This window comes from Emys orbicularis, chromosome 11, assembly GCF_028017835.1.
Source record: "Emys orbicularis isolate rEmyOrb1 chromosome 11, rEmyOrb1.hap1, whole genome shotgun sequence".
Classification (NCBI taxonomy): domain Eukaryota; kingdom Metazoa; phylum Chordata; order Testudines; family Emydidae; genus Emys; species Emys orbicularis.
Window position 1 is genome coordinate 13,634,641 of NC_088693.1, and position 143,551 is coordinate 13,778,191.

Consider the following 143,551-nt stretch of genomic DNA (forward strand, 5'->3'; position numbering starts at 1 on the left):
ATTTTTCTAGGATGCACCAAGGGCTTGTTGACCACCGTGGCCGGTTTATGGACATAAGTGCAGGGAAGTCTGGAAGGGGTCAGGATGTTAGGATCTTTTGAAACTCCACCCACTTTACCTGAACAAAGAGAGGACTGTTTGTCCCTAGGATCGCTATGGACATCAATGGCATGCACACTGCTCCGGTTATCCTGGGAGACCTGGCTTATCCTTGGTTTCCCTGGTTAATGAAGCCATTCACAAGCTCCTTGGACAGAAGGAAGGAACTGTTGAACTACCACCGCAGTAGCTACCGAATAGTAGTGGAATGTGCATTTGGCCATTTGAATGGAAAGTGGCACTGTTTGTGGAATAGGCTGGAAGCCGCAGAAAAAAGCCTGCCAAAGATTATAGCAGCATGCTTTATTTTGCACAATATTTGTGAGAGCGAGGGGTAAAGTCTTAATGATGAGCGGGAGGCCGAGGTCAAAGACTTCCTCAGTGATCTGAGCAGCGAGCAAGGCATTCCATAGAAAATGGTAACAGGCAGGGCAATAGTGTCTGCAATGCCTATTGCTCTTATTTTGAGTCTCAGGCCTGAAACTGTGCAGCTGTACATCCAACTGTTATCCTGTGGAGCGGGGGGTGGGATGTATTGTGAGCAATTCAATGTTGTTTATGGGTAGTGGAGGTGTAACATTGTGGCAATCCTTATTTCACCTTCTGTCTTTGACTAGATACTTTTGTAAAACCTTATGCATGGAGGGTATGGAAGAGCTGCATTATGGGTATGGAATAGCTTCCATGCGAGGAGAGCTTAAAATGACTGGAGCTGTTCAGTTTAGATGACTATGATAGTGGTCTACAAAATCATGAGTGGTGTGGAGAAAGTGAATAGGGTATAGGCTGCAGGTTTAAAAAAAAAACGGAAGGAAACACTTCTTCATGCCACACACAGTCAACCTGTGGAACTCCTTGCTGGGATGTTGTGAAGGCCTGAAGTATAACAGGGTTCAAAAAAGAACTAGATGAGTTCATGGAGGATAGGTCCATCAATGGCTATTAGCCAAGATGGTCAGAGATGCAACCCCATGGTTTGGATTTCCCTAAACCCCCGACTGCCAGAAGCTAGGACTGGACAGGGGATGGACCACTTGATAACTGCCCTGTTCTGTTCATTCTCTCTGAAGCATCTGGCACTGGCCACTGTTGGAAGACAGGATACAGGACTAGATGGACCATTGGTCTGACCCAGTATGGCCATTCTTATGTTTTTATTTAAAACAATGATTTTCTGTGTAAAATGCATTGTTGACACCTCATGAATAACGTTTTCAAGGTTTTTATTATTAAAGTCTATGATGTAACACAAATAATCTTTAACTGAAACCATAAACAAAACAGTTTTTTTTATTATGAAACAAAACAATCTATCATCTAACAACTACGAAGAAATGTTTAAAACAGTGAATCAAGATGTGACGGGATCCCTGGGGTGCAGTCTGGGACTGTGGGACCTCTGTGCCCCTTTATTCTCTCCAGCTTGGACTGTCTCTCACAATGCTTTGCTAGTGACAAGCAGCAAACCCCTCTGGGCTCTATCATCACTCAGTACAACCACATGTGGAGTGCCACACCCAGCTGGACTGCATGAATGCTCCCAGAGTACTCATGAATCACACAGAGTAAGGCACCAGCCAGATCCCCCCCAGCTCCCAGACTTGTATCTCAGGAATATACCATCTTGCACTGCTTTTTAGTCTCCTCTGTTGGGGTCTTCTGAGTGTCCTTGTTGCCTACAGCATAGGTGGGGTCAGGAGAAAGGCCAAGCATGAGGCCACTGTGTTCTGTTTATACCCTTAGTCCATGTGCTTGGAGAACACAAGCCCAGGCAGGTCTGGTGGGCATTGCTGAGTCCCCAGGCAAGGTTGAGCAATTCCCCTGGCATGGCCTTATGCAAGTGAGTGCTTGAATTGTAACTCCCTTGCTGGACAATGGCTGTTGATGGTTGTTCGACACCCGCCTGCGTGTTGGTTAGCTCCCTTGACCATGAGGGTCTAATATCTGGGCAACTCCCCAACTCACAGCATATTTTAGTGACAACCATAGAACACAATCTCATAACTTCATCTACACTAATGATATACACATTTAGATGGAACAATGGCTTTCAGCAGATCATAACCTTTCCCATGAGACCTCACATGGCATGCTTTATATGCACAGGGCCGTAGCAACAAAGAACGTGGCCCCCTCCGAACGGTGGCCCCCTCCGAACATATGTCCGGGCGGGGCCCCTTACAATGCAGAAACTGGAATGCGGTATTTATTTTGCCACTTTTAGGGGCCCCCTTCCTTGCGGGGCCCCCTCCGGTCGGAGGGCGCTCGCTACGCCTCTGTATATGCAATATCACAATGATATGTAAATGAGGAATATGGGGGTTACAGGGTGCTCCCCCAAGGAATAGAATGTCACACAAGACATGAAAGTGGAGCAGTGCGGGACACAACATGGGTGGAAGGGTGGGGAGGGCTTAAAGTCACAATGCCTCTGCCTCTTCTTGTGCATGTGCCTTCTGGTGTTGTGTTGCAAGTCTTGAAGTTACCAGGGTGCAAGAAGGTTCACAAGAGCTCAGCTCCTAGATGCAACTGTTCTCATTGCCCTGAGCTTGGGTCTGTAAAAAGCTGGCCTCTGGGAGCACTGCTGTGAGGGCACAGCAGGGAGGAGGTGCTGTTGTCTCCAGTAGCCTGTATTGTCCGGGGTCTGCATAACATGGCAAGTGATGGTTTATAGCACTGCATTGCCTGTTACAGTAACAGCAACATGTGCAGCAGCAGAGCATTTTGGCTTTGTATCGCCTCCGCATCTCCCTGTCTTTTTTTATACTACTTTTTGCCATGCCAACGCTGTCCCTGGCCAGTCCCACAATCTTTCTGGAGAGCTACCTAGTTCTCTCTCAGTCCTTGTCCTCATGTACTGCCGCCACCTCCCTGCTATTTGGGGTTCTTTTTGGGACTCTGCAGTGACATCAGCCAACGCTGGGGGGAGGGATAGCTCAGTCGTTTGAGCATTAGCCTGCTAAACCCAGGGTTGTGAGTTCAATCCTTGAGGGGGCCACTTAGGGATCTGGGGCAAAAATCAGTACTTGGTCCTGCTAGTGAAGGTAGGGGGCTGGACTTGATGACCTTTCAGGGTCTCTTCCAGTTCTATGAGATAAGTATATCTCCATATATTATTTCATCATGAGTTTTCCATTGTGCCTTGGAAGCTGTGCAGAGAATGGTGGTAGGGGGCTGGGAATTATGTTCCTGGTCTGGCTTTGTAGTTTTAGTATACATTGGAGGCACCTACATGGTGTCAGAAACATTAGCAGGGGCTGCGGGAGGCATCTGGGAGCAAGCTAGATGGTAATCCCCTTTAAGCTGTCCTGACTCTGAATGATATTACACAGAGGTAGGTGACTGGGAGGCAGAGAATGGCCTTATTGAAATAGGCTAAGGGCAGACCAGCAAGATAGGCTGTGAAGTTATTCACCAAGATAGTCCCCCTGTTGCATGGCTGGGGAGTGGAAGGGAGTTGTAAGCTATACAATGGGGGAGGAAGGGAGGGAGGGAATGAATTATTCCTCATAATCATAGAACAAAAATGGAGGAAGTTCTCTCTCTTAGATTTTGCTTTATCTCCCCTGCAGACATGGTGAAAGTGCAGAGGAAAAATAGATAGGGTTCTGCAATGACTATCTGAAGCATTCACAGTCCCTAATCCAGGGGTGGGCAAACTTTTTGGCCCAGGGGGCACATTGGGGTGGGGAAATTCCATGCAGGGCATAAATATAGGGCTGGGGCAGGGGTGTGGGAGGGAGTGCAGGGTGCAGGAAGGGGCTCAAGGCAGGGGGTTGGGGCACAGGAAGGGTTCAGCAGGGGTGGGGTGCAGGAGGGGTTTGGGGTGTGGCAGGGGTGCAGGCTCTGGCCCAGCACCACTTACCTGGAGTGGCTCTGGGGTGGTGGCAGCATGCACCAGGGCAACCTGCCCTGGCCCTGTGCCGCTCCCAGAAGCGGATGACACCACGTCCCTGAGGCCCCGGGGGAGAGGAGGGCAGAGGGCTCTGCGCGCTGCCCTCGCCTGCAGGTACCTCCCCTGAAACCCCCATTGGCCGTGGTTCCGTTCCCAGCCAATGGGAGCTGCGAGGGGTGGTGCCTGAAGGCAAGGGCAGCCTAGAGCCCTCTGATCCCCTCCCTCCCTCAGGGAAGTGGTGCTGGCTGCTTCCGTGAGCAGTGCGGGGCCCGTGGCGCCACGAGGGTGGCAATCCTGCGGGCCGTCTCCAAAGCCCTGACGGGCTGGCCCGTAGTTTGCCCACCCCGTCCTAGTCTCTCCTTGTGTAAGCTTGTGAAAAGCCATTAAGAGTTTTGCTGTCCCTAAGGTTAAGTTCTTTTCCTGTAAGTGTGTGCGTTCCAGGGCAGTTATACCTCAGCAGGGAGCTGTAGTCATTGTAGCTTTCCAGGTACACAATATCGCTGTCTACCTCTTGGAAACAGAACACCAAACTTCTTTTCCTGTAACTGCTGCCTCCATCCAAGCTTGAATTTCACCCAAATGGTTGTTTTCATTATTCGTATTTGCTGTAGGAGGAGTAGAGTCTGCAGCTGCACCATGCTGCCAGTCACCAGTTTGAGCAGGCAAACGGGGGTGGGAGTGGGGTGCATTTGCAGGCAGGACAGATGAGGAAAGATGGGCATGTGCCCTCTGTGGTCAATAGTTAGGGCTTTAGCATGAGACAGAGGCCAATTCCCCAGCTGGAGCAGCCAATGTTTTGGAAAAATGTACTGGGGGGGGGAAGGGCAGAAATGGACAACATTGGCCAAGGAATGGAGGAAGGGGCTTCAAAGACAGCGGCTTACAATGGCTGCACCCTCTGTGCCATTTGCTTACAATCAGGGGGGAGGGATAGCTCAGTGGTTTGAGCACTGGCCTGCTAAACCCAGGGTCGTGAGTTCAATCCTTGAAGGGGCCACCTAGGGATCTGGGGCAAAATCAGTACTTGGTCCTGCTAGTGAAGGCAGGGGGCTGGACTTGATGACCTTTCGAGGTCCCTTCCAGTTCTAGGAGATAGGATATCTCCATTAATTTATTTATTTTATAATGGCACAGAGGTAGCACAGCCATATAGCACAATAATAATAAATTGTAAAGATAGATACATGCTGAAGTTTCCTCCATAGGATCTGCCTCATCAGTCCTAGCCTGGGCTGCTACCTAGGAATCGGACTCAGTTACTGGAGGACAGGAATTGGGCCTGCCTTCTAGTTGGCTGGTGTCACAGTCCTCCTCAGAAAGCCAGGATCTCTGGGATTCAGATCTCTTCACTGGCCTCCTGGTAACTCATCCTCCAAGGAGTCTTGCTGTTCAGCAGCTGCTAAAATGGCACACACCAGCAGAGCTGGTAAAAAAATTCCAGTGGAACATTATACCACTAGAAAATGCCATTTTGTCAAAATTGAAATTTTTCATAGGGACATTTTAATTGTGATGAAATTTTGTTTAAAACATTGAAATGAAGCATTTTGATAAGGAATAGAATGTTTTGATTTTTCATTCTGAAATTTTATATTATGCATTACATATTTTTTTTTTTCCAAACATTTTGTTTTGCAGGAAAATGAATTTGTTTTCATTCCAGTTCAGAACAAAAACAAAATGTCAAAATACCAGAACTTCTCATGGATTGGAAACTAAGTTTCAACTAGCACTACACACCAGCTAACGGGCAGAGGGCTTTTTAGATGAATTTAAGACAGATACTAGTAACAACTGCTAGAAAACTTGTGCCGACTTCGGATGCAGCAGAGACCGCACAAGCCAAAGCAGTTGCCAGAAAAGCAACGTTACTCATTGCATTGAGAAAAGAATGGTCAGTCATGCATGAAAATATTTCAGGAAATCAAGATGCAGATGGACATTACTGCTGATACCTTCAGATGTTTTTGATCAAAGATATCAATGCACAGGAATCTTCTCATGATGGAAATATGGCCCACAAACTGTCAGGATATAGAAGACCAAGCTAAACAACATAGATGGAGAACAAAGACAGTGAAAGAGATTCAGGAAACAATATAATCACTGCAGGAGCCTTGCCAATGCTGCTTACTACCAGAAAGTTGTGTCAGTCCCAGATACTGGCAAACTACTTTATAATAAATAGCCAATAGTGCGTAAAGGCCCCACCCTGCAATGCCTCGTATGACATGAGAGTTCCTGCCAAAAAGTTACAACCTAAGTAGACAAAAGGGGGAGAACAGAAGACTTACAATCCCATTTTAAACAAGGAACTGAGGAAGAGGAAAATTAAGTGATTTGCTCAGTCTCCCAAGGCCCAGTCATGTACCTTATCCATAAGATGATCTGGTTGTTCTACTAGTAGAGATTCTGGCAGCTGAAAATGCCATGCAAGTGGCAATTATGTCTGACAAAAGACATATTAGCAAACTGTTAGGGAATAATATGAACCCTTCCAGCAGATAAAAGCAGACGTGGAAGTATTTGCTAGTAGTAGTTCAATTCTACTCCAATAGCTAATGGAAATAGCTAAGGATCACTGGTTTCACAACTACAGCTGTTGAGTTTTGGAGCCACCTAAAGTATTTAGGGCTGGCAGGGAATCAAAGTTATCTCATGGGTTAAACTGAGGTGCCACTCCTACCCTGTGTGTTTTACTAGGGAAATGATAAAACACACTAAGCTTCCAACAAAGTGGAGAAAAATCAGAAGAGGCAGAGAATGAGAGACATGAAACAGGAGGAAACAAAGGAGAGGGAAAAAAAACCATAAATGTTCTATCTTAAAGAAGGTCGTTTCCCCACTCCCACCCCAGCTTCAATTGAAAAGCTGAACTACAGCACCAAGTTTACAACAGAACCTTTTAAGTTAAAACAGCAGTGGGCCAGGGTCATTCAAATCCATGGAAGGAACTGAGGTAAAGCCATTTCAGCCTTCTGCTGGCATTGTAGCTGGAACAGAGGTAGCTGTGATTTGAGAGTAAAATGATTTTCTGAAGTTTAAGAAAGATACAACTAACATGAACAAAATATAGACAGTCAGCTACTTGGAATCCACTAATCCTTGCACTTCCATGAATTTAGAAAATCATGAGTGCACTACCCCTAGGCTTACCTGAGGACAACTGGCAAAGGGCCCCCATCCTATTTACCCATGATATTGTACCTGCAGCATGTACTATTCCTCTATGTCCAAGCAGCTAGTATGATAGACTCTATAGTGTTACTTTTATCTATCCTGCAAGAGGGTGTGGGTTACTTTTCACCTTTTTAAGGGGGGGGGAGGGGAGGAGAGAAGACAAAACAAAAAAACCTACTTGGTTATCTGAATTCTCAGCAATCCTCATTCATGGTCATGCTGAGCTGACAGTCTTTAATCCATGCTGTGGCTTCATCTTTTGAAACAAAAGTAGCTACAAAACAACCACTGAAACAAGATACTGAAATGCTCCTGAAAGTGTTCCTTTGAAAGCTAGGCCTAGGATTTTCCCAGGTAAGATTTTTATTGCTGGGGAGGTGTTTGAGATGCTGTCGACTGGTACTACAATGCTGGTAATGACAGCAACAAACTAAAGTATCCAGACAGAGGGAAAGGCTGTTAGCCTATATTTAACATTAAAAGAAAGGGAGATGGTAGGGAATAGCATAGAACCAACAATATGATTTAGTGATTGGCACTGGATACAGAGATCAGTTATTGACTGCAGAATGGTAGGCAAATTACCAGAAATCTCCCCTGCTCCCCCTCTTCCAACACATGAGAATTTCCCCACTTGGGGAAGTTCTTTGAGATCCTCACAAAGCATGCTATGTAGATGATTATACTGAGGGATGGAAGGCTTTCTAATGGCTTAAATCAAGCACGCTTGGGTAAAGGGCACTAGCTGTAGCAGAGTCAGTATAGAAATCCATATTAGTAAGAATATGGAGAATGTTTTTTTAACATTAGCTTTAATAAATTTTTTAAATCTATAGTCTTAAGGTTAGCCAGTTTATCATGAACTATTGTAGCACACTTTCAAGTATCCTAGCCTATAGTAATTGCAAATTACCCATCAAGTGTCTCCTCTACCCTAGAGATAGTCATTGTGGCCACAATGACTGTTTAATTTTGATGAAGCCAGTGTTACTATTGCATTATGAAAGGTTATTAGAGCCCTCTAGTGGGCAGGACAGCTCTGGAAACAGACAGCTAGCAGCTTCAGTTTTGTAATGATAAACAAGAAGTGCAAGAAACTTTTAAAGTGTTGCATCATAGCTATTCTTTGGGCAAAGCTTTATCACGGTCAGTTGTCAGGTGGAGATGAGCAAATGGTAGCCAAATCCCTGTATTAAAGTGGCCACCACAAATAAGTAACAAATGTACTTTAATGATTCAGAGTAAAGCTACCCAATTCATTAGGTGTAATTTACAATTAGACAGAAGTTTAATCTGAATTGCAGAACTCAAACTGCAGTACACTACACATTCCAGTCACCCCCAGTAATCAGTTATCCCGCCTATTAAGAAATAAGGCACATTTCAGCTCCACAAGTGGGGAGTGGATGCAATTCTTAGATGCCATATTTGCCCTTTAATTCTTCCACTTTTGCTATGTAAGCTTTCATTGCCTCTTCTTTGGCCATTCCTGAAATCAGAAGACATGCATCAGATGAAGACTAAAATGTTCTAGTCATATTCCCCATAGAGTACTTGTAATAGCCACTTGTTACACTTAAACCACCAAGTTCTCCCCACTTCAGTTGTCTAGTAAGATCTATGTTGCACTAGAAACCACGGGCAAACCAGTTTAAAGCAGCTAGAGGATACACGGCTGCTTCCTGGAAGTTCCTTCATGCCAATTACTTTGTATTAACTGAAGTGAATTGTGAAGTTACAGGGCTGGTGAGTAAGCCAGCCCTGTAAGCCTCGTACTGCAGTAGAGTAGTAAGAACTCAACTGGAACAGTAAAATATTACCAAGTAGCCAGAATACTTTGAGTATGCCACAGAATCATGAGATTAGTGGAGGCCGTAACCTATTCATAGCAAGCAATTCAGGGGAGACATTCTAATTTGCATGCTATAGCACCTTCAGTGAATGAAAGTGGGCCACTCACCTTAGAGGTGTAGCTGCAATTCCTCCTAGGGATTCATTTGTTTGCCCAGCCTTTGTGCTGTAATCTTTAAACCTATGCTCAACTACTTGGCTATTTAGTAGCAGCAACCTAAATGGTCACAAAATTAAAATATCACACTCCTGCTTGATCTAGTGCAGTGGTTTTTAAACCTGTGGTCTGCAGACCTGTGTGGGACCACATACTAGGTTTAAGATTTCCAAAGGGGTCCACACCTCAATTTGAAATTTAAGGGTCTGCAAATGAAAAAAAAAAAAAAAAAAAAAAAAAGGTTGAAAACCACTGATCTGGTGAGACCATCTTATTCATAAGGTTAGCGCTATAGGCACAACCATGATGGGGGTTACCCCTGCAGAACACAAGTTGCTCCCTGAGTGTCACCCATCCTGTACCCTGCCCTTTTCCCAGCAGCAGTCATTACCTGCCTCTCTCACCTCCCCCTACAAAAGGGCCCTGGAGTTAGAAATGGAGTTGTTACTCTTTCCCACCAAGTTGGCCCCAAGCAACATCAGCTGTAATTCCTTGCATCACAGGAAGTGTAGGTTGGCCTCATTCCTGACAGGGCCCCTGGACTACTTCCAGGTGACAGGGCTTTCCCCAGCAGGGGTGGGGTTAAATTGTAACCGGAGAACAAAGCAGCTGCAGGACAGGAAATATTAAAAAAAACAAACCCTAAATTTCAGTACATGTAGAAGTGGGATTTATATCCTTGGTTGGACAGTTTACAACACTTTTGTAGGTTATCATTTGGTATCACATGTGATCTGGTGTTGCCTTCTAGAGAAGGAGCCTACATTCCTTTCAGGGTTTCCCCTGGAAGGTACTTTGATAAAGCATGCAGCTTTGTTCAGTTACAAGCCAGTTTACTGTGTCTAAAAGACATCTTAACGCCAAGTTACAATTCCTTGTTGTGTGACTAGGTGGCATGCAGTCTTGTAAGGAAGTTATGAGGGACACTCCAGGCTGTTGGATCTAATATTAGACCTGCTCTGATTTGTTTGCAGGGGCATCGGTCATTCTTTCTGCAATGACTGTTGAGCAATGACTTGAGACACAAGCTTACTCTCCAAAGCAACATTTGGATATAGTGCAAATAGCAGCAATACATGTACCCCTTGCTGTGTTAGGAGAGGGTGGCTCAGCAGAGCAGTTTGCATTTTAGGTACACTGCAACCTTAGTCTGGGGGACTTCACATCTGTGAAGTGATGAGGTGAGCTGAGGGCTCAAGGATAATCCCTCTTGATTGGAAGGCCAATTTAGTTAATGCAGTGGAACATAGTAACTGCATCAACAGTATATATGAGGGAAAGAATGATCCACTCGTTTGTGTGCTATTCTGGCACTTGGTAGACCAAGATCAATTTCTTGCCCAAGCTTACACAAGAAGTCTGTTGCAGAGCAAGTCAGTCTGTGCCTCAGTTCTCCATATGCAGAGAGGGCTAATAGTACTTCCCCACCTCAGAAGGATGGGTGAGGAAAGGTTAAAGACTGAAGTGATCAGATACTATGGTGATGGCTATATAAAGATCTAAAATAGATATGTATAAATAACCTGGGGCACTTTTGTAGTTAGGTATTGATTTGAACAGTTCAATGCCAACACAGAAGTACCACATTAGAAGTGTTAAGTCTGTTATCCTACAGTGTTAGCTATCCATTAATTACATCAGAGTATTTAAGTGAGCCTGAACCTGCCAGCAGCAACTCCTAATTGTCTTGGACATGTAGTCATAGGGCTTGGCTACACTTGCGAGTTACAGTGCAATAAAGGAGCTCCAGGCACACTAGCTCACTACCCGTCCACATTGGCAAGGCATGTAGAGCGCTCTGACTCCACAGCTACAGCACTGCTGGTACGCCACCTCAGCAAGTGGAATAATGTTTGCTGCGTCCCTGCTGGAGTGCCGCGGCGCCAGTGTGAACAAGGTACATTACTACGCTCTGATTGACCTCCGGAAACGTTCCATAATCTCCTTAAGTCAAGTGGCCACTCTTGTCATTGTTTTGAACTCACTGTAGGAATGCGGGTATGCCCTTTCAAAGCTCTGTTTCTGACAGCTGACTGCTTATCTGCTCTGGGACAAAGCAATGCTGCTTGCTTTGAGTGAGAGAGAGGTGGGGGGGAGGAAGGTCTGCTGCTGTCTGAACTTACAAGACAGCATGCTGACATGCTCTCAGCCCCCCAAAAACCCACTCTCTCTCCCTCCACATACACACACACTCCACACCACCCCCGGCATTTGAAAAGCACATTGCAGCCACTTGCATGCCAGGATAGCTATCACAATGCATGGCTCTTTGTGGCATTGCAAGAGCTGCTAATGTGGCCACGCCAGTGCGCTTCCAGCTAAGTGTAAACACTCGGCAGCATTTTCCCTGCTGCCGTCTCCGAAGGCTGGTTTAACTCCCAGCACTCTACAACTACAAGTATAGCCATGCCCATAGAAGACTTCTACTCATTCTACTCATTCATTAAGTAGCAAGTATTAGGATTTGTGACCAACCCTGCTGTTTTCATGTCATCTTTATTAAAAACTTACCTTTTAATGTATTCCAGGCATCCCACTTCGCTTTGCCTTTGAAGTCAAGAAAACCAGGGCGCTCTAGGACAGACAATATTATTAGCCACAGAAGAGACAGTCAGTGGATACAAACCACACTGTTGGGAATCTCTCATGTCCTTTCAGGAGACTGCACTTGATGTGATGGTTCTGTGTCAACATGGTCTCTCATTTCAGACATCATACTTCCTGAATTAGAGTGTACTCTAGAAAGCTATTTTGTTCAGATGCTGGAGAAAGCATGTTATAACTTTCTATTGTTAACAGCACTCCACATGGTCATCTCTGCTAGGTTTATTATCTATTGTTGGTGAGAACTCGTTTACTATAACTCAATTTACAGCCTTCAGTTTACTTTGTGAACTTGACAGCACTGTCAGTTTCATCATCTTGTGATGTCAGTTTCCCTATTCCTTAGAGTTTTCTGCTACATCAGCAGAGGTGCTGAACTGTAACTCTTTCTTAAGAGATGTGAAAGATATTGTAGCAAAGAGATGGCATAATAGACAAGAGAAAGGTGATATGAACCTCTTCCCAGTCTCAAGGATACTTAAGAGTAATTTACAGAAAGACTGATGTACATCTAAAGCCATTAGCAGCTAGTGTTAAGTGAGCACCTCTCTTTATTGAGAAAAAAAGTGTTTGAGCATTTTTTATTCCTCAAGCCTAGAACTCCTTTCCAATACATACCTGTGTTTATATCTCCAACTGTAGCTTGTTTGAAGTGACTGTAGATGTACAGCATTTCTTCATCTGTCGGTTGAGATTTCAGTTGCTTAACTTCTTCAGCAGCTTTATCAAACTCAGCCTAAATGAAAAGGAAAGTGCATGAAAAGATGAAAAGTTTTCTATGTTGGTTTTCACTCTTGCCAGTAGATATTAGTTTAAATTTTGAACTGACAAATCTAAGGTCTGCTTGAAGATGACAAAATAGCAGGAAGAACACAAAAATTAAAGTTGAAACCAAGTCTCATGACTGGAGTTTACATGAAGGTGAGACAAGAGATTATAAACATTGCGTTCTGTGTAGATAGAAATGCGAATAATTGTAACACTTACAATAAAAGTCAATTGAACTATGTTACTAACCAGTTTGTGCCCTGTAGGATTAGGAGTGAAAGTCTGCTATTGTGAAAGCAGCAGCAGGATCAGAGATGTTTGCTACAAATATTGCATGGGAAAAGAAGTTGAGAAATCTGCCGTGAGGATTTGGCAGAAAGGAGGCCTCGAACACAGCCTTAAAATGTTAAGCGTCCCTACCCCTTAACTCCTCCAATTAAGAAAGTTCACTTGGTGATTCTAAGATTACATAGTCAGACAGCTGGCACCTACCATTTTTGCTGGTAATTACTGGCCATTTCCCACCCTATCCATCAAGTGAATGGCCTCTTCCCTGCATAGTCTCTCCACCCCCATCAGTTTATTGTCTCAACATGTTACACAGCAGATGTTTATACAAGTGTTTTATGGGCCACTTTTGTGTAAGGGAAGTGCTATCCCTTATTTTATAAAGCTGCACCTGCACACAAACTTAAAGTAGTTAGCATGTCCTCATACTCTTTAGCAAGCTACTAACTCCACAACTTGTGTCCTAGTTGTTACCAAGCCATCAGAGCTCTTGGATGTGTTAAGAGAAAGACTGCAGCCTCTGGAACAGAGTCTTCTTTCCCTTGACACTAGCATAACTCCACTGGCTTCAGCAGTGCTTCTTCCAGTTATACTGGTGTGAATCTTGATAATCAGGCCACTTGTTCTTCACCATGGCATCTTCACACCATGCCCTTACTAGCCCTATGGACATTGGACTCTCTCAGTCTCCGCTACCACCCAGGACGCCCTTATGCGACCCTCTGCACCAATACCACCCCCCCCCCCCATAGCTACTTGCAATAGCAGCACTACACAGGCCTCGGGTTAGTGGGAGGTGGAGAACAAGAAGGCTGCAGTAGACGTGCCCTACACCGTCTATAACCTCCGTGCTGGGCATGCGTCCCTCCCCACGAGCCCCCCAAGGTAGCGCTCAACCCAGTTTCAGAGTGGACGCTCGTCGGAGTAGGGTCCTGCCCAACCCCACGGCCGCCTGCAGACCCAGGGCTTAGCGCCGCAGCGGCTGGGGGGAAGCGGCAGCTCCCACTTGGCCCGCTCCAGCCCCAGCAGGGCCTCCGAGGAGCAGGTGGCGGCGGGAGCCCTGGGCGAAAGGAGAAGCCGCCTGGGTTCGGGCTCGCCTCGCTATCGCGCCCCAGGCCTCTCGCACTGGGAACGGGGAGGCGGGCTGGGAGCAGGAGCAAGGAGCCCCGGGAGAAGGGCGGAAAGGGGAGGGGGCGTCGCTAGCGCCGAGCCAGAGCCGCCCCCTGAGCCGGGGGGAGGGGAAGGAAAATGGAGGAGCTCCCAGGGGCGAGACCACGCGAGTGAAGCGACCCCCCCCCCCTTGCTAAGGGGAAGGGAACGGGGGGGGGGGCGCGGACAGCTCCCCACCCCTTAGCCCCCCCAGCGCGGGCTCCCCCTACCTGAGACATAGCAGCGGCCGGCAACAGCGAGTCGGTGTGTAGCTGATTGACTGGCTCGGACCCTCCTGCCAACGTGCAGCAGCGTTTCCGCCTTCACCCACAGAACCCCTACTTCAGCCATCACCAGAGCGCCCGCCGCCCAATCACAGAGCCCGGCGGGATAGGGGCGGGGACGCGGCGTCCAGCGACCAATCACGGTTCCATCGGGGCGGGAACGCAGGAAGAAACCGAGCTCGGCCCACACCAATCCCCCCGCGCGGGAGGCGGGCTCAGGGGCGCCTCGCCGCCAATCACCAAAGGAGGGTCGTGGTCAGAACGCCTGACGCCAATCCAGGACCAACTAGGGGCGAGGCAGAGCGAGACCTGCGCCCAATCACACGGAGCAGTGAAGGCAGGAGCGAGGAGGGGGTGGGATAGAGTCTCGTGCGGCCAATCGCGGAGCCTTGCGCGTTGAGAGAGGCCCCGCCCTTACGTCGGAAAGCGAGGAGGCAAGGGAGGGTCACGTGACACTGTCGGATGGCGTGAGGGCGGTGAAGCCGGAAGTGCCCGGGCAGAGCGTAGCAGTAAGAGTTGAGGGGGGTAGCGTCTGCTTGATGGGCGGGGCCGGGCCGGGCCAGGGGGTGAGAGAGCGCGAGCTCAGGGGAGTGTGGCGGTTGGCGGGCCTGTGGGGGGGGTGGGGAAGAGGGGCAGTGGTGGTGGCTGTAGTATAACCTCCAGCCCCTAGGTGGTGCTGTGTGTCACGTGGCCAGCCGTGGGGGCGGGGCAAACACGTCTCTCCAGGGAAGCGCGGTGGCCAGGCTGGGTCTGGAGTAGACGCCTGAGGTGCTTGCAGCGTCGCCGCAGCCTGCCGGTGGGAGGAGTACAGGCCATGGGGCCAGGCGTGAGGGCAGCCCCGCTGGTGCCCCAGGTGGGCAGAAAAGGTTGCAGGCTCGGTGGCATGAGGCTTTTCAGTGCCCCCGGAAGCTCAGCTGTGCCAGGGCCGGCAGACGGCAAGACATGGCTGTGAACACCACCCGGAACCTGGAGACGTCCCGATGTCGTCTTTCATTTCTGCTCCGGGCAAGGCCGGCAGAGCATAACTTTAAATCCATTGCCTTTAATGACCACAGTCACAAAGATAATGATGAAAGAGTTCTGGCAGTGCTTGATGCCTACTTTATACCTCAGAGAATTGCGGGGTATGAAAGGGTGTGTTTTTGCCAAAGAAGTCAAGAACGAGGGAAATCTGTTGAATCTTTTATAGCAGCTTTGCATGCCTTGGCAGAAAGCTCTGTTATGAAGGCTATAAAACATGAAAATATCAGCGGTAGACTGGTTATTGGTCTTATAGATAAAAGCATCTCACAGCCGCTATAATTAAAGACCAATTTGACCTTATACACAGGCTAACTACAAAACCTTTCAGAGTAAATGCACAACATATGGAAAAAGTCATAGCCCATGAGATGTGTGTTCAGCCAAAGGTGCAAGGTATAACAAATACACAAAATATGGACATTTTGCCGGCGTTTGCTGCACTGGGGCAGTCAAGAGGCATTGTTTCTGGGATCTGTCAAGTGTGATGACAGAGCCTGCCTAGAGAGTGAAACTGAATATTCATGGAAATACCATTGAGTTTAAAATTGACTTAGGAGCAGATGTGAAAGTCATACCAGAAGGGATGTATAATCACCTTGAAGTCCTCCCAGAGCTGAAATCGCTTGACACAATCCTGACTAGCCCTGGAGGTATTGTGAAGTGCATGGGCCAGTTCACCATAGAAACAACTTACAAAGACAAAAGCTTTGCATTCAGAATGTATATGAGCAAAGGACCAAACACCAACAACCTTCTCAGCTGCAGCATGGAAGCCATGATGGGCCTAATTAGAAAAGTGGCAGAACTTCTTGGAGTATTTGGTATTGGAGTTTTGGAAGGAGTCTGAGTATAAATAACCTTAAGAGGCAGTGTTGAAACATATATTGTACGTACACCTCTGAGGATTCCTATCGTGTTGTTTAATAAAGGGGAAACTGAGTTAAAGAGAATAGAATAGATTGGCTTAATCGAGAAAATCTTTGAGTCAACATCATGATGTGCCCAGTGGTACCAATTATAAAGAAAAATGGAAAAATACAAAACTTTGTGTATGGCCTTATGAAATCTGCATTAATGAGAACACGGATGGAATCATGAAATTAAAACATAACATGAAATCTGGGCTCTTACTGGTATTAGGACCACAGTGGCAGGCAGGCAGGGCGGGCTGCATGGCTGAGCTACGTGTAGCCACTGGAGGTAAGAGACCAGTGGTGTGGGGAGGAGGTGCAGGTGGCTAGGGCCACAAGGGATTGCAGGGGTTAGGGGAGAAGGGTCAGCATCTGGGATTTAAGGGCAGCTTCTGAGAACTCAGTTCCTTGCTGTGTCAGTTCCTCTGGGACATTGGCATCACATTAGGGAGAAGCCGAAATTCCCTCAAGACGCTGTGTCAATAAAAGTATCCATTGCGCAAGTGAACATAGATTCATTTGAAAGAACCTCTTCATGCTCCTATACAGAGGCAGCATGTAGCTGTGGCTAGTGAGGGGACACAAATGAAAGGTTCTCAGGAAGCCCAGCAGTGAGGAGGCAGTAGAACTCTCCCTATGTCCCTGCATTGTGGGGAGGAAGGAAACAGCAGGGTGGCTGGCTGCTGGCTGAGCAGCAAGGACATAAAGAATAAGTATCTCCATGTGAATGTTGCAGAATTAACAACACAAAGGATCTTTAATAACAACACCTCTACCAGGCAGATGTTGGAAGAGACTAGTTGCAGATTTATGCAAATTCAGAAGACATAAATTACCTGGTCATAGTGGACTATTTTCTTAGCTACATAGAAATAAGGTACTTGAAAAACCTAACATCTTGCAGTGTTATCAAGAAACTGAAGTGCGCTTTTGCTCATTTCAGTTTTCCAGAACAACTAGTGATGGACAATGGACCACAGTTCACCGCAGCGGAATTCAAGTAATTCCAAATGAAATATGATTTTGACCATATTATTAGCAGTCCACATTACCCACAAGTGAATGGAGAGGCTGAGAGGGCTAACAGACATCCAAGAAAATCCTACAACAGGAAGGTTCATTTGTTGATCTTCTGAGCTACAGATCAATATTGATAGCAGCCACTGGTACAGCACAACTCCTGATGGAAAGACAACCCAGAACTACTGTTCCAACTTTGGAAAAGAATCTACAGTAGAACCTCAGAGTTATGAACACCAGAGTTACGTACTGACAAGTCAACCACACACCTCATTTGGAACCGAAAGTACACAATCAGGCAGTAGCAGAGACAAACAAACAAAAAAGCAAATACAGTACAGTATTAAACGTAAACTACTAAAAAATTAAAGGGAAAGCAGCATTTTTCTTCTGCATAGTAAAGTTTCAAAGCTTTATTGAGTCAATGCTCAGTTGTAAACTTTTGAAAGAACAACCATAATGTTTTGTTCAGAGTTATGAATGTTTCAGAGTTACAAACAACCTCCATTCCCGAGGTGTTCGTAAGTCTGAGGTTCTACTGTATCTCCAAAGTGACCAGATGTGAAGATAGTAGCCAAACTGGATAAAAAGACAAAAGGACTTTATGAACACTTTTATAGCAGACGTCATTCAGAGAACTGCCAGATCTGGAACCTGGTGACTGTGTTTGTGTCAAACTGGATGGAGAAAAAGGATTGGCAACTCCAGCTGTTGTAAAGAAAAAGAATTTGTTGTCCAGACCATATGTGATTGAGACGGACAATGGAGAGTTCAACAGAAACTGTTGACATTTCAGTTTGTTCCTCAGAAGGAACAATCAACAGAGCAAACTCTACAGGTGGTTCATGCAGAACAAGAAGATGACCACTCAAAAATTCTAAACTGATCAGATACAATCACTGCAACTAATAGACAACCAGATGACCAAGTTGTTACTTGTTAGTGTTGTGTAATTAGAAAACCAGTATGACTCGGAGAGACTGGACTTTAGAGATAGTATGACAGTGTAACTTTTATAAATGGTAGGAATGTAAAACTTAAAATGGGAGATGTTAATGGAATGTTAAACAGTATTATACTATTCAGCCACTACGTGGCACCGTGTGTAAAATGCCTTTCCTGAGATGCTAACAGTAATACTCAGAAGTGCTTTAAAGCAGTGTTTCTCAAGGACTGGTCTGTGAACTGGTGCCGGTCCTTGAGATCTCCCTGACACAGTTTAGGAAGGCAGCAAGCCAGTCCCTGATATCAAAGAGTTTGAGAAACACTGCATTAAAATATCTTTAAGAGAACGTATTACTTGCTTGTATCTCCATGATGGAAGTTCTGTAGCCAGGGGGAGAGCTTTCCCGGCGATAAAAAAAATCCCACCCGAACGAGTGGTGGTAGCTTTGCTCCCGGCGATAAAGCGCTGTCTATACTGGCTCTTTTCAGCACTCAAACTTTTGTTGCTTAGGGGGGTGTTTTTTCACGCCTCTGAATGACTAAATTTTTAGCGCTGAAAGTGGCAGTGTAGACGTAGCCTTAATCTGGTATAGAAGCCTGACCTACTAGTAGCAGCCCTACAACCTACTGTGTACAAGGAGTACATGACAGTGACAAAGCAGGTCAGGGGGTGAGGGATGGGAGCCTGCCTGTAGCAAATTGGAGGCTGCCTGTAGTGGGCGTGCGGGAGGGATGAACGGCAGTTGGGGTGTGTGTGAGGGGTAGGGGGCTGCCTGTGGCAGGTATGGGGGGGTGAGGGGCAGGGGACTGTCCGTAGTGGGGAGGATGAAGGACAGGGGGCTATCTGTAGCGGACACCTGGGTGTGAGGCAGGGGGATGCAGTATGAGGGAGTTTTCGGTGAACTGTCACTTGGAGTCCTCATCCATTCTTGGGCTCTTTGATGAGAAACAGAAAAGGGATTCCCTGACCTTTGGTTTCCTTTACACTGTGGGGCAGGGCTTTAGTGCAAAGCTCTTTAGTTAGCCTTGGTGATCTTATGTCTGTCTTGGATATGGAAGAAATATCTAAGCACAAGTCCAGGAATGGTTTGGTTCTTACAGAGTACAATTGACCATCAGTATGTCTGCATTGGACAGTTCGCTGGTTTTCTGGGCTGCACTTTCTGTGTCATGCCTCCTGAGAAGTGCAGCACAGAATCTGGCCCATCTCACTATTAGATCAGTCTAAGATATCAGCATTTCCTCATCTAGGTGCTGAATGCTAAACTCTGTGGCTTCTCTTCCTCTCCACCTTAGAATCTGCTTCCCCCAAGATGATCTTACGTAGTTCTGGGGGTAGAGTGCGTTCAGAACCCAGCAGCGTCCTTCTCTGTGCTAAGGGTCTTTCAACTTTCGGTCCTGTGTGGAGAAGGACCAGGATAATGTTCACCTCTTTTTAGCATAATTAAAAAAAACCTCTTTTCAGATACAAAAGAATGTGTTTTTGTATGTACATGTTATATAAATGAGATGCTGATGTACTGTGTTTTAACTTGATTATTGTGCTTCAGGCATAGAACTTGGTTCCAAAACTTTAAATGTGACCCCTCCCCCCACCTGCAAAAGTTAGGTAAAGTCAGGGGACAGAAGGATCCCCCTCCAAACAAAAATGGAAGTGAAGCCCTGTGAATTACTTAAAAGAAGGATAGCTCAGGAGTTTAGTACACTAGCTTGGGACTTGGGAGATTTGTGCCTCAGTTCCCCATTGGATAAATAGCACTTTCCTACCTCATAGGAGTGTTGTGAGCATAAATGCATTAAAGATTGTGAGGTGCTCAGATACTACGGTAATCGGGATCATATAAGTACGATTGATTGATAAAGACTAAATAAACAATTTAAAACCTTTCAGATACACAAGTCTCTTAGTTATTGCAGAGCAACAAATACATAAGGAATCAGTACGTAAGAGACAAATAGAATGAGCAAGAGAGAGCGAAAATATTGTGCAGATAGTTGGAGATAACTGCAAAGGCAGCTGAAATGTAGCTCTGTGCTAAAGACAAACTTCCTGGCACTGAAGCTGTGGCCCAGTGTCATTGTTGCAGAAAGCTAATGAACTAGCGGAAATGGAGGAAGTGGAAGAGCATCTACCACTGAAAACTGGGGATATCATCAGTGGTAGGAAACAGCTCTGCTGGCTAGCGAGACAGGAAATTGACTATGAAGGTGCTGAACTAAAATCTCTGTCTGACTTTGCTTAAAGGGGAAGAGGGGGAGAAAAGCAGACTTAAGCCAAAAAAAAAAACAACCCCACCTACCAGTCCATATTCTGCTTTCAGTTACAGAGGTGTAAACCCAGTGGGGTTACTTTGGATTTATACTTGTGGAAATGAGAGGAGAATTTTGCCCCCTAATTCCTACAAAAAAGACGTTATCTCCATCACCATTATTTTGTTGGATTTAATTTTAATTTGTTATACAATGTAAAGATGAGCCTTAGGTGGTAGCACAGGCATTTTTCTATATGGTGTGTCTGTGCGATACTGATGTATTATAAATAAGCTTTTATTTTTGTTTATGGTGTCAAATTCTATCCTTTGGATCATAGAGGACGGGCAGACTTTTCAGTGATTTGGACTTACAAATAAATTAAAAGCAAAACATGTATCACACAGCTTTAAACCATTTTTCTGCAATCTTTTTTTTCTTAATATAGGGCCTGACCCTGTGGCTCGTTCATGGAGCTGCTGCTGTTCTCAGTGGGAGTTCTGTACATGGAACAACTGCAGAACTGGGCCATCTGACATATAGAGTCAAATTCTACCCTTAAATTCTGGACAATACTGTGTCAGTGAGGAGGCTATGGCTCTGCTCTTGCTCCCATCGTAGTCGTGGCGAAAGTGGTACAGAATTGGGCCTAAAGTGAGGGCACAGCATGTTTAAAATTTTGTAAATTTTTAACTCTTTGGGAATGTCAGACTAATGCACCTGCACCGAGTTCTTTTAGCTGTTATATTTGTACAAAGAGATAACTCAGTAATTACTCTCTTTAATATCTTCTAGGGTGCTTGCAGTTAATTCACATGTCATCAGAAAACTCAACCATTACTGTTCGCCTGGTTCGCTCCTTTGAGCACCGTAATTTCAGACCTGTGGTGTATCATGGAGTTAATTTGGACCAGACTGTAAAGCAATTCATTACATTTGTAAAGAATGGTAAGGCACTGTTATTCTTACACACTTATTTGGTCCCTGTACTTTGCTGTCTGTGCGTAAGCAGGTGTAGAGGAGCAAATTAATGGGAAAACTCCTGTGGCTCCATTAAAGCTGCCAGCTCCACATGTTCCCCTTTGGGCTGCTGGGGATGGAGGGGGCTGGGGAGCCAAGGATTCATGGGGGATTTGGCCCTTGATCCCACAGAGGATGTCCAACTACATGTAGGCATTACCTCCCTCTGCACTGCACTGGAAATCCCCGTGATCAGTCATGGCAAGACTGTGCTGTGCTGTGCATGGCTGTGCTGCAGTTGGCTCACTGCCCCAAGCTGCATGGGCTGCATTGTTGGGCAGCTACTCAAAAAGCATTAGGGACGTATGCCATCTAGCGAATCTTTGGTCACTGTTTCTACATGACTAGGGGCTACACCAATATTTGGCAGAGAGGGAAAGCAAAGCGGGTCTCAATTGAATGGGGAGGAAGTGTTCTGCATAGTTATTTTCAATGATGGAAGGTACCACTATATGAGTGTGTTCTCTGGGATTTGTTTTCTTCCAGGCTGAGTATTGTCAGCCAGGAATGCACACAGGCACTCAGCATCTCCTGGAGTTGCTCAACACCAAGCCCATAAAGGGGCTAATTTTCAGCAGTGTGATTTTCTTTTGGGAGCTGGTTAGCAGACTAGTCTTCCACATCCAATTCATTTGTGTGTCAATTGTTTGGGTGCAATTTGCAAATGGGGATGCATGACTTCTGCCCCTATGAAAATGTTAATAGGATACACATGACAGTAGAGCTTTGGAGGATCAGACTCCAAGGGTCTGATCCTGCACACCTTTCCTGAACATTATACATGTGGGTAGTCCCACTGAAGTCAATGGGGCTACTTACACAAGTAAAGTGTACCAGAGAATTTGTAGGACCTGGGCTCAGATTTGTACCGGTTGCTCTTCAACTTTTGATGTTAAGACAAGTTTCCTGATTTGAGATTTATTTTAAACTTCAAATTCAGAGTGCAAGCTTCATGAGGTAATCATTTAAAAATATAAAAAGAAAATTGTTACAATCTTTTTCATATAGTCTCTTTATTTTTAATAGATGTGTCTTTAAGAACAGGACTTCCACCTCCCTTTAAAAAATACAAATATGGTATGTGATTTTACTTATCTTTAAGAAATGTGTGTACAGTATGTTATACCAATTCTCATGTGATTTAACTGCATTACAGTTATTTCCATCTAAATATAGTAAGTCAGGACTAGTCTCCTGAAAGGAGCTGTGACACACACACTCATACTTTGGCAGCTGCTTTCAGGAAACAACTAGTCAAGCTAATGGTTAATTTGGCACAGCCCTACTGCGAATGTCGTACACACACCATTAGCTTTACATCATGTGTCTACAAAACCCAACGATTATTATGAACTTCTGTATTCACTTCAGAATTAGGCAGCACATTACACATTCTGCTGCTAATTGGCAAAGGCATTTTGGGATATTAATTTTTTATCATTTTTGTAAGTGCCTTTTAAACTCTGTTCCCATTCTGCAGAGCAGCTTGTGACCCACAGTACTTTGAAATCACAGTCCTCTTCGTGGTTATGAATTTCAATCCCCGGCTATTAATTGTGAGGTCACAAGGGATGGCCAAGAAGGAGCTAAAGGCACCGAGTGGAAAATATTTAGATTTATGTACTTAAAGAATTTACATAATATTAAACAAGACGAGGAGGAGGAAAACACGTCTAAAGTAAATAGGAAACCTCCTAAATGTAAGCTTGGGATGAAATGAAATGGAATGAAATAGCCTGGGGTAAAATTTAAATCTGATTCTGTGCTCTAATAATTGTTGCAAGTAATGCTGCTCACATGCAAGTTTCCTTGGTGTAAGCAGGTGGAGAGTATCATACTTTGAATAGAACATGCTCTATATAGTCCAGATTTATCCCTTTTCTGGGATTTGGCTTTAATTATGCTGTTTGGTGACTAGAGCAAAAGTGGTGCAATGGATGACAGCAGGGTCATGCAGTTATACAGCATAAAGAATAACTCAAATGACAATAGAACACTTTCCCTGAGACATAAACCTCTCCCAAGATGAACTGTTCCAGGGGTTTCCTTACAGATGCCTCTCTGCCATCAATGCCATTCCCACCTCCCTCTGTCCAAGGTGGAGTTAGCAAACCACATCTACCACACTGATGAAGCATCTCCCTGAGTGGGGCGCACGTATAATTCCTGTGAATGGTGCTGGGAATTACACGCCTATATCAAGAGACTAAACTGGCATAGGGCCTGATTCTTTATTCACACTGATGGGGAATCAGGAGGTGCAAAATGGGAGCAAGTGGGAAATGTATCGGGGATTAGAGTTTAATTTGTTAATGTCTCTATCTTCAACTTGTTTCTCTGAATTTAGAGGACAGATGTGAATATTGTATTGTTTAAGGACTTACAATTCCAGAGATTTGAAACATCTGTCTCTGGAGTGCCATTCTTCCCTTTTGTGGCAAATGAAGGAGACCTGTGCTATCATTTTATTCTTTATGCTGTGGTATACCTGCAGGTCCATGCACAATTTTTGGTCTAGTCACAACACATGGCATCAGGGGAGATTTGCTGTGCGCATGTGCTTGTGGACATATGGCTAATTGCTATTCAGAGGACTGAACAAAATACTGTACAATCAAGGGAACAGAACTACGCCAGGGCAGCAGTTTGATTCCTGTTACACTAGTTCAGCCTTAGCCTCTCAGCCGTAGGTGCCAGTTATGCTGAGTTTGCATGTAAGGAATCAAAACCAAGCTCCTGATCTTTCCTCTGAGCCCTACCCTCTCTCTTTCATTTCTCTACCATGGTGGTGGGTAGCACCACCATCCTCCTCATCACACAGGCCTTTAATCTGGGCTTCTCCTGTAACTCTGCCTTCTTTTGGTTCTCTCAGCCCATCACTGTACAAATCTTGCTGCTGCTTCTTGGCCAGCATCATAAAGGGCCAACCTTATCCCCGCTCTCACTCATCCCATCTAGACCCTGATTGCCCCTCACCTTGACTTACACGTTTCTTTGTATTACTGTAGCACCTAGGAGCCCCAGTCATGGACCCTGACCACATTTTGCTAAGCGCTGTACAAACAGAATGAAAGGCGATGCCTGCCCCAAAGAGCTTCCAGTCTAAGTTGTGCAACTTCCACCAGTCTGGCTCGACTGTTGCTGCCTCATTTCCTCAGATTCATTAAAAATGCTGCCGTCAAACTCATCTTCTTGGTGCTTCACTTGGACTAAGGCCCCCTCCTCTTTGTCTCTCCATTGGCTCAACCTTCTCCATTGCATCATACCTAAAATTCTTGTTCTCACTGTCAGAACCCTTCACAGTTTAGTTTCTTCCTGTCTGCCCATCCTGTCATCTTACTGTTAAATTGACTCTGCCTGCATGGCACCTACAATGTCAGCCTTGGTCGCCCACTTGTCTGCTTCTTTCCCTTTTGCACCTTTTCCTGTGCATATGAGGCAATATGAGGAAAGTTCCACAAAACCACCTTATTATCCTCCTTCGAATCCCTCCTTAAAACGCACCTCTACCATGTTTCCCACAGAGAACTGTCATCTGATAATGGCTGGGCAGATAGCAAGCTGTGATTTCTGCTTCTGATTGGCTTACTACATCTACAAATTGTGCAGACAGCTAGTCTGTACTAAAGCATCCCAGTATTTTTACTTCATTCCCTCCATCCTTTTCTTTGTCTGACACGTGTCACATTTTGTCTTTTAGATTGTAAACCCTTTGGGGCAGGGACTATCATTTACACATGTTGGTACAGTTCCTAGCACAATGGAGACCCAATCTGGTGGAGTCCTCTAGGCCCTACACCCAATACAAATAATACAAAGACTTGTCATCGGAGTTCAGTACAGTTTAGTATCTCATGACAGTATTTTATATCAACTGTCACAAAAGGCCTGTTACGAGGAACACCAGGTAACATTTATTTATGTGCTCAAGTGAGATTAGTTTGGGGTTAGCAAAAGCAAATGGGAGGAGGTGAGGCTATAGCCCGGATTTGAAGAGGCTGATATTTTATCTACATGGTGGTGTTGGAACAGACTCTCCTTCATAGGGCAAATGGTTAAATGCAAAAGTTTCCATGGTCAGTGGTGGAGCTGTGAACAGATAAAATCAAAAGTGACTCAGAGACTGAATGGGTAAGTAAGAAGTCAGCTCAGAGAATGGGGATGTGAAGTTGTACTAGGATTTGAAAACCAGTAGGCTGCTCTTGGACTCCATTCATTGGGGGTATAGAGCTGGCTGAGGTTAGTAAAGGTCATTGATAGTTCGCATGTTCACTTCCTAGAGATGAAAGCGTAGTATGTTTTCAGTGTGATTATGTGGTCTTCTTGCAGTAATTCTATGTAATGGTAAGATTCCAGTAAATGTTGTTTAATGCATGTCTTGCTTCTAAGATATATGGATAGTACTGCAGCTGGCACTGTATGCTAAATCTTTAGTGACCTTTGCACTGGGAGAGCAAGGCAATCCAACGCTCCTTAAATGCTATGAATAAAATGTACAAAATGGGCCGAAGTTGTGTGTATGTTCATGGATTAAAGCCTTGGATTAAACCTCTAATTGAGAATGTGATCTTTATTGTACCAGAGCTCTGAATACTCAGTCACACCAATTTGAAAGTTACTCTAGTCCACATTTCCCCCCCCCCCCCCCCCAGACTTACAAGTGGGTAAATAGCATCAAGTTTCTAGCTCCTTTGCTGAAAAAGCACTCGTGTCCTATTTTGAGTTTGTTCAAACATAGATGTGTTGGAATTCTGTTTTAATATTAAAGTGCCTATGTATGTACCAGTGGCATCCTTTTACTGACTCTGCTCCCTGTGTGTGCGTTCTGCCATCTCGGCTTATTTTAGTGACAAAATTAAGTTGTTACTACTTTTTTCTCCTGCTAGCAGAGCAGAGCCAACACCGCCGTGGGAGAGCAGGTTGGGTTCTCTTTCTTCTTGTGCAGCATCAACAGATTTGTTTATTAAATTCCAGTCACCTTCCGTGCACCTGTGCAATCTCATTGAAGACAGATTGCAAGGGTATCACAGAGGGCATAGGATGAAGACAATGGGATGGAGTAAATGTCCTTGAGACCCTAATTTGCCTGACAGAACTTGTAACACAGGTGGTAATACCCACGAAGAAAAGAACCTAGCTTGATTCTCAGATTTCAGGTTTGGATTGCAGGGCTAGCTGCTCGTGGAGAGAGTTTTGTTTTTCCCTTTTTGAACAGAGAACACTTGAAAATCCTCAAGAGATGACAAACATGGAACCCTCACAGTGCCCTTGTCCAGTGTAATGAACCACATCTTAAGGGAAGTTTTGTATTTTCTTCCAGATACGATGAAGATTATTCACCAAGCACATGGATCTAAGGTACATTTGCTATCTGTTCCTTTCCCCCCCTTTTATGTGTGGATACAGCAAGATCTATGTACTTTTAGAGAACATAATGGCAGAGCTAATAAAACCTGCATTTATCTTTATATTCCTGTTTACTTATTTCTAGACCAATGAACTTGTAGTGAGTTTGGAGGATGATGACAAACTCATTTTAAAAGAAGACAGCACTTTGAAAGCAGCTGGAGTAGGTAGGAGTACCTTTATATTGACTGACAGTACTGATCATCGTGCTTGTCATTATACTGATAACTGGCTGATTATGTTTGGATAGTCTGCTGAAAAGTAAATGCTATTCCTGATGCTCTTTACACTACCTGATAATTATCCAGGGAAGAAGGGGGGATAATGTACATTCACATCATTGGGCTGAGGGCAGCAGGTATGTGCACTCCAAATGCTCAGAATGCAAATTGTGATTTTTAGAAGGTATGCTTAGAATTCTGCTGAGGGTAATTTTAAATGATTGACAGATAAGATTAAGCAGACATAGTACTAAATAACCTATCAGTAACATTTAAACTGATGTTTTGGTTAGAAGTTTAAGTAGTGGAACTAGTGTGGAATAATGAAATGAGATTAGGTTTGTTTAATGGGCAACACAATATTCAAATTGCTCAGGGCAGCACAAATAATATTGTTTAGAAAGTGAGCTGAACATGATGCGTGGTTAAAATCAACCTGAGTCCTTGCTTTCTGACAGAAGAATGCATATGGCCAGGGCCGGTGCAAGGAAGTTTCGCGCCCTAGGCGAAACTTCCACCTTGCGTCCCCCACCCAGCCCTGCGGCAGCTCCCTGCCCCCCCCCGCCCTGAGGCGCCCCCCCACGGCAGCTCCCCCCCGCCCTGAGGTGCCCCCCCCTCCCGTGGCAGCTTCCCCCCCCCGGGGAGCCGTGCAGCAGCTCCCCACCCCAGCTCACCTCTGCTCCGCCTCCTCCCTGAGCACACCGCCCCTGCTCTAATTCTCCTCCCCTCCCAGGCTTGCGGCTCCAAACAGCTGATTGGCGCTGCAAGCCTGGGAGGCAGGAGAAGTGGAGCGGCGACCGCGCGCTTGGGGAGGGGGCGTAGGAATGCTGTAAAAAAAAATTGGGGGCACCGCTTTTTGGCACCCTCAAATCTTGGCGCCCTAGGCAATCGCCTAGTTTGCCTAAATGGTAGCACCGGCCCTGCATATGGCGCATGTCCTGTGCTAATAGTGTAAAGAAATGCCTATGTATGACAAATCTGATAGTCACTGGATGTCAATTTTGGCTCCATGCAAAAATGATTATGTGGCAGCAGAGCAGCTGAGACTTTGAGGCCCAATTCGCAGGCTTTGAGACACCACTGATTAGTTTAGAATGTCGCTTATTTAAATCTGGTGCACAACAATCTTACGCTCTGGGTGAAACATCACAGAGGAAGTTAGAAATAGAAGAACCCATTCAGCATTAGGCCACCTAGCCTCTCCCCAGCCAATGCAGGATTTCCCCCTACACAGTACTATTTAGAACTTTGTCTGATCTAGTTTAAAATCCTTCAATCAGTGGTGCTTCCTCCACTCCCCTTAGGAGACTATTATAAATCTTACCATTGGAAAAGATAAATGGAACATCAGAAAATACTCTTTTGATTTCATTCCTTTACTCCTGGTTAATCTCATTGGGCCACACTGATCAATTCCCCTGTCTCCTTGGTATTTACACCTGATACTTCTAGTTTCTCCCCCTTTCCTCTTTGCACACCACCCCTTATTCTATACTGTAATCTCTCTGAGGAGAGGACAGTCTCGTACTATATGTATCTATTGTGCCTAGCTCAATGGGCCTCTGATATAAGGCCTTATAGAGGACTGGGCATTACTGTACTATTAATAATAAAAGTCATTCTTTAGCCTTCCCTGCTACCCAAATCCTTTTAATCCAGATGAAAAGCAGCTCTTTGGGAAGGAGGGTTATTGGCAGTCTGAAGACGTCAAAGTCTTGTAATTTAGTTATATGTCTCGTCAGCATGAGTCTTACCTACCTAAGACTTGAGGTAGCATGGCCTAGAGCAGTGGTTCCCAAACTTGTTCCGCCGCTTGTGCAGGGAAAGCCCCTGGCGGGCCGGGCCGGTTTGTTTACCTGCCGCGTCCGCAGGTTCGGCCGATCGCGGCTCCCACAGGCCGCGGTTCGCTGCTGCAGGCCAATGGGAGCTGCTGGAAGCGGCGGCCAGTACGTCCCTCGGCCCGCGCTGCTTCCAGCAGCTCTCATTGGCCTGGAGCGGCGAACCGCGGCCTGTGGGAGCCGCGATCGGCCGAACCTGCGGACGCGGCAGGTAAACAAACCGGCCCGGCCCGCCAGGGGCTTTCCCTACACAAGCGACGGAACAAGTTTGGGAACCACTGGCCTAGAGGTCTAGGCAAGGGGCTGGGAAACAGTGGCAGATATTTGTTTAGAGCTGCCCTCCTCCAGTGATGTCCTTCTTCAAGACAGTATTGATGAATGATTGTACATTCCTACCTTTGAAACAGGTACCATAGTCCTAGTGGTGGTATAACTTGATGCAATCTCAGTAAACTATCAGCACACCAGAGTAATCTTGTTCTGAAAACAAACTGCGATAAACTAGACTTTTTATTTCTCCGTATGTAGGGGAGGAGGGAATGGTTTAAGGATGGAAGAAAAGTAATTAAAACACTACCTCCATAATTATTCAGGTTAACTATATACTTACAACAAATGCTAACTGCGTCAATGCCTAACTGCTGTATGAGGTAGAATGAAGTTCTTGCTGTGTAATGAGGAATATCCTCTTACACTTGCCAAGTTTTGAGGTTTTAAAAGAGACGTTTTTGTGTTCTCATATACTAAAGCTTACCTCAGTGTGAAAAACTCTCTTCCACTGACTTACAGAAGCAGAATAGTGTAGTAAGACCTTTGGCGACTCCTGATTTTTATCCATTCAGAGTAGATTGGCATTTCTGGTAAGTAATAAAAATGTAGCGAAAGCTCTTCGGGATAGGGACTGTTTCTGTTCTGTGTTTGTACAGTGTTTAGCACGATGGGGTCCAGGACTAGAGCTCCTAGGCGCTATGGTAATATAAAGAATAAACAAAATAAGTGATGCACAGTATCATGTGATATTAGTTCTGCCTTCATTGAAATCAATTGCAAATCTCCCATTAATAGATTTAGATTTTAAATATGTAGGCTGCACAACATTTGCTAGAAGCAAACACGAGAATTTCCCTTTTAAAAAAGCCAGGAGCCCAATCCGGCAAGGTACTGAGCACCCTCCTCAACTCCAGAGGATTGATTTTAGCATTGGGCAGATTGGGCTGGAAAGATGTAAATTATGAGGGTATTAGATAAGCATCTTTAGGAAATCCTCTGTGGTGGTGATTATTATTACAGCTATTATCTAGTCAGCAAAGTTAATGTGTGCCTATTTCTAGAGCAAGGATGTATGTTAATAAAGTGTTCAGCATTCATTGCAAACAATCTTGTCAGTTTCCTAGTCAAGATTCTAAAACCTCTCCTGCTCCTTTTGTATAAGACAGGCAGACTTCATTAAATTCAGGTTTAATTTAAAAAGCAAATGCAGAACTTATTGGCTCAGGACCTTAAAGAATTCCATGTTTAATAATTGTGAAGGTTTTCCATCAGATTTGTCTCCACTCTGAATTAGTAATGTTGCTGACTTATTGTTTTAGAAGAGGAAGTCCTTGACCTGCTGGGTTGAAAGAATTGTGACTGCTCTGAACCTTTGTGGGTCCTTTAGCTGTGCCATATCCCCTGTGAATAATTAGAGGTATTTGAAAGTATTGCTGGAGAAGCCAATTTGTGTCGTTCACTTTGCATATTGTTGAAGCCTTATGAATTAATCATTAGCAGGGCAAAAAATTAACTTCTTCAGACACATATTTTGATGGGCCATGAGGGAGAATGTAAAGTGATCTGTAAAATATTCTACTAATCCTCTAAGTATTAAATTATTATACCTGCAGGCTAATTTCAGAAAAAAAGGTTTTTTCTCCCTCCTTAGCTGAATAATGGACTGAGGAAAAAACAAGCGTCGTTGTTTTCTAGGATTCTTAGAAAGAATAAATGTCCAATTTGGTTGCTGAATGCCGTCCAAATTGTTTTGTAGCCTTTGGTGAAATTAGTCTTGAAGGTTTTTGCAGATGTTTGTTTACATTTACATGCCAATGTTCTAGTTCTTTTTAACCAGACTAAAACACATGGTATTTGGGTCTAACGTAAAAACAAACAAGGTGGTGACTAGTGATTGCCTTTAACCAAAAAGGCACTGAATGCATTCTGAGGTTCTAATTAATGTTAATGGGCTGCTATGTGGTTAATACAATAAGCATATGCTTTTATTGGGTATGCTGAATATTTATTTTTTTATCCCTTTCAGCAGATGAAACTGAATTAGCGTTCTTCTGTGAAGAAGATTACAGAAACTACAAAGCTAATCCTGTTTCGGCCTGGTGACGATCCAAAGAGACCAGGATTTTTTTGTTTTCCCATACCCGTTTAAAACTCTCTTTTTCTGTTTAATGAGATTTTTTTTTTAATCAATAAATCCTAGAGGATTGCCTCACAAATGCTGAAATTTCTTTATTATAGAAACTCATTTCTCTCAGGATGCTGACATTCAGGGGGAAAAAAATCAATGACACAAATTTGCTTTCCTTTCATACATTCCCCCCGCTCCCCTTTACATCTTACAATGTAAGCAGTATAAATGAACTCGGACCTGTAACATTCTGGTGGTGTGATTCTACAGTGGTGGATTAAGTATAAGAGATTAAGTATAAAAGATATTAGCTATGTATGGAAATTGTACAAGGCAGATGTAAAATCCCATCATAATGGTATCTTTTTTTTATGGAAAAAGGAAACTTTTTATGACCAACTGACTGGATATTTTAAAGAGTTTAGTGATGGAATCCCTAGCTTACAAATAATAGATTTATTTCACTCATCTTATGTTCAGTCTGTCTTGTTTGAATGGTGCAGGCTGATTCAGGTTTCATATTCTTCACTTGTGAATGCTTTCCTTTGTACTCTATATTCCAGCCTCGTTTAGTGTGATGAAACAGACAAATGACTGTTTGGAAGCTTTTGTGTTCAAGGACCAGCCTGCCTGTTTTTAGCATCATTTCACGGAGATGCCTTGGTGTAAGGTGTAGCAACTTGACTTCTTGTGTGACATCAATATGCATAAGCAGACATCAGGCATTTCTCCAAATGGTGTGAAAGCCAGTGAATGCTCCTGGGTTCAGTTCAGTATTAAAATAAAACCAGAATGATTGCATTTCTTGTGACGGGAGGCACAGTCTGTGGGCAGCTGTTTCCAGGACAGGGAATGATTCTTTCCCACTTTCTTGGAGATGAATACTCCCATAGTGTCACTATCTATTAGTTCCTGGAACTTCCATACTCTTCTGCTACATTCACCAAATTAAGAACAAGTAGAATAGTCATCCTAGAATGATTAGATACACTTGCTCTCCAGGAAGAGTTAATACTGCTGTTCCATGAAATTGCGGTGCTAAGCCAGTGGCCCTTCATGGGTTGTGTTGTACAATAGCATGACAGGGCCTTTTGTTATGCTCTCGAACACTGCTTGTATACTGTGACTCTTTCTGAAATACTGTTCGACTTGTGTTACTTTCACCAGCTCTTTAGAGAACTTCGGTCTTCAAAAAAAGGCATAGAAAATCACCAAGACTTATTATTCAAACAGAGAATGTTGGAACAGAATACCAGGAGGATTGGTAATGGAATATGGGGCCTTTTGTCACTGGAAGCTGGTTTGATTCTGGAGCAGTTGAGTGGTGAACAAAAGTTGTTAGCATCCATTACTTCCAGTAGCCACTGTGAAATGGGTTAGAGGTCTCTGTTCAATTCCTTATGGAATGGTCAGCCCATCACAAGAAAAGGCCACCACAGTTGGTACCCTGGTTTGTGGTCTTAGCAGAGGCCCTGACTAAATGGGTACGGAGATTGAACTAACATCTGATCAAAGGTGATTTCCCTATGGCAGTGTGGGCTAGTTTGTACTGATTTTGCTTGTGCTCTTAGCCATTGTGGGGATAATGAGGACTTTACTTTCCAGGGCTATCAACCTGTCATCTCTCACCAGCTCTAATTTAAACTATAAAACAAATAGAACTGTAGTCTTTATCTTGAGTTGCTTTGATTTTTAAATCAGCCTGAGGTTTACTGTCTGATGGATGGTGGAATGAACTGACCCTCCTGCAGAAGAAACAGATCCAGGACTTTGTATGGATCACAATAGTTGGGAAGGGATAGCTGCAATGGGAGAGGGCAGAGCTGGGGAATTTCTCATGGAGGGAAAAATGGCATCAGGGAGTGGAGGCTTAGTTAGATGTTGACATGGGAAGATGGCTGCAGTGGGAGCAAAGAGGAAGTTTGAATGAGAAGGAATCGCCAGCATGAGCAATGGTGCCTGGCTGAATAAATTCTCGGTTATAGCTAGTCAGCTGGATACAAAAACAGTCTTCAACTGTCCTAATTTTTACAATTAAAACTGTCACTTTGTTCACTTAAAATACCTTTTGCAAATCTTGCTTGTGCAGGCATCTGAATTTTCCAGAGACAATTCTGTTACCTCCTGACATCGATGCTGCTTTTCTATTTGTTAAGAAAAAATTGCTGGCATGGATATTTATAATGGGTATGTTAAATGCTCCCAATTGTTATTGGCTTAGACCCCTTCCTAGATCTTCAAGGAGGAGTCTAAGTCTATGTTGTGCAGTGTCCGTGTTAATTAGGGGAACTCTTTACCCTCTGAAAGTTATTTTGTTCTAGAAGAGATTTGCAAGTATTGAACGTAGGACGACGAATGTTCCTCATTTGGTTTTGTGGGCATTCAGCACACTACCTTACAATTAGTTCATTTGAAAAAATATTTGCAGGTAACCTTTAGCATGTAGCACTTGTCACTGGTCTAGAACAGCTGTGGATTCCTGTCCTACTGGGCAAGGAGTAGGGAAACTGACTTCAGGCCTTGAGGAAGAGGGATCCTTAAAGGGTGGGAATGTGATTATAGGACATGCTTGGTCACATCAATAAGAAAATACAGGGCTCTCTTTGAAGTTAGTGGCAGCAGGATCACTATAAACACTTAGGCTATGTCTACACAGGCAGAGTTTTTTCGCAGAGAGTTTGGTCGCTGATAAAAAAGCGCTTCAAGAAAATTGCTGTTGTGTTCACATTGTCTTCCACTGGTGGCATAGCGCATTCACACTTGTGGTACTTGCATCGGCAATGAGAGCAGTGCACTGTGGGTAGCTACCCCACAGTGCAGCTCTCCCGCTTCTGCTGCTAGGTCTTGTGGGAAGGCGCAGGGGATCATGGCGCATCATGGGTCCGGGCTCAATGCCCCGTGATGCACTGCTTTCCGTCCCAGCATTCCATGTGCTTCTGTCGTCAGTTCGTGGCATTTTTCAACGTCCCTTGTGTGACGTTGCACCCCATAATGCTTTATAGAAATATGCTTATGAGTGTAAATATGATGTAACTGGAATATGCTTCCTACAAAAGGTCTCTTGTAAGGTATCATTACAAAGCTTATGTTCTTCTGCATGTATTCATCCTATTCGTATGCATGTATCATTTTTATATCTGAAGTTATGAGCCTTGGCTCTATGCTTGTATTTAAAGTGTTTGTTGTAGAAAGCACGTAAGGCAGATGTGGTCAACATAGTGTGAAGGGGTTATTCAAGTAATTGGGAGTATTTGGTTAACAATGGACCTTGATAGACACCAATCCACATCTGAGCTTTCCTGGGAAGTCCTGCAGAAAACGGAGTCATGCATGGACATGTGACTTGTCCATGTGACTCCAAAACTCCATTTTGTAGTTGGATTCTACACGGGGGAGAGGGGAGTTTCCACCCACGAGAGAGAAACTATATAAGCCCCTGGAAAAAAACCTCCATTTTGTCTTTAGCTAGCACTAGAGAGAGCCTCTCCACCCCCAAAGGATACCTGAAAGAAACTGGAACAAAGGACAGTAACCACAGGGGTGTGAGTGATTGCTGGACCCAGACTAGAAGGAGGCTAGTCTGTAAAGGAAGCTTACTAGAACATCTCTGAGGGTGAGATTTCATCTGTAATCACTTTCTTACTGTATTAGGCTTAGACTTGCATGTTTTGTTTTATTTTGCTTGGTAATTCACTTTGTTCTGTTTGTTATTACTTGGAACCACTTAAATCTTACTTTTTGTATTTAATAAAATCACTTTTTACTTATTAATTAACCCAGAGTATGTATTCATACCTGGGGGGGGGGGGGGGGGAGCAAACAGCTGTGCATATCTCTCTATCAGTGTTATAGAGGGCGAACAATTTATGAGTTTATCCCGTATAAGCTTTATACAGGGTAAAACGGATTTATTTGGGGTTTGTACCCCATTGGGAGTTGGGTACCTGAGTGTTGGAGACAGGAACACTTCTTAAGCTGTTTCAGTTAAGCCTGCAGCTTTGGGGGGAACGTGGTTCAGACCTGGGTCTGTGTTTGTAGCAGGCAAGTGTGTCTGGCACAACCAGGCAGGGCACTGAAGTCCCAAGCTGTCAGGGAAAATGGGCTTAGAGGTAGTCTCAGCACATAAGTTGGCAGTCCCAAGGGGGTTTCTGTGATTCAACCCATCACACCTTGTTTTCTGCTTGCCCTATCACATCTATCTGCAGGAATGGATCCCACGCTGATCTCCACTGCTCTGCTAGCTCTTACTAGCACATCGCGAATAGTAGTGGAGTTATTCTTGAAGTTACGAAGGCAATGACAGTCAAAGTTGCCTGACGCAGTGTCCGACATAGAAAGCAGCAACATTAGATTGCTTTTGGCATTCATGGAACAGCTGATCACAGTGGAACGTCGCTTTTGGGCTCTGGAAACTAACACAGAGTGGAGGGATTGAATCATTATGGGATGATGAGCAGTGGCTGCAGAACTTTCGGACGCGGAAAGCCACCTTCTTGGAATTGTGTGCTGAGCTCGCCCCAGCATGCGACGCAAGGACTCCTGAATGAGAGCTGCCCTCTCAGTGGAGAAGCACATGGCGATCGCGGTGTGGAAGCTGGCGACTCCAGACTGCTACCGGTCAGTCGTGAACCAGTTTGGAGTGCGGAAGTCGACTGTTGGGGCTGTGTTAACGCAAGTGTGCAAGGCCATTAGTCACATCCTGCTGCAAAAGACCATGACTTTTGGCAGTGTGCGTGAAATTGTGGATGGATTTGCAGAAATGGGTTTCCCTAACTGCGGAGGGGCGACAAGGGGTTCTCGCAACAAATTCTTTGGTGGCCTCACCGTGAGGCCACCAACTCTCACTGGTGGCCGCACTGACACTTTTTTCCTAAAATACTTAATTAACTTTAGGAAAAACAATTAAATATGCACAGATTCACATCCAAATCTTTGTAATGTATATTTGTAGGTTTTTTAGGGGAAACTCAATAACAAAAATAATGCTGCCTCCCCCATCCAGGGCTTAGTGGGTCCTGGGGCTTGCTGTGAAAAGTGATATTTGTATATTTGTTAATATCACAGCACACTTAGTAGCTACCTGCCAGGCTGTGATAAGTGATATTAACAAACATACAATAGCACGTTTCACAGATAGCTAGTAAATCTGCTGTGAAAAGTGATACTTGCATGTTTGTTAATATCACTTTTCTCAGCAAGCTCCAGAACCCATTAAGCCCTGGATGGGGGGGGCGAAGGGGGAGGCAGCAGGGGCCAGAGGCGATGGTGGGATGGATGCATTGCCGGGGGAGGCAGCAGGGGCCCGGGGCAATGCGGGTGGGCGATGAGCCCCACTGTTGCGTGGCCAGAGCCAGGGCCTGGTGTCTGCTGCCATGCGGCCAGGGCTGGGGCTCAGTATCTGTGGCCAGAACCTAGAGCTGGGGTTGGGAATTGCATGGCTGGAGCCAGGGATTGGAGCCCGCTGCCACACAACTGGAGCTGTGGGTCAGCACCCAGAACTAGTGCCTGCCACTGCATGGCCAGAGCTGGGGGCCAGAGCCCAAGCGTGCATGGCTGGAGCCAGGAGTCAGCACCTGCCGCTACATGGCTGGAGCCAGTGCTCATTGCTGCTCAGCCAGAGCCAGGGGCCGGCACCTGGGGCCAGCTCCTGCCACCACGTCCGTGTGGCCGGAGCCCGGGAACAGAGCTGTGGGTCGGCGCCTGGTGCCATGCAGCTGGGGCAGGCGATCAGCACCAGGGGCTAGGGCCGTGTGGCTGGAGCCCGGGGCCAGTGCCCGTCACCGCACAGCCAGAACTGGGGGCCAGAGTGCTTATAATTCAAAGAACTTTTCTTTTATTGCCAAATAAACCACAACCCAACACCACACGCACACACATAGACACACAGATTCTTGGTGGGGGAGAAGGTACTGGGGGGGGTGACTTTCAGAGCTGAGCATAAGTCCAGCTTTCGTTTGAAACGCTGTCTACAGGGGGTGGAGTTTAGAGGAGAGCACAAAGTGTCAGAAAGCAGAAAGGAATGCGCCAGGAGAATTCTGAATGTGCTGAAGGGGAGGGCGAGCACGCATCTGCTCAGTCTGGACCATTACAAGAGACTGGAGCATGTCAGTTTGATGCTCCAAAACTTTTATCAGCCTCTCCATGGCGTACCTATTGTACGCATCATTTTCTTTTCTTTCCTGCTTGTTGCTTTCCCTCCACTTCTTGCATTCAGTCTTTTGTGCCTCTGACTGCAGCAGCACCTCCCAGAACGTATCTTCCTTGCTCCATCTCGGGCGTTTTCTTATCTGGCGCAGATGCTCTCCTGCTGTTGGAGGGGGTTCTCAAGGTCATGTCTAGAGAGGCATAATTAACAATAAACAGAAGAACTATTGTCAATTACACACAGAGCATTGAAACACTGCATTAAAATAAACAGCTGGTAACATACCTATCACTTTCTCGGTGACCCTAGGCAAGCACCCATGCAGGAGAACACCCCAAGAATGGTGAGTGAACCCAGGGGCAGGGGCATTGTTCACTGCAGAAAAGCAATGTGAAAGGGTCGCGGGGCACTTATGGGGGTCAACACTCTAAACTCTCCCACCGTTTTCCACAGGTGGGGGTCACTTTGGAAAATATCTCACTCCTGAGTAAGGAAGCAAGGGTGCATCTGCTACACGCTTGCAGCCTCTGCCCCAGTCCCTTCGCTGTTTGCCTGCGTGCAGCTTTGGTCCCTGCCCAAGTAATTGCAGAGTGGCGCGGGAAAGTGTCTCTCAATGGGGGAAGGAACAAAGCAGCTCTGCCAAGGGACCTCTGGCAGAGGATCACTGAGTAACTCCAGAAAAGGTTCTCTCTGGAGGAGTCTCGTGAAATCTTGGAGTGCATCAACTCCCTGTTCCGTCATTCTGCCTAGCTGTGGAAATGCCTAGCACACAAACACAGCCAGCCTTGTACATTTCTCTGCCCTCAACCCGTTTCAGAACTTCACAAAGCAAAACCACTTATCAGGGGTCTCCTCTCCAGGCTTGCCAGAGAGCGACTGGCGATCCACCGCTGGAGTGGAGAGCAGCTCCTGACTGGATGCACCACCCGCCGGCCCTGCCGTGGGCTCCACATCTTCAGCCTCCACCTCTTCATCAATGACTTCCTCCTCTGGGTTACGTCCACTTTCCACTGGCCCCAGACCCGACGAAATATCCACGGTGCTCTTGGCGGTGGAGGTTGGGTCGCCACCTAGGGTAGTGTCCAACTCCTTATAAAAACGGCAGGGCTGGGGCACAGCACTGGAGCGACGGTGTGCCTCCCTTGCCTTGTGGTACGCGTTCCTCAGCTCCTTCACCTTTGCGCTGCACTGCAGCGTGTCCCGATCGTAGCCCTTTTTACGCAAGCTGCATGCAATCTGGCCGTAGATATCGAAATTCCTACAGCTAGCGCACCGCTGGGACTGGACAGCCTCCTCTCTCCATTCATCAGATCCAGTAGCTCCGCAGTAGTCGAAATGGGAGATTGTTTGCTGCGTGGAGCCTTATTGGAAAAACCTGGGAGGTGGGCGCAAGCCTGCCCACGTCTAAAGCCCCCTCCCCCAGCCTAGTGGGAGGGACCACTGGATCCAGGTTCCAATGAGTACTTGAGACAATGAAAAACAGGATCAGGAGTGTGGAGCCACCATGGTCACCAGGGAGGATGTGATGTGAGCTCCCCACGCTGAGCAAACAGGAAGGGGAATTTCAAAATTCCTGGGGCTTTAAAGGGAGAAAGGCGGAAGGTTGTTCACCTGGCAGCAGGGCAGCAGAGTTGAAACTGCTGACCAGAGTGGTCAGCATGGGCATTGTGGGACACTTTCCGGAGGCCAAATACAGCACTAAAATCAATCATGGTGTCTACACTGGCACTACGGCGATAAAACCTTGGTGCAAAAAAGCCTTATGATTCTTGTCAACGTGGGTTTTTTTACAGCGCTGCAACTGAGGAGTGTCGGCGCAAAAAGTGCCTTTGCAGTGCGTACACCTCTGCTGCCTTTTGGCGAAAAAACTTGGCAGCGTAGACCAGCCCTTAAATTACATACAAATGCAAAAGTTGTGTGTCTGTCTACACTGGCTTTATGGCTTATAACAACAATCTACAACCCACTAACAGCTGCCCCACAGCTATTGCCTCCCCCTATCCTCCCTAGGACTGGAGGTGTTAATAGGCCAATTCACCTTGAATGGTCTCTTACAATATGTGTTCACTACTCATGCTAAACGAGTCTGTTCCACCTCGTATTTAGCTGTGACACTCGGTATCTACCCTAGAGCTTACAGTGGCACAGCTATCCAATGCAGCTGCGCCGCTGTAAGATCTCTAGTGTAGCTGCTCTGCGCCGACGATGGGAGAAAGCTCTCTGGGCGGCATAAATACTCCACCCCCTACGAGTGGCGGTGGGGTGTGTTTTATTCACACCCCTGCGTGATATAAGTTATACGACATAAGTGGTAGTGTAGACCTAGCCTAAGTTTCCCAGACCTGAAGAAGAGCTCGGTATGGCTTAAAAGCGGTGTCTCTCACCAACAGAAGTTGGTCCAAAAAGATATTACCTCCCTCACCTTGCCCCTCTTTATATATTGTCTGGCAGTGTTTCAGGAAGGGCTCTGCTTTTCTTTGAGACCAGATCTTTTCCCCATTATTTCTTTTTGCTGGACTTCTGCACATAGACTTTCCAATTATGAATGAGTCTAGTAAAGAGGGGCAGGAGAGGTGAGACTTCCTTTTGCTGTTCTTTGTGGCACTGGACTGGTTGTTTCCTACCTCAGGCCTGGTCCACACTACCCCCCCACTTCGGACTAAGGTACGCAAATTCAGCTACGTTAATAACGTAGCTGAATTCGAAGTACCTTAGTCCGAACTTACCGCGGGTCCAGACGCTGCAGGCAGGCTCCCCCGTCGATGCCGCATACTCCTCTCGCCGAGCTGGAGTACCGGCGTCGACGGCGAGCACTTCCGGGATCGATCCGGGATCGATTTATCGCGTCTAGACAAGACGCGATAAATTGATCCCAGAACATCGATTGCCTGCCGTCGGACCCGGAGGTAAGTGTAGACGTACCCTTAGATAAGGTAACTTGTCAAGCCTTCCCTTTTCTAGCTCAATCCATTCATCCCTTCCTTGTGCTTTTCTTCTCTTCCCTTCTTGCCAACCCCCACCCCCACGTCTTCACTGCAGCAGGTTTTCATGGATGCAGCATTTGGTGTACAGCTGGGACAGCAAAGGCTCACTCTAGTGGTGCACAACTCTTTTTTGCACCCATTAAGGGATGCGTGCCCTTCCCGAAACAGAAGCTATGTCCCAGCCGTGACCTAAATGAGGAGAGTGTCAAAGGATCCTTCTGAAACAGGTTCTCAGAAAATCACGCATAACATAACCCTGTCCACTTCTTGGTTTAAACAGAAATGTAGTTTCACCATAGAGTTGTGTGCAATGAGGGGGGAGAACTATAACAAAGCCCAAGAGCTACTCGCGTGATGTATCTTTGTCTGAAGAGAAAGCCAGCAGATGTCAGCACAGCCTGTTCTTCAGTATTCCAAAGCCTGCATGAGCAAGGAAATATTTAGCATTTGTGAAGAACAGTTCTCTGTGAACTAGTTTAACTTGCAGAGCCTGTGCTAGTTCTCTGGGGCCGAGCGCAGACGCTTTCCTTGCAGACAGTGCTGCATTTTAAATTGAAGTCAAAACACTGGTGTCAAATCTTAAATTCATCCTGTTAGATTAAGAGCATTCTTTGCATAGCCAGTTCCAGTGTGTCTAAACCTTTGCACAGCCTGGATGTTAATCTCCCCATATCAGTCATTTGGTGTGTTGTCTGGAAAATACCAGTTTTAGTTTGCTGAGGCATATTTATCTAGCTTTAAAATAAGTCGGTCTTAACTTCAAGGTGAAGCACCCAGAGCAAACACAAACATACATGCAAAATCCTTCACTAAAACTTCAGCAATACAACATAAGCCAGAACACACACATTATCTTAATGCCCTCCACCCTGCCCTCCCGTTAGTCCCCCCTGTGCAGCGAAAAAAGGGGAATCTTGCATTGTGTCTTCCAGGCCATCACATCTGAGCTTTGATCAACTCAGGTGGGATGTGAATTCCAGTGCACAGAGGTGACAGGCTGCAGTGTTGTGAATTGATTCACTCAACTATGATGGCTGAGGTTCACATAGATTATGCCCAGATAATGGGCAACAAGTGGTGCGTAAGGGGGTGTAATGGACTTCCTTACAGTTAGTCTCCCATCTATCTACATGCATTAATTTACCAGTGGAAGGTTGGCTACAGAGGAGATGAAAGAAAGTAAAGTTGAAGTGTGGGTGCGGGCTGGCCTGTCTGATGTTTTTTCCTTAAATCTTGCAGTTTTGTTTCTCTTGCTTTACTCCTCTCTTCTGGAGTCTCATACTGTGGAAATTACTCCAGGGATTTTCAACCTTTTTTGTGCATAAGCAAAAAATTGTCCTAGGCCCCCAGAGTATCAGTACAATAATCCACAAGCCATTTAGTTCCCATTCGGGATGCATAATAACTTGTCAAATTTCATTTTATATCAATCACCCCAATGTAAAAGTGAGGTATGGGATGAGGGGAATGTGATGGGTGGGTTGCTGGTGGTGCCAATGGGGAGGTGAGGAGGATGGGGGACTGTTCTCTATTCCCCCAGCAGCAGACTTGCTTCAAGAGTGTGGTGGGCCTGGCCCTGTTGTGGCGTGAAACACAGCTTTCCCAAGAGCTGGGAAGGAAGGAGAAGACTGAGGAGCAGATGTGAGATTGGGTTAGGGATAGAGCAGAGAGGGACAGCAGGAAAAGTGGAACTTTTCATATCTTCCTACACCCTCTGTTGCACCCTAGAACCCACATGATTTTGCTTCACCCCACCAGCAATCCATGGAGTGCAGCCCAGCAGGCTTCCCCTCATGGGCCATTGGTGGGTTGAATCTTATGGCAAGTCCTGATTTACAGAAACCAATTCCTTTATAATGTAGGGGCCAAATTCAGAGGGGTGGGGGTAGGAGTGTAAATTGGATGCAAATCTAAGTTGGTTGTGGCTACACCAAAGAGACCAGAAGAAGGTGCAAAGGATATCAACTTCGACTCACCGCTGCATTTGTCTCTAGGCCTCGCATTCTGCCAGATGCGGCAGGTAGTGCTGCACAACTGAAAGTTTCCTATCACCTGAGAGCTGCTTGTAGGCTCTCATTTTACATCACACTTGGGTCTAATTTGGCCAACGTTGTTATCTAGGGGGTCTATAGGGATGAGGGTGCAAGTGGGCTGGGAAAACATGCCCAAGGCATCTATATTTCTCCTGTTCTGTACTCCACATGTGCTGCTTAAGAGACCAGATCAGGAAGCCCCTTTGCTTGAATGGCCTTAACTTTAAAATGTCAAGTATTGGGCTATTCCCACATTGGTGTGCAGTCAAGCCTCAGGCTCAACGACCATCTAGCCGGCATGAACTAAATCAGATCAATGGTCTTTAGTCAATGACTTCATACAGAGTTAAACAAGTGGTGTAGAGAGGAAGACCCCCCTATAAGTCATTAGTGTTAGCTGAGCCTCTCATTTTCTTTTTCTATTTTATCAGGGGGAATCTGGCTTAGCAGAAAGCAAATCTGGCTGTCTTCTAGCATCTGCTTTCCTACTACTGCCTCTAGGGTACTGAATGAGACATCTATTTAAGAGCAAATATTTGATAGTGGATGACTCTTTAATCCAGGAGAAAGAGGTATAACAGCTGATTTTGGCTAGAAGTTGAAGCTAGATAAACTCAAATCAGGGGCAAAGGCAAATATTTTTAACAGTGAGGGTAACTAACCAGTGGAACAGCTGGACATGGTAGATCCTCCATCACTTGCTGTCCTTAAATCAAGAGTGGACATCTGTCTAAGAGAGATGCTCTAGGTCAATTACACGTCATTGGGTTTGTTGCAGGAATCATCAAATTACATGGCCAATACTATACAGGTCAACTTAGATTGTCATAATGATCCTTGCTAGCCCTACATCTATGAAAAGTGATTAATTTGCTCCATGAACAAGAACAGCAAATAGGGTTATATTGTACCCACATATTGTACGTCACATGTTTAATTTAAATTATCTGGCTCTGAGTTTCACATAAGTTCTTGGCAGTGGGAAACTAGTCTGTATAGGAGTTCTGCAAAACTGTCACTCACTAAACAATAAATTGAACCAAACCTCCTTAGTGTAACAAATCCATTGTTTCAAAGCTAAGGCACAATCTACAGATTCCACTAAATTGATGCATGAAATTTTGAGATACAGAATACACAAACAGTGACAAAACTTTCAGATGTAACAGCTAGTATACCTGTGCTAGTCTTCTTGGTGACTTGGAGAGATTTTATGAAATACACCTTACAGCAGTTTTCAAGCAATTGCATCCCCATTAAGATTTAACCATAGTTTGATAATTCACTTTGTAAGTAAATCCCTGAAGAGCAGGAGACCAAACACATTGCTAAAAGCCCTGTATAATAAGGAAGGCGTCAGAGAGCTGTACCTGCAGAGGCTAAACTTTAGCACAGGAATTTAAATTAACTCATTAAAATCAATTTACAAACTAGCTCATTAAAATGCTACACTGCGGATCTAGAAGTGGTGGATCTGTTATCCCACTTCCTTGAGGTAGTGACTAAAGGAACTGAGGCCAAAGAGGCAGTGTTAAAGATTGCATCTTTCCACTCTCACTAAACTCATCCATTGTCCCCTTCTTCTTTAGCTCTATATTAAGGCAACTTTTTGCTTACTGAAGTAAGCTCTGCTAGTCCTGAGCTGCAACAGCTTGTACAATATCCATGGTCAGCACCCACAAAGGCCTACATAATTAAATATCTATTACAGCTGTAACTAATGCAAATATGTGGAATATTCCTTCTTACACTCATATGACATAGAACTGACAAGTCTATCAGGCATTGGTCCTTCTAGGTAGTATCTTCTCCCATCACAATAGCAAATACCAGCTGCTTACGTTAGTGGGTTTTGTTTCTCACATTTAAATCCTGGACAATCACGTGGCTTTATTGATAGCTTTATTTAATAGAAAGATACTTTAGATTAACATTGTATTGTCTATAGAAAAAGAGACAGCACACAAGAATGAGTGAGTAATGATGCCATTATACAGGCACATTCATTCTAGCTTTATAGAGCTATAATTGTAAGACTAAGAGGCCAACGATGAAAGAGGATTAAAACTGGCCCTGTTCTCACAGCTTTACAATAGGTTCTTATACCCCAAAGGCACAAAGTAAGCAAAACAGAAAATAAAAATACAAACAGCTTGCCATTTCAGCTATAAATCTTGCAACAAATATACAAACAACAAGTACAAAAGTAATAACAGTAACAAGGAAATGTTTAAGCTAACATTCCTCAACCCCCTAGCTACATCAAATAATGCAGTGGGGAAAGAAGTTAAAAAGGCAAAGAGCATTTCCAAAGTTTTCTTAACACTTTTAAAAAATTATTATTTCTACAAAGTCAGAATAAATTATTCAAAATTTTAGTATCAAGGATTTAGGATATAGACCCCAAAGGGTAGAGCCATTCTGAAAGTTGCACGAGTTAGGACTTACGTTCTGTAGGTAGAGAAATTGGTCCCGGGGTAGTCAATTTTATTTTTTGTCAAGGTCCAAATTTCTTGGTCAAGGTATAGGCAAGATCCAGACTCCAAAGAAAATAATAAGAAACCCAACAATAACGATAATAAGTAAATACAAATATTTGGGGGTTCAATCAAAAGTGACTGGTGGTCCGGATTTGGCCCACGGCCCACCTATTGACTACCCCTGACTCTACAGCTTCAGCCCTACCACTTCTTGCTCTGTGAGTGGTCCTGTTGATGTCAAACCCTATGTCTCAGTGCAAAAGTTATCTTGGTATAAAAACAACGTTTTTTTTGGTTTTTTTTTAAACACACACTGAAGACAAAGCCTAAGGCTCATGCAACTTTCTCTCCCTCTCCTCTTTTTTTGCTAACAGTGTAGCAGTCTACCAGGTTGCCTGCTGCAGAGGAGTGAGAGGAAGCACAGATGTGAGAATAAGCATCAGAATCAGGATTCTTTACCTTAGCCAGAAAATGTGAAAACTAGTGATTTTATGTTGGCTTTGCCTGATGATGAAATACAGCAGGAGGCTGGAATGAGTAAGTGGACTGAATTCAAATTCACTTCCAGGAGTTAAATTGAAGTGGATGGAATTACACCAGAGGTGATTTTGGCTCAGACCTCTCGCAGAAGCTGTAATTTGCCATTCAGTTGCACATATTATTGTCAAATCTATCTGCTTTGTGAGTAATGTTAGCGGATAATGATCTGGGCATGGAGGGGTTCTCGATAATTCTCCCTGCCCTGAAAGGCACAACAGGGACACACAATAACTCCCTTCTTATTGAAGGAATTATCATGTGATTGTGAAATCCAGCACACTGACTCTTGTCTTGATTTCCTTTTATTTAGCAGGAAGACATGGTGTTTTGAGATTCCAGGGTGATTCTTACACAACAGCAGAAATACCTGAATATCATCGGGGGACTATTAGTAGCAGCTTGTAAGTCTTACTCTCCCCAACAGTTTAAGGCTGAACAGCAAGTTCTGATCAGCAGCAACTTTTAAAAATTCTCTAGTGATTCAGGTATTGACACCTGTCATATCTTCAAGGCACTGTCCAACAGCAACTTGTGTACTTTACTCCGTTGTAGGAAACAAGGCTATTACAACCAGATCCTAACATCTTACTTTGATGTAATTCTTCTATTTCCTCTTGATTCTCCTTTTTAAAGGATCTGTTGTAAAGCATGGCAGTCGTCGTAGACAGACAAGTTGTAATCTCTATGGGGCAAAGACTGTGGATTTGTATGTGTTGTAAAGCATCTACGACATTGGTTTGTTTTCAATCAAGAATGGTGTATTAATTTAGACTGTGGACAGTCTGAACAATCGTTGTGATAAAGAAAAACAAATATAGAGTCTGATTCTCCACTGCCTTGCACAGAGTGTGGGCATCATTCACCCCTGTGCCAAGTAAGTGAGAAGTTCTGCCAAACGATGCTAGTATTTTTATTTAGCGTGTGCATAGTCATCTAGCCAAGCGATGGCATCTTCAGTGCCGTGATGCAGTTCTTCTAGGCCACCGTTGACCCTAGTCAGCAGGCATTCCTCGACAATGTGCGGCATTGTCTGTGTTGTGCCGCAGCTGCACAAAGGGCTGTCCCGAAGGCCCCAGCGATACTGGTTGGCTGCACAGAGACCTTGCCTGGTCTGGAACCTGTTCAACAGGAACCATTGGCGACGGGGCAGGTCAAAACCAAGCAGGCAAATTGTGGGGTTGGCGACAAGGGACTGGTTGGGGATTATAACAGATATCCATTCCTCTCACCAGAACGTTTCCGCCCTAACATCCTGACGTGGCAGATGAGACCATAATGGGTGACGTGACGGCAAACGTGCAGCTGGTGGTTTGAAAAGGTCATTGTGCAGCGGCAGGCTTGAGTTGGCGTGTACTTTCTCCAGTAACCTGCCAGTGGTAACCTCTCGTCTGATAGGAGGAGGAGCAATATTGCTCAGAACTGGAAGCCATGGGAGTGGAGTTGGTCGCAGGGTGCCAGAGATGATACACATGGTGGCATGTAACTGCGTATGATGCCAGTGTATGATACTCACTTTGTAGCTGAGTAAATGACTCTTGAAGGTGCAAGGCGCTGGAGAATCAGGCCCATAATGTGTAGCTGCGTTGGTGTCCATTCCATGACTGAGACTTGGTCAGAGACAGATGAGTTTTAGCCTTTGTGAGAATGTTCACAGATGTAAAGTCCCATTTTCTGGAGGTACTGGATCTGTCACAGAGAGGGAGATGTGTCATTGCTGGTGGTGAAACAAATGCACCTGATAGTTGTTGTTGTAGATGTAGTTGGGCACGTGGATTTAAGTTTAATCAGAGTAGTTTCACACAGCGTCGCCCCATTATTCACTGCTAATTCAGCTGGCAGCTGTCATTTCCCCAATGCCCAGAGTCAATATCATGAAGCTGCGAGTCCTTTTGGAGGTTATCTTTACACTCCTTCCATTAGGGGATGCACTAAACTTTGGTTTCACATCGCTGAGAACGTGTGGTCGCAATGACCACTGCGGATTACGCTAAGGTGTAAATGCACTTCAGGCACGGCGCTGTCTTCAAAATCTATTATAACCTTTGGAAATAAATCAACTCTTCCAACGGTACAAATATGCACATGCATCGCCCACATCTACAAGACCAAAAAATGCACTGTCCACATTTGAGAAAGTCGTGAATACTGAGATGTGCCATCCAATTTGTTGTGTCCAGGGGTCAGGTTTGGAAACACATCCCCCAGTTCTCCAAGTCACTGGATGTTTCTGCTATGGTGGCAGGAGTTAAGTAGTTTGTGCTGAGATTTATACTGCCCTCACTCAGCTTCAGAGTCAACTTCCCATGTGGAAGAACCCCAGGGACTGCTCACACTGCTCAGAACCATTGTTTTGGTTTAGCAGCAGATTCAGATGGTCCATCAGGTGACACATGCAGAAGGATTTCTTCATAATCATATGGGATACAAATTGTCCCCCCTGCTATTTAAAAAAGAGAGCAGCTGGGGCCCCAACAGAGAAGCGTCAGTACAGAGTACCACCAGCTACTGTCTCAATCGACCAATACGACCCATAGAATTCCATTTGTTTTCTACATATATTTACAGCTGCTCTCTCAAATGTCATGAATATTTTTTAAGGCAACAATCATGCTAGCAAATCAGCAATATATTTAAATATTACTGCGCAAACTAATTTAACAGTAACTGATTTTCTAAAGTCACCAACTATGAATATCAACCCACAAGGCAATTATACCAAACATACACAATTATGAAAAACCTCAAGAAATCTTCATAGTGCTTTGAAATTCTCCATCAATAAGAGAGGCTCTGCTACACATTACTGGAACTTTCGCCGCTTGAATATTCACCAGTTGCACTGGGCAGTGTGAATTTCACGTACCTTCCCTTTTCCCAGCCGTTCCGAATGCGCCGCAGTCTTTGGTGGATACAGGGCAAATGGAAGAATATTTTCGCTAAGATCACAGTACATGGCACCAGTAGTGTGAGTGTGTAACTTGGCGGCAGATAGAATTTGTATTGGTTTTCATCAAAGGCCCTTGTCCATCCAAAGGTGAGGGTGTGTAGGGTGCTGACTACCAGGGCAATAAATCCAAGGGTGGACTACAAGGAAAAGAAACACGCTATTTACTGAGGTGCCACACTTCTCACAGTAGTAATACTTAGCGTAAATAAAGCCCGGAACACTGACATGGCACTTTGCTAAAGTAAGACATTCCCTGTCTGCAGGGCATAATAGCTAAGGATTCGAAATCCGTTCCCACTAACGTCAATGGGGGATTTGCCATTGGCATCGCTGTGAAGACTGGGCTCTAGACAAGACAAGCATCTTCGACGCGCAGTATAACCATTAACGAACTCTCACCACTTCTGAATACGTGCTATCCTCAAGTTAGTGGTGGGGAAACTGGCGTATAGAGGTTGCGTGAATAATTGAAACAGAAACAAGCTGGTGTAAATGATAACCTACAGTGGTTTCCCTGTCTCCACTCTGGGTTTGTGCAGGTCCCACTGATCGCTGCAACTGGGGCAAATCCCAAGTGTATGCTATGGTGGAAGCACGTATTCAATGGCTCGTTTTTAAGAGGCCTGCACAGCCAGCAGCTGCTGCAGGGCCACTTATTTAGGAGCCTAAATATGGACTTAGGCGCTTAACTTTAGCCCCCCAAAATCATGATCAATGCTTCTTGTTAGTCATAGCCAAGAAACACTGCCTTCCAGAAGCCAAGTTGGGTGATTGGGGGGGAAGGCGGGGGGAGGAGGGCAGCAGGAATGATGGGGTGGAGTAAAGATCAAATCATCTTATTTGGAAAATAAAAATCAGCTGTAAAAAGCAACAGAGAGTCCTGTGGCACCTTTAAGACTAACAGATGTATTGGAGCATAAGCTTTCGTGGGTGAATGCCTACTTCATCAGATGCATCCGACGAAGTGGGCATTCACCCACGAAAGCTTATGTTCCAATACATCTGTTAGTCTTAAAGGTGCCACAGGACTCTCTGTTGCTTTTTACAGATCCAGACTAACACGGCTACCCCTCTGATACTAAAAATCAGCTGTAAATTGCTGCTTCTAAAATGTTTCCTCCTGGTTGTGATTGTTAGTTGACAGTTATACCAGATTTCTCAAAAGTAACCTGGTTAATAATGACAAACAGACCAACTGTACCAGTCCCTCAGTGTAATTAATTGGGCATTTAAAAGGATTGGGAAGTGGACAAGAAAGAAGCTCTATGGAGTCTACTTCCCTATAAGTGGTATATAGTTAGCTACTTAAATGAACCACATCATTCTGAGCACCTTAGAGTCATTACTGGATTTCATCCTTACAACACTCTTATGATTTAGAGAAATATTATCCCCACATTACAGATGGGGAACTTATCCATGGTTCTACAGAAAGTCTGTGGTAGAGTTAGGACTCAAACATGTGTTTGCTGAATGCCAGTGCAGCACCTTATCCCCTAGACTAGAGCATCCTTCATACCAAACCTATCCTTCCTTCCTACTCAAAGTCTCATCAAATTCCTAAGCCTAAGCGATAACAAGCCCCCCCAACTAGATGAGGAGAGGTTCATCTTATTTGGAAAATTAAGAATGATAACTAGCCGGAATGTGCCCTGATTGCAGTTGAAAGATACAGTGCTCCTAACAGCAGCAATCGAGTCATCATGGCTCATACATCATTTATTTGCTGTTAGCTCTCACCGGCAGCCAAAAATCCCTGGGTGAAAAGTGGCAGGAAGTACCAGCTTATGACTAATCTTTCAGAGAAAAGATTTAAAATGGGGAGAGAAAAAAATGTACAAAGTGAAGCAATAACATTCTGCATTAGGCAAGGTGTTCTTTTGGAGAGTTAATCCAAAAGGGTTTTCACATAACTTATGGCACTTGAGGCTGAAGTTAATTATTTTTTTCTCTTCAGTTTCTTTTTAAACAACTGCTGGTAGAAGTGAAGCAGAAGCAAAAGTTAGGACAAAGCATCACAATGGATCAGTTAGTATTAAATGAAAAAAAGCCGACCTTTAAATGACGTTAACCTTGTGACCTGAAACAAAACACTAATAGGCAAGGAATTCCTAGATAAGGCTATAACTCAGTCCAGAATCAGAGTAGAAGTTCCTTAGAATGCAACAGTGGGCTAATTCATTAGTTATACAAATGAGCATCTAGATAATAATATGATGTTTGAGCCTGATCCGACTTCCACAGCAATCAATGGGCGTCTTTGACTATAATGGGAGTTGTATTGGGCCTTCTGTCCTCCTACAATGTGTGTGTGTTGTGTGCTACTGCCCTCCACTGGCTAAAGTGTCGGTATGTGGGATCAGCACTGCCTCGTGGCTAAAACATGCACATAAGCTGAGACACCAAGTCATTCTAGGGTACATCTACACAGCAACAAAAGACCTGCGGCAGTGAGTCTTAGAGCCCGAGTCAACTGACCTGAGCTTGCAGGGCTCTTGCTGCAGGGCTAAATAGAGCAGTGTAGACATTTAGGCTCGGGCTGGAGCCTGGGCTCTGAAACCTGGCAAGCGAGAGTGTCTCGGAGCCTGGGCTCCAGCCTGAGCCCTAATGTCTCCACGGCTATTTTTAGCCCCACAGTGCAAGACCGAGTCATTTGACCCCAGCTCTGAGACCTGCTGCCATGTTCGTTTGTTTTGCTGTGCAGACGTATCCCTAGAGGCTGCTAAATGAATGCACAAGGTTGAAAGTCTCACAAGTTACTGGCCTAATAGGATGAAGAAGCTGTCAAGCATCCTGAAAACACTTGTACTAGTTTGCCAGCGTTTCTAGCCCTGATACAATATTGGAACTTGAAGTCATGTCATTCTTGCTCTCTTTCTCAGTTCAGTTTCTAGCTAAGAAACTATCTGATTAGCAATACAGTTTTTTATGCTGTTTCCATATGGGTTTACTGCCCATGTAGGATTCCATTAAAACAGCATATGTTGAAGTACTCTAAAAAGTGCTATGTAAAAATAGTACCTCCTTACTCAATCAATCAGCTTCCCACGTGTCTTCTATTGTAGATAGGTTCTTATACCACCCTCATATCCCTAGTACCTGGAGCCTTCCAGTAATGAGGCATCAATGACCATGGCTAACACCTGTCCCATGTGGCTTGTTTAGACTTGTCTGTACGCTGCAGTGTTCAGAGTGATCTTTTGCTTCCTGGTAAGTCTACTACTTGTACTCCCGTTAGCACTGCAGAGTCAATAGAGCAATGGGGGAGTGAGCTGGAGTCCACTCTGGCTCTCGCATCATCAACAAAACGGTTAAAGAACTTCTGATCGCAGCGTCTTGATTTCTGGTGATGCATGAGCCAGAAAGAAGCCAGGTCAGACTGACGTTCAGATTCCAGGAGGGGTCTGCAGGGCTAGAAGTTAATAGGCAAATACATCCTTCCTCTCCCCCCCCCTCCACACACACCCCTTTTTCAATCTGGAAGTCATTCCATGATGACAAAAATGGAAGCCCTGTGTGCCATTTGAGTCACAGTTTTAAAACTGAAACACCCTGGGGAAAACAAAACATAAGGGAAGATGAAAAATTTCTCCATTTAAGTCAAGTTACGCACATGTACCATTGTGAAAATAAAATGCAACGTCTATATCATGTATAGTTCCCATTAATCTTAAATATTGAGATATGCAGGGACTACTGTAAAATTGAACATTTAAAATAGTAAATCCTCTGGGTTTGTGCAGCAGCACAGGCGTGGTGTTGCTACTTTAAGGTTGCACATGCAAGCAAGTTTTTGGCCAGTTAAGCACCAAAAGCATATTTTAATAGAGTAGAGAGATCAAACACTACAAATATATGATGCTCACACTACTGAATGAGGCCTGAAACGATCCAGATGAGAATTGGATAAAAATAATGCCTGGATTTATATTTTTAAAAATTGCTGATGGATAGAACTCTCAAAAGACCCTCGGCCAATTTTATTTGCCTCAAAGCAGGCAAATAAAGAGCATTGAACTTGGAATTTCATTTTAAACACATCACTGATGAGGCCAAGATGGGAGCAACGCTTTGATACTGATAGATGCTCAATTTGCACCTTTTCAAATCTTTCAGTCTTTTCAAACATTTTGTACAGCATTTTGAATATGAAGAACTATGTAAATCTCAAGTTTATTATAACTCCTAAACACTTTGGATAAAGTGTTCTGCACTGTACAGTGACTGCTTCAAAGGGACAGTGAACAAGAATATATTATATTCCACCATGCATTCATTTAGCAGGAAAAAATAAACATCTGCACGTGCACTTTCACTGCTAATGTGCAAGGATAATAAATGCATCTATTACTGGTGTGTTAGTTTCTCCAGCTATCAGGAAATGCATTGCCAATTTGCTTAAACACTAATAATTCAAAAATTCCTTGTTGGAAAATCTAGAAATTAGCATTTCAAAAAAGTTTAAACTTGCTTCTCCAACAAGATATGTCCACAGGAAGTCTCAATACTTTCATTGCCTTTTCTGCATTCCAATCAGCTGGGTAGCTTGTATTGCAAAGTCGTATTGTTATCCTGCACTTACAGAAATAGGTGTAAGTGTAGAGTTACCATATTTGAACTTTCAAAAAAGAGGACACTCCATGGGGGGGTAGTCCCATCCGCTATCCACTCCCTCCCACTTCCTACCCCCTGACTGCCCCCCACAGAACCCCCAACCCATCCAACACCCCCTGCTCCTTGTCCCCTGATCACCCCCTCTGGGACCCCACCCCCTATCTAAGCCTCCCTTCTCCTTGTCCCTGACTGCCCCCTCCTGAGTAAGTGAGCCAGGATTTCCATACACTAAGCCAGCCAATCATAATGCAGGGGAGCCAGGAGCTATTTTGGAATAGGGAGTCATTTATTTGTTTGATACCAACGCTAACACATGGTTAGAATGAATTGAGAATGGTTGCCAAAGGGCCTGTACTATGCTCTTATTAAATGCACTAGTAAGAGACAGCTGTGCTGGCTTCCAGGACCGTGTGTGCATGGTATGTCTACACTGCGATAACAAACATGAGGCACCAAGTCTCAGAGTCTGGGTCAGCTGACAGGGGCTCAGGCTGCAGGGCTAAAAATAGCAGTGTAGACGTTATGGCTCAGGCTGGAGCCTGGCCTTTGAGTAGGGTGACCAAGTGTCCAGTTTTCGACCAGAACACCTGGTCGAAAAGGGATCCTGACAGTGCTGACTGGGCCTTTAACTGTCCGGTTGGCAGCACCGCGCAGGAGGGCTGGCAGGCTCCTGCTAGCCTCTGCGCCGCGCAGCTCCTGGGAAGCAGCTGGCATGTCCCCCCTCTGGCTCTTATGTGTAGGGGCACCCAGAGGGCTCCTCCTGCTGCCCCTGCCCCAAGCGCCGCCTCCACAGCTCCCATTGGCCGGGAACCGTGGCCAATGGAAGCTGCAGGGGCAGTGCCTGCAGACCGGGCAGCGTGCAGAGCCGCCTGGCTGCACCTTCGTGTAGGAGCTGGAGGGGGGACATGCTGCTGTTTCCAGGAGCTGCTTGAGGAAAGCGCCGCTTGAAGCCTGTACTCCCACCCCCATCCCAGGCCCCAACCCCCTGCCCCAGCCCTGATCCCCCTCCCACCCTCTGAACCCCTCGATCCCAACCTGGAGCACCCTCCTGCACCCCAAACCCCTCATCCAAAGCCCCACCCCAGAGCCCGCATCCCCAGCCACAGCCCTCACCCCTCCAACCCCCTGCCCCAGCCCTCATCCCCCTCCCACCCTCCAAAGCCCTTGGTCCCAGCCTGGAGCACCCTCCCACACCCCAAACCCCTCATCCCCAGCCCCACCCCAGAGCCCTCACCCCCTCCCGCATCCTAGCCCCCTGAGCCAGCCAGGTGAAAATGAGCGAGCGAGTGAGGGTGGGGAGAGCGAGCGACAGAGGGAGGGGGGATGGAGTGGGTGGGGTCTCTGAGAAGGGGTGGGGCCTGGGCGGGACCTCAGAGGAGAGGCGGGGCAAGGGGCAGGGCAAGGGTGTTTGGTTTTGTGCGAGTAGAAAGTTGGCGACCCTGTAATTGTATAGCACTGCAGTCTGAGTCCCAGGGAGCTGAGCCAGGCCAGCCGTACCTGTGCCGTTGGTCTTTTGTTGCAGTGTAGACATACTCAAAGGCCTACCCCCGCGGTAGAGGGGAGCGGGCATGCAGCGTGGTTCACGACTCTGGAAGGAGGAAGGTCTGACCCAGGGCAATGCTTTCAAAAGTGAAAGTGGGAGCCCAAGTCCCATTTTCAGAAGTAATTTAGGCACTTAGGAGGCTCACTTGCATTGCAAGTCAATGGGACTGAGGCTCCGGAGTCTTTTCTGACAGTGGTTCCTAAGCACCTTTGAAAATTGTATCCTTAGACTCCTCAGTCCCGTCTGAAAATGGGGCTTGAGGGCTTCTGAAAATTCTACCCGGAAGCTCTGCACCTACGAAAAGTGCCAGACCAGTCCCAGAGCAGCCCAGACCTTTTGAAATCTGGCTACTCAGTAGTCAGGATATTTATTTTATGCTTATTCTGTTTTATTTAAGTTCTTCCACTGAGCCCATCACTGGGATAGCTGAGCGCTTTTTCCTGAGGCCATCAAAGCCAGACCCTTCTGGCTATTTAAAAAGGAATCCCATAGCTCCTGGGGGTTTGCAATGGAGAGACTCCTGTATGTTGATGATCCACCTATGTGACAACCCACAACGAAATGCAGATCAAAGGAGTGAACTGACCTGTTCTGCTCCCGTTCTGATGTGAGGCAGTGTGGTCTAATGAACACAGCCCTGCAAGAGGAATTCCCCCTCAAAGCCTGGCTGTATCACTGACTCGTGGGGTAGCTCTGGGTACGTCACAGCCTTGCTGCCTGCCTTAACCCACTTGTACAATCAGGATAATGCTTGCCTGCCTCACGACAGTGCGGCTGTGAGGCTCAGTCAGTGTTCGTTAAAGCGCTATGTGAGGGCCAAGCACTAGTAATGGAAATGCTACGTTATTCCTTTATGTGCTTCCAATGTGTTCATCTCCATGGGCTCAAGGTGCCATTACACAGATTACATAAGAACATAAGAACGGCCATACTGGGTCAGACCAAAGGTCAGTCTAGCCCAGTATCCTGTCTTCCGACAGTGGCCAATGCCAGGTGCCCTAGAGGGAATGAACAGAACAGGTAATCATCAAGTGATCCATCCCCCTTCGCCCATTCCCAGCTTCTGGCAAACAGAGGCTAGGGACACCATCCCTGCCCCCATTGATGGACCTATCTTCCATGAATTTATCTCGTTCTTTTTTTAACCCTGTTATAGTCTTGGCCTTCACAACATCCTCTGGCAAGGAGTTCCACAGGTTGACTGTGCGTTGGGTGAAAAAATATTTCCTTTTGTTTGTTTTAATGTACCATCAGCAATTCTCCAAGCAAAGGACTCAAATCTCAACTCCTCCCTCTATTTTTAAGATGCTGACATTGCAGTTAACTCCTCCGTGCTGGCAGGACTCAACTTAGCTGTTTATTAGGCATTTTGCAGGAGCACTTAACATTAGGGAATCCTGACTTATATCTAAGCCCCTTTACTTTCATAAAGCCCTCTATGTAGTTGTCACTATAGTTATTAGGATGGATAATATTAGGCATAAGTCCCTTAGTTAAGACTTTAGTTAACATTGCAGGCTTGCCAGCCTATGCCCCCAGCACACTACCTCTGCTGAATGCCTTTAACGATCCGTCTTTTAGAAGCCCTAACAATCACGGATCTCTGCTTGCAGCAATCATAATCGCTTGCATTTCTATAGTGCCTTTCATCCTGACGTGTCCCAATGCTCTTTGCAAGCTCTACACCACACGATCATCACATTATGCATGACTGAAACGCAGCCATCTCTGTGGGGGAACAAGCCAACCGGAGGGAACGTTTCTACCCTGGCAGGGAGAGGGACTAAAATGACCTAAAAGGCATTTTGCATTTCTAACTACTATGAGAGCTTTTTAACAGGGCAGCATCATGCAAGGGTGCAGGCTGGGAAGGGAAGGGGAATCCAACTGAACAGGCAGGAGGGATTTTAGGCAGGCAAAGCCTTTGCTGGAATGTTGCCAGGAAATCAGAGTTAACCCCTTTAACGTGGCAAAGGAAAACCCAAAGGGAGAAAGTTTCAGACAAGGTATTAAATAAGTAGCAGAGTCGCTCATGCGCACAAAGCCTGCCGTTAATCAGCATGCAGCTCACTAACAGACGTTACAGGATTGCACAGGGACAAGAAGAAACCCGAAGCCTTTCAAAATAAAGGCTAGATCCTCCAGCCCTCTCTGCGAGAGACCAAAGCCCCAAACAGAGTGGAAATGTTTCCCCAGGCTGGCATGCAGGATGGCCATGCAGGCAAGACTCCACATCATCCCCTATGGGCCACAGAAAGCACTCACTGGGCAGGAGTGCGGTGGGACTGTGCATGAATCCACTGACCCAAAACGTCATGTGGTGGGTGGAGCAGCAGACTCTGCCCCAGTTCTTCTCTCCACAGCCGGCTGTAGCAGCTGCCCGCTGGTACTGCTGGCTGCAGTGAAGATTCCATTTCCCAGCCCCCCACGCTCCGTTCCTGCAGACAAGGAAGCAGGCTGCGTGCTCTGTTGGAGGATTTGGCTCTAATCCTGCCTTTAACCTCTGGAAAAGGCAAATATTGACTTTACCTGAATGAAACTGAATTCCCTCCAGTTGAGAGAGTTTGCGATGGAGGGAAGTGAAGTTATGGCAAGTAATGACAGTAGGCCTAGGGCCATTATTCCAAAAGAGACGTAAATCTCCATTCTCCAGACCTCCTCCTCTATCCAGGCATCAGTCTTCTTCTCCATGACCTAGTACAACAATGAAGATTAAGCAGCTTTTTCTACAGGAAGTGGTTAGTGCCAGAGATCATTATTTGACTGACTGACTGATTCATTGAAAGCAGTCATCTTGGCTAAATGTTTGATTCTCATTTAATTAGACTAGTACATTTAATGGGCTGGCTAGTGTAACTGCACCACTGCCTTCTCATGGATGGAATCAGAACTGCTTAACAGCATGTGTCATAGACCTCTCTACTGCGAGCAGAGAATCTCCTTTAGCTTTGAGTTTTTGAAGCAGTAGGAGTAGAGATCTAACCTCGTGGTCATTTAGCCACATAACAGGTACAGGACAAGCAGGGGAAGCTCCCCCACTCTGCCCTACCAACATGCCTCGTCTGGAGGAACTTTATTTGGGAGGAACGGGATAGGTTAGCCTTCATGATCCACTAAACTCAATTTACGGCCTGATGTTAAGAGGTGTCAAGTCTCCACAACTCCCATTACCCTCCAGAGGACTTTCAGGTACTCAGCACCTTCAGGATCAAGCCCTGAAGTTGCATTTAGAACTGCAATTAACATGAAAAGTCAGTTTAAAGCCAAGAGCAAAAGTACAGATCTTTGAATACTTGAATACAAAGTGGCCTCCTAATGGTATTCATTTTAAGTGCACTTACGAGGAAAACTGTTCAAGCTAATTGAAGCCAAGATGAGATTTATACTGTATGGCAGAGGTCAACATTTAGAACAATCCATTTATCTCATTAAATGGTCTTAATTCACTTAGCAAGGACATTGCTAGAAAATAGGAGGTGTAAGGGAAGTGAACACAGAAATCCTGTCTGGCATTTATTTGTGACTGGCACAGATGTAAAGCACAGGTGAGAGTGAGAGCACCTCACCTCCCAAAAAGCAAAGATCATGGCAAAGCCAGAGACACCTCCCAAATAAAGCAATTTCCAATGAGTAGAGTTAGTTTACTCTAGCATGAGTTTGCCCACTGGAATTAGTGCAATAGCTTCTCCAAGGAGAATTAGAGTAACACCAGCAGGATTTTCCCCACCAACCCCCATCTCCCACCCCCCTACACTTTACCTGAAAACATATTAAAAAAGAAACAGTGGAAAACCCCACAAACGTTTTGTGAACTCAAAATTACATAGAACGGCACAAATAGTGTGTCCAGAATTAAAAGCCTGCAACCCTGCAAGTAACACGCAGTGGGAGAGAGAGCAAAATTCAAAACCTGGGGGAACCCCCGCTCTCCTCCATTGGGTTAGGATTTCTGCCCCCACTCTGCCTCCAATACTTCCCCAACCTTACACAGGGCTCAGCAATCCCTGAAGACAGGAGGCGGATTCGGCTGACTTTATTCCTTTCAGGAGCAATGGGAAGCTCGACTCTCTAACTTGACACAAGAGACTGGGAACCTCTTGCTGGGAATGGCACTTATCATGGCTGATCAGAGTTCCAAGTACAGCTATTAGCTGGGCAGTAGAGCACCAGCCAACCTGACCTGTTCTTCCACAGTGACCCAGTGTCACCATTGGGAATGGGGCGTATGCACAGCTAATAACTCACATGAGACTGGGTTCATTCAGTGGGAAACATCGAGAGCTAAACATATGGCTCAAATACTAGATCTGCTCCACAGGGTTTGGGCAGATGTATAAGATTATGCCATGCACGGATTGGGCGATGAAGGTACTACCTGCTTGACGGCTGCGTTGATTAACTGATACCGATGAGATCGGCGCATGGGCAAGCAGAGGCTGTACACGGCGTGCAAGGCTGCGCAAAAGAAACTCAGAAGACCAATCTGCTTTCTGTGCTGCAGCCACTGGTCTAGCCAGTCTGGAAAGCGTCTGTACTTTGTGCCATAGTGCAGCTGAAAAGAGGCGGCCAGGACCCCGGGTAGATAAACGAGAGAGAGCATGACGTAGGCTACGCAGGGCAGCGTGCTATTGACCACCTCCACTGGGATCTTGTAGAACTTGTTTTTCTGCTCCCGGATGTAAGGGTGTAAGACTTGTCTGATGAAGTTGTAGGTGTAGAAACAGAGAAAGAGACCCAGGGCCAAAAAGACAGGGATTTTCCAAGCTGGGAGGAGGCGCAGGGGAATGTTCTCGATCTCGCAGGCTGAAGACAAGGAGCCCATGTCCACAGGGGTGAACCCCATGACTTGAGCAATTTCAGCGACTATACGCTTGGCTTCTTGATTATCACAGCAAATCAAGACCTGCAATGAACCAAAAGATACATTAACGGGCAAACAGAGACGTGAAGCGAAGGAAACAGACACTTGGGAAGGAATCTGGATTAACAAGGGCCTAGATTCCTAACAGCAATGTAGTCATGTCATATTGTATTTTTAATGGATGCCAAGGGTGCAGGAAGCCCAGGAGAGGCATTCATTTAGATGTGTGTTTAAGTCCAAGTAAATACATACATAAATAATGTGTTGCACTTATATGGACCGTTCTATCCTAAGATCACAAAGCGCTTTACAAAGCTAATTAAACCTCACCCCATCGCTGTGAGCCAAGTAAGCACTTTTATTATCCTCTGATAGAGGAGGCACCAAGGAGATAAGGAAGTTAGGAATCTTCGAGTACTTTTGGTCATCTTCCTACTTACTAAAATTGGCTGACAGAACCGTTTTGGCCTAGATTGAAAAAAAAAATATTTACATCTCACGTTAAAATAGCAATGCTACTCAGCCACATGGTGCTTTTAGCAGCTGCTCACTACCTTACAAAATTAACAGATCCACACAGCTTACTTCTGTGAGGAGAAATAAAATGAATTTGTCCCAGGCCACAGACAGTTTCCACACTAGTGCTAGGATTAGATCTTAGCAATTTCCGGTTGTTGTCCTTGCCCCATCCTGTGTTCCATCCACTAGATCTCACTTCTCTCAGTAAGTAACGCACTTAACTAACACAGTCAGATCCCAAATCCTGAAGTCCAGGTGAGTTTTGCCTGAGTAAGGTCTGTAGGATTTGGCCCTTAATAAAAGAAAACAATACCTGCTTATTCCCGTCTCTGGGACCTGACTGTAAGGTCCATGCAGATATCACGTTAAATCCTTTGACGACAGTGCAGGCTGGGAAAAGAGAAGCCAAGTACTCGGCATTTGATTCTTTGTGATGGTTAATTTCAGTGTTGTTGCTGACATCCACCAGTATTTTGCCAGCCAGCACATCCGTCAGGTCACAGAGCGTGGAGTAATGTTCCCTGAAAACTGCCACAAAAATAACATCCGTCTTCTTTGCAGCATCCGCCTGGGCAGTTACTTCAGCTGCTGAAGGAAAGAGGCCCGCGCAGCGCTTTGGATTGCGGCTTCCGACCACCACCTGGAAACCCGAGTACACCAGCCGTGTAGCCAACGAGCGTGCAAAGTCTCCACTTCCCAGGATCCCTACGGTTCGGCCAGCAGCCGGGGCGAGATCTGGATTGCTCTCCATATTCCGGCGACCTAGGAGTGGTTTTGCCATGTCTCCTCCTGGCATCCCTTTAGGCAAAAGCACAAAGGACAAGTTCACTGGAAACAGCATTTTCAAAACCTTATCTCCCTGTCTCAATCTACGTGCGATAGAAACAAACCTGCAGTAATGTGGCGAATGCTACATGCCACACGCACAGCCATTGCAAACGGGGTCTGTGTGGGAACCCACCATAGACTCAGGGAGGAAGGAATCCCCTGAACCTGCAAACCGGCTGTATAACGCTGCGCCCCTGCAGGGCTCATTGGCAGCAGGGATCGAACCCAGAACCTCTGGATGTAAAAGCAGAACTGCTATTGCGTGAGCTCAGAGACCCACCTCTACTCGGCAAAGCTGTAGCAGGCTCATCCATCTATCTATATGCGGACCAGCCACTGCTAGTGGAGGATAGAGTGCCAGACCAAGTAGGTATGAGTTAAAGGAGCAAAGTAGCTATATGACTCCATTGTGGCGGCCTCTAGACATGTGCAGTCAAAGATCCACTGACCACTCCCCAACGCTGTCCTCTGCCTGCCTCTACCCTTGCCCCAAACTTACTCTCCGGGCTATAAAACCACAGCAGCCTTGACCCCTGTGGTGCGTGTGGGCCTTCCACACCATAACAGGGTGGTCTGGACCCTCTCTGGAGCAAGGGGACTTGGGGCCAGCCAGACCTGGTCCATGGCGTGGCCCCTTTAAGAACCTGGTGTTTAAGGGAGGAGTAGACAAGCTGGTGACTTGGGGGGCCAGGTGTAATCAGTGAGCTACTTCCTGCACAGGATAAAAACGCAGCTGCTTGCTGACTGGGGGGAGAGAAAGGGCAGGTGGTTTGGAGTGTGCCTGGCTATGCAGCCTGGGCTGGAGGGCTGTGACATTCTTTACCCAGGGGGGAAGCTGGAGGTCTGAGCCTGGGAATCTGGACAGGAGGAGAAAACAAAGCCTCTCCAGAGAGAGTCAGAAGGACTGGCAGAGGTCCCTGGCTCAGAGCTATCTGGAGGGGGAGCCAGGATTGAGGGTGAAGCTGGAAAAGCAGGCTGCAGTTCCTAAAGGCGGAATAAGCTGAACCCCAGCAAGGGGAGCTTGACTTTACATAGTGGGCTGTGATCATATAACTGCGGTGCAAGGAGGGGACTGAGGGTGGGTGCCTGTAAGGCTGTGCCTTGAGGGGCTGTGCTCTGGGAGCGCACCCTACCCCACAGAGGGCAGGGGACTCAGCATTTCCCTTACTGGCAGCAGGGAATGCGATGTTATGATCTACATAAGAAAGACAGCAGGCTTGTTGCATGTAGGTGGACACCAGGCTGGTGGCGTCCTCCTAATCCACAGTTGGGTACTTTGGAAGAGCATCAAACAACTCAGCCTGGTTATTCAGATTTAGAGCTGGACTCTAGACGGGGCATCTTGGGTCACGATGAAAGTGTCTGGGCTGAGGCATGGGATGCAGCTTACACAGCCCTTGCCTGTTCCAATTTCAGTCAAGTGCTTTTAGCTCCAGACCTTGAATAAGCAATACAAATGTACCCCCCACCCCCAACACACACATTTAAAAAAATCAACACATAGGAAGGGCTTTACACCACCTAGGTCTCATTATTTGGCACATCTACAGCACCTTCCATCCAAGCAACTCGCTAAGCTTTACAAACGCTAATGATTGTCGCCTCCCAGCATTCACTGGGTTTTATCACCAATGGGGAGACTGAGCCCCAAGAGGCTAAATGACCTGCCCAAGGCTACCCAGTACGACAGCAGTGCCAGGAGTAGAACCCAAGTCAGTGCCAAGTCTGCTGCCTTAGTCCCCAAACCATCCCCTTTTTCTAATAAAATATATGTACAAAATGTTACTCTACAACAAAGACACATTTCTCTGGCTCTTAGGCAAATGAATAGAAATTAACATTCAGGGTGACAGAATGGTTGTTACCTAGGGACTCATTTCATCATAGGTCTAAAGCACCTCAAAAGCATTCCGAGAGCTCCCAAAGGGATGGTGAACTGTGCTGGAAGATAATCTTTTTGTAGTGTGACATTTCTGTCCTGTAACTGCCATTCAAAACAAACAGGGACATTTGCAATGTTCTGGGATAAACAGCATCTCTGTCTCCCGCTACTTGGGTTCAAAAGGAAGAGAAAAATAAAAGCATCACAGAATTAAACAGCATTTGAAAATAAGACAGAGCAGAATATTTTAAAAACAAAGATATTTTCTAAAATTAAGTGTGGAGTTGGGCCCCGCTATTTCAGTCTTAGATTGTAAGCTGTTTGGGGCCAGGATCATCTTTTTGTTCTGTGTTTGTACAGCACCTTACACAATGGGGTCCTGGCCCATGTCCACGATTGGGGCTGCTAGGCACTATGGTTGGGATCCATGAAGGTATTTAGGCACCTAAATCTGATGCTTAGGCACCTTAACCTCAGATTTAGGTGCCCAGCTCCCAGTTTTGGCTCCACTGTGATCCACAAAACTTTCACTGATCCCTGTAGGTGCCTGAACTCACTTGGCGCCTACGTTTTTCCAGAGTAAACATTCCCTAGGTGTCTAGATTTCTGCCTATGGGCATGCACACTGCTGCCTCCAGTTAGGCATCCGGACACCTACCTCCTGCCTAAGCCCTAGAGCAGTGGTCACCAATTGGTAGATTGCGATCGATTGGTCAATCGTGGAGCCTCTGCCAGTCGATCGCAGTCTCCGTCTGCCAAAACTCCGGTGGTGCAGCAGGGCTAAGGCAGGCTCCCTGTCTGCCCTGGCCTCGTGCTGCTCCCGGAAGCAGCCAGCAGCACGTCCTGCGGCCCCTACAGAGGGAGGGGGCAGGGGGGTCTCCGTGTGCTGCTTCTGCCTGCAAATCCCACCCCCGCAGCTCTTATTGGCCGGGAACGGGGAACTGCAGCCAATGGAAGCTGTGGGGGCAGTGCCTTCAAGGAGGGGCAGTGCGCGGAGTCATGTGTCCCCTCCCCCCCCAGGGACTGCAGGGATGTGCTGCTGGTCGCTTCTGGGAGCAGCACGGGGCTGGGGCAGGCAGGGAGCCTGCCTTAGCCCCGCTGACTGAGGTAAGCTCTGCCCAGCGGGAGCCCACACCCCTCATCCTCTGCCCCAGCCCTGAGCCCCCTCTCAGAGCCAGCACCCCGAACACCCTCCTGCACCCCAACCCCCTGCTCCAGCCCGGTGAAAGTGAGTGAGGGTGAGGGAGAGCGAGCGACGGGGGTGGGGGTGGAGGGATGGAGTGAGCTGGATGGGGCCTCAGGGAAGGGGCAGAGCCTTGGGGAAGGGGTGGGGTAGATCCTGGGTTGCACTTAAATTCAAAAAGTGATTTTGAGCTTTAAAAGGTTGGAGACCACTGCCCTAGAGCAATTCACGAACTGTGATAAGACAGATGCTCGGTCACCTAAGTCATGTGCAGGGCCCTATCGGGTCCCATTCAACATAGGAAGTAGGGAAGAGGAGCCTACCTTAAATGATTTAGTTGGGAATTGGTCCTGCTTTGAGCAGGGGGTTGGACTAGATGACCTCCTGAGGTCCCTTCCAACCCTGATATTCTATGATTCTATGATTCTATGAACTCTTAGCCCACTAGCTAGAGCACTCACCTGGAATGGTCAGCATCTTCCATTGGCTAGTTTAGGCAGCTCGGCACCTAATGCGCTGGCTTTTGTGGATCACATTCTAAGGCACTTCTCTCCCCCCCCATCCATTGTCTAGGAGCCTCGGTGCCTAGCTCGGCTTTGTGGATTGCAGTGTTGTTCCTTCTATTTTGTACATGCCTACAAGTTTAGGTGCCGTGACACTCAGCATTGCACATCTAAGTCCCTTCGTGGATCCCACCCTACCTCAATAGCACATCTAACAACAGTTTGGGTTTAAATACTGGCGGGACGGGAGGCAATCTCTCTTAGATCTCCTGGTAAGCAGCTTTCTCTGAGAAGTTCTAAATCTCAGACAAACGACATGACTAGGAACGGATTCCTTGAATAGCAATTGGGATTTTTGTAACTTCCATATCTCCCCTGAACACACACCCATCGTTCCCCTGTATACCTCCACCCATGCTCTCCTTCCATCATCCCTTCTGCATGTTCTCCTGGGCTTTCCATGACTCCTGTGCTTCCCAGTATCCTGCACCTCCTTCCATGCCCTCTCTTCTATTGCCCCATCAACCCCGGTACAGTCCACCTCTGCTCAATGACTCCCCTTTGTCCCCTATACACCACTAGTCATGTCTTCTCTATTCTCCTCCACCCCCCTTCATTCCTCTTCTGGTCCACTGCACCTGTGTCCAATCTACCCCATGCTCTCTCCCCTCTCTCCATGATCCTCTTGGCCCTTGGGATCCCCTGCATACTCCTCTGTGTCCTACCAGCATCCTGCCCCCACTTCCTCTAGCATCCTGCCTGCCCACAGCCCCCCTGTTCTATGCCCCTGGAGCATGGCTCCAGGCCAACCTCTCCTGTCCCCCTCTCCATACACCACTCCCAGACTCCCACTCTAGGGTAATACCCGGTATCACTTACTCTTCTCCACCACCACCACCCCCAGCAATCCTTGCCCCTCACCTTGCCCTGCAAGTCAGCAGCAAGTCCGTTTCTGTTTCACAAACCTTTATTATACTGACAGTATCAATGCTGCTTTTTATACAGGCATGAACGGCTTGCACCTTTTTTAAACCACTCCACTAACTCTGCCCTCCAAATGGGAACCCAAGGTCAGCACAAACAAAACAAACAGGCGGTTTCTAGGCTAGCCTCACCCTGCAGATATCCAGAGCCAGAGAAAGCCAAGATCAGCTTGAAAAAGGGAAATGGATACATGTTCAGAACACTAACTTTAAAACTCCTTTGTCAATTGTCACCACACTTGCCAGAAAACAATGCTACCTTGGGGTGAGATATGACATGAAATTTCAGGAAGACCAGTTTCTTATTGAGGAAGTTACAAGGTGGGGAGGGATTAAAAATCAGGCTTGTTGTGGCAAGCTAAACTGTGAAGCAGCTCCCACTCTTTTGTTACCAAAAGCCAACTCAACTCCTCCTCTAGCTATGCTATTAATGACTCTTTAGATCGTTAGATATGAATAACTTTTGAAAAGCTGATTTGTCTGTCCCTTTCTGCTGTGTACTTATTGCATTTCAGTTTTTATTTGTACCAGTAGCCAGAGACTGGGGGCCCCATTGGGCTAGGCACTTCACAAACACATAGTAGGTGACACTCCCTGATGCAAAGGGTTTACAGTCCAAATAGATCAGACAGCAAAGAGTGAGAGAAACTAAGTATTGTTATCCCCATTTGATAGGCGAAAGCACAGAGATAAAATGACTTGACCAAGGTCATGCAGGGAATCTGTGGTAGAATCAGGAAAGGGATCCAGGTCTCTCAAGTCCAAATCGAGTTCGTTAACCAAAAGACCAGGCCTTTTTCCACTCATCTTGGATAATGAAAATAGGCTAGTCAGTTTTATTTTTGTCTGTAGATTTTAATTAGTATAACTGAAGTTCCTATGCACTGGCAGTGTGATGCAATGTTTAGATTACAATCCCCTGCAGTGTTTGTATGTTGGCTATAAACAGGATCTACTTGTTTGGGGGAGGGGGGGGGAGGAGAAATCAACACACACTTCTCTTGGTGCAGTGGCTTGTAAAAATAAAGTGAAAGATCTTAGTTTTAAAACATGTCACTTTAATAGTAAGTTCAGTATCATTCTACATGACAATGAGCCAAATTGTGCCACCAAAGAACTTTGCAGTGATCTCAGTAAGTTCTGTTTCAACACAATGATACAATATGGCCTAAGAAAATCAACTTTACTTTTTGAAGTCCTGTCTCTTACTATTGCTCTTACATAATTATCTTCAATTCAGCCTCTTGTTTCAAGGGTGACCTGTAATGTCTTGGCTAAAATGCCTGTATTCGTCTCTTCCACCCAGTCTACTGAAGGAGATAAGGGGAGGGCATTTTCAACTGGACATTTAAAAGTACACAGAGCCCCAACCACAGGTGTCCGTTACCCTTGGACCGAATCAAATATGCATAGCTACAGAGCCTCATCCGTGCTGAGTCAGACTCTATTTCTAGGGATCATTTTAGATAAAATGCTTCATTACGCAGATCTGCTAATAAGCACATTGCTTGAAGCAGAACAACAAAAGTAAAAAGCAACCACTGTAATCTAGATCAAAATCACTATAAAAGTGCACCAAGATGGTCCCTCTCAGCTATCAGATCATTTGCACTACATCAATTCCTAGAAGCCCCGGTCAGGATCATAGGCCCATTATTAGGGTGACCATATTTTCCCAGAGGGAAAACGGGACACCACACATGGCCGGCTTGAGGCCCCCCCCCCCCTCTCCCTGCCCATCCAGGGCCAGCCCAAGTGCTAGGTGCTGAACAAACACAAAGGAAGACATGATCTCTTCCAATCTAATGCCCCGATCCTGTGATCAGATATGTGTGGACAGACCCCTGGACCCTCATGGACTTGATTGCAGAATTGGGACTTTTTATGCCCCTACTAATTCAGATTGCAAAACATCAACTTCCAGTATTAGCTTCCCTGGTATTTACTAGTGAGTTAATACATAAAGAAGTCAGATCTGGAAAGAGGCATTTGGATCCTAACGTTTACACTCATGAAATTAGCTTTCACTGTTTTCATTACCAAACGAAAATATTCACTCCTCACCTACAGCTGTTTTGTTACAAGTGAAAAGAACCCATGTGGTTTCTTTCCCTAAAGAGGCTCCCTCAGACGAACACAGCAGGTGCCATGTACCTGTTGAAACTGGAATAGATTTAGCTAAGAAAAGGGCCTTTTATACAAAGCTGCTTGATCCTGAACTCTGCTATATATTCCAGGAGTCCTTTCACTTCCATTCATGTAGCAGGGCAATAACATGACTGGTCTGCAAGAAGCTCAAAACATGAAAAGGCATCAAATAGGGGGAAAGCAATACTTGTAATGGGAAGAAGTAACTTAGCCCTTTTTCCCCTCACCACAAAACGTCAGTTGCCAAACAGTGCAAGTCAGGGAGGTGAAGTTAGGAAATGTCAGAATTGCCTGTGCAACTTTCATTGTACCCCTTGTGCGTGTGCATTATGATACAGTCTTTGATGATAAGATCACATACCATTTTTTTTCACAGGACCCCTGCCTCATTCAGTCCAGTGTCTCAAAGAAAGGTTGCCAGAATTTTTTAACAAGGGCAAAACACATTTTTTCCCTAGCTTTGTTCTTGGAAATGGCTGAACTGTTTCGGCTAAATTTTTCCAGTTATTCACCCCTAAGTAGACACCTGGCATAGCAAATTTCAGCCCAAAGAGTTCAAGTTTGGCAACGTTTTTTAAGCAACTGAAAACAGGGTCTCATAATGGGAATTAACAGGGCAACCTGACTAAGCAGCCCTACTAGCCCGGCCTGTAATAAAGGCGGGTGACTAAGCAAAACTGGAATAATGGAAAACAAATAGGCAGTTTATGATTTTAGAGGGCTTTTTTTCTTTTTAAGCAGGGTTACCAACAGGCTGTACCACACATCCTGAATCTGCTCTGCCAAATTCTGCTCAGGAAACTGATTCCCTTGATAGCCTGCACAGACATGGGAAAGGCCAAGGTCTCACTTTTATTCCTTTATGACAAAGGAGATGTTTACACAGTTTCCTTTGCCGCTTCACTGTAATGAAAGCGACAGTCTGCTGGATTTGCTGCGGGCAGCCGGCGTACTGATATAATAACGAAATGCCTCCCCAGGATCTCTTTTGTAATAAAAGTTTCATAAAGTTGGAATCTGAGGATTTGGGGTGCAAGTGTCTGGAGTTTAATCTTCTGGTTAATGCAGCAGAATGAGTTTTGGTAAGGAGGTAAATGATGATTGTGGTGCAGTAGAGTCTACAAACTGAAGAATGGTGGATCTAATGTTAATGCCTGTAATACTCTAACTCATCTGGCTGATGTAATGGCTAATAAGAAGGTTATTTCCATGACTATTCTCATCTCACAGTTCTTAAGAGGCTCAGATGGATATTTTGCAAGAGCCTTGAGTACTGTACTTAAGTCCCATGTGGCTGATATCATTTTCTTCTGTGGTCTTGGTTTCTTTGCTGCTCCTATCAAGTTAATTACTATCTAATGGTGACTCACCCCTTTCTGAGCTTTTCCTCTGCAAAAAGCAGGAATAGCAGCTAAATGGAAGCATAGTGTACCAGGCTGACTACCTGAATGGAAGAATCCTCTCAGAGGGATCTAAAAATACCCTGCAGTCTGTAGATAATGGGTGTGATGCAAGGATGCACTCCTTCCTGAGACAATAGAGAGCAAATCTTTTCCACTTTCATGCATGCAGATTGTGTTTGGAGTCAAGTTACATGCAAGCCTGGAGTCCTGTCATTATTAGCTGTAGAGATTTCAGAGACAGTGAAACTTGTCTTCAGCAATCACTCAAGGTGTTTCTAGTAAAGATGTAGAAAATCTGCACTCAGTGCGTTCTTGGTGTGGTTATTTCTTGGTGGTCTCTTAAGACCGGAAGTTTCCATAACCAGGTATGCCAGCCCTTTGAGACTTGTGAGGAAATGCTCCTAGACCAGCACTACCCCACATGCCAGGTTTTGTCTCTTAAACTTACCCGGGGGGTAGATGCCATGGAAAGAAAGGCAGTGGTTTGGGGGGGGAGGCAGTTTGGGGGCGTTGCGCAGGAAGAAAACTGTGCTGCTGCCTCTGCTTTTAGGAGAGAGACCGTTGTTCCATGAGTAGGATCTCCCTCCCCATCTGCTCTCACTGGTGAGGGACAAGACTGGCCCAGGGCAGTTCCCAGCTGGCCCTCTCCGGGATCCCAGGGAGCAGGCTTGCTGGGGAAAGTAGTTCCGGGCTGGGGGATGGCATCCTGGGAAATAAGCCGGGGGGAGGGGAGGAATAAGCCTGGTCTTCTCCCCCAGTGGAGGAGGCAGGTTGAAGTGCTGGTTCTTCTTTGAAACCTATGGCTCCCACCTTTTCTTTGATTTGGAACAGCTACGGGGCAGACCAATGAAGGAGGGTCAGAACCAAGTTCTAAGAGACTGTAGTTACGTTGAATTACCCTGCGTGTCTAACTGATACAAGGACCCTGGCAGGGGAAGGGTAGTTTCCTCCTCTTTTGCTTATGTTTGACCTGACACTGTCTCTTATACAGGTTTGGCCCTGTTTTCAGGTTCCTTTATGATGCTCCAAAAGGGCACAGCCAGATCCCTTCGTTTGGGAGGAGCAGCTGTCTCTTCCGCTCAGACACAAGAATCAATCTGATGCTGGCTGATTTGGGATGGCAAACCAGTGTTTCCTGAGCCATCTTGGGGCTCTGAGAAACACTTTATTATTCCCTTTCTCGAGCTTGTGGAGGATATGAGACGTCAATAGGAAAGAAGGCAGGATTCCTTCTTGGCCAGTCTACAGTGAAAACACCTGCTGAGTAAGCCACCCACCCAGAGAGGTCTCCATGGTCAGACTAGCAGAAGAACGGTAGCTGAGAGAATCTGGAGCTGTTCCGTTATGCAAAATGTGTTCAGGAATATTGCCTCTTTGCTCAATTACATCAGAACCTTCACTGGGACACTTATACCAAACTGCCAACTGCCTGGCCCTCACTCAGGAGCTGGGATCCTATCTATGTACACTTATGACTACAGGATTACCTGTTTCTTTATCTCTATCCCTCTCCCACCCCTACTTAAGTGCATGATACAACTGTGTGACACTTAAACACTACATCTATAAGGACATGGGGAGAGGAAGATTATTGACATGGGGAACCATTCAGGGGAATCTAACTGGACTGAAGCAACGGAAAGTGGAGGATGGGATTGGGGAAAAAAAAAAACAGAAGGAAGAAGGAGAGAGGTTACTCGGATTACATTACCTTCTAAACAAAACCCTTATATTACCACTCACTCTGTCTGCTTGTGTACTCCATCCATTCCCCGTGTCTTTCTCTATATAGATTGTATGCACATCTGTGCAAGGATCTTATCTTCATATGTGTTCAAGAAACGCCCTGCATGCTTTTAGTGCCAAATCTGCCTTGCCATACTGCTATGGACATTTACCAGCCCAGACACATAACTTCCTTGTTCACCCATTCCAACAATGATTAAAAAACCCCAAGCTCTAATATTTTACTCACCTGCCAAAAATATCCTGCCATCGGTGAGTTTGGCAAGGCTGTGCTACCCATAAATAAATGATGACTGTAGCGGTTGCCACGGTGGGGCGTTGCCGCAACGGCCGGGGTACAGCAGTGCTTTCTGCGTGTCTGGTAGCATGCTCTGTGTACTGCAAGATTGGAGTTCCTATAGCACGTGCGTCCAAGCACCAGACTCTAGTCTTTGGTGCTCCCCATTAACCCACTCAATGCATTTTGAGGAAGTAACAGCACCAGGACTGCCTGTAACTAAAAGGTGCAAATACTCTAGGCACAACAACGTCAACAGTCATAACGAAAGATCAACCCAGACTCTAGGGGATGTCCATTGTGAAATAACTGCCCCAGGGGATTCCCCAGGCCTAGTGCTAAGGATACTCCCTCCAGTCCATCCATTGCCTAGACAGTGGTCAAGCCCTGGCCTACAGAGCCCACTAGAATTGACCTCTGGCTTTGCCCGTGGTCTCCTGGTATCCACGTGTGCATTTACCCCACTCCTGCTTGCACAATGCTGTCCTATATCCTCCTTCTCCTGCTGGGCTTCTGCCAGCAGCAGGCTGATGCTTTGACTGGCTCCTAACTTTTTAGTCCCAGCTCTCAGGTTGCCCGCTACCCAGCCTTCCTTCTGCAGCCAGCTCCTTCCGGTTCTGGCCTGCGGCTCCTACTCTCACAGAGCCCCTGATTCTCGGCAGAGTCCACTCCCCCTCAGAAAGCTACTGCTTTTACCTGCTCTCTAGTGTTGATGGAGCTGTCTACTGCTAGCAATTGGACTGTGCAATATAGCGCCCTCTGCTGGCTACATTTCAACACAGCACATTCAAGGTGGTGGTTACGACCCAGCAATTTCATTACAACAGCTTTCCATTTTAGGCTCTGGACTTTGAGTCTTTTCAGCCGTGAGACACAGGTACAAATAGCAGAACCCAAGCCACCAGACGTATGCAAAAAGGAAGTCTCGCTACTCTTTGTACACTCTTCGAAGGCTGTACACATGCCAAACCCCACCAGACAGAAGCAGCACCATGCCCAGTAAAATACCCTCAGCGCCGAACAGACAGCGCTTTAGTCTGAGCAGTTTCCTCAAAGTTCACCTGGTGAAGAGCTTCACTTGCCATTCAGATGGGACTTAAATCAGGGGAAAAAACAACCCAGAAAAACTGGTACTCCCTAGCTTTCTACTGGTGGCATCCATCTCGCTGACTAATGATAGATCTTGAGTATATATATCGTCTTTTGAGCCAGGAGATGCCAAAGCCCATTACTGATATGCAGCCAACTCTGAGGCGGAGAGCAGTTACCAGCTAGAGCCAAGCAATACAATGGCACAGGGAGGGGACATTTTGGCCAAGGATCTGATATGGCAACCCCCTGTTGTTATGAAAAGTGCTATGGACGAGGCTGTTTAATGCCTACACAAAAGACAGAGGGCCTTGAAGTTCAGGTCTCATCCCAAACACTTCAGCACAGCCCTCTATTTACCGAGCCCAGAAGGGGGAAGACTGAGTCAGCCTGGCTGGGATGGAGACTGTGGTTCAAGGGAGTCCAGGTGTTTCAAATTTAAAGCTCTGACCATTAAGCAAAGCATCCTCTGTGACAGCAGCACATCCATACGGACAAGCTTATTAGAGCTCCTCTAGCCTGCTTTTTAGTGGCTGTCTTTGTATTGTCCAAACAGCCAACTTAAAGCTTTTCCGAAGTTACAGTCAAGGGCGAGCGAGGGGAAAGTGTAGCGAGAAAGACATCCCACAAGGAAAAAGGGTATGTGGGATAGGCGGGTTGAACAGCATGAACCTAGGGAAGAGAGATAAGGGATATCAGAAGCAGCCAGAGTCTCCTTTCTGTCTCTCAAAGAGCGGATTGGACAGTGCAGGGGCACGCCGAAGGAATGAACAGTTCAAAGGCAGATCTGTTGGAAGACAAAGTTAAAACTCAGTCTAACTTTGCTGAGTTGGGGGGCAGGAGGCGTGTCTGGGAAGGAGGAAAACTTAGTTTAAAAGCAGCAAATAATACTGAGGTTGTACGTTCTTTGGGGCAGGGATGAACCTGAGATAAAAGAGCTCTAGAGCCACTGTGCTACCTATCTGACTATCGATGTGTGGAACTACTGGCTAGATCACTGCCCCGTCACTAAATGGGCAATGGATTTTTCAGTGTATAATCCAGCTTCTTGTCCTCTACAACACAGCACTTGCCTACCACTCTACTCTCATCTCTTTAATCAGCCGACTGACCTACAAGACTCCTGCTTCCATCACCACCTCTGCTACAGCAGGGAGCGGGCAAACCAATTACCAAGACAGAGAGATCTTTGGAGTTTTAACTTTAAAGCCCTTGCTGGAGTGAGTCCAAACACTTTACTGATCATTTGGCTCCCTCTATACCATCTTGTCCTTAGGTCAGAGGGCAGGGCGCTGCTGGAGCCTACGGTTTGCAGAGACTGACAGAACATGGACCATACTTTTGTAGGCTCCGTGATCCCTGTTTTTGTGAGGCAAAAGGGGGGTCATAGACCTCTTTTAAACTGTATTTTGTATTTCAGAGGGCCCTCGGCAAGATACATTAATTGGTGCTTTATTGCTTTTAGGTTCTATCCATCTGGTATTATTTTCTTGAGTCTTTAATACATATTTATAGTTAAGTCTATTGGAGTGCTCCCTCTGGGAGATAAATGTCCTGAAATAAAAGTTAATTCATTCTAAATAATAAGTGATGCTTACTGATATGTGATGGTGCTTTATATTATAAATAATTGGTGCCCAGATACTTCAGTGATGGACACATTAGAAATGCCTTGTGCCCCAATACAAGTGAATAACTTTACATATGCGAGTACTTCCAGTGACTTCAGTGGAAATGCTCATGTGGATAAAGGTGAACACGTATAAAAGGTTTGCACGATCAAGGCTTAAGGTAGAGATTTTGAAAATCTGTTAGGAGAAGCTGGGGATTAAAGGTGAATTGTGCTTTCTGTATTATTTTCTAAGACCTTGGTTAAAATGTTCAGAAGCTCCCAGGTGACTTGGTGCTTTTGAAAATGTTGCCTTTGTCTACACTAGGCTACACTGCTAATGCCCGTTCAGCAAGAGAAGAGCCCTAGTCAGTGTAAGGAGGGAGGAGAAACCACACCATGAAGAACAGTAGCGTTTCAGTATGAAAATTAATTAGCATCTGCCTCCATTATAAGTTTGGTTTGGAGGAGTGTCATAATCAAGGATGACAAACTGATTCCTAAAAAAGCTGGTGCTTATTTATTCTTGGAAGGTCATATTTCATCACCATAGCAACCAGCATCTTTTCCATTTCTCCAGCAAGTTGGTTTCATTAGTAACCTTGGCCAAATGGGTTTGAGAGAAGAAAATTTTCACTCCTTTTACTAGAATCTGAGGGTGTTTCTATGGGTTTTTTTATGTAATGTTGCAAAGCCCAGTTCCTTATGACGTGTGTGTGTTTTTTAAAAAAAAAGCTTTTCAAATGGCACATTTTCCTGTGATTTCCTGCATAAGTATCTTTAAGTCGTCACTTGCAATTTTTTCCTTTACAATTACACAGCAAATCAAACATGTATATTTAATATCAGATCTGGCTTTACTGTACCTGGATTTTATGTCAACTGTGGTTTGTTAAAAGAGATGAGGAAACTAAGGCCTGGAGTGGTATTTAAATCTTATTTTAAAAATCCTAAACCCACAGGAATTTTGATACTATAAGCTACTTTCTTCCTCCCCCCAGCATGTTTAGGTTTTATTTCTCTCCATAGGACGGCACTTTGCAATGCACAAATCTCATTTGGAAGATACCGATGTAAATGCCCATTGGTGCATTGTGATATGCTTGTGCCACACCCAGCTGGCAGGAGCAGGCCTCTAGGTGCTACTACTGCAATATAAATAATATATGCTTTCATGAACTTCCTGCTCTTTAACCAACAACTCGCCACACCTGGGCTCGGGTCCTGCAAACTCTTATCTATGTGCTCAGCTCTGCATGGAGTGGTCACTTCTCTGAATGGTCCCATTGAAGTAATTTGAAGTGCACACTTGTCCTGCATGTTTGGCTTTCTGAATCACAGTCGGTTCTGTGATTCCTGCCTCCACCCAAGTTAGCAGGGCCGGCTCCAAGCATCAGCTTAACAAGCAGGTGCTTGGGGCGGACAAGGGAGAGGGGCGGCACCTGCGGCAATTCGGGGGCGGCAGGTCCCTCACTCCCTCTAGGAGCGAAGGACCTGCCGCTGAACTGCCGATCGCGGCTTTTTTTTTTTTTTTTGCTTGGGGCAGCAGAAATGCTGGAGCCGGCCTTGCAAGTTAGTGTTCTGTTGTTACTATACAAGGACAGCCCCATGTTAACAATACATTTATGTATACATACACAGATGTAAATAGGAAAAAAATCTTAAAGCCTATGTACCTGATCCTGCAACTAGTTTGGCCTGCGCAGAGTCCCACTTAAGTCCATGTGGGCCTGCCTGCATGAAGCCAACTGCAGGATCAAGGCCTATATTATATATGGTGCCCTTTCCCTCCCTTCCTTTTCTTGGAATATTTTTCCTTCAGCACATCTAACCTCCAAACAAAGGTTGCTCTCCTTGAGGATCCTGAGCAGTGGTTCTCAACCTATTTACCATTGTGGGTCGCATCCAATTCTACCTGTATGGCATGGGCGGCGGGTGAACCCCCACTTTGGGGAGGCTAGCTCGCCGGCCCCACCCCTTCCACCTGAGGCTCCACCCTCCCGCACGTCGGAGCCCTGAAACCCGCCGCCCCATAACAGAAGGAGCCCTGAGGCCCCCCGTGACCAGAGGAGCCCCAGCTCGCCCACCCCAGCCACCCCGAGCCAGCCACTCCAGCCTCAGCGGCAGGCCGAGCACCACTCCCAGTGCCAGGCCATGCCGCTCCCCCCCCACCCCCTGCCTGAGCACCGAGCCGAGCCACTCCCCCCATCCGAGCCGGTGGCCCCATGCCTGGCAGAGCTGCCTCACTCCCCCGCCAGACCCCCGCTCCTGCTGCTTGCTCGCAGGATCCCTCCTCACTCCCCTGCCCCTGAGGAGAAGCGACGCGGCAAGCAGCAGGGAGCTGGGGTGGGGAGGTGGAGTGCAGGTAGGCAGGCAGTGGGTGGGGGCCGGAGGCCTCGGGGAAGGGGCGGGGCCACCACAGCCCAGGTGTCCCATGGGAGTGGCTGCGCCAGGAAGGCTTTGTCTTCCCTGGCCTATTATACCTGCCGCCCATGCATGGGTGGTGCGTATAATAGGCTGGGGAAGGCTGTGCCTCCCCAAATAGCCCAGCATGGCCCCGGCCACACCCTGCCCTGAGGCCCCCTCCTGCTGCTAGTTGGCCCCTGCCCAGGCAGGCTGCTCCTATTCTGGGAAGGGAAGCCTGCTGGGGCTAGGGCAGCTGGGACTTGGGGTGGCTGGAGCTGCCCAGCGCTGGGTGGCCCCTGACACTGGGGCCACATCACCCAGTGCTGGGGGGGGGCGCGAAGGGAGGGCCACGTGCCGCCCACCTGTCACTCCGGGGCTGGGTGGGGGGGATGCGTGCCGCCTGCCCGTCTGGCACTCCGGAGCTGGGGGGGGGGGGGAGCGTGTGCCACCCGCCGGGTGCTCTGCGGTTGGACGTGCTCGGGTGACCTGGGGCTGTGGGGGGGCTGGCGGCTGCAGTGGGAGGGCCTCCGGCCTTAGAGGGGAAGGGTGGGCTGGGCCTCAGGTGGAAAGGGTGGGCTGGGCCGGGGGCTAGCCTCCAGAAGCCCATGACTCACCCAATGCCATGCTGTATGGCCCTGAGGATGTCACATAGGCCGCAGCTCTGTGCTGTGCTGATTGGCTGAGAATGACTGATCCTGAGGAACCCTACCTGGTCCCCCATTTCTCCCTTCCTTCTCTTTCAGTGTGCTGCGAACAAGGTGTTAATCATCTGACAGGTAGGACAAGCAGCCTACTCAAAGGCAGTACCAATCCACTCAGTGGGTGTTCTGGAAGGAAATGTTTCTATAGCTAAGTGGTAGGCAAACTTCCTCCTTTCCCTGGATCACAAGCATGGCACTCAGAAACCTCCTGAGTTTCTACTGGCCTGGGCAAGGAACAAAAGTCATTCCAGAATCAGACCACAACTCCCATGCCGATTCTTTAATTTATACCCTGATATATTGTTCTTCATTTCTAACTAATCTGAGACTGAACATAAACTAAACTCCCCTGTGGCCTTCAAGCATTCTTCCTTTTACAGACCAGCTATGGTGATAATATAATTATTGCCATTATCTCTCTGTTCAAATGGAATTTCTGTTCCTCCCTCTGACACCGACGTGACCTTGGACAAGTCATTTCACTTCTGTGGCTTGTTTCCTCATCTATTACATGAAGACTGTAAAATTTGCAAAGCACTTTGGGGGCCCTGCATGAAAGTATATATAGTATAAGGGTAAATTATTGTTAAAGGGGGACATCAATTTAAAATGTACATATCTGTCTAGTGGATTTTTTTAAACCAACTGTTGACACATCTAAGATGGCTATAGCTGGGCTTGAGAAAAGATATTTTATCTGGTTTCAGTCTGTTTTCGGAGTCCATTTGACAGCACTTAATGTAGAGTCAGTTTCTCTTTTTCCCCGGTGTAGACTGTCAATCTCCCCCGCCCCCATTTGTGTGGGCGTTTCACACACCAACAGGAAAGAATTAAAAAAAAAATGGAAAATGTAACTGTAAAACCACAGAAGCTGGCAGGAGGATTCAGGGCAGATACTTCCTGAAAGCACTTCTAACTCTTTTCTAAATCAACGTCGTTTGAGAGGCTGCTGTGATCTGAAATAAAAACCAAATACTTCCATCGCGAAAACCACGGACACCAGATGACGTCCCAAACACCCCTGGATTAACGCACACATAACAAAGCAATTAAAGTTCAATGCCATCTCCCTGATTTGAAACAAGTGACTTGACTTGACACCGACTAGACTCACAGAGAGAGAAAAATCAGGCTCAAGATGTCCCCTAGCGTGTTGCTTGTGGCTCGTCTTGCCCGGGGCGGTGCATGACCCAGACGCCCAGTCCCACTTGTTTTAAGAAAGCCAGGCCCCGAGGGAGTAACAACGGGCCATCATGATGGCCATCCGAGCGCCTAGGGAACAACGCCCCCGGGCCGGAGCGCTAATACTCCAGGACGAACGGAAAAGGACAGGGGGTGGCCACGTGCGATCCAGTCGCATTGTGGACGCAGGGTCTGGCCCCTCCATACGTGTCCGGGGGCTTCTGAGCAGCCAGGAGAGGCTGCAGCGGGGGCTCCGGCGGACCCCGGGCTGAGAAACTCTCCTCGCCCCAAAGCCCCCCGGCCATAGCTTCCCCCTCCCCGCGCGGTCAGGTGATCGGATGGGGGGCCGGGATCACCAGCCCCGCTCTCCCTGGAGCCCTGCACGGAGCCGCGCGCTCCAGCCCCCCTCTCCCAGCCCGGGCAGTAGGAAAACTCCGGCTGCGCCCGCCCCTTCCCCATTTACCGCCGCCGGCCGGCAAGTGGCGCGTCGCCACGCGAGGGCGGGGACAGGGACCCGCCCGGGGCCGGAGCGGGCCCCGGGGGCCGTGCACTCACCTCCGCCGGGGCCGGGCAGTGAGCGGGCAGCGCGGGGCGCCTACTTTGGGTAGTTGCGACTAACGCCCCGTGATGCGCGGCGCGGAGCTCCTCCTCCCGGGCCCCATGTGCCAGCCGCCGCTCCCGCTTCCCGAGCCCGCCCCGGGCTCCTGCCCCTCGCTGCGGGCACGGGGCCGGGGGACTCGCCGGGGGTCCAGGCCGGCTCAGCTGGGAGCTTGGGCTGGGGAAGGAGGCAGGCTTCACTGTGACCGTCTCCGCCTGTTTCATCGCAGGGGCCAGTTCGTGGCTGTGAAGCCCGGCTGCTCTGCTGCAGACCGGAGACAGCCCGCTGTGAATGGAGCTTCTCCCTGTCTTCTCATGGTTTACTCTGTCTGTGGCAGTTGCCAGGAGCCAGGACCTCATTGTGCCAGGCACTGTACAAGCCGCACCAAGAGATGGCCCAGTCTTCTTTCCTTCAGGTGGCCCAGATCAGGTGTGCAGCATAGAAGCCCAGGCTGCCTTGAACTTGCTGCAATATTAAACACAAAACACCTCTCAAACACATCACACTGGTAGGATTGTGATTTTAGAGGCACAAAGGCCAGGGAAGGCTTTTAACAGCCCCTGTATTTCCCCCCTGCGTTACAGTCTTTGCTTGATAACAAAGCTATTGTTCAAGAGCCATGGATGCTAACCAGAGTGAGTGTATGACCCCATGTGGTTTTTAAACCTGGTGTTTCTTTCCTGAGATCCAAGACTGGGCATTTGGAGCTCAAACTTTTCAGGACTGCCCAAACTCCTCTTCTCCCTCACAGTTGCAAGGAATGTGACTTGGGAAAGTTTGGGGCCTGAGTGGGCCTCCCCTTCAGTCCCCAGCCTGCAGGTTTCACAGCAATGACTGGCTAGCATGTTTTCCCTGAACTCTGGATTTTGGGCACAAACTGTTCAAAGCTGGTCATAGCCCTGTTGATCTCAAACCTTCTCCAAATGTGGGCTGCCAATGTCTCCCGGAGCCTCCCTTCAGATAAGTAGGGCTGTACTCTGCTGTGTATTACAGTGTAATGCCTAACCCTAGTAGCAGATCCATGGCCATGCAGAATTTCACATAGTGACCAACTAGAACTTAATGTGAGCAGCAGGGATGGGAGCTGGAACTTCTTGCTCCACAAGCATAAGCCTTTGCTACTTACTCAAGGAGAATTGCTGTTAGCAGTGTGAGATCTATGTGACATGAGCAGTTTGAGCCCATTCAGTAGGGGATAGTGGCACACATGTTAATTACATGTGGAATGGGGGTAATGATTTTTATTTTTGAAAAAAGAGGATTGAAGCCCTGCATTCTTTACTAGAGTTTCTCTATTAACAATTCAGACTAAATGATAATAGATGATTTGTCCCTGACCTAGGTTAGACTTTACCATGTCCCTTCGTGTTTCCTTGATTTCTACACAAGGAATGTGGGGATGTTCTCAAGTCCGGAATGGCTATATGAGCACATAAGCAAAAAGCCCAGACTGCCTCTCTGTCTGTGCATGCCCGTCGCTTTTTTTTATTTGACAGGAGGCAATAAGTAAGAATTCAAAGGGGCCATGATAGATTTCAAAGAACAAATACCCACAGGTATAAAAACAAGTAACAAGAGATTCTTTAAGTGTATGAGAAGCAGGAAGCCTGTGAAAGAATTGGTGGGTATTCTTGATCCCTTGGGCTTAAAGGGAGTAATTAAGGCAATTAAGGATGAGTAATTAAGGACATTGCTGAGAAGCTCAATGATTTCTTTGCATTAGCTTTCACCGCTGAGGATGATGGGGAGATTCCTATCGTGGACCTGCTCTGTCTGGTAACAAAGATGCAGTGCTGTCAGAGACTGAGGTGTCAGGAAAAGAGGTGCTGGAGCAAACTGATCATTTAAAGCAGTAAGTCACCAGCCTCACGTGGTCTATCCAGCAGTCCTGAGGATCTTAAGTATGAAGTGGCTGAGCTGCAAATAAAAATATTCAGTCTGTCATTAAAAGCAGCCACTCTTCTAGTGGATTGGAGAGCAGCCAATGATGTCTCTATATTTAAAATTGGTTCTAGGGGTCATCTGGGGAATTATAGACCAACAAGCCTTACAGCTGTACCTGGCAAATTGGTTGGAAAGATAATTAAAAACGGAACAACAAAACATCCGGAAGATTATGATATGATAGGATCTAACCGGTATGGATTCTGCAAAGGAAAACGGTGTCTAACTAATCTATTGAATACTTTGAATGTGTCAATAACGTAGTAGATAAAGGAGAACTGGTTGCTATAGTTTATGTAGATTTCCAAAAGGTATTGGACAAGGTCCTGCAGAAGAGGCTACTGAAGAAGCTAAGTAGTCATGAGGTGAGAAAGTATTGCTATGGATCGAAAATTGAGAAGAGATGGACTCAGGTTTGGTCCAGTTTGGCAAGTGCTTTGTTCTTGCTGGTTCTCTTTCAGTTTGATTATTTACTGAGAATGATGCTCGAGTGCAATAGTGGAGGGACTAGTCCCCTTTCTACTTGTAATATGACTGATGCAGAAAACCACCAAATATTGAGCCAGGCGCTACCCTCTGACTGAAAACCTGGAGGGTGAGAAAGAGAATGCCCCCTGCGCTCTGGCACAGCACTTGCAAAGTTAAAGTGATCTCTGGGGGAGGAGATTGGACCAGCCTGGAGGGCCCGGGGGTTCCAATCTCTGTGGGAAACTCAGAGACTGACAGCACTGAACTGGAGTGGAAGGGCATGCACAGCGTGTGAGTAGGAGTCACCGTTCTCATTTCGCCCATTTGCTGCCAATCCCACTTTGCTCCCCTCTGCAGCATGGGGCAGAGCAGAGGGGAGTATGGAGCTCAGTGAGGCAGAGAGAGGAAAACCATGCTTCTCGCCAGTGTCTGGCCCTTTATAGGTCTGCAAGCAGGAGGATGGGAAGAGAGCACAGAAGGCCTTGCCTTGCTGTTCTCCTGCACAGGCAAAGGGCACAGTCAGAGACAAGGCAGGCATTCAGGGAGCACCAGGAATACACCAGTCTCGAGCCACTCCCAGCAGTCTAACTGCCCCTCCCCTCCCCCACAGAGAAGCAGAGCACTCTGCACCCTTTCAAAGGGTGGCACCAAGGCCATGCCCTCCCTCTGGGTCTGGAGGCATCGTGCAAGTGCCAGGGTGGTGTGCCCCTCTTCACTGCACCTGACCACAGACTGGGCCTGGAAGGCACAACATGGCCCATAATATGGCATTTGTTCTGATTCTACTGTGTTATGCTCCTAGCTACCCAGTCACTTCGGGGAAAGGGAAATAGGTTGTTTCCAAGGACCAGATTACATGATACGGCGTCTAGTCTAAAGTGCCCCCCAGATGTTAAATATTGACGGCCGGATTGTTGTCCTGTCAGCGTACTGGGGTCGGACAGATCCTGTACCCGATACAGGCGAGAGGCTGAAGCAGGCCTTCGTTTTCTGTTAGCAAGTGCATTTTACAGTGCCAAGTGTTTTGTCTTGATGGGAGGGTGTGGTTTAGTGAGCCTCTGTACATGCTATCTATGGCCATGCACTTACTGGCTCTTAAAAGCCCTGCAAGCAGCTGTGGGTGGAGATAATAGGTTCTCCCCCTAGATGGGGAGAGAATTGGTGTATTAAAACAACCACATGTCGCTAACAACTCACAGCTCAGTTCCATTATCCCAAAAGTTGGCACTGAAGGGAACCTTCATGGTTCAGACAGAAACTCAGTGTCTTACCCTCAGCGATTGCAAAATAGTCTAATGAGAAATAAGTCTGATGTAGCGTAGTCAGGCTACTAGCAGATTAGGAGGCCAAATAGCACCAGCAGAGAAGAGATCTGTTTAAAACCAGTGGCAGTGTATGACCCATAGAATAAGGAAGGGAGGAGAGGATTTCCCCCCAATGTTTGTTCCTTTCTGTCTCCACGGCTCACTCCGCTGCTCCCCCAGCAGAGCTGGGGAGGAGTCTCTCTCCTCCAGTAGGATCGAAGCAGTAGCTGCAGAGGAAGAGCAGCGCAGTGGGGCTGCTCGGACGCACGTTACCCAAGGCACCTACAGCTGAGTGACATTGTCTAGGTCTGTGCAGTCGGCCTGCTTTGCATCATTGTTTTCATGCAGGAGTCAAAGGTCGCCGTATAAGAGTGCTGTTCTTGGTAGCACTGGGCTAAATAAAGCTTGCCCCTGGAACAGGCCCCAAAAGATGTTATGGGTACATCTACACAGCAAAAAACCCTGCAGCAGCAAGTCTCAGAGCCTGGGTCAACTGACTCAAGTTTGTGGACTAAAGATAGCAGTGGAGATGTTTGGGCTTGGGCTGCTGTGTGGGCTCCGAGACCCTCCCCCCACACTGGGTTTCAGAGCCTAGGCACCAGCCCGAGCCCAAATGTCTACACTGCTATTTTTAGCCCCACCGTATGAGCCTGAGTCAGCTGACCCGGGCTCTGAGACTTGCTGCCCTGGGTCCTTTTTTTGCTGTACCCTAAAACACATGTGCATTTGGCCAAAGAACTCCTCACTGGTTGAAACAGGAAAGTCACTCTATTCTCAGAGAACTGACTCGCAAGATGGCTTAAAAGGGTTTGCATTATTAAATTACCTGAGCATTTTAAAGTATCTTCCTGGAGCCAGTGGAAGAACGTTCATGCTGATTTCAGCTTTTTAGAAGTGACCTAACAATGCTCACTAGCAGGAGAAGCAAGGCCGCTGTGCCTCCCCCCAACTATGGCTTTTTGTGATTCCTCCTTCCACTGCAACTTCAAAAGGAACATCAAAATGCAGTTGTGCTCTGGAGAGTCACTGTGAAAAAGATGTCCCCGTCTTTCTGAACAGCTCTGCTCTGGGTGTATTTGTATATATGCCCATTTTTGTGATTAAACCGTTTGCCTAGCAGGGCCACTGCGGTACCAAGAGAGTAGGCTGGATTCTTTCCTTCTTGTGCAGCAGCAACAGAATGGTTGGCTAAGTTCCCAAGAAAGGGTCAATCAGTCAGACCTGTGCAAATGTTTTGATAGCAATGGAGTCGCACAGGTGTCTCTAAGGGCTTAGTTTGACCGGTGAGATCTTCATTATTGGGGAGCCTATGCTAGAAGGAAAGAACCCAGCTTGACTTTCAGGTCTCAAGATGTGTTTACAGGCTCGTAGTTGGCAAATGTCTCTCTATTTGTAACCGGATATAGAAAATCATTGAGACACAATACATACGGAATCAGCACTTTTCAGAGCCAGGCTGCATTTCTAAGGACTAACTTGTATCTGGTATGTAAATGAGTTGACTGCCCCCCTGATTCCCTCTTGTGGCCAGGGAATGCCCTGCCCTTTATTCTCCCTCGTCCAGGCCCTTTTTCAGAGACTCCACGCATTGCTCTTCCAATCCCCACCATTATTGGGGGTTCTGGGTTCATCCAGACAAATAACTCAAAAGTAAAACTCAGAGTCCCCCAAATCTGCCCTGAGGCAAGACTCTTACCTCAGAGCCTGGGGGACTTAAAGGGTTCTGCCAGAGAGTCCTTCCCAGAGTCAGCCATCTCACACAACTGCTTCAACTCTCTTCTAAGGAACCAGCTGCTTGAAGTTCCCTCCCCACACCAGGTGTCTGGTTTAGCAAGCCTGCTCCAGGCTTCTCATCTCCTGCAGGCAGCTTTATCATCAGGCTTTGTCTACATGGGCAACTGAACGACAAAACTTTTGTTGTTCAGAGGTGTGAAAAACATACACACACACACACACACACACACACACACACACACACACACACACGAAAGACAAAAATTGCGCCGGTGTGAATAGCTACCGCTGCTCTTTGGGGATGGAAGTTTTTTGTCGGTAGAAGAGATCTCTCCTGCCAACAAACAGCAGCTACACTGCGTGCCTTTTAGTGGCACGGCTGTAGCGGCACAGCCGTGTGGCTAAGAGCTGCGTAGTGTAGACAAAGCCAAAGCCTCATTCCTTTTGCTGTCTCACAGGAACCAGAGACATAGTCGAGTTGAAAGAGAATTTGCTGTTTGCCGGTGACAGCAGCATTAACTCCCAGAACTGTGCATTGGTGCATGGATTCAGTAATAATAGTTTAGAAAGAGGCGGAAAAGCTAGAAGTGAGTGACTGTGATTCAGACAAAGAGTAGGATCTAAAGTGTGAGTTAATTATTGCCAGAGAGGAGAGACGGGACATAAATCTAACTCCAGCCAGGAAAGAAAGAGCATGTGCAGAACGCGTGAACATGAGGTTAGAAATCTAACGTGGGAAGAAGTGCAATGCCTCAGCCTGGCTCAGAGCCTGGGAAGTGGCAGCTCAGTACGCTGGCAAGAAATAGAGCACGAATGGCAGAGGAAGCTCCTTCCAAACTAACTCTAAAGAAGATTGCAGGAATATTTGGAAACCCTGGAGGATATACTCTGACCCTGATGACATCAGGGACCTGACTGCAGAGGGAAGGCAACCCAGATCGACATGGTGAGCCTGACCAAATCTGAAAGAAAACTAAACCAGGAACAAGCTAGAGGAGAGAAGCCCTGAAGTTCAGCTGAACTCTGCACGCCACATCTGCTATGGTACGACCTGCCTGCTTCCATTTCCCCATCTGTAAAATGGGGATAATACTTCCACACCTACCTCACACGGGAGCTAGGAGGATTAATTATGTTTGCACAGTACTTAGTACAGATTAAATGTCTCCACTCACACAAATCACAGCTCCCCCCCTACAAGCTGAAGAGGCAGTTACTCGTACCCAGCTGCAAGTCTCCCGGTGTCAGTCCACTAGGCTGAACCTGGTGTGTTCTCAGTATGTGGGCCTTGGCTCTGGAGCTCGTTCCCTTCAGGGTCTGCCAGAACTCAAGCTCGGCATCCTTTAGGATTCAGTACAAGACTCCTCTTTTCAGGCTGGCTTCTGAGCTAACGGGCTCAGTGCTGGATAGTGGTGGCTTTTCTATCATCGGATGATTTATTGTCAGTGGGTGGGGACGAGAGGAGGGGAGACGTCTCAGGTGCTTTTCATTTTGAGACGCATGCCTCATTTAGGGTCTGCTCCAACCCCACTGAAATCAATGGACTTTCGCTTCGGCCCATAACTTTGAATGTAGTAGTGTAAGGATAAGGCCTTTTCCTGTAGCCATCCATATTGTAAGGCCTAAAGCCTAAGGCCTTTGTCTGCAGCCAGATTAGAAGGCAGCAGCCATTAGCTGAGAAGCAGGAAGTCACATCCTCACATTCCATCTAAATTACATTAAAACAATGTAATATCAGGCTGGTAAGAAGGAGACCCCGTCCTAATAGCACCCACTAGCACCAGATAAAGAAACAGATCTTAAGATGGTTAAAGAAAACTTAGTTTAATAGCATTCTGTCTGGCAAGAAATCACTTATCAATAGTTGTGGTTGTGAAATCCTCATTTCTTTATTGTTTTGTCATTATGGTCCCCACTTTGATTGTTTCTGTCAGTTACACAATTAATTTACACCTAGCAAAATTAATTAAGGTGGTGGGGTAGGATTGGTTAGAGAATTTTGTTACACTATGTCCGATTGGTTAGTAAAATTTTAGTATAATGATTGGTTAAGTTATAGCGAAGCAGGGCTCAAGTTTCACTACATAAACTGGGATCCAAAAGGAAGTTCTTTGGGAAACCAACTCCAGGACAGAGCCCCAAGCTCAGAGCTGCCAGACCTCAACACTCTACCAATGACACCGTGCAGAAACTGGAGTCCCCCAGATGGACCCGATCCTGACTGGCCATCAAGAAAAGTTCATCTGTCTTATTGGGAGTGGTGAGCATTGTATGTGTAGCGTGAGGATTCTGGTTTTTGCTGATTGTTAATAAATAGAGGTTATGTAGGATATTACTGTGTAAGGCTCTTTCACTGGTAAAAGACCCTGTACACCTGCAAAATATTAAGCTCTGAGTCCACAGGGAAAGGGTGTTTGCTCTGAGTCCACAGGGAAAGGGTGTTTGCCCAGAGCCCAGGGAGGAGTAGAGCCCGGAGCCCACAGAGAGGTAAAGTTAGGTGCCTTTTGCCTTGAGCCCTAGGAACTGGGTAAAGGTGGGTGCCCTAGAGTGTGTGAGCAACAGAGAATTTTGTAAGAACAATGAGGAGTCCTTGTGGCACCTTAGAGACTAACAAATTTATTTGGGCATAAGCTTTCGTGGGCTAAAACCCACTTCATCAGATGCATGGAGTGAAAAATACAGTAAGCAGTATATATATAAAGCATATGAAAAAATGGGATTCTTGAATACAGTCCCCTGCTTTAAGGGAGGTAGCATGACCTATTGGCTGAAGAACAAATCAGGGTTAAGTGATCTGGGTTCTTTTCCTAGCTTTGCCACAGAGTTACTGTCTGTGCACCAGCTTCTTTTCTGTATGGTGGGGATTATATTACTTCCCTACCACACAGGGCTGTTAGGTGGGCAAAGTGCTCTGAGATCCACCAATGGATCACACTCCATATAGTTTCAGGCAAGGGTTGTGGGTGTCTGACACCATCTCTGACAATGTCTTCCAGGAAACTGACTCTAAAAGGGGTATAATGTCAACCTATCAGAAATTGGGCCTCTTAGACTAATTGGCTGCCTTCTTCAGCTAATTCCTTGCTAGCCATGATTACTCTGAGCTCCTCTTCAAGGAAACTAAACATGAGTCAATAATGTGATGCAATTGCAAAAAAGGCTAATACCATTTTCAGGTGTTTTAACAGGAGTGTTGTATATAAGATATGGGAGGTAATTGTTCTGCTCCGCTCAGCACTGGTGAGGCCTCAGCTGGAATACAGCATCCATTCTGGGCACCACACTTTAGGAAAGATGTGAACAAATTGGAGAGAGCCCAGAGGAGAGCAACAAAAATGATAAAAGGTTTAGAAAATAAGACTTATGAGGAAAAGTTAAAAAACTGGGCATGGTTAGGAGAGTGAAGGAGCACCTGATAACAGTCTTCAAATATGTTAAGGGCTGTTATAAAAAGGAACCGGTGATCAATTATTCTTCATCTCCAATGCAGGTAGGACAAGAAGTGATGGGCTTCATCTGCAGCAATGGAGATTTAGGTTAAATATTAGGAAAAACTTTCATACTATACATCTAGTTAAGCGCTGGAATAGACTTCCAATGGAGACTGTGGAATCTTCATCACTGGAGGTTTCTAAGAGCTGGTCAGACAAACACCTGTCAGGGAGGCTCTAGGTTTACCAGCTCCTTCCTCAGTGCAGGAGGCTGGATCAGATGACTTCTCAAGGGCCCTTCCTGCTCTACCTTTCTATGAGACTATGAAGTTTGATAGTGACTGCTTTGTGTAGTGCTGTTAGGACTCAGTGCTGTTATGTTGAGCACCACCTAGTGGCTAAAGTGGAAATAATGGGTTTCTTTTAGGAGCACTTAAGCAATTGTATGTTTCACTCTGCTGGTGACCCAAAGATGGCTTATCCAAACGTAAAGCCACTCTAATATGTAAGAGTTAGAGTTGCTCAAGTACAACAGCTTCCAGCCCAAACATTAAAAACTAGAACTCCACAGAAACATTAAGACACTACACAGCGACCAGGTAGCACCTTTTAGCTTATGGAAAGTGAAATCTTCCTGTGGCCCTATTCGAAACTGATGGATGTTGCATTACATACATAAATGGGGCAGGGACATTGGCCTAGCATATTTTGGGCATTATATATGTAATCAGAGCTGATCAGGATAAACAAACTGTGAAAATCACAATACTTTCCAGCCAGGCCTATAACTGTTATCAGTGTTGGATTAGATTGGAAAGCCCTGTGGGGATAATTGTATCACCCTGGCTTTGGCTGAGTGAAAATGTGGGTGAGCGCGAGGGGATGATGGGCCTGGCCACTGCTAGCATCTAAAAGAGCTGGCCTTTAGCTCCAGGCTTGTGCTTTTCAAGCTGAATGTCCAGGGTTCCAGTCCTTGCTTCCCAGGCTGGGGAATGTGTGATTTTAACACAGTTGATAACTGTTGTATTAATCCATTGGAATAAATGGGCCAAAGCTGTTACCACAACCCCATCACTTTCCAACATGAAACAGTGTCGGCCACGGTTTGGGGTTTGGTATACGGAGACCTCAGTGCGCTTAGTACCATGGCAAACACACCATTAACAATCCTCTTAACCTTGTATTAAAGATACTTAAAAGAAAGAAAAACAGTTACAGCATTTGAAATGTGAAGTATTACGTAAGGCTTTCATGTTAACAACATCCCTCGTTCCCTTTCCCTTTAGCTGGAGAGAGTTTTAGAAGGAAATACCCCTTGTCTGACAGTCTCTTAGATGTTATTAAAGATGGTATGACTGGCCTTTCAGGGGAAAGAGAGGAAGTTAGCTGAGATGAGCTGGACTCTGGAGCTGTAGTTGTTGCTGCTGTTGCTAGAATCCCATTGTAGCCTCTATTTAAAATTGAATTGATAGTTCTATGTTAAACCAGTGTCCCTAATGAGTGAGTCTGGCTCCTGTGTTGCTACAGTTTTAAGATCAACAGGGTGAAAGTTACCTTCAGTGATTCTCTTAGATTGGGAGGCTCTAGGAACACACGAAAAACGAGGACAGTGACCACAAACAAAGTTAAAAGTAAGAAATCTTGTTTGTATTATAAGTTATACTCACATGAACATATACAGAACCGGAGCGAGTCCATGCAGCAGCCAATGCCATATTCATACTCACATACCCCAAGTTATCACAGAGTCTGGTGGATCTCTCAACAAGTGGTTGTCGATAGAGGGCTGATTCCTGCTGGGTCTTCCCTTGGGGCCGTCTCACCCATTCCATACTAGGGAACCCTTTTATCCTGTGTTACGACCACCTTATGCATGTGGATGAGGGTTCCAACCCCCTGTTCCTTATCTATACTTCCACACCCCAGACATTTTGGGGTGCCCTGCTTTTCATAGGTTGTCCTCTTAGTTCCCCTTATTCTCATTAGCATCTCATTCGTATCTATGTAAACATGTTCCCATGGTAACCTGCGGTGAGAGCAAAACTTTCCATGATGTTACAATCAGATGTACTGTGGTCTAGACAGGTACACTGAGGCATATTTTCCTGAACATCACCTGTTGGCACAGTAATCTTGTAACTTTGCTAGCACAGGCTATTTCCTGGGTCACCTAGTTATGTCAAGCCTTCATAAACCTGAGGCCTGGCATGGCTAAGCTTAAACCTTACAGGCCTCAGCCAGTAGGCCTTGCATTGCCACCTTACTTTACTCATATACCTAACAGACATTCTCTCCTAAATACTTATCAGTCTTATGCTCCTTATTACATCCTCTATGTTTGCACAGGCCCATGCTCAGCTCTGATGCTCAGTACAGAATACTCTGGTGTTTTAACGTTAAGCCGGTGGTTTTATTTGAGGCTTGTTACCCTTTGATAAATATTTTTCTTGGTTGTTTTATGTCAGAAGGCAAAAACTGCAAATGTGTGTTTGTAGTTACAGGGACTTTCTGGAGTGCCTTGGAAACAGAAAGTCTCGCTGTGCCAGGGACTGCTTCGGAGCGGTGGCACTTTGCCCAGAGCACAATGTTAATTCAGCTCCACTTTCACAGATAAAAAAGCCTGTATTAATTAAAGGAGGGAATGGGAATCACTTTGATTTCCAGCACAGCCGAAACTCCTAATTATAACAGCTCCCACAAGTTCCACTGCAACTAAGCAGCTATCAGCATTTCTATTGTAAACCCGTTTTTTGTTGGAATTTATAAATGAGCAATAAACTGTGTGGTAGACAAGGGTCCAGATTCTGAACTCACTTTTTAAACTAGGGGCAATGCCACTGAAGCAGCTTCATCACCTCTCACATGGATTTCTTGTTAGAACTCCACAGGGTCCTAAGGGCAGCAGACTGCAGACAGTGTCTGTTCTCCAATTATACGCTGACCGCCCTGATCTACAGAATCTTGTGTGTGGATGGGGCTGCCTAGCTAACTGCATAGATGGGGGTGAGATATGCACATCCTGGAACTGGTGGCTCTCCTGTCTCACTCCTCTTTGCAGTTCCCCTCCACCTGTGTAAATGCAGAGGAACAATGGCCCCTGAATCAGATGTGTAGCTGCAGTCGAAAAAAGCTAACAGACTGTTGGGAACCATTAGGAAAGGGATAAACAATAAGACAGAAAATATCATAATGCCATGATATAAATTCATAGTACGCGCACACCTCGAATACTGTGTGCAGGTCTGGTTACCCCATCTCAAAAAAGATATATTAGAATTGGAAAAGGTACAGAGGAAGGCAGCAAAAATGATTAAGGGAACTTGGAGAGAGGAGCACAGGTTGCAGGAAGGAAGAGTTTGGAGGAGGCACTAGAAAGTCACTCTGTGTGCACGTGGCTGGAATGCTAGCTGCAGCTGTAGCATCTCTGCAAATAGTTTTCTTCATAAAGATCCAGTTTAGTTTTAGAAATGTGAGGTCCTTCCATGTTATTACCCAGCACGTGGTACTTGAAACACTGAGCTAGGGTGATCAGGTAGCAAGTGTCTATCATACACAGAGCTCTAGTTTATGAATATAGAGAGGATGAATAACAAAGACTCCATATTTTTATAAACAGTTTAAGATCATATAGTAGCTTACAAGCCCTTGGCAATTGTGTCACAGCACAATAAATCAGAGACAGAGGGACTCATTTGGGACACTTTGCAAAACAGAGGGAAGTTTGCTTTCCTTTAATTCCATGATGACAGATCAAGGCAGAAGGCTTCTAGATTTGTAGCTATATTTGAGTTTCGGGGTTTATTTAAGCAATTCTCATTGCACTTGGGTAGCCAGAACTGCCATATGCTAATTATATGCATTCATCCAATAGAAAATAGATTCCACCTCTGAACATCCTTAGTCTTATTATTTACATGTACATGATGCAAATTATATCCAGATAAAGTTGAGTCATCACCATTGCACATCTGAAAAGTGCCACAGAGCCTTTGGTAACATCGGGATGCTAGAACGACACTTTTGTCTCTTCCAGAAGATGGTCTTTTTTAAGCAATACATCTTCCAATTTTTTTTTTAAAGTAAAGGGAGAAATACAAAATTGGTCTCCGCTCTGAATATGCAATGCAGAGAAGCAAAGGAAGTTAAGAAGATCACAGACAATTGAATTTAATTGAAAAAGAAGATTAAATAAAATGAGACTTGAATATGAAGAGCTAATTTGAATTAAAGAAACAAGCCACTTGCCTGAAGAAAGAAATCAGAGGATGAAAATGATTTTATTTTGCATCTGGGTATTAGTGTTGTGTAGATCACTATGGTGGTGAAATAACCTCCCCCCCAGAAAGTGTTCTTTTTACATTTGAAATTGTAATGTTTGGAACAATGTTACAAACTGCAGGGAGTAGCGATCTGCTTTGATTTGTTAGGATTAGGGGATTTATCCTTGTGAACCTTGACTTCCCTTATCAATTGTCTACAGTACTAACTTGTGATTTATATTCACTACTATCAACTTCCCCTTTTTTTCTTTTGTTAGATACATATTTAATTTTACAGCTGCCTTCACTTCCCCTCTAAATCAGGTTGTTTGTTTGTTTGTTTGTTTGTTTATTTTTAATGAATGCAGTCTTTTTGTCAATTGGGGTATTTTGGCTTTTGGGACATCTAGTAAGGTGATCTGAAATGATTCCCAATTATCATTCATATTTTTCTGATTAAATTTTTCTTCCCAGCTGATTTGGCTCATAACTGTTTTCATCTTTGTGAAACTGGCCCTATTAAAGCATCAGTATATATATTATATATTATATATCTATAATTACTGATATGCTGCTTGCACATTATAAATGTGATCACGTCACGATCACTTGTACCTAAGCTACCACAGACTTTTAGTTCTGTGATCAGCTCCTCTTTATCTGTTAGGACTAGGTCTGATATAGAATTCCTGCATGTTGGCTGCAACACTTTGAGTTAGGAAATTTTCATCTATAATGTTTAGAAATTCCAGGGATGTTGTAGTACTGGCACCATGAGACCACCGGCATATGTCACTCAAATTGAAATCCCCCTTGATCACACAGGTTTTTTTTTCTTACACATTTTAGACAGGTGAACTGCATTCAAAAATAAAACAATGTAAAATTTTAGAGTCTGCAAGTCCACTCAGTCTTACTTCTTGTTCAGCCTGTGACGGGTTAGATCACAGTAACCCCCTTGGGAGCTGCCACCTGATGTGCCAAGACTACCTCTGCTCCTGTTTTCCCTGCCAGCTCAGGACTCCAGCACCCTGTCTTGCTGAGCCAGACTCTCCCATCTGCTTCAACACAGACCCAGGGTCTGAATAACTTGTTCCAAAGCTGCAAGTTTACCTGAAAACAGCTCACAGAAGTTTGCTTGTCTTTAGCACTCAGATGCCCAACTCCCAATGGGGTCTAAACCCAGATAAATTCGTTTTACCCTGCATGAAGCTTATGCAGAGTAAACTCATAAATTGTTCGCCCTCTATAACACTGATAGAGAGATATGCACAGTTGTTTGCTCCCCCAGGTATTAATACATACTCTGAGTAAATTATTAAATAAAAAGTGATTTTATTAAATACAGACAGTAGGATTTAAGTGGTTCCAAGTAGTAACAGACAGAACAAAGTAAGTCACCAAGCAAAATAAAATAAAATGCGCAAATCTATGTCTAATCAAGCTAAATACAGATAATCTCGCCCTCAGAGATGCGTCAGTAAGTTTTTCTCAGACTGGACACCTTCCAGGCCTGGGCACAATTCTTTCCCCTGGTACAGCTCTTATTCCAGCTCAGGTGATAGCTAGGGGATTCTTCATGATGGCTCCTCTCTCCTTTGTTCTGTTCCACCCCTTTATATATCTTTTGCATAAGGCGGGAACCCTTTGTCCCTCTGGGTTTCCACCCCCCCTCACTGGAAAAGCACCAGGTTAAAGATGGATTCCAGTTCAGGTGACATGATCACATGTCACTACAAGACTTCATTGCCCACTTGCCAGCACACACATATACAGGAAGACTCACAGGTAAATACAGCCATCTGCGGACAATGGTCCTTGTTAATGGGAGTCATCAAGATTCCAAACCATCATTAATGGCCTACACTTTACATAATTACAATAGGCCCTCAGAGTTATATTTTATATTTCTAGTTTTAGATACAAGAGTGGTACATTTATACAAATCGGATGATCATACTCAGTAGATTATGATTAGGGGGGGGGAGGGATAGCTCAGTGGTTTGAGCATTGGCCTGCTAAACCCAGGGTTGTGAGTTCAATCCTTGAGGGGGCCATTTAGGGAACTGGGGTAAAATTAATCTGTCTGGGGATTGGTCCTGCTTTGAGCAGGGGGTTGGACTAGATGACCTCCTGAGGTCCCTTCCAACCCTGATATTCTATGATTCTATAAGCTTTGTAATGATACCTTACAAGAGACCTTTTGCATGAAGCATATCCCAGTTACGTTATACTCACTTATTACCATATTTTTCTAAAACTATCCCAGTTACATTATATTCACTTATTATCATGTTTTTATAAAACCATATAGACTGCACAACGTCACACAGCCAATCTCTCAGACAAACAAGTTTGTTTACATTTGCGGGAGATAATGCTGGCCGCTTCTTGTTTACAATGTCACGTGAAAGTGAGAACAGGTGTTCTCATGGCACTGTTGTAGCCAGCGTCGCAAGATATTTACATACCAGATGTGCTAAAGATTCAGATGTCCCTTCATGCTTCAACCACCATTCCAGGGCACGTGTCCATGCTGATGATAGGTTCTGCTCGATAATCCAAAGCAGTGTGGCCTGACACATGTTCATTTTCATTATCTAAGTCAGATGCCACCACCAGAAGATTGATTTTCTTTTTTGGTGGTAGTTTCCGCATTGGAGTGTTGCTCTTTTAAGACTTCTGAAAGCATGATCCACACCTTGTCCCTCTCAGAATTTGGAAGGCACTTGAGATTCTTAAACCTTGGGTCGAGTGCTGTAGCTATGTTTAGAAATCTCACATTGGTACCTTCTTTGTATTTTGCCAAATCTGCAATGAAGGTGTTCTTAAAATGAACGTGTGCTGGGTCATCATCCGAGACTGCTATAACATGAAATACATGGCAGAATGCGGGTAAAACAGAGCAGGGAGCATACAATTCTCCCCCCAAGGAGTTTAGTCACAAATATAATTAACACATTATTTTTTTAACGAGTGTCATCAGCATGGAAGCATGTCCTCTGGAATGGTGGCCGAAGCATGAAGGGGCATACGAATGTTTAGCATATCTGGCACGTAAATACCTTGCAATGCCAGCTACAAAAGTGCCATGCAAATGCCTGTTCTCACTTTCTGGTGATATTGTAAATAAGAAGCAGGCAGCATTATCTCCTGCAAATGTAAACAAACTTGTTTGTCTTAGCGATTGGCTGAACAAGAAGTAGGACTGAGTGGACTTGTAGGCTCTGATGTTTTGCATTGTTTTGTTTTTGAGGGCAGTTATGTAACAAAAAAAATCTACATTTGTATGTTGCACTTTCACAAGAGATTGCACTTCAGTACTTGTATGAAGTGAATTGAAAAATAGTATTTCTTTTATCATTTTTGCAGTGCAAATATTTGTAATAAAAAATAATATACATTTTGATTTCAATTACAACCCAGAGGACAATATATATGAAAATGTAGGAAAACATCCAAAATATTTAATAAATTTCAATTGGTATTCTATTGTTTAACAGTGATTAAAACTGCGATTAATCAAAAAAAATTTTTTTTAATTGCGATTAATTTTTTTGAGTTAATCACGTGAGTTAACTGCGATTAATCGACAGCCCTAATTTTGTGTGTAACAGCCAAGTGCCTGACTCTTTCTGTAACCCTCTCAGCCCATCCTGTGTGTCCCACCTGTTACACCGTATCTGCCATTAGATTGTTAGCTCTTGAGAGCAGGACAGGTCTGTGCGTTCTGCAAGGCACCTAGCACTCTGTGGGCAGCAATGAGACCTAATTCTATCTCAACCCAGTATTAACCTGTCAGTGCTGAATCTGATTCTGTGTTTCCTGAGCCCAAAGTGGTCATGAAAATGTCTGGGGGCGAATCAGGAAGGAGGTGATAAAATATTTGAATCAATGTGCCCTGAGCAGAAAAATTGCCTATGTAAATTAAAGACATGTTCAGTAATGAAGGGGAAAACAGAAAAGAAAAAGAAAGAGAGACCCTACATTTCAGAATGGATTTTGGCTAAGGCCTTGGCTACACTTGAGAATTCACAGCGCTGCCGCGGCAGCGCTGTGAAGCGCAAGTGTAGTTGCGCCGCCAGCGCTGCGAGAGCTCTCTCACAGCACTGCAAGTACTCCACCTCTCCGAGGGGAATAGCTTGCAGCGCTGCGAGCGAGCGTGCAGCGCTGCAGGCGCTGATTACACTGGCGCTTTACAGCGCTGCACTCGCTGCGCCGGGGGGGGGGTGTTTTCACACCCTTGAGCGCAGCAAGTTGCAGCGCTGTACAGCGCCAGTGTAGCCAAGGCCTAAGTCAGGAACATGCAGTAGGGCTCTGATCCAGCAAAGCACTGAAACACATGTGTAACATTAAACATGTAAGCAGTTCTCCTGACTCTGATAGGACGATGCACGTGCTTAAAGTTATGCATGTGCTTAAGTGCTTTGCATCATGGCCTGAGAACAATTTCAATGGAATTTCTTTATAATTGCCATTTCCACTTTGGGCTCAGTAAATAATCGAAGTGACTAATGATTATTCATCAGTGACAACTTAATACTTGGCAGTTATTATTATTAATATTTAGCGAGGAAGGATTGTCCAGTGGTTAAGGTGGTAGTCTGAGACTTGGGAGACCTGGATTTCAATTCCCTGCTCTGCCACAGACTTCCTATGTGACCTTGGGCATGTCACTTAGTCTCTGTGTCTCAGTTCCCCACTTGTAAAATGGGAATAGCACTGCCCTACCTCACAGGGGTGTTGTGAGGATAAATACATTAAAGATTGTGAGGTGCTCAGATACTGTAGTGATGGGGGGCCATATAAGTATACTAGGTGGATGCTTTTACTGATTTTTATTAGTGAATTCCTCCTTCTCCCACACAAATACTTATAAAAATAATAATGTAGGAACATGTCAGTTCATGATAACTTATCTTGCAGTTGCTGAAAATGGGGAAGAAGGACCATAAATTTAGCAGACTATATGAATGTTAAATAAGAGCCTTTAGATACCATTTTAGATATGATATCTGAGATTCCTTGCTATTAGCAGTTGGTATATTTCAATTTAAATGCACCCTGTCATATCAAATTTGGCCTGGAATTTAGATCTGGTAACATATAAGCCATCTGACAAAATTGAAAACAAACAGGAATAGTTCCATGATTTTAAAATGCCAATGTAAACAATTTTGAAAACAAATGATCATGTCCGTGCAGTGTTTGCAATCTATATACTGCATTTGTATTTTTAGCTAGTGCCTGCAAGACTGAAAATGAATTTTATGAGAAACTGGTTATAAACCGAGAGTGGAATGGAATCGTTCGTTTTCATTGTGCAAGATGAGATAAATGCAATAAGGAATCAAAAAGCATAAATAAGTGGAAAGCAAATTTGTTTTTTAAATCAGTTTTAATTGAAGGTGTTGTTTGTAATATAGGGAAATGATTTTTAAAGAGATTCTCATTTACATTTTTCTTTAAGATAGTGAAGTACCTAAGTACAGTATGAAAAAGCCTAATCCTTTTAGTTGGTGGTGCTAAACTCTTCTGTGGTACATGCTATGAACTGTGCCCCTAAGTTATGTTGATATTGAATACGTACAGTTGATTTGTTAGAACCAGGAATGTTTTGTAATCTCTGACTTTGTCCTGTTTTTGCAGTGACTGTTGCATAAATGCTGGCATCTACAGAGGCATGCGAAAAGGAGGAGTCCCGGGAGAAATGTACTAAGCAAATCTCGTCTTTTGACATGATGAGAACACTGCACACATAATAAAGGCTGGGTTGGTTTTCTGAACTTGCATCATACCTGGCTGTTGTCTACACTAGGTAAAGTGCATGTGATGTTCCTGGTATATCGGGCTAAAGCAAGTACTTCTCTATTGTAGGGTGTGCAGCCAAGCATGCAGAGTATGGAGACAAAACCGTGAAAAGATCATTTCCAAGTCCTGGCACTTAACAGCGTTTAACTCCTTGGGCCTGTGTGACTTAGGGAAACAACACACAAGCCACTGACACTGATTCCTCATACTGCAGGAGTGTATTGAGGCTTGGTGAATGTTTGAGGTCCTTGCATGAAAGGCGCTATGAAAACTTGGTTATTGACAGAGCTGGTTAAGAAAAAAAAAATCCTGATTTCTCCCCCATCCCCCCCAACTAGAATTTTGAAATTTTGTCAAAGTTTAAAAAAAAAAAAAAAATCATCCAGGTCTAATCGTTAGTGTTGGTGTCACTACTGGGCTGGAATCTGTTTTAGTACAAATGGAGGGCAAAATATTAGTGCATCATCTTCATGACATTAGCTACCGGAGAGCTACAGTCTCCCCCCTTGGACATGTGTGCGAAGTGAGTAACTGTATGATCCTGGGGTAGCCCTTCCCCTTCCTCATCCATTCCTCTCCTTTCTTTATCCTCTTCCTATTCCCTGACTCTTACTAATTTGTGCCGTTTCCCCTCACCCCACTTCTAGCCAGGACTGGATTACACACAGACAAACTAAGCACTTGCCTAGGGCCCAAATGCATTGAGCAGGGGAGGCTACTGGGACCCACCAAACAGCCAGACAGTACTCACTGTGGCCTGGCTAGCTGTACTGTGGATCTGCCAGGACTGGCTGATCATCCTGCTGCTTGGGGCTCTGTTCACTATGACAGAAGAGCAGCTGGGCCAAACCTGAGTGGTGCTGCACCCACATCTGCCAGGTCACAATGCCACGTATCCAGATTGAACCGGGGTGCCCCTCTGTCATGGTGAGCAGCATCTCAAGCAGCAGCAGGATCAGCATCCGGTCCTGGCAGACCCACAGAATGGCCAGCCGGGGGAGCAGGGAATGTGCTCTCTGGCTGATTGTGAGATGATAGGCGCCCAGAAGTGTATGTTTATGTAGGGCCCAGTGATGGGTTAATCTGGCCCTGCCTCTATCTGCAATTTAAAATAAAATAAAATCCATCAACCCCACTGTGTAATTAACGACATGGTTCCAATCCTCACGGTGTTCGTTTGCCGTGGGGATATATTTCCATCCCTACCCCTCTGTCTGCCAGCGACAGGGCTTGTCTTCACTGCTTGAAGCTTCATTAGCTTGAGGTATAACTTGAGTGGGGCCCTAAGGCTGTATCTTCACTGCATGCTAAGCACAGGCTAAGTAATGATGGAGTAAGCTAAGCCATGGTAGCCTAGCCTGGGCTAGCTTGGCCCCTTACTGTGCTGTCATGCCCTGTGTTCACTCTGGTGCTGTATGGAGCCATGACAAGCAATACAGCTAACTGGGCACGTAGCCCGAGACTCATAGTGCTACCACTCGCTTTGCCACTCTGTGCTCACATTTGCTGGGTGTTGTAGGACAACCTGTCTGCTCACCACAGGCAAAGCTGGTCTTAACCAAGCACTGTCTTTTGGGATCCAGTTACCCAGTGCCAGGTGGGACATGCCCTCTCTGGGGTCTGTCTCTATCCCTGAGCTGCATGCATATGAGGAAAGCAGCTGCCCTCTTTGGGATAACCCTATGTTCCTTCCCCAGAGACGGATTGCTCTCTCTGCCCCACTTCTGTGTGTGCTGCGAGTCAGGGTCCCTTGAGTGAGATGTCCCCAATCTCTATAGCCACTCTCTGAAAAGGATCTTCTACTATAGGCAGCAGCCTTATGGATGCTGCATACATATCTTGGGCTTTTCCCATCCTTAGGTAGGAATCGCATTATGCAGTATTCCTTACTGCCTCAATTTCCCCACTTTCAGCTGGGGCTTAGCCACAGCCCCTCTGTGGAGGTTTTGGGCCTCCCAAAATTGCTCTTGATTGCCCCAGATGCCCCTTCTGTACTGCCCTATTCAGATCCAGTGGGGAGAGCCTTGCTGAAGCACACCTACCCTGCATGTCTATTCTGTCCCTGCTACCCTCCCTGCACAGTCCCACTTGCCAGAAGCTGGGATTGGGTGACAGGGCATGGATCACTTGATGATAACCAGTCTGTTCATTCCCTTTGGGGCACCTGCCACTGGCACTGTCAGAAGACAGGATACTGGGCTTGATGGACCTTTGGTTTGACCCAGTATGGGTCACTCTTATGTTCTTATGTTCTTATGTAAGGTGTGTCCCAAATGGCGTTGCATGAATGCTCTTCACCTGGGCAAACCTCACCTCAAATGAACTATTGGTGCAAAGGAATCCAGGCTGAATGGAAAATCTCCAGCAGTGAGCACAAGAGCACGTTTCTGGAGCTCCGCAGCAATCCATCCTGTGTCACAGGATTATAATCTGACCCAGTACTGCATGTGTCAATTTGTTAGGAGCAAAATTCTGCTGCAATTTCCTTAACAAGGATCCAGTTTCCTTGTGCTCAACATTTAATTCAGTGTGTGTGTGTGTGTGTGTTGTGAGTTCAGGGTGTTGATTAATGATGACTCCAAGATACGGGGAAATTACTAATGTGGAAAAGTGCAGTCAGTGTTTCACGGCAAGGAATAATTGAGCTAACAGTTGACATATGGAGTTGTGTGGGCAAACTAATTAAATTTTACATCTTCCCAAGCATTTGTGAATTTTAGAAGAGGTTGATCTATGTATTAATTAAACCTCAGAGCCAAAGGAAGAGGATGTAACTATTTATACCATGAATGTGTCCCGCACTAGGAAGTGCTTCACTTGTATTTAGAATCACACACAAAAATAACTTCATGAAATCCGGGGGGTCAAGCCTGCCTCTACAGCAGAAGCACACAGCTGGGGGTGCATCCAGGACAACTCATCGCAGGGCAGGAGCTCTCTCCTGAAGCTGGCGAGCTGTGCTGAATGTGGTGGTTAGGGCCCTTCACAGCAAGGGCAGTGTGCATGTGTGCTTATGGAGTGCAGCTCATGGCATGGTAGGTGTAATCATATGATCAGTATCATGTGACTAAGATGGAAATAATTCTGTTAAGCCTGTGAGTTCGTTCAGTATGAATCAAACATTTTCAGAAGCCTGAGTAGGCTCAGCCTGAACCTGCAGTTAAAAACAACAACAAAAAACGCTGTCTCTTCTCACCAACCCTCCAGAGTCCTGAGTGCACAACACACACTCACTAAGGCAGCCCCTTTTCAGGTAACTATAATCTTTTGCTGCATGGCGCATGTCTTGCTGCATGAGACGGGTGTACCACACAGCACACTTTTGTGCTTCACTGCAGCATCCCTGTCCATTTCCCCTGCATTACGTGCAAAAGTTGCTTGCATGTCAAAGCCTATTTTCCTGCACCCTTATGCATTAGTGCCTCCCGGGGCAGGGTATTACGTGAAACCCATTTTAAAAATAGAGCGATTACTGGGACGAGAACCAGGAACATCAGAGTTCTTATCCAAGCTCTGCCACTAGCTGTGCCCTTGAGCAAGTCACTTAACTGCTCTGTCCCACTTTCATCACCTGTAAAATGAGGCTAACAGGGCTTACTTAAGTAGCTCACAGGAGCATTGTGAGGCTTAGCTGGTTAATGTCGCTTCCGTGCTTTGAACATGGAAAGCGCTACCTGAGAGCTGAACATTATTATTGCATTGATCTGGGTGCACTGTATGTAGCTAATGCAGCGTCTAACAGGCAATTTAAATATTTATCCAACCCCTTAGTGAGGCATTAGAAGCAGTTCCTGGTTGTCCTACAGTGACCTGGCTGTGAGAAATTGGGAAGCCTTCTAGAACTGTCCTATTAGTGTGATTTCATCACTATAGGGACCTTCTATTGTGTCTGTTTAACAGCTGAATGGAAGAGCATGCGGAATGTTTGTGATTAGGAAAATCATTTTCTGCCTGACTGCTGTTCTGACAGAGAATTTCCTCAGATTATGGCAGTGGTCCCCAAACTTTTTACCTCACCCCCCCTCACCCCTGTCTGTGTCTCCCCTGCACCCTCTGGAGCCAGGGCCAGGATGGGGCCATGGCTCCAGGAGGGGGGGACATGGATAGGTAAGGGGTCCAAGGCTGCGACCATAGCTGGGGGCAGGAGCGGGGGTCTTGGCCAGCAGCCAGGGCCCTGGGGGCAGGGCCGGCAGCTGCGGCTGGAAGAGGATCCCAGGGCATGGGGCCGGAATCCATGGCCAGAAGCGGATTACTGGGAATGGGGCCAGAAGCCAGGGCTGGGGCCAGGAGCGGAACTGGGTGGCGTTCCCTTCCCGCCTCCCATGGGGGCTGGCCTGGGCCCCAGCCACACCCCCCAAATGTTCCTCTGTGCTCCACAGATTGGGGACCTCTGAATTATGGACTCAGTTCTACTCATTGGGAGTTGTGCATGGGGATCTCTGACCTGGCCCAATACAAGTGCGGCCATGGGGTGTGCAAAGCCTAGGCGGCCCACAGCAGACTGGCTTGGTCAGCCTGAAGAGCTAAGGAGGGGTGAGAATGCCTAGCAATGCCTCAGCCAGAGTCGCAGGCCTGCTGAGATCTGGTCCTCCCTTGCACTCAGTGGGATGACTGGAGCTAGTATGGCCCTACGCCGGCAGTAATAGCACTGCGCATCTCCTGGAGCAGGCAAGTAGACACGACTCAGGCTCCCAATAAATAGGCCTTAAACAAATAGTCAAGCACAAACTAACTGGTGACTGGGGCAGTGGGATGGGGGCTCTTCCACCCCGGTTGGTGGAGAGGGACAATTGTTGGGAGGAGGAACTTGTGCTCCCAGTTGCTGGAGATGGTGGTAGTGGAAGTCCCTACCTCTGTGGGTCTCAGGCGGGGAGGCTAGTTACATGCATAGGTCATAGAAGACATGTCTCCTCTCCTATGTAGATGAACACTCACCTTACGTGCTGGCTCCAGGGTGCTCTGCATGAAACTGGAGGTTACTGCTGGGTGCAGGGGCATGACAGTTCTGAGGGTTGTGGGTGCCAGATGCAGATGAGCAGTGCTGGTGGGGTAGAGCAGGGATTGGGGGATCACAATGTTGTCTTTCTGATCACTGCTGCAGGACCAGCACTCACTGCTACTGAAAGTATTTGTACTGGTCGGCCAGCAGTGTCCCTTGTGCGGGCAAGTCACAAAACACTGAATGTTGCTGCATGGATGCCTTCTGATGTGTGTGGCACTGCTTGTCCCCAATAGTTTGTTTCCAGCATTAATTATGGTTAGGGCCCTACCAAATTCACGGCCATGAAAAACATGTCATGGACCGTGAAATCTGTTTCCCCCCCATGAAATATGGTCTTTTGTGTGCTTTTACCCTATACTATACAGCTTTCACAGAGGAGACCAGTGTTTTGAAAATTGGGGGTCCTGACCCAAAAGGGAGTTGCGGGGGTGGTGGTGTCACAAGGTTATTTTAGGGGGGGATCATGGTATTGCCACCCTTACTTCTGCGCTGCTGCCTTCAGAGCTGGTTGGCCAGAGAGCGGTGGCTGCTGACCGAGGGCCCAGCTCTGCAGACAGCAGCGCAAAAGTAAGGATGGCAATACCATACCAGGCCATCCTTCCACGCTGCTGCTGGCAGCGGCGCTGCCTTCAGAGCTGGGCTCCCGGCCAGCAGCCACCGCTCTCCAGCTGCCCAGCTCTGAAGGCAGTGCTGCTGGCAGCAGCACCACAGAAGTAAGGGTAGCAAGACTGCAACCCCCCTCCAATAACCTTGCTTCCCCCCACTCCTTTTTGGGTCAAGACCCCTACAATTACAACACCGTGAAATTTCAGATTTAAAAAGCTGAAATCATGAAATTTATGATTTTTAAAATCCTATGACCATGAAATTGACCAAAATGGACCGTGAATTTGGTAGGGCCCTAATTATGGTTATGCAACTTCCATAGTTTCACAAAATATGAAGAAATATTAGTATTTGCTATTCTGCTGTGATTCCTTCTCCTAGCAAAGTCTGAGGGGTCAGTTAGGTCCCACATCACTCAGATCTTCTGTATCCATGGTCAAGCTCCAGCAGACTGATGAAGTTAAAACATGAAACTATTCTTTATTTTCTAAATCCAATTTTTTCTCCTCTTAACATCACTGGGCCTTTTGTAGTATCTCTCAAATGACGAAACAGCAATCGCTTATGATGTCAGACTAAGAAAACTTATTAGACTCTGCTAGGAGATGGGATTGCAGCTGATGCACAAATATTAATATTTCCTTAAATTTAGTGAAACTATTCCTAATCTGTACATAGTTAATATTCAAACCCAACAAAACTACTATAAATTAATGTAATAAAACACTTTAAAAAATCAGGTCATTCTGAGTATACAATCTTGGTTTGTCTCCTCCTCCCGCCCAGCACCTCCTTCTCTCCCACAAAGTCGAGCAAGATTTTAGTGGCCAATGTCTTGACAAACTCCTAGAATTCTCTTAGAGATGGGGTGACAAGCTTTACGGTGATATACAATGTAAGTTATCAGTTTTGGAGATAGTAGGTGCTAAAATCAGGTTGGAATTGAAGTGGGAGGGAAAAAATAAGATGGTATTCAGAATGATGTGATTTTAAGGTCCATAACTTGCAAATGAAGAGGGCTAGAAAAGTGACTATATAACATGGGAAGCTGGAATTTCCAGCTTTTCCCTGTTGTACTAGGTTTAGAAACTATTGCCAGACTTCTTAAAATTTCATATCTTGAACTGGTCACTGAACCTTCACTCAGACCAGGAAGAAATGCAGACCACTTACCAGAGAGACCAGGATGCTTCCAGTATCCCAAATATCCCAAGGCCATTCCACCTGTGCAGTGCCTGCACCCAAACAGCTATTTACCCAGAAGAATCTCTCATCCACATAGAACGAGTGGTTCTCAAACTTTTGTATTGGTGACCCCTTTCACACAGCAAGCCTCTGAATGCAACCCCCCCTTATAAATTAAAAACACTTTACAAATATTTAGCACTATTATAAATGTTGGAGGTGAAGCGGGGCGTGGGGTGGAGTCTGACAGCTCACAACCCCCAACGTAATAACCTCCAGTTTGAGAACCCATGTCCAGGGCCGGCGCAACCCATTAGGCGACCTAGGTGGTCACCTAGGGACCCTAGGCTAGGGTGCTGCGATTTGGGGGGCGGCGATCGTGGCAGTATTTCCGTGGTGGGATCTTCCGCCGCCTCTGTGGGCGGGGGGGGGGAAGAGAACGGCATTTCGGGGCGGGACCTTCCGCCGCCTAGGGTGGCGGAAAAGCTGGCAGCACTCCTGCCCATGTCATAGACCAACGTCTGTAGAAGCTTGTTCAGATCTATAGTCCCAGTGGCTTGTTCATATGAATGTTCCTTAAATTCATTCATTGTGAGAAGGATACTTTCACTTTGAAGGAAATTTAGCATGATCAATAGGACTTCTCAGGCACTTAAAAGTTACACCCAGGCTTAAATACCTTGTGTGAGTGTGTGTGTCCATGGGGGGCGGGGGGCGAGCCTTGGCTGAGTTGACCCATCAGAAACTAGGGGTTCATATTAGAAAGGCTGACAAAACTCATTGCAGTGTGTGTGGCGGGGTTGGGGGTCATGGGGGGGGGGGAAGAGGGAGGAGGTGCAGCACTCAGGGAGTTAATGATCCCATCATGGTTTGTCTTGAAAACCTTATATGCAGACTCACTAAAGATAAGGTTACAATCAAGTAAAACAAAACCACATCAATATCACATACAGTGGAACCTCAGGAATTACGAACACCATAGTTATGCACTGACCGATCAACCACACACCTCATTTGGAACCGGAAGTACACAATCAGGCAGTAGCAGAGGGGAGGGGGAAAAAAACCAAAAAGGCAAATACAGTACAAGTACTGTGTTAAATGTAAACTACTAAAAAAAAAGGAAAGCTTAAAAAAAGATTTGACAAGGTAAGGAAACTTTCTGTGCTTGTTTCAGTTAATTAAGATGGTTAAATGCAGCATTTTTCTTCTGCATAGTGGTTTCAAAGTTGTATTAAGTCAATGTTCAGTTGTAAACTTCTGAAAGAACAACCGTAACGTTTTGTTCAGAGTTACGAACATTTCAGAGTTACAAACAACCTCCGTTCCTTTGAGGGGTTCGTAACTCTGAGGTACTACTGTACATGAGCCCAAGAAAAATTAGAAAACAGCTATCTTTCCCCCCAGTTCAACCTGGAGTCTAACCATGACTACAGTTGAGGACAAACTGCAATTCTTTACATTGTATTGCATTTTAGTTACAATGTATCATGAGTTTGTGCATTTCCCATGTACAAATCAATGTAGCTAATACAATGCCCAGCATCTTATGCTAGATGGCTCTTGCTGTTTTGCTGACAGTGCAAATACATTTACATTTAGAAATGTATCCAATACAATGAATTTTAATATAATGTAATAATGGGACCTGCAGATCTCCTTGGTGCGTGTTATTAGAATGCAGCATTAGAATACAGTGCCTTAAAAATAGCAATACAGCGGTGCTCTGCAGAAGCATATGGAATGGATCACTTTGAAATGGATCTAATTTAGTGCTATTGGCATATCAGAAATTGTCGAAACAGCTCTGAAGTCGAGGGGCAGTTCTGCTTAAAACCAATAGCGTGATAGGGACCCACACTGAACACAGAATTAAATATATAAAGCAGTCCAAATTCTATAGTGCATTGGACAAAACTGACCACTTCAACCTGAGCGGCATCAATGGTTTGGATGGGTATATGCAAGGCTACTCCCCCCATCGTAGCCTGCTTGCTTACCACGGGTTGTACCCAAGATGGCCATGTGACCTGATGAGCTGGGTGTTCTGCAGGAAAGTGAAGTGGGTCAATACTAACTGACCAGGCCAAGGGGGTGCTGCTGTCTTTTATTTCCCCTACCTCGGGATGTCATTGCTCCAATTTCCCAGCATCCCTTCAGCAATGCCTCACTGATTTAAGGTAAATTACAAAACAGGCATTGGGAACTGGAAAACGCACACCATTCTGCTACAGGGAAACTGAAAAGAAAAGGAATGAAATGAAAACTTACTAAAGAATAAATTTTCCCTGCAGCAAACCGAATGTAAATGATAAAAGACCAGAGTGAAGAATGTGTTTCCTGGATGCTTATCAGATTTGGGGGGTGTACCATGACCTCATTTGACCTCTTAGATTTGTTTTCTGTCCAGATTTTGATGATGGAGTTGTCAGACATCATTTATCCAGATGTCTACTGTGCAATTTTAGAGACGGTAGTGGCTTTGCCTACACCCACGCTGTGTCTTCACATTTTCCGTATATTTTTGTGCTTTATAAATGTGTCTTTCAGCCAAGATCATATATAGATTACATCTTGCTATTGATATGTTGGATAGCCCTGGCAGTCTTCAGGAAATTTATGATCTAGTCCTAGCGTATTTGACAGATAACACTCGAAATACAAATGTCAAAACGTATTTAGATTTTTCCCTTTTCCTAACTAGCCCTGAAGAAAATACAAACCCTTCTTGACAGAATCAGTTCAGTAGCCTCCTCTAGGTCATGCCTTAAGTGTTTGGGAGAATCTGCCTCTTAGAGCCATATAGATCCATCATTGCTATATTAAAAAAAGGGCTCTCTAGCCTGAGGCAGAATTATTTAAGAAAATCCCAACAAGGTTAGACACCACTGTATATTGGGGGGAAAAGGAAATACACTCTTAAAACATAAAAGAGAAATTGGCAATATTTTAATTAATTTATGTTACATTCTTGGATTGTAACACAGGATGGGGAGGGGGGAGCCAGTTACTTTGATTTTTCTGAGTTACAGTCTAGTCTGTTCATTTACACTTATGTTTATTCACTGCAGCGTGAAAGTGCTGTCAGTCAGAGCTAATATTTATAGCTGCTCTCTAAACAGTAATGTCAGCGTGGGGTATATTTAGGCCCTTGTTCAATAAAGTACACAAGCATAAGCTTACTCTAACCCTAGGCCTTGATGCTGAAAAGACTTTTATTCACATGCTTAAATTTAAGCATGTGAATAATCCCATTGCCTTGAACTATCGTTATTATTGTTTTGGGTTAGGCTAAACCTCCTTGGTACTGGTGAGTGTATCAACTACCCTTTATTACAGATAAATGTAATAAACAATTAAGCTCCTATAAGGGACCAGATAGCTGAAACAGTAGCAGCCTCCCCTCAAATATAGCCACATGTCACTCTGCAAACCAAAGGCCCAAGCAAAACTTATGTCTGCAGAGAGGTTTTGCTGGCTATTGTTTGAGTAGAGTGTGTGTGTGTGAGAGAGAGACACATCACAGAAAAGGGGCAGAAAGCCAAGGACACAGCCAGAGCATGGCTGAGAGAGAGAGCGCGAGTGCACATGCGCAAGAGCTTTTTGGGCTAAGTCCCAACTGAAGGAGGCTTGGAACTGTGAGCAAAGAAACTATCTTCTGTTTGATTTCTGCTGGGTTCAGGGAAACGTGGTCTTATAAATAAACAGGATTGCATCAAAGAAATTTCTGACTCCAACATCAGTTTCTCCTCCTAACTGGAACAACCTGCAGGACCCCAAATTTCCACTAACCTGTTGTGTCACAAAGAGGTAACATTTATTATATATAGTGCAGTATCATCTAGGGACTCTCAGTCATAGTGCAAGACCCCACTCTGATTGGCCCTGTAAACACAGAGGGAAAAAGACAGTCTCTGCCCCCAGTATCTTACACTTTGAGTATAAATGAAGGAGACTACACACATGCTTAAAATTAAGCATGTGCCTAAATGTCTATGGGGTCATGGTGTTATTCTGCAATGCACTTAAGCATGAGCTTAACTTTATTAAATCAATAGGATTTCAGCATGTGCTTAAATGCTTTGCTTACTCAGGGCCCTTGTCAGGGATGTAGCAGAGATATAGGATCTATATGCAATTGCAAATTATTTTAATAAATGAGAATGTTAAGTGTTAATATCATAGAGTGGATGTTTAAATACTTTTGAAAGAAATAATATTGTGTGTTTGTCTCCAATATTGTATACTTATTTATCAAAAGTTACATCATTTAGCCTTTAACAAATATCAAGCATAAAGGGCCAAAGCTGCCTTCCTTGAATTATCTAACTTCCCATTGACTTCAATGGGTGTTCTGGGAACACTAGGATGATAGGATTGGACTCAAAGAGCGTGATTAAGGTAGAACAGGCATCAGATTTCACATCAAAGCAGATCCGATAGCTCTAGGGAAAACATACCTGTGATTAACCAGTACAGCCACAATATGTCACCAGTACTCCACACAAGCTATATTGCGAATGTGGAGTGAATAAAATCTTTGTGCTGGTGAAGGAAGAAAACATCATGCAGACAGGAGAGAAGAAAAAGACTTGATGAGTGGAGGATAGAAGAGGAGGAAGAAATTCCTGCTAAACCGAGGGTGCAGATATGATACCCAGATGGTGACAGTAAGGAATCAGGTTTAATGAGGTCCTTGCTAAGGGAATTAGCATCTAAAGACACCGGTCTCTATCAAGCAGTTCCAGCAAGAGTAACGAGGGAATGGGGCAAAGGCAGGGCCAGTCACTTGGAAATGCAGGTGGACATTGTTGGACCTGGCTAAATATATTACCCTGGTTTGAAGAGGTGGATCCAGTCTCCAGGCACGTGCAGATAATTGTATCAGTTGGGATCTTTCTGCAGCACACTGCTTCTTGTGATTTTTTCTTAACAGCATGGTGGGTGATTCCGATCTTTCCAGCAGTAGCAGCTGGAGAGAGTAAGGGGGAGAGCCACATGCAATAGGTACAGTGAACTTACTAGCAAAACACCTTTGTCAAAAATGAAATGAATGGAAATAACTGCACCTCAGCAACGGTTTACTACCGAAAATAAAACAAAGCCAAAGGGAAAGGGCGGGGAGACCTGATAGACAATGACCTACATCAGGGGCTGGTTATCACTCCTGGCAGAGTTTGCTCATGTGGATTGAGAATCCTGTACAGTCTATTAACCTGCACTGCTCTGGTTCCTCATGACTGAGCGCTGTAAGCCTGGAATAGCCATAGAAGCCCATGTAGAGATTTGGTTCATGTGTCGAGCCTCTAGGTGCTGATGGGGATCACGCTATCTGACCAGGGTATTCAGTCAAGGTCCTTTCAGCGTCCGTCAATGACCACAACTTTTGGCTTATTCTACCAACATCCTGCTTCATCGCCTGCATATTGTGCAGCAGCTGTTTTTGGAGAGGCTTCTTTAGCTGCTCATAGAATCATAGGTCTGGAAAAAACTTCAAGAGGTCATCTAGCCCAGCCTCCTGTGCCGAGGCAGAACCAAGTAAACCTAGACCCATCCCTGACAGGTGTTTGTCTAACCTGTTCCTCAAAACTTCCAGTGATGGGGATTCCACAAACTCCCTTGGTAACCTATTCCAGTACTTAACTGTTCTTATAGATCGAAAGTTTTCCTAATTTCCAACCTAAATTTCCCTTGCTGCATATTAAGTCAATTACTTCTTGTCCTACCTCCAGTGGATTTGGAGAGTATAATCGGTCACTGTCCTCTTTATAACAGCCCTTAACATATTTGAAGATTACTATCAAGTCCCCTTAGTCTTCTTTTCCCCAAGGTTAAACATGCCCAGGTTTTTAAACTTTTCCTTATAGATCAGGTTTTCTAAACCTTTTATCATTTTTGTTGCTCTCCTCTGGGCTCTCTATAACCTCTGGACTCTCTCCAATTTGTCCACATCTTTCTTAAATGGACCCAAAATGGACACAATACTCCAGCTGAAGTTTCACCAGTGCTGAGTAGAGTGGAACAATCACCTCCTGTGTCTTACATATGAGATTCCTAATAATACACTCCAGAATGAGAATAGCCCTTTTTGTAACTGCATCACATTGTTGGCTCATATTCAATTTGTTTTCCACCAGATCTTTTTCTGCACTACTACCACCTAGCCAGTTAGTCCTCATTTAGTAGCTGTGCACTTGATTTTTCCCTTCCAAAGTGTAGTACTTTGCACTCGTCTTTATTGACTTTCCTCTTGTTGATTTCAGACCAATTCTCCAATTTATCAAGGTCCTTTTGAATTCTAACCCTGTTCTCCAAAGTGTTTGTGACCCCTCCCAGCTTGGTGTCATCTGCAAATGTTATAAGCACACACTCCACTTCATTATCCAAGTCATTAATGAAAATATTGACTAGTATCAGCCAGACCCCTTTGGCACCCAATTGGATATGTCCTCTAGTTTGACAGTGAACCATTGATAACTACTCTTTGAGTATGATTTTTCAACCAGTTGTGCATCCACTTTATAACAATTTAATCTAGACCGCATTTCTCTAATTTGCTCACGAGACTGTCATCCGGGACTATGTCAAAAGCCTTACTAAAAATCAAGCGATATCATGTCTGCTGCTATTCCCCACTCCCATCCACTAGACCAGTAACCCTGTCAAAGAAGGAAATTAGGTTGGTTTGGCCTGATTTGCTTTTGACAAATCTGTGTTATGTTCCTTCCCCCAGCAGCTAGTGAAGTGTGGAGTCTTTTTGTGGTGGGATAGATACACTTCCAGGAGCAGGTTCCAGGCCATATACAGGAGCATGAGCAGAAGAATAGGGGTGTGTGTGTGTGTGTGTGGAGGGGGGGGGACGACAGAGGAGGGTTGAAGTGTCCCACTCCAAACACACACTCTCCCAGTCAGTCTCCACAAGGTGCACATGCAGGTTGACAACTTCTCCCAGAGCCCTCTCCAGCATGTATTCCCTGTTGCCAATGAGGATGGGGATTCTTAGAGGAGGCTGATGGCAGGCCCCATCAATAAAGAGTAGTGGTGTCAAGAAAGGGTCTCTGTGGGTCATAGACATGTCAGCCAGAGTCTGAGACCTGGTGAGAGAACATCCTGGGGGGTACTGCCTGGAGCAATGGAAAGATCACAGTCCCCAGGGTGCTAATTGCAAAGTTGAAGAGTGAGATATGTAGGCAGACTGAGGAGAAGAACTTCAGCTCCGAGGGATCAGGAGGGATGGCACGGGAGGGCATGGCATGGCCAGTGAGGGAGGAGAGTTGCTGTGAAGTCTAATGAGGAATCCACGGGCACGGGTGGAAGTGGCAGAGATGGGACAGATCCAGGTTTATGGGATCTCCGTGGGGTCTTGTCGGAGGATCCATAGCGACAACTTCAGCTGCTGACTCATGCAAGGTGGGGGTGAATCGTGCGGACACAGACGCTGGGTGTTGTCCTTCTGCTGTGGACTTAGAGGGGAGGTTGGACTGATGTGGGGGCTGCAGTCAGTCAGGAACCCTCCGGCTTTTGTGTTTAGAAGAAATGTGCCTGGTTAATACTGTCTGTGTAGCATGCACCATGTGACAGCAGCAGGGACCTTTGCCTAGGTAGGCTGTAGAGGCAGAGCAGAGCTATCTCACACAGGGGTCATTTCCAGCCATGTTTCACATTTCCACAGTGTCTGTGGTGAAGGGGTACGCGCTCAGTGCAAATAGAGACAGTTTCAGAGGGGAAACTGCTTGGCTGCAATATGTTCCAAAAGGCACCTAGCGAATGGGAAGTGCAGTGCACTGGAGAGGCAATGCAAGGTAAACGGTGCTCAGGCCTAACGCCGGGGCAGAGGCACGGCTAGATCTGAAAAAAGGCATCCACATTTGCAATGGATAAGATGCTCTGAGACAATGAATTCCAGTGAGAGATCCAGGGCATAGGTCTGTGCAGAAATGGCTCCCAGGGTTTAGCTCCCTCAGTTGCGTAGTCTTGCCAAAGGTCCAGCCCCAAGACAGCTGGAAGGACACATCTGCCAAGGTTCAGTGTTAAATGGAAAAGGTGCTAAACACTGATCCACTGGATCCAGTTTGTGTGTGCAAGGACCCTTTGCCTTGGAGAAGCCAGAACTGTAAGTAAGTAGTATTTGCCTCACTTGACTGTTTGACACCATTTCATTTGACATAACAACAGAGCATTAGGCTAAGAGCAAAGCCAGTTTGTGGTTCTGAATGACTGCAAAGTAAAACCAGTGCTTTATCTGACTGTATGTACAGTACTCCGTGGCCAATTAACTTGGAAAAGGATTACACTGAGCAACCTTTGATACATTCAGGAACAAATTGCTTAAAAGTCTGGTTTTGGGGTGACACAGGTTGAAAGATGCCAATATCTGGGAGTCTATAAATTCTCATTGGCTCAGTAAAACCGTGGGTGAGACTCCGTGCTAGTGATGTAGATGTTGTAAAGCAAGGCAGAGTTAAGGAAACCACCCCTCTTATAACCAATCGAGGAAGGGGAAGGAAGTTTTACAGCTGCTGTTCTGGATATAACTCTGGCCGGGGTTCCACTAAAAATGGACTCCTGGATGTAGGAAGGCACGTTACCATGTCGGCAATGAGGCACACTTCTTTAATTCCCTGGGGAAACTTCTTACAGAAACTGGAATGCTGATTGTTCTACTTTTGGGTCTAGATTGCGCCTAGAACTGAGTGGGCACAAAGAGATGCAAGACTATGCTCCTGCGTGGCCTCCCTGGATCTTGAGTCTGGGGGTGCAGGAGCAAGCAGGTGCTGTGATCCTGCTATTCCTCACTGGGAGCTGGTGCATGAGAAACAGGGGCAGAGTGTTGGCTAGTGTGGTGTGTTGAAAACTGTGTTCAGATTAGGAGCTAGCATTTTAAACTCTCAGGGTTTTTCCTGGTCCTGCTTGCAGGCTCGGGGCTCTGTAGGGAAGGGTGAGATCTGGGTCCTCAGCAGTCAGGCTGCAAAGAGCCAGCCTAGAGTAATATGGGGTGAGTGGTACCCAGGGCCTGCTCCAGGCACCAGCTGAGCAAGCTGGTGCTTGGGGCGGCAGATTGTACGAGGCGGCATTCCACCCAATCTTAGGGCGGCACGGCCGCTTTTTTTTTGTTGTTGTTCCGCTCCGGCCGCCCTGTAGGGGGCGGCGGCACGGAGGAGGGGAGCGCCCTGCAGCAAGCCCAGCAGGGCAGCCCACGTCCTTCCCTCCCAGCCGACCGGAGCGGCGCGGAGCCCTCCCGGCAGGCGGCGCAGCGGTTGGGGCCGCATGGCAGCACCCCGCTGAAGCCCTGGCCGCCCCCCTTCTCTCTCTCCCCCCGCTCCCTCCCCCCCGCTAGCCGGGGCACATCTGCAGCGCAGGGAGTCCCCCTGCACCCTGGCTCCGGCCGTGCTGCAGGTTGTTGTTTTTTTTGCTTTGCTGTTTTTTGCCGCTCCAATTTTTTTTTTTTGCTTGGGGTGGCAAAAAAGCCAGAGCCAGCCCTGGTGGAGCCGCCTGCTTTCTCTCTCTGTTTTTGGTTCTCGTGTGTTAAGATTCTGACTACTAAATAAAGTAGTGTTCTGCTGCAACTTCCCAGAAAGATACTTCTCTATCTGCTCTCTTTGTATGCTGTGAACGTAACAGCCAGGCCACTGCGCTGGGGCAGGGAGAGGGTGTTATAGCAAATAGCTGTGCCCCTAGAGCAGGGAGGGAATTGTGCCTTGCTAGTTGGGTCCTGGGACAGTGCAGCTAAGCTCTTCTCAGTACAACAGATGGATATAGACAGAGGCGGAAACACAATGGAACAATAGGCAGTGGTCTCAGTACACCAGCAGCCTAGCCCTTGTCAAGGTTTTTTTGTAGGCAGCAGCACAGCAAAGTAGAGTTCTGAGGGGGAATTTGAGGGTGGATAATGAGACAAACGTATGGATGTTCACGGGAAGCATGGAACAGACTGAGATACTCTTAGTCACATTAAATAATAGCTTACTCCATAATTAGTCCCACTGACTTCAGAGTAAGGTACTATTGTGTAAAGCATTGGGTAAGGTACTCAGGGTATGTCTACACTACCCGCCAGATCGGCGGGTACTGATCGATCTATCGGGGATCGATGTATCGCGACTCGTCTAGATGCGATACATCGATCCCTGAACGCGCTCCCCGTCGACTCCAGAACTCCACCAGAACGAGAGGCGGAAGCGGAGTCGACGGGGGAGCGGCGGCCGTCGATCCCGCGCTGTGAGGACGCAAAGTAAGTCAATCTAAGTCGATCTAAGATACGTTGACTTCAGCTACGCTATTCTCGTAGCTGAAGTTGCGTATCTTAGATCGATCCCCCCCCCAGTGTAGACCTGGCCTCCGGGTATAAGACAGGGGTAGGCAACCTCTGGCATGTGTGCCGAAGGCGGCACGTGAGCTGATTTTCAGTGGCACTCACACTGCCCGGGTCCTGGCCACCCGTCCGGGGGCCTCTGCATTTTAATTTAATTTTAAATGAAGCTTCTTAAATGTTTTAAAAACCTTATTTACTTTACATACAATAGTTTAGTTATATATTATAGACTTATAGAAAGAGACCTTCTAAAAACATTAAAATGTATTACTGGCACACGAAACCTTAAATCAGAGTGAATAAATGAAGACTTGGCACACCACTTCTGAAAGGTTGACGACCCCGGATATAAGAACTATCCAGAGTAAGGGTACCACCATCTAGCCCTGTGTAAGGGACAGATGCTACCACCTTTCCTTGCATTGAGTAATACTTTACTTTTCTCAGAGCATAGTCTCATTTTCTTCAATGGGACTATTGCTGGGGGAAGGTACCCCTCAGAGTGAGTAGGTGAGGGGAGTCTGGCCCTTGGAGATCAGACTGTATGTAATGGCACATCTACCTTGGAAGGTTCATAGATGCTCTCTGGGCTGCAGGCAGTGGCTATACCACTGTGAGTACAATTGCAAAGGACAAACTATATCATATGTTCAAACAACAGCATAAGGTGGCACACTCACCACCCATAGCAGCCTTTTGTGTCAGGGTCCTTATCTCCAGTGCCTCCTGCTGGCCATCTGCCTTTCACCAATTCTGCCCTGGCTCACCCCCTGACCAAGTCACAAAGCGAAGTCCCCTGTTGGCATAACAAACTGTCCAGCTGAAAAGCCAAATCAAATGCCAAAACTAATAGTTCTGCCCCCTCAAGCACCACGGAAGTCCCCCCCCCCTTTTTTTTTTGAACGGCCGTACTGGGTCAGACCAAAGGTCCATCTAGCCCAGTATCCTGTCTACCGACAGTGGCCAATGCCAGGTGCCCCAGAGGGAGTGAACCTAACAGGTAATGATCAAGTGATCTCTCTCCTGCCATCCATCTCCACTCTCTGACAAACAGAGTCTAGGGACACCATTCCTTATCCATCGTGGCTAATAGCCATTAATGGACTTAACCTCCATGAATTTATCCTACAAAGATGAGGGAGATCCCTATCTTAGCCTAGCCTGCTCCTGGTGGGTTCACCTTTCTGCAGGAGAGTCCTGCCTTCTCTGTAGTCTCTCCTCAGATGTTGCCCCCTTCCAAGGACCACTGCAGGGATCACTTCTGTCCCTGCAGCCTTCCTCAGTCTGCCTACCCCAGACCCTTTCCAGAGAGGGAGAGAACTCCCTACTTCCCCTTCTGCCTCTCAACTGAGCTCAGTTCTGTTTAAGTAGTCCTCTGCCACTGTGGTCAGGCACTCTACTTCTGTTACACCTAACTGTGATTGCTAAGTGACCCTATGTGGCTATATCGGGGCAAGGCTGAGGGGTAATTGCTAGGTCTGAGCCCACCTTGTCTTCAAGGTTTCGGCAGCCTGTGTGTGACAAACAGAAAATGACAAAGCTGAAGCACTGTTTATCTTTTCGTGTCTGTGTTGACAATGCCTCGTGCAAGTTATTTCTTCATTGTAGGCCTGTCACTCAAAGACAAACCTAGCATTCCTTGCATCACTTTTTATACAGGGTACCTGACAAGCACCAGTGGCTTGCACACAGCTTTGGGACATATTAAAGCCTTCCTGAAAAGTTGCTTTAAGTCCAATGCAAATTCTTCAGATCTGGCTTATTAATAAATAATATTTTGTAATTCTATTGTACCTTCCATCTGAATATCTCAGACGGTTTGTGCCACTGTTAATTCATGCCTCATAAGAGCTCCGTGAGTCAGTGTTATCTGCAATTTATATATGGGGAAATGAAGGTACAGAGCGGTTATGTGACTAATTCCAGGTTGCACAGGAAGTCTGTGATCCATTTGTTGTCTCTTGTCTTATACACTTAAATTGCAAGCTCTTTGGGGGAAGGAACCACATATTTGTTCTGTTTTTGTACAGTGCCTACCACAATTGGGTCCCTGTCCATGATTGGAGCTCCTAGACACTACAACAAAAAACAACAATAATAATTCAGACATTTTAAGGGACCTGTGACGTGTCACAACTCACCACTGCAGCACCTCCTGCTGCCAGCCCGGGGAATTAGTGCTGCACTCTTTTCCGGTGGTGTCTCACCCGCTGTCACCTTTGTTCCTCAACCCACATCATTCCCAGGACCGCAGCATTCTCTTCAGTGACACAGCCCTCCGGCGGTGCCACACTCTGTTTCCCCCACTTCCGGAAGGACTGCAGTCCACTGTCCAGCCACTCCCATCAGTGGCTCCAGTGCCCTCTTTGCCCTTCATCAGGGCCTCAATCTGCAGATCCCTGCAGCCTGCCAGGAGCTGCCTTTAGCTCTCTGCCTGCAGCACTGCTCTGTCTAGGCTGCTTGCTGCTCTCCACCTGCAAGGCAGCCATCCTCCTCCCTTCTCAAGCTCCAGGGAGTGACTGCCCCTGCTCTATTCTGCAGCCCTTCTTATATGGGCCAGCCCGGCCCTGATTGGCTGCTCCTATAAGCCCTTCTGTGATTGGCTGCTTCCTGAGCAGCCTCCCTAGGGCTGCTTTTAACCTCTTTTCTGCCAGTGTGGGGCAGATGCCCTATCACAGGACCACTGTGATCATCTAGTCTGACGTCCTTTATAGCTCAGATTACAGGAGCTTCCTAAATTAATTCCTGTTTGGACTGGAGTGTATGTTTTAGAAAAACAGCCAATCTTGATTTAAAAATTGCCAGTGATGGAGAACCCACCAAAACCCTTGGTAAATTGTTCCAAAAGTTAACTAACCTCACTGTTAAAAATATGTGACTTATTTCTAGTCTGAATTTGTCTAGGTCAACTTCTAGCCATTGGATCTTGTATACCTTTGTCTGCTAGAATGAAGAGCCCTCTATTATCAAATTGCTGTTCCCTACGTAGATAAGTATAGACTGTGATCAAGTCACTCAGTAACCTTCTTTTGTTAAACTAAGCAGATTGAATGCCTTGAGTCTTTCACTGTAAGGCATGTTTTAGAACCTTTTAATCATTCTTGTGGCTCTTCTCTGAACCTTCTCCATGAAACCATCTTTCGTCTCTTCATTAAAGTCCTTATATTGCTTGAATTGCCAATGCTATTTCTTGTCTGGCTATCCAAATATGGTGCTACTCTAAAGTTAATGGGGAAAAAATGCTAAAGGTTCTTGACGGTGTGGTTGTCTTTATTCATTTTCTTCCTCCCTTTTTTTTGTTCCTGCCATAAAGAGATTTACATAATAAAATGGATATTTAAAGAGTCCAGGAGATTTTTTTTTTTAAAAGGCAAATCACTGTTTAAAGATACTGCTTTGGAAATAATCATTATCGAGCTTCAGTTTTCTCTGCTTTTTCCTCTCTCACAAATATGAATAAATAAAGCTGGTCCTCACTTTTTGAGCTGTCAGGTGAAATTCACGCTGTGCAGTGAGCGAAAGCGAGGTCTGTGCACCGCACAAGTCCCACGTAAGCCCTATTTTGAGATCTTTAATAATGCATAGGCTATTTGTTTGCCCTGTGCACAGGGGGGAATTTCACCCTTAGTATCCTATTCAGCTTTAAATCCGCGAGCAGTATGTATGGCAGAACATATTACTGAAATTCGGTTCAGCATTTTTCTTTCATTGTGAGTGTGCTCCTGTGTAGTTTGTTTCCTTCTAGTCTTTTCTCTTGCTAGAGAAGCAGCAGTATTTAAGAAACCCGTGAGCCCAAAGAAAGGGGTCACTATCACTTCGGAAATAAACATGTGTTTGCAACAACTGGCAACCACGGAGTGCCTGCAGGACATGATCAGCTGGTGCATAAGAAATTGCAGGCAGGAGTTTGACAGCAAACCCAAACAGTGTGATCATAATGAAATCCAGTAGACAGGGGCTTGGCGAAAGGGAAGCTGAACAACAGAGCATTTGAATATTACAATAAGATGCAGGGCAAAACATGTAGATTAGTAGAAGTCTGTCTGAATAATCTGGTGGTGGCCAAAGGCATCATTTAAAAACTCTTTGTAAAATGTTGTTCTTTTCATTGTAGCGATGTATTACACTTTATCATTCATACTGCTCCACTCAGTTGTTATTGATATATGCCCTCCAATGGGATTATAACTACTGGGACAAATCTTGGGTCCTCGCTTGTTTTTTGTAATCCTTACTCAGACAAGCTGGCAGACTCAGGCTTGAGTAGAAACTGAGGCCATGTCTACACTGCTGGCTAAATTGGCACTGCTGTGATCCATGCAGCGGTATCGATTTATCAGGTCTGGTGAAGACATGCTAAATTGATGGGAGAGCACTCTTTCGTCAACGTCTGTACTCCACCACCCCGAGAGACGGAAGCTATTTTGATGGGAGAGTGTCTCCCATTGACATAGCGCAGTGTAGACACCGCTGTAAGTTGACCTAAGTTACGCCGACTTCAGTTACATAATTTACGTAACGGAAGTAGCGTAACTTAGATCGAATTACAGCATTAGTGTAGAGCAGCCCTGAATGATGTCTTCAGGATTTGACCCATTATTATTGTAAAACATTTACATTTACCCAGTGCATAACAGAACATGGGCAAGACATGTTCCCTGCTCTGCAGAGATTAACAGTCTAAATCAAAGCAGACAAGCAATCATAAAGCCTAGGTCCAAGAATACAGCACAGGGAGAATCTTAGAGTTGTAAATGATAGGTCAGATCCTGACACAAAGCCCAGTTGTGCAGCTGTCGAGCACCTACTCCACCCACGTAGTCTCACTGGAGTCACTTGGACAAGTGGCATCAACAATGTGAGCAAGGGGGTGTATAATCAGGCCCTCAGTTTTAACTAAGGCTATGTCTACACTACCGTGGTAAGTCGACCTATGCTACGCAACTCCAGCTACGTGAATAACGTAGCTGGAGTCAACGTACCTTAGGTTGAGTTACCGCGGGGTCTACACCGCGGGCGGTCGACGGGAGAAACTCTCCCATTGATTTACCTTACTCTTCTCATCGGTGGTAGAGTACAGGGGTCGACTGGAGAGCGATCTGCTGTTGATTTGGTGGGTCTTCACTAGACCCGCTAAATCGACCGCCGGTGGATTGATCTCAGAGCGTCGATCCAGGCTGTAGTGTAGACATAGCCTTAGGAAGGCAAACTCCTAGAGAAGTAAGTCAATGGAAGTTCCCCTGAATGAAAAAAGAGTAAGGACCTCAGGATTTGGCCCAGTGAGAAGGAAGGATGAGGAATTTCCTGAAGAGGCGGGATGAAAGGAGGAGAGGGAAGGAGCTTGGCATATGAGGACCAGGAGAATGGCAGAAAGAGGCAAAGGAGGGGAGTAATGTGTGGGGATGGGAAGTAGGAACCAGGAAGGATGTGGGGCAAATGAGAGAAGAGAAGTATGTAGGGCCTTGTAGCCAAGGGCAAATAGCTTGACTGTTTTGCTGGAAGGAAGAATCAGTGGAGAGATTTAAAGTGAAGAAAACCATCTTGCTCGGATCATAATTTTTAGCGGCATATCCTTATGTAGCCTGATTTGGGGTGTGTTAGTAGTGTTGATTTAATTTATCCATTTAATCTAATTTTATGTATTTAATTAATTATTAATTTTATTAATTTTTAATAATTTTAATAATGATTATTGTGGATATTAATTAGTATGGGTTTCGGCTCGCCGATTTGTTTGATCAGAAGATAAAGTTCGTCCTGAATCAGGTTTCACAGAGTTTATAAAGAGAACTTCGGGGTTGTGACAGGAAGTTTACATGGAGACAGAAGTAGTCATAAAGACCTTTTGATTAAAATCAATGAAGATAGTAAGTAAATGGTAAAACAGTTAGAATTACAGAGTTACACCTGTATCACAGTTCTTTAAGAGAATATAAGATTATAAACTGCAAAATTGATTAATACTCACACCCTGTTTTGATAATAATCTGGTGTTGGCAACACCTTGGGCGTTTTTCACACCTCTGGTAAAGGAAGCTACAGCAGGGTTATTTGTTTTCTAACTTAACTCTATGTGTCTTAACTAAATAAAATATAAATGAGATTAAATCCCTTTTTAATTTAGGCCTTGGCTACACTGGCACTGTACAGAGCTGCAACTTGCTGCGCTCAGGGGTGTGAAAACGCCCCCCCCCCCGAGCGCAGCAAGTGCAGCACTGTAAAGTGCCAGTGTAATCAGCGCCTGCAGCACGGCTCGCTCGCTCGCAGCGCTGCAAGCTATTCCCCTCGGAGAGGTGGAGTACTTGCAGCGCTGTGAATTCTCAAGTGTAGCCAAGGCCTTACAGTCTTGAAAAGAATGAAGAACGACCTATCAATAGTTAATAGCCGTGTAGGAGATGAGAAGTATCGATACGTAGTTGAAAGGTGGAGGCAATGAAGAGTAGACAGGAGTAGATAGGTGGGTAGATTGCCTGTCTAATGGCGAGCTGCCTCGCCTTTTTATAGGGTATTAATCGGAAATCCTTCCTTTTATGCCCATATTTCATTCCTCCCCCACGGAAATGTTAGGGTACACCTACCCCATAGGCTAATATGCATGTGCGTATGGATGACAGGTATGTATGCACTTGTGGTGAATTTGTTAGAATGTGGGCAAAACCCCTTACTTTTCCACCCCATATTACTATTGGTTCAGGTAAAGGTCTCTAGACATCTGCGTGGGTGTTTTATCTAATTTTACTTTTCCTGGGAAGGGTCTCAAAAAGGTGTTAACTACGCATTAGCTTAACATACAGAGTTTTAGCCTGTAGGTAGGTTTCTTGCATTACAGCCAAACTTACTTTTAATATAAAATCTATACATCGAATACATTCAATACTCATTTGATAAAACAAATATATTTATACAGACAAGCAGATTCATCCTTAGGGCTACACTTATCAAATCCCAGCATTGCTTATTATGTGCAGCCAGTACCAGAGCTCAAGTATAGACATGGTAAGGGCGCTTCTCATTTGTTTTTTGTAAAGTGCTGTCTACGTTTAAAGAGCTTTACACGTATTTAATAATAATAATAATGATACTGGAAACTGGCCAAGATGTGCCTTATGGGCCTGATCCTGCAGTCACAATGCAGACAAAACAGCCGTTGAAGTCAACGGCAGTACTGGCTGGGTTAGGACTAAAGGATCAGGTCCTATGTAAGGGTCCAATCCTGCTCCCATTGAAATCAATGCGAAAATTCAGTAGGCACAGAACTGGACCCTTAGTTTTTACAGCGTTTAGTAAGTAAACCCTCAGATTGTTTCTCAAGAAAAGCTTGGTCTATCCTTTCTGTATTCTGTTACACGGGTTTCTCTTTTAATGGGGACAGGGATTCAAAATGGATTTCACAAAGGCTCCGTGGAGCTCATTGACTTGGCTTCTGCAATAACAAAAACATACTGTTTCTGTGCTGTGCTGCACGGCAGGCACCAGATGTGATGTGCAAACAATTAAAACTCCCCAGTAACGCTGACGGATTGCTGATTGCGTTTCCCACCATCTTCTCCTCTTCCGTTTTTATAACTGGGAAGTAGACGAAAGCAGATTTTCCAGAAGTCCTTTCGCGGGAGGTTTTAAAAAGCCCTCCTGCCTGCACATCTGTCTAGCTGGATTTGTAGAGATGCTGCCTCTAGTGCCTCTTGTTTGGATGGGAATCCTCTAGACAACTTCCACTAAGTGACACTTTCAAAGACAGATATACATACGCATCACATCAAACATTGTTTAGGAAACACACATAAAATCCTTGTTCAAAGAATGAAGTTTATCAATTGTTGTTTTTTTCTTTTACTCCAGCTAGCAGTGTATCCTAGTGCAGACAGAGAGGAATATGTTGCATAGCTTGATACTACAACAACAAAAGAAAGGAATGTCTGTATTTAAAAAGATAGAGGTTGCTGAAATGTTATCATAGATGCAAAGGAAAATTGGCAGGGCATCATTAAAAATAACTAGCAATAATACCATTATGACAAAGCATAACCTAAATATGACAAATTCTAAAGTCCTTCTTCAGGCAAAACTCATTGATTTCACCTAGTACTGATTTCTTGATTTTAATGGGAGTTTTCCTGGAGTGAAGATTGAATATAAATTGAGAATCATTTCCATATTTCGGAATGATACAGCAATGATCCCATCTATTATATAGGTGGTGGAGATAGTGATGACTGCAATTAAGATTTTCCAACACTTTCCATTATAAGACCCTGTTTTCAATTGATTATAACTTTGCCAAACATTAGCTTTGCCAACATTTCTCCGTGCTGGGAGTCTGCCTATGGCTGATTTTCTTGGGGGAAGAAGTTTCACTAAAATGGCTCAGCCATTTCCAAGAATCAGCTTAGGGAAAAATAAGTTGTTTTGCCCATATTAAAATAAAACAACGCAACAACTTACCGCTATTTTGTAGACAAACTGTAGCACCTCCAGGCTTTGGAGCATGTACGTGAAATTTGGTGGATGGGAGATTTGCCCTGCTGTCAGGGATGTGCCTTTTGCTGTTCCTGTAAAAAATTGCCCAAGTTATAAGCCTCTGAAAAATCTCAGTTCACAGTTGCCAGTTAGAGACTTGTTAGAGCTTTGCAAATTCTCCAAAGATTCCACCTGTGTTGACCATCATCCAGCCTCTCCCAGGTCCTACATGTGCCATTCTCACAGAGCATGAGCATGCTCCAGCCCAGAGATACAGGGGCTGCGTGCAACTTTCCCTGCGATTGCTCTTGCTGGATGCCACCAGGGCTGCAGAGTTGTCAGGCACGGGAACTGAGAGGATGGTGACTGTCTCTTTTCTGCCTTCAGTGCCCCCACTTCAGGTGCCCAGTTAGCATGAAGGAGAAGGAGGAACAGCATGACTTGAATGCAGAGGGTGAGGAATGGGGGGCTGGGCAAACAGGGGTGGGGGGAAGAGATGTAGGGAGATGGTGATAGGAGCAGGAATTGGGAAGGGAAAGGGTTAGGAGCAGAGGAGGGAAGAAGAGAGGGGGAGAGAAAAAAGGACGGGAGAAGGGCCAGGGTCTGAGGATGGGGGGACAGGAGCAGGAGCCAGGAGCATTCTCCCCTACAATTCTGGAATTGAATCCATTAATCTTGAGCCTCAACATTCCTTTGGTGTCTAGCAAATAGCTGTGAGTCACACTGAGAGGTTCTTCTGTTGCTACCAGTAACTCCGGCAGTCCAAGAGGTAGAGGGCTCTGCAGTGGAGCTATAGATCCCAACCCTGCTGACGAGCCATTTGGAGTCAGTACAGTTCCACATCATTTAATTTCTCTTCTTCCACTTTTTGTTTTAAGCTTAGGAAATTACACACACAAAAACTACATTAGAAGAGTGTTAACACTGCAAAGTCAAGGAAAAGTGCATAAGTTAGGAAATGCCAGAATTAAGGTTGCCAGCACAACCTTAATTTGGCCCCCTTGTGCATATGCGTTAAGGTAACATCTTTAATTACACGACACTGCCTATTTTTTTCCCACTGGACCCCTGCCTCATTCAGTGCACAGGGCCAATCGTGCTGTTCTCTGTAGGAAGTTGGAAGGTGCATAGTGGATGAAGCAGGGAACTGGAGGAAGAGAAAGGAGCGTCTTGTGCTTAAGGCAGTTGAATGCCATCCTACATAACTGGATTCTATCCCTGGATCTATCACAGAGTTCCTGAGTGCTGCCAGACAAGTCACATCAACCAAAATTTTCACAGGTGTGCTCCTTGTTTTCTGGGTACCCAACTTGCGAAACCTGGTGTCTGATTTGCAGAAGTGCTGAGCACTCACAAATGCAACTGAGGTCAAAAGGAGCTCTGTTCTGAACATATAACATGGTATAATATGGTAGGTACTTTGAAAAATTAGGCCTGGGTTCCCCACATTTAAAATGGAGATACTACCACCACCTCACAGGGATACTGTGAAGATAAATTCACTGGAGTTTATAAAGCACTAAGATGCTGTGATAAGAGCAACATCAAATGTAACGTAAGAACGGCCATAATGGGTCAGACCAATGGTCCATCTAGCCCAGTATTCTGTCTTCCTTCAGTGGCCAGTGCCAGATGCTTCAACAGGGCAAACATCAAGTGATCCATCCCCTGTCATCGAGTTCAGCATCTGGCAGTCACAGGCTTAGGGACACTCAGAGAATGGGGTTGCATCCCTGACCATCTTGGCTAATAGCCTAGGGTGACCAGACAGCAAATGTGAAAAATCGGGATGGGGGTGGGGGGTAATAGGAACCTATCTAAGAAAAAGACCCAAAAATCGTGACTGTCCCAATAAAATCAGGACATCTGGTCACCCTAGTGATGCACCTATCCTCCATTAACTTATCTAATTCTTTTCTGAATCCAGTTATAGTTTCCACCTTCACAACATCCCCTGGCAATGAGTTCCACAAGTTGACTGTGCCCACGAGAAAATGAATAATTTTGTAATTAGTGACGGGTTTGGATAGTGTACAGTAAATACAGCATGGAGCCATACACTGAATGGTGAGGATAAAATTAATATTGCATAAGTTAGTGTCATCTAGTCTGTGCACTGAGTGAGGAAGAGCTCCTGTGCAAAAATAGTATGTGACCATGTAATTAAAAACGGTGTCATAAAGCATACACGTGGGGCGGGGAGAGGCACAAATTAAGGTTGCGCAGGGAAACTTAGGCCTGGTCTACACTAGGAGTTTATATCGAATTTAGCGCCGTTACATCGAATTAACCCTGCACCCGTCCACACCACGAAGCTATTTAGTTCGAAATAGAGCTCTTTTAAATTCGACTTCTGTAATCCTCGAAAACGAGAGGAGTAGCGCTAAATTCGAAATGGCAATATCGAATTAGGCTAGGTGTGGATGGAAATCGACGGTAATAGCTCCGGGAGCTATCCCACAGTGCACCACTCTGTTGACGCTCTGGACAGCACTTCGAGCTCGGATGCTCTGACCAGCCACACAGGAAAAGCCCCGGGAAAATTTGAATTCCTTTTCCTGTCTGGCCAGTTTGAATCTCATTTTCTGTTTGGACAGCGTGGAGAGCTCAGCAGCACTGGCAACGATGCAGAGCTCTCCAGCAGAGTTGGCCGTGCAATCTAATAGAAAGAGGGCCCCAGCATGGACTGATCGGGAAGTCTTGGATCTCATCGCTGTGTGGGGCGATGAGTCTGTGCTTTCAGAGCTGCGCTCCAAAAGAAGGAATGCAAAGATCTATGAGAAGATCTCTAAAGCCATGGCAGAGAGAGGATACAGCCGGGATGCAACGCAGTGCCGCGTGAAAATCAAGGAGCTGAGACAAGGCTACCAAAAAACCAAAGAGGCAAACCGACGCTCCGGATCCCAGCCCCACACATCACGTTTCTACGAGGCACTGCATTCCATCCTAGGTGCGGCCGCCACCACTACCCCACCAGTGACCGTGGACTCCGAGGATGGGATATTGTCCACGGCCGGTTCCTCCTCGGAAATGTTAGGTGACGGGGAAGATGAGGAAGGAGATGAGGAGGACGAGGCAGTCGACAGCGCTTGCACCGCTGATTTCCCCGACAGCCAGGAGCTCTTCATCACCCTTACCGAGATCCCCTACCAACCGTCCACAGCCCTTACCCCGGACACCGAATCAGGGGAAGGATCAAGCAGTGAGTGGTTTAAACATCTAAACATTTAATTTTAACATAACTGGAATATTTATATTGTTAAGAATGGGCTTTTCAGTCACTCATTTAAACATAGAAACTTTTATTTATAACAAAACAGGAATATTAACTATATTAGTAATTTGTTGTTCATGATTTAGTTGGCTTAGTGAACTATTTACTCCTAACTATGTATAGAAAATCAAGTAATGTCCGGATATTCATGATTAGGCCACCACAGGACGCTCCACTCTGTAGTCCCTTATGCTGAACTTAAATGAAAAGACGGTCAATGTGCCCGGGAATGGACAGACAGTCCTCCTGGGATAGCTCGGCATAGCTCTCCTGGAGGTACCGCTCCAGCATGCGCATGAGGTTCCACGGCAGGGCGATCTTGTTCGGTCCCCCGTGGTAACACACGTTCCCACGCCATGAGTCCATCAGGTAGTCCGGGATCAGTGCGCGGCACAGCATGGCGGCATACGGCCCAGGCCTCTGCATGGTCTCACGCAGCATCCTTCCCCTCTCGGTCTCAGAGATCCTCATGAGTGTAATGTCACACATGACGCCCTGCTTTAAATTAGGGAGGGGAATGTTAGTATTGGGACAGCTTTACAGCCACGCGGTGGAGGCGGCAGAGGGGCAGCATACAGGGATCTTTCCCGGGGACAGCCGCGAGGTGGTGGGACAGGGGCAGAGCTCATGCTTCCCTGATTGCTGCCAGCAGAGAGTGGCCTTGCATTCAGTGCGAAAGGAGCCCAGTGCTACTATTACATTTTTAAGCTGCCACAAGTCTACGGCTTACCATGTTTTCCTGCAGCAGAAGTAGAGGTGTCCTGCATCGCGTCTCTGATCGCAACTGCAGTACCCCAGACACAGAATGCGAGGGCCGAAAATTCGACCTTGTCCTGAGTGCGCATGTGAAAGGTCCAGTGCATGGTGTTGTTCACAGAGAAAGACTATGTTCTTTGTTAGCAACTTAATTTATCTGTCTCAGGAATTTACTCCCTTTTTCCCATTCCCACAGACACATCTGCGACTGTCTCCCAACCCAGCCTGGCATCACACTCCCAGAGGCTAGCGCAGATTAGAAGAAGGAAGAGAAAGACGCGGGAAGACATGTTTTATGAACTTATGGACTGCTCACGAGAGCAGGCAGCCCAGACGACACAGTGGAGGGAGAACTTGTCACAAATGCACAGAGCAGTCATGGAATGGGAGGAGAGGTGGCGCCAGGAGGACCAGCAGGCTACTCAAACCCTGCTTGGACTAATGAGGGAGCAAACGGAGACGCTCCGGCGCCTAGTGGATGTTCTGCAAGACCGGAGGCAGGAGGACAGAGCCCTGCTGCTGTCTATCTCTAACCGCCCTCCCCCGCCACCAAGTCCCACACCCCCCTCACCAAAAGTACAAAGAAGGAGGGGCGGCAAGGGCCGTTAAAACTTTCAGTCGGCCCCTACACACTGCTGCAGCAATGGAAGGCTCTCGTTCCAAAGTTTGAAAAGTCCTTTCCTACCCATCTCACACTAGCCCACGTCCAAGTTTCCTCCCCCCCCTTTTCATGTGCGGTTCATAATAAAACATCTGTTTCTGTTCAGTACTGTTTCCGAGAGTGTCTTTTGGAGGGGATTCTGTCTGAAGGGGGGGAAGGGGTTTGTTACTTGGACAGGACAGTCACCTGTAGCAGGCTACAGAGGCGGGGGCAGGTCCAGCATCAGGACACATACACAGTACAGTCACCAGTTACCCTGGTCAGTCTGGGAGGCGGTTTTCATGTTCTGGGGTGCGAGGGGGTTGATCTGTGACTTTGTGGCGGGGGAGGGCAGTTAGAGATCCTATGCCGCGGTCCTTATCCTGGATCACAGAGCCACGCAGCAGGGGATCTGTTACCCTCCGCCCCCTGCCAGAAAGTCACTTGGCCGACACATACATGCAGTCCCGCCCAGGACTGCTGGCAGGCTGCGTTGAAACAACCAATCCAGCACTGCGGAGCCTGTCATTCCCGGACTTTAGAAGCATCATTTGCATCAAAACACTAAGCCCGCCCCCCGCCACAGTCTGCGTCCCCGGTTTAAAACATTCCCGCGAAAACAGTAAAAAAGAGAACCTTGTTCATTAACAAAACGGAACAGATTTTATTTGTTGGGAAGGTGGGGAAGGGGGTATGTAACTTGGAAGGATAGTCAACAGTAACTGGGTAAAGAAACGGGGGCAGGTTCAGCATCTGTGTCCACAAAGTAAAAAGTCACTGGAGACCCTGCTCAGTCAGGAACCTGGCTTTCAAAGCCTTCCTGATGCACAGCGCGTCCCGCTGTGATCTTCTAATCGCCCTGCTGTCTGGCTGGACGTAATCAGAAGCCAGGCTATTTGCCTCAACCTCCCACCCCGACATATAGGTCTCCCCCTTGCTCTCACACAAATTGTGGAGCACACAGCAAGCAGCTATCACAATGGGGATATTGGTCTCGCTGAGATCACAGCGAGTGAGTAGGCTTCTCCATCTCCCCTTGAGACGGCCAAAAGCACACTCCACCACCATTCTGCACTTGCTGAGCCGGTAGTTGAATAGTTCTTTCCCTGAGTCCAGTGCGCCAGTGTAGGGCTTCATGAGCCAGGGCATTAGCGGGTATGCAGGGTCCCCGAGGATGACTGTAGGCATCTCCACATCCCCAACAGTTACTTTGTGGTCCGGGAAGTAAAGACCTTCCTGCAGCCGTCTACACAGACCAGAGTTCCTGAACACCCTAGCGTCATGAACCTTGCCAGGCCATCCAACGTAGATATTGGTAAAACGTCCCCGATGGTCCACCAGTGCTTGCAGCACCATGGAAAAGTAGCCCTTCCGGTTGATGTACTGGCTGGCCTGGTGGTCCGGTCCCAGGATAGGGATGTGAGTCCTATCTATAGCCCCACCGCAGTTTGGGAATCCCATCTCGGCAAAGCCATCTCTGATGAGCTCCACGTTTCCCAGGGTCACTACCTTAGATAGCAGTAGCTTGACGATTGCCCTGGCTACTTGCATAACAGCAACCCCCACGGTAGACTTGCCCACGCCAAACTGGTTAGCGACGGACCGGTAGCTGTCTGGCGTTGCGAGCTTCCAGAGGGCTATGGCCACTCGCTTCTGGACAGTCAGGGCTGCCCGCATCCGGGTGTCCTTTCGCTTCAGGGCAGGGGACAGCAACTCACACAGTTCGAGGAAAGTCCCCTTCCGCATGCGAAAGTTGTGCAGCCACTGGGATTCATCCCAGACCTGCAGCACTATGTGGTCCCACCATTCCGTGCTTGTTTCACGGGCCCAGAATCGCCGTTCAACAGTATCAACAAGACCCAGTGACAGCGAGATGTCCTGGGCGCTGGGTCTCATGTTCTCAGAGAGGTCGGAGCTAGTGTCCGACTTCATGCCGTCACGGTGGTGCCGTAGCCTCCTCTCATGATTGATCTGCAGCTGCCTCTGGTACAGGTGGAGGAGAAGCTGCGAGGCGTTGAGAACTGCCACAACTGCAGCGATGGTCGCAGCGGGATCCATGCTCGCACTGCTGTGGCGTCCGCGCTGTCAGTAATCAGAAAAGCGCGCGAACTGATTTCCCGCCGGCGCTTTCAGGGAGGGAGGGAGGGATGGCGTGAGTGACGGACGGATGACGACAGGCGCCCAAAAGCACCCTCGACACATTTTTTTACCCAGAAGGCATTTGGGGCTCGACCCAGAATTCCAATGGGCAGGGGGGACTGCGGGAACTGTGGGATAGCTGCCCACAGTGCACCGCTTCCAATGTCGACGCTTGCCCCGTTAGTGTGGACTCACAAAGTCTCACAAAGTCGAATTACTGTCCTTAGTGTGGACACACACGTTCGACTTAGTAATATCGATTCCACATAGTCGAATTAACTAAAATCGAAGTACTCTCGTAGTGTAGACAAGGCCTTAGTTCTGGCATTTCTGAGTGCTTGGCTTTGCATCCTTAATGTTCCTTTAATGTAGATGGGGTTTTATTGGATGTGATATGAATTAAGAATAGTCTTGTTGCATAGCGAGGTCTTTTTTGCCTATCTACACTATTGCATAAAAACACGTGGTTTTTTTTCCCTAAGTCGTTATCACCATTTTGTGGTAAACTTTAGGAAGTACAGTACGAGACTCCAGCCCTAGGACCTGATCCAAACCCCATTTAAGTCATCAGAAAGACTCGCATTGACTTTAGTAGACTTTGGATGAGATCCTTGGTTCTCCCCTAACTAATGCTGGTGTAACCCCTTTGACTTCAATGAAATTACTCCTGATTATCACCAATGTAAATGAGAGGAGAATCAGGCCATGTGAGTCTGTAAATAACATGAAAATTGGATCAGACAGCATCTCTAGTATTTTTCTGGCATTTGCCCTGCATGAGTTGAGACATTTCCATAAATAAAAAGAAAGCTTAATAAACCTCAGAAAGGTTAGACTGCTTCCACTGGATTTTGTATGGCGGTTGAGTAAATCCTCCAAAGTAATTACATACCTTGTATGAAGACAATATTTTTTACACCAGAAATTTCATTGTCACTCTCACCCCATATGTGCAGTATATTTACAATGAGTAACCTCTTCTATTCTGGTAAATCATAGACACACATTTCCACTTCCTGACTCCAGTCAGTATTGAGCCAATAACCCAACATGGTGCCAGGAGGCCCTGCACTGATCCATCTATCAGATACGATGCAAAACTCAGCTCTACCCTGGGTATGGTCATTGCATCCCGGGTAACTCAGTGGTTCTCAGAGCATGGTCTGCCAAGCACTTGCTCTTGTTCCAGGGAGAATGGGCTAGTCACGTGATGCTGGCTGCTCCTCCTCATTTCTAGCTACTAAGACAGATACAATTACATTAAATACTTTCCTAATGTTGCTTTTCCATAGTAGTAGTTGCTGCAGTTGCCACCGGGATGTTATGTGACTATGAGATGAGTGATCTTCGTGGTCTTGAATGTGATGCCCTTTAGGATTAAGTCAATATAGGGCTCTAATCACACCTCAGACAGGATATGGGCTATGGGCCTGCCCCCATGCTGTGGCCTCAACCCTCCCTGGGGTGGCAGTGGATGTAGCCACCTATATGTGCCATCTGCTGAGCTGATGGATAAATACTACCACCCATGCCCTCGATCACTGATCCCAGTCTTCAGGCAGCCTGGGATCTATCCCAGAGGAGGGAGGTCTCAGCCCCCATCCAACCAAGCAGAGGATTCTCTGTGTAGAGACCTCTGCTGGTATGACCCCAGCAGAGCTGTGATGGGATGGCTGGAGTGAGCTCCCCCTTCCTCCCCCCCACACAAAGTCCTATGCAGGAGTGCTACCAATGGAGGGACCCCAGAGCAGCAGCTATCAGTGCCAACAATCCAGCTTCACTCCAGTGGTGGGTTTATTTCAGTGGTGGATGAAATTATCTTTATCCGTACCAATAGGAACGACCTCTTATCATGACTGTGTACAGCCCCTAGCACAATGGAGCATGTAGGTGCTATTGTCATGTGAAACACACACAGAGACATATTCAGAAAGTTGCTTGTATGGGAAAAGGCAAAATGTGTTTTAAAAAAATAAGACCAGGAACCCAGTTTTCAAATTTGTATATGTATGTCCGGGCCCCCAATTCCATATTTTGGCACCCGGATTTGCACGTAAACCCCTAAAATGGCTATTTGGGCACCTAAGTGCCTATCTGAATGCCCAAACATGGAACTGGCTGCCCTAACCTCAGTGCCTAAGTTTGAAAATTGGGCCTAATGTGCCAACTCAGAGGTTCTATTGGCTAGAACCATCCAACTTAACTTGGAAGTTTTCTGATCCACCAAACAAGCAGCATGTTCATATGAGAGGCAAGTGCTCTGTGTAAGTACAAAAGTACAGACACTGCCTGCCTGATTTGGGCAGTCCTCTAAAAGGTGGCAGTGAAAAAACGATAGTGCTATCTGGTAAAAATTTCAAGAGCACCCAAGTCGTTTCAGAGCCTAAAATCAATTGCTCCTAAATCACTTAGATCAGTGGTTCCCAAACTTTTTTTTCCGCGGACCACTTGAAAATTGCTGAGGGTCTCGGCGGACCACTTAATGATCTTTCCAAATGTTGTTTGTACCGTTAGCTAACTGTAAACGCTTTGGATAAAAGTGCTATATAAAAAAACCTTAATAATAATTAATGTTTTTTTGTTCTACAAATAAAAGCACACAACTCATATTTTAATATCAGTAGTCTTACCTTTCTAATGCGATGGATGTGCCCTCTCTCCTCAGCCACGGCAACCCCCGAGCTGAGGCTGGGAAGGAGGGCCGTCTCTCCCCGGCAGCTACAGCCCTGGAGCTGGGGAAAGTCACCTTTCTCTGGCCGCCGCAGCCCTGCATGTCCCAAATTGCCCCCACCCCCTCTTCTCACCCCACTTCCCCCTCCCACCTACCCCCTATTCCCCCCAAGGCCACCACCTCACCTTACATGTGCATCTTCTCCAGGGTCCAGGCACCTAATTAGTGGAGCCACGCCTGTATGGCTCCATTAATTAGGTGGGTGGCCCTTCATTCTTTTGTGTGCGGCCGCCCAGGCATGCACCTTAGAGGGAACTATCTGTGGACCACTGGAATGGAGCTCGCGGACCACTGGTGGTCCATGGACCACAGTTTGAGAACCTCTGACTTAGATGCTTTGGAAAATTTTATCTGGCATCCCAGGCATGCTTGGCACAGCCTATCCCTGACCCTCACAGCCAATGAAATAGATTAGGTTAGACAGATTAGATTAACCCAGGTTCCAAGAAGGGGACTAAAGCAGATGCTACTGGAGCCTATTGCTAATTCTGTCCTCAGCTATAACACACTCATTCCCGTGATATCTAACCTCTGTGTTCCAGCTTCCTTTCCACCCAAATCAGGCACCGTGTGTAGATGCTGTCAAACACTCCCACCATCTCCCTGTCTTTCCAGTCCTGGCTCTAGGAGGCATCTCAGTCTCCATCACTGGATTAGAATAATTCTCAGGCTAGTGTATTGGAAGCTGGCATCTTCAACTGGTCATTTAGGGGTTGTCTACCCTGCAGTTAAACATCTAGGGCTGGCATGTGTCAGCTGACTTGGGCTCGCTGGGTTCGGGCTACAGGGCTGTTTAATTGCGGTGTAGATGTTTGGGCTCGGGCTGGAGCCTGGCCTCCGAGACCCTGCCCAAGCCTGCACGTCTACACTGCACTTGAACAGCCCCATAGCCCAAGTCTCACAAGCCCAAGTCAGCTGACCCAGGTCAGCCATGGGTGTTACACTGCAGTGTAGACATACCCTTAGCTATTTGTATTATTGTTGTTTTTTATTAATTATTTGCATTGTAGTAGCGCCCAGAGGGCCCCAACCAAGACCAGGCACCTTGCTCTAGGTGCTCTGCAAAGATATAGGGCTTGTCTGCACAGTATGGCAAAGCATGGCAGAAGGGTGTGATTTGTAACGTGCACTAATGTGCTGCTCTCTAGATGCCCAGTGTAGACCCTGCAGACACGTTCTAAAAGGTACCTCGTTTGCATTAACGCCAGGCTCCTCAGCCATCACCTCTCTTTGGTTGAGACCAGCATCTCTCTTCCTTTTTGACTACACTGTTTCCAGGCAGCACAGTTCTCTGACTGTACTATGAATTCCCCAGCAAAAGACAGACTGCCTATGCAGGCCGGCTTTGCTTCTCCCCTCAGAGATGGAACCCGGTGAAATTGCCCATAGTTAAGCTACCACGCAGTTCTTTCTAAGCAAGCGCATTTATTCTTAAGGTAAAAGCATTACAGAGAAAACCTATTAAAACAATAAAAGAACCGATACAAGTGCTAACAAGCTTACCAGAGATCACCCCAGCTCCATCAAGGGCTCTGGCTGGTGAAAAGTCCTTCAGACCCCACTCAATGGGTTTTTCTGTGGTCACAAGTTCATAGCAGCTTTTGCTCAGAACAAGCCCCCTCATGAGTAAGTCAGTTACTCCATTAGGTAGTTTGTCTTTGAACTGTCCTCATGTAACAGCAGACAAAAGGTCCCTCTCTCAGGGTGAAGCTTCCAAGGCTGAGTCCGTAGGTAGGAGTTTTCAACCCCTCCTCCCAAGTACAGTACTTCCTGGCAATTCCACTTCCTTTAATGTGCACTAGGTACCTTTTAGAGCATGCCAGCAGGGTCTACATGGGGCAGTTAGAGCAAAACACCATACAGCACTTTACAAAATACACCCTTCTAGGGTGCTTTTGCCAGCACTGTGTAGACAAGCCCATAGTAAGAGACGGCCCCTGGCCAGAAGTGTTTACAATCTAAAGACATTCTCCCTTGTGTCTGTGAGGATCGAAACTATGTAAAAGATGATCAAGTTTCAGAACTCATCGCTACTGCTGCCATGATTTAGCGCCTTTTGAAATTGGTTTACAAAAGGGACAGTGCAAGCTTCCAAGTTCTCAATTGCTGTGCCTTGCAGTCTCATGTTTGATGATACTCCTTTCTCATTCACTTCACATAACTATATTCTTGCCATTTTTCCCCCTTTTGGACAGAGTTCTCAGCGTTCAGGCTGTTCCCAGCAGCCCCTGCAGTGTTTATGTCACCACGAGACGTGTCACTCATACAGGAAACAGTCAGGCTTGGAAATTTGGGAACTAGATGACTTGCATCTTAGGAGGAACAGACAGTGAGCAGACAATAAAGCTTATATAGAGCAATGAAATCTCCTTGCCTTCAGCAAGGCTTAATGTGGAGAAAATCAGGAATTACAGATAACTTTAAAAGGTGCCTGTGACATGATGCATGGTTTTGTCTCCTAACTGTTTGAAAAGAGGTGTCATCCAAGTTTTGTAATGCCAAAGCTTTTTACAATGAGTACTTTGCCTTTTCTGGATGACTGGTATTGAGTCTAGTCCAGTGGAAGTTGGTATTTCATTAGAGGAAAAAATTGGACTATTTAGATTATTAGGTCTTCGAGGCAGGGACAGTCTCTTTACTAGGTACAGTCACTAGCACAATGAGGCTGCAATCTCAGTGTGGGATGCTAGGTGCTACATTAATTCAAGTAAATAATAAAGATCATCATAATAATGAAAAAATGTGGTCAAGGTCCTGTGACAGTGTCTTTTCTGTCCAATATGAATTGGATGTGCGGGATTTATTATACTCAGAAAGTTTTGATAGATGACAACCTGGAAAAAGGGGCCATACCTGTTTATGTGATAAGACAGTCAACAATCTAGTGAGACTTTTGGTCATCTCCCCTTGGATCAAATGCCTTTGGTGAAGGGGAGAGAAGCCCCTTTTTAAATACACATCATTATTGTAAATAGTGTGACAGAGACAGGAACCAAAAATGAGGAAGTTAGCTTTTGCCTAAGTATGGAGGAAAGAAATGTTTGAGCTTATCTGTTCAATATTAGAGGCTTTAGTCCTGAGTCCTGGCTACAGATGATGCCCCTAGTTTATATCTGTATATTTACCAGGGACGTGAACATAGGGCACATAGGAGAACTACTGATTTAGGGTAAAATTCGCCTCTCTGTAAAGACAGTGCATGTTCACCGCTTACATCCTATTTTGAAGACTTACATAGTGCATACACTTCTCTATAGTGGTGCATCTCACACTGAGGGTATGTTTAAGCACTACTTAATAAGGAGTAAGGAGGGAGGCAGATTGGGTATTTTTAAGGATATATATAATGTTGCAATTTTTAACCATTGTTTTAAATAGGAGGGTCTAGTTCACCACTTCTTCTCCAATTTTACACCAGTGCCACTCCATTGATTTCAATGGAATCACACTGACATAAAGCTGAAATAAAGCAGTGATGAATCAAGCTCAAATTCTCACTTCATTTAGGCTTCCAGATTATTTCAGAATTATCTGTTTGCAAATTTCAAGGCCAAACTCTATTCCTACCCAGCCACCGTTTCAGAAACCTGTTGTTTAATGCCGTGGTTTTTAACCTGTGGTCTGCGGATCCCTGGGGGTCTGCATACTATGTCTAAGATTTCCAAAGGGGTCTGCACCTCCATTTGAAATTTTGTAGGGGTACACAAAGGAAACAAGGCTGAAAACTGCTGGTTTAATGTGTACATCTCCAGGTTTGAAATGTTACATCTCCTGCACTCATCTTCCGGATCACTGCAAATCTGAGGGGGCCGGAGCCAAAGTCCACTGAAGTCAATGGAAAGGCTTCTGTTGTTTTCAGTGAGCTTTGGATCAGGCCCACACTTGGATAACAGGATCAAACCACATTGTTTGGCTGTTTTCCCCTAGTTTGCAAACCTCACTTGTGTTACCAGTTATTTCTTCAATCACAGCTCCACACACTGAATACACTCCAACGATGGCCGTTCTCTGCTCTGATAGGCAGCCTTTGAAGGTTAACTCACCTGGGCCATGTCTTACATCAGTAATTACTTCCAAACTTCCAAAATGCTGGCACAACAGAATAGTATTTAAAGCCTGGATGATGCATTGCTACTCTGCTGCACAGAGTGAAGTGACCAGCCATTCCTTATGTTTCTTGTCTTTACCAGCCCCTTATTCCTGTGCTGTGCAACTGGTAAGGGATTGCTGGAGGGGAACACTGACCTGCCTCTCATCTTCCTTTCACTTTTTCATCCCCTGACTGTGCTGCTCACTACCTTGCCACTGTAAGCGGTGATGTGAAGGCTGAGTCATAGACACACCACCTGGCTGCTGTCAGCATCAATCTCGCTTATAAGAATCCTAGAAGAAAGAAATAGAAAAGACTTGTTAGGTCTTCTCATCTATCTTCATGCCAGGGTGGGATTGATCCCTGCAGTAAACTCTCTAGCACTTTGCTCAGCATAGTTTAAATCTCCCAAGCAATGGGGCTTCCACTGTTTCCCTTGAGAATCCATTCCACAGCCTAAAAAATGTGGAAGCAGAAAAGGGAACTGTCAGAAAAGAACTGCAATGCATGACAGTTTGTTAGCAAGAGTCAGGCTAACTGTAGGCCTGATAACGCGAGATTTGTAGAAGCGAGGAATGTGAGAGGCGGGTGAGATAGTACTGTGTGAGGAGTTATTGTGACCTGTGACCTTGTATAGATAAGGTGTAGAAGACCTTGGATAGATAAGGTATAGAAAATATTGCCTGTCGGTAGGAGTCAAAACAATTAAAGTAAAATACCAAGATGACATATGTATAACAAGATACAGCTGTCCCTCATTATTTTTGTAATGAAAGGTATAAATGCTTGTTGTAATTAGGTATCAGGGAGAGAGACCTGCTTGGCTCTCTCCCTCTGCACACTGTGAGAGTGAATAAAGCTTCTGACTTGCTGCACCCAATCAAAAGAGTGAGAACTCAGTTTTTCTCCGACAATTTGGGGGCTCGTCCGGGATGGCAACGCCCTCAGAGGCACCGGCAGTTACTACGGATCGTTCCCCTTCGAACCCCATGGCGCCACAATAGAGGTAAGAGACCTTTTGAAATCTCTATTGGGGTGTCGGAGGAGGACTGTCCGTGGAGCCGTCTGTCCCTGTTGGGCTCACGCCATCCGAACTTATTGACTGTGCAGCAAGGTCAGATGCTGAGCGGCGTAGGGGAAGTGTTTGCCGCCCCCTGTATGCATATGCAAGGTGCATAGGTTTGCACCTGTGTTGAGGGGTTTTTACTGCCTCAGCAGGAGGGGTTTTTACCGCCTCATAGTCCGGACAGAGGGGTTGTTTACCGCCTCAGGTGATGCATCGAGGTACTTGGGAATAGTACCTGAGGTACTTGGGATAGTACCTGGAGAAGGCCTTGGTGAATGTGTGGTGCTGTGTGAAGTGTGAATTGAGTGAATTGAGTGTTACCGGAAGACGCCCAGAGTACTCTGCGAAGTCTTTTGGCTCGTGACCAGAACTACTCTAACGCAAGCCCGGTAACTAGAGGATCTTTTAGGAGATCCGACCCACGGTACGCTAACTCGGCCTGGCATCGTCCGGCGAGGAGGCTGCCTGGGTCTAGGAGTGTGTGAACCCATCTTCCCTTCCCTTTTCCACTCCGTGTGAGCCACTGACAGTCTGACCATCTCACTGGATGCAACAGAGTAAGCGGCGCCGTCTCTCTGAGATTAGCCGACGCTCTTTGCTGAAGGGAGGTGTAGGAGGTCATGGTTACCCTCGTTAGTCACTCCTGTGTGAATACCCTGTAGGGAGAAATCCTTAGTTTATTAGCCGCTAGCGCGGACAGGGCATCCTCCTCCCTGTGTGTGTGATTGGAAAATGGGTGGGGGACAGTCTAAGGATTCCCTCTCACCCCCTAAGGGTACCCCAGCTTATTTTATGTACGTACATTATGGTCCATCAACCTGCAGGTATTTAGATAGTTGGAATCTTTACACGCGTGAAAATCCATCTAAACAATGCCCACTAGAAGGTACCTTCGATTTAGATAAACTTAAATATCTCAAAGAAACCCTAACTTCACCAAAAGCCTCTGATAAGCAGTGGGCGCAATTTGTCTGTTGGTGGGAGGAAGCTACAAAGAGACTCCACGAGTCTCGGGTGCGGAGTCTAAAGGACTCCCAGGAAAAGTTAAGACACCAAGTATATAATTTACAACTTAAATGTAAAGCATCAGACAGTCTTTCTGCTCCAGTAATTCCTTCTGCTCCAGTGATTCCTTCTGCTCCTCTTTATCCCCAATTAGTTAAACCTGAGAGTGAGGAGGAAACTGCTGAGGACATTGTAGATTTTTTCAGTAACGTTCAGCAGCAGCAGCAGCCCGTGCCTCCTCCTCCCCCTCTGCCGAATGTGTCTGCTAACGAATCTCACCCGGCAGTGTCAGTTTCACCACCACGTGTATCAGCTGCACACATTGTTCTTTCTCCTCCTGAGAGAGGAGCCTCCTCTCCACCACAGAGGAGTGATTCTGATCTTCCCAGTAGCAGTTCTCCCGAGACATCCGAAACCTCTGAGGAGGGTGCCCGTTATTTTACTAGAAGCGTGGCACAGGCATTCCAGCTTCCTTTAAGAGAACTGCCCGGAACTACGGGACGGTTAGTTACAGTGCATGCCCCGTGGTCACCCGGAGACCTGAGAAACTTGGTGAAGGAATTTCCTAATATCAGAGAGGAGCCAGAAAGATTTAGAGAGGAGCTCCACATGGTGGTTCAGTGTTATAATCCATCTTGGGCAGACATGAATCAACTCTTACGGATGATTATGCCAGCCGAAGTTCGGCAACGGCTTACTAGACAGGCAGCTTGGCCAGGTGCCGACCCTGGAATCGATCGCGGTTTGACAGAGGCTAGGGACCGTCTCTTAAATGCTATTACGGAGGTCTGCCCCAAGAAGACAGATTGGACAAAGATTACCTACTGTAAACAGAATAAAGGGGAGTCCCCAGCTGATTATCTGGATAGACTGACTAAGGTTTTTGAACAACATTCAGGAATTGCTCAGCCAGCTGAAAATGCTAGAGAAGCAGTAGGGGCTGCTTTTGTTCAGGGGCTCTTACCAAAGATTCAGCAGCAGTTAAAAACTATCTGCATAGGCTGGCAAACTAAGCCCCTTTCTGAATTGGTGACAGTCGCCAATCATTGTACAGCTTGCATAGAGCAGAAGAAAGAGAATACTGAAACTAAACTGTTAACCTTGCAGTTAGAAACTTATCAAAACAAGGGCCGTGGGGGAATGAGAGGAGGACGAGGACGAGGTCGTGGGCGAGGAAGAGGGAAAGGTCCCTCGTATCCTGCCCAGTCCAGGCACAATGCATGTTACATTTGTGGCCAAGAGGGACACTGGAAAGATGCGTGCCCAGCCCGAGTATCTCGAAACCCACTACCTCCTTTCCCAAATCCTGAAGCGTCTACTTTTACCCCACAAACTACCTCTTACTAGGACAGCCTGAGGGAACGTAACTGCATCATGAATCCTTTAATTCCCATTAATCAAGAGGGTCCCTATGTAAATTGTGAAATTGCAGGACAATCTGTTACTTGTCTTGTGGATACTGGAGCTAGTAGATCTGCTCTAAGATCCTCGGAGTTTCCTTCTGTTCCTTTGTCAACTTTGTCTGTAAATGCCGTTGGCATTTCAAATCAACCTGTTTCGCATCCCGTCACAAAACCCCTTGCTATTTCACTAGGGCCCCTCTCTAACAAGCATGCATTCTTGCTCAGCCCCTCCTCTCCTGTGAATCTGCTGGGAAGGGATCTTTTGTGTAAATTAGGCTGTACTATCTATTGCACACCAGATGGCGTATTCTTACAGGTTCCTGATGAGAATACTAATCTAGTGTTGGCTACACTCCACATAGAGGAGCCAGCTAAATTAACAACAACTCTTAGCCCTGACCTTGTGCACTTGTTATCACAAGTTCCCCCCTATCTCTGGTCTCGGCATGCCAATGAAGTGGGTCAGATCCGGACTGCAGAGCCGGTTAAGATTTTTGTTGATCCTTCTAAAGCTTTGCCAAGGGTTCCACAGTACCCTCTGCGTCCTGAGGCAGAGGAAGGTATAGCCCCAGTAATGGAGTCTTTATTACAGCAGGGTATTATTGTTGCTACCACCAGTTCTTGTAATACCCCTATCTTTCCTGTAAAGAAGCCAGGAAAGAACACCTATCGGTTTGTTCAAGATCTCCGCGCGATTAATGCTGTTGTTTTGCCTTCATTTCCTGTGGTTCCAAATCCAGCTACAATTCTTTCTTGCATTCCACCTTTAGCTACTCACTTTACTGTTGTGGACCTTTGTTCAGCTTTCTTTTCTATCCCCATTCACCCTGATAGTCAGTATCTGTTTGCCTTTACCTATAAAGGACGCCAGTACACCTGGACTCGGTTACCCCAAGGGTATACTGAGTCCCCATCCTTGTTTTCCCAGATCCTGAAGAAGGATCTGGATGATGTGGTTTTTCCAGGTAAATCAGTACTTATACAGTATGTGGATGATCTTTTGTTGGCATCCCTTTCCTTTGAATCTTGTAAAGTTGATACTTTGGTTCTATTGACTGCTTTAGCTGCTAAGGGTCATAAGGCATCCCGAGAAAAACTACAGCTGTGTCAGCCCAGGGTTCATTACCTTGGTCATGATATTTCCCCTGGTACTCGTCATTTATCAGATTCTCGGATTTCAGCTATTCTAAATATGCCTAGGCCTGGTACTATTTCTCAAATGCGTACTTTTCTTGGCATGACTGGGTACTGCAGACAGTGGATTTTAGGTTATGCAACAGTGATTAAACCCTTACAGGATCTGACTAAGTCAGATACTCCTGAGCCTCTTCCTTGGTCTCCAGAGGCTGAACAAGCTTTTGTTGCTATCAAGCAAAGCCTGTCCAGTGCACCAGCCCTGGGACTTCCTGATTATGCTAAACCATTCACTCTTTTCTGTCATGAGCGTAATGGGTTTGCTTTGGCCGTACTAACGCAAAAGCACGGAGATAAACACCGTCCCATTGCTTATTACAGCACGGCCCTAGACGCTGTGGCAGCTGGATTTCCCCCTTGCCTGCGTGCTGTGGCTGCAGCAGCCCTTTCTGTTCAAGTATCTGAATCTATTGTCTTAGGATCTCCTTTGATTGTTGCTGTTCCTCATGCTGTGGCTGCACTCTTGTTAAAATCTAAGACACAGCATTTATCCACTTCTCGTCTCACAAAATATGAGCTTGTCTTGTTATCTTCGTCTCATATTACTTTGGCTCGTTGCCCTGTTTTAAATCCTGCTTCCTTGTTGCCTGGGCCAGAAGACGGAGAACCACATGACTGTGTGTCTGTGACATCGGTTCTCTCCCGTCCGAGAGATGATTTACTAGATGTGCCCTTGCAAAATCCTGATCTTATTTACTTTGTGGATGGTTCATGCTTGCGAGATTCTAAGGGTAAATTGGGTGCTGGTTATGCTGTGTGCTCTGCACACGCTGTTATTGAAAGTGCTTTTATTCCTTCTGTGTTTTCTTCTCAAGTAGCTGAACTTGTGGCTTTAACTCGTGCCTGCATTCTAGCTCAAGATCAAGCAGTTACAATTTATACAGACTCTCGTTATGCTTTTGGAGTGGTACATGATTATGGTTTGCTCTGGAAGTATAGAGGTTTCCTTACATCCACTGGTTCTCCTATTAAGAACAGTCTGTATGTATCTGCTCTTTTGGATGCCCTTTTATTGCCCAAAGCTATAGCTGTTGTTAAATGTATGGCTCACCAGACCCCTCATGATGAAGTTACCCGTGGAAATGCTTTGGCAGACTCTGCAGCCAAAGCAGCGGCCCTTTCTGCACCTCAGGCTGAATATACTTGTGCTTTGATTGAACAGCCTCCAGTAGCCTCCCTTGAGGATCTGGCCAAGATCCAGGAAGCAGCACCTGTAGCTGAGAAACGTTTTTGGAGTGCTAATGGCTGTATTCTACACCCTGATCATCTTTGGCGTGCCCCAGCTGGTCGCCTGGTTGCACCGAAGATGCTAATGCCCTATCTTGCTCGTGTATACCACGGAATGGCACACGTGAGCAAAGGGGGGATGGTTGCTGCAGTTAACCGAGATTGGTGTGCATTCGGGTTCCCAGTCATTGCACATCACTACTGTCAACAATGTGTGATTTGTCAGCAGCATAACATTGGTAAAGCTGTTAAAGTTGGGCAGGCAGCTCACCCTCCCCCTTGGGGACCTTTTGTAAATATTCAGATTGATTTTATTCAATTGTCTAAATGTTGTGGTTATGAATATGTATTGGTTTTAGTGGATGTATTTTCAAATTGGGTTGAAGCTTTTCCCTGCAGGAAAGCAGATGCCAGGACTGTTGTGAAACTTCTGCTTAAAGATTTTGTACCACGATTTGGCATTCCTGTGAGTATCAACAGTGACCGTGGAACTCATTTTACTGGACAGATTGTAAAAGAGTTATGTGCAGCTTTGCAGATCCAACACAACCTTCACTGCCCCCACCATCCGCAGTCTGCCGGGGCAGTGGAACGCCAGAATGGAATTCTGAAAAATAAACTGGCCAAGATTTGTGCTGAAACAAACTTGAAGTGGCCAGATGCCCTTCCTCTGGCACTAATGAGTATGAGAGCCACTCCCAATCGAAAGACTGGACTCAGCCCTCATGAGATTCTGACAGGGCGCCCGATGCGACTGCCAACTGCGCCCCCACTGACCCTAGCTCAGATGGACATTCATTTAATGGATGACACAATGCTTAAGTATTGTCAGGCTCTAATGAAATGTGTTAAGTCTTTTTATACACAGGTGAAAGAAGCACTACCCAAGGATCCTGTGCAACCCTGCCACTCGCTGGAACCAGGAGACTGGGTCTACATAAAGGTCCATCAGCGAAAGACTGCCCTGGCTCCACGCTGGAAGGGCCCTTTCCAAGTCCTGCT

General features: G+C 46.0%; 3 protein-coding genes across 8 annotated transcripts; 1 reads left to right on the forward strand and 2 right to left on the reverse strand.

Annotated features, from left to right (window-relative positions):
• Nucleotides 1–8,387: 8,387 nt before the first annotated feature.
• Nucleotides 8,388–14,381, reverse strand: DBI (diazepam binding inhibitor, acyl-CoA binding protein). 2 transcript variants are annotated; one of them, XM_065413128.1, is made up of 5 exons: nucleotides 14,222–14,381; nucleotides 12,804–12,875; nucleotides 12,405–12,522; nucleotides 11,694–11,756; nucleotides 8,388–8,663 (listed from the first exon to the last, which is right to left on the reverse strand). In XM_065413128.1, the coding sequence occupies exons 3-5, from the start codon at nucleotides 12,457–12,459 to the stop codon at nucleotides 8,590–8,592; spliced, it is 192 nt and encodes a 63-aa protein (XP_065269200.1). In that variant the 5' UTR covers nucleotides 12,460–12,522; nucleotides 12,804–12,875; nucleotides 14,222–14,381; the 3' UTR covers nucleotides 8,388–8,589. The 2 variants fall into 2 exon arrangements, with proteins under 2 accessions (XP_065269200.1, XP_065269199.1); XM_065413127.1 differs by lacking the exon at nucleotides 12,804–12,875.
• A 316-nt stretch (nucleotides 14,382–14,697) lies between these two features.
• On the forward strand, nucleotides 14,698–31,519 carry C11H2orf76 (chromosome 11 C2orf76 homolog). 4 transcript variants are annotated; one of them, XM_065413482.1, is made up of 7 exons: nucleotides 14,698–14,784; nucleotides 20,873–21,078; nucleotides 21,220–21,372; nucleotides 22,471–22,521; nucleotides 26,765–26,802; nucleotides 26,936–27,017; nucleotides 31,206–31,514. In XM_065413482.1, exons 3-7 carry the CDS (start codon nucleotides 21,240–21,242, stop codon nucleotides 31,280–31,282), a joined length of 381 nt encoding a protein of 126 aa, XP_065269554.1. In that variant the 5' UTR covers nucleotides 14,698–14,784; nucleotides 20,873–21,078; nucleotides 21,220–21,239; the 3' UTR covers nucleotides 31,283–31,514. The 4 variants fall into 4 exon arrangements, with proteins under 4 accessions (XP_065269554.1, XP_065269553.1, XP_065269556.1 ...); XM_065413481.1 differs by lacking the exon at nucleotides 20,873–21,078 and having other exon boundaries at nucleotides 31,206–31,513; XM_065413485.1 differs by lacking the exons at nucleotides 14,698–14,784; nucleotides 20,873–21,078 and adding an exon at nucleotides 15,239–15,948 and having other exon boundaries at nucleotides 31,206–31,517.
• A 5,644-nt stretch (nucleotides 31,520–37,163) lies between these two features.
• On the reverse strand, nucleotides 37,164–60,769 carry STEAP3 (STEAP3 metalloreductase). Of its 2 annotated transcripts, XM_065413134.1 has the most exons (5): nucleotides 60,287–60,754; nucleotides 58,969–59,496; nucleotides 57,123–57,287; nucleotides 48,353–48,573; nucleotides 37,164–37,642 (listed from the first exon to the last, which is right to left on the reverse strand). In XM_065413134.1, exons 1-5 carry the CDS (start codon nucleotides 60,752–60,754, stop codon nucleotides 37,591–37,593), a joined length of 1,434 nt encoding a protein of 477 aa, XP_065269206.1. In that variant the 3' UTR covers nucleotides 37,164–37,590. The 2 variants fall into 2 exon arrangements, with proteins under 2 accessions (XP_065269206.1, XP_065269205.1); XM_065413133.1 differs by lacking the exon at nucleotides 37,164–37,642 and having other exon boundaries at nucleotides 48,283–48,573; nucleotides 60,287–60,769.
• Between the last annotated feature and the right edge of the window lie 82,782 nt (nucleotides 60,770–143,551).

What these genes read in the sequence shown, in the direction of transcription:
- DBI (XM_065413127.1), bottom strand. An exon ending in AGTTGGAGATATAAACACAG is followed by an intron (nt 11,757 to 12,404) that starts GTATGTATTGGA and finishes TGTCTGTCCTAG; the next exon opens with AGCGCCCTGGTTTTCTTGAC. An exon ending in TGCCTGGAATACATTAAAAG is followed by an intron (nt 8,664 to 11,693) that starts GTAAGTTTTTAA and finishes TTCTGATTTCAG; the next exon opens with GAATGGCCAAAGAAGAGGCA.
- C11H2orf76 (XM_065413485.1), top strand. Translation starts at nt 15,882, where the DNA reads ATGTATAATCACCTTGAAGTCCTCCCAGAGCTGAAATCGCTTGACACA. An exon ending in AATCCTGACTAGCCCTGGAG is followed by an intron (nt 15,949 to 21,219) that starts GTATTGTGAAGT and finishes AATATCTTCTAG; the next exon opens with GGTGCTTGCAGTTAATTCAC. An exon ending in TTTGAAAGCAGCTGGAGTAG is followed by an intron (nt 27,018 to 31,205) that starts GTAGGAGTACCT and finishes TATCCCTTTCAG; the next exon opens with CAGATGAAACTGAATTAGCG.
- STEAP3 (XM_065413133.1), bottom strand. Translation starts at nt 60,769, where the DNA reads ATGCCAGGAGGAGACATGGCAAAACCACTCCTAGGTCGCCGGAATATG. An exon ending in CCAGAGACGGGAATAAGCAG is followed by an intron (nt 59,497 to 60,286) that starts GTATTGTTTTCT and finishes GGTTCATTGCAG; the next exon opens with GTCTTGATTTGCTGTGATAA. An exon ending in GGGAATTCAGTTTCATTCAG is followed by an intron (nt 48,574 to 57,122) that starts GTAAAGTCAATA and finishes TTTTCCTTGTAG; the next exon opens with TCCACCCTTGGATTTATTGC.